Source organism: Ovis canadensis, chromosome 1, assembly GCF_042477335.2.
Source record: "Ovis canadensis isolate MfBH-ARS-UI-01 breed Bighorn chromosome 1, ARS-UI_OviCan_v2, whole genome shotgun sequence".
Lineage (NCBI taxonomy): Eukaryota > Metazoa > Chordata > Mammalia > Artiodactyla > Bovidae > Ovis > Ovis canadensis.
Genome location: NC_091245.1, coordinates 133429139 through 133539049, shown reverse-complemented (window position 1 = coordinate 133539049; position 109911 = coordinate 133429139). Strand labels below are relative to the sequence as shown.

The window sequence follows — 109911 nt, the reverse complement described above, 5'->3', positions numbered from 1 at the left end:
TCCCAGGTAGCGCATTGGTGAAGAATCCACCTGCCCATGCAGCAGGTGTGGGTTCGATCCCTCGGTTAGGAAGATCCCCTGGAGGAGGAAACAGCAACCCACTCCAGTATTCTTGCCTGGAGAATTCCATGGACAGAGGAACCTGGTGGGCTACAGTCCACAGGGTCACAAAGAATCCCACATGACCGAGTGACTAACACTTTCACTTTCATTAATAAATGCCAAATAATTTTTATTTAAAATACTAATGGTTCCATAAAGTTTTGAAAACTGTCAATTAAATCACAAGTTGAGGAGACAGTAAGGATCTTTTATTACACACACACACACATCACCTCATTTAATAGCTAGAGAAGATGAGTCACAGAAAGGCTAGTATTTGGCTCAAGGTCACACAGAATGTGGGTGTAGCATCTGGGATGACTGGAGATACCAGGGCATGCGAAAAATGCCAGGACTCCTGAAACGAGCATGTGTTCTTCAGAATGCTCTGCATCCTCCCACTCTGTGATAGCCACACCAAGTTTTCAGCTCACGATGTGGTGGACATTGCAAGAATTCTCCCATTTGCTTAGTGTTTCAAAGAGGCACTAATCCCTCAAACGCATGTTAATATGGACTTTCTTTGATGAAAAGGAGCAGATACAAGCTTGCTTCTCTAGACGTAAGCTCCTCCTTCAGTACCGCCCCCTCACGTCCTATTTCAGAATGGGACCGATCACTACAAACTTAAAGTTTTTTTAAAATGGGGGGCGGGGGAGATAGGTCATGCTCCTGGCAGGGGGTGGGAGTTAACTAAGGTAATGCTCTTTTTTCTTTTTTGTTTTCCATTTATTTTGTCTGCACCGGGTCTTAGTGGCAGTGTTCAAACTCTCAGTTGTGGTATGTGGGATCTGGGAAAGAAAGTGAAGGTGTGAGTCGCTCACTTGTGTCCGACTCTTTGAGACCCCATGAACTGTAGCCGGCCAGGATCATCTGTCCATAAGATTCTTCCAGGCAAGAATGCTGGAGTGGTTGGCCATTCCTTCTCCAGGGAATCTTCCAGACCCAAGGATAGAACCTGGGCCTCCTGCATCCAGATATCAAACTGGGTGCCCTACATTGGGAGTGCAGTCTTAGCCTCTGAACACCAGGGAGGTCCCAATGATGCTCTTTCAATGAAACAGAATACTTGCCCCCAGAATTGCTCTCCCTTAATTATATATAGCCTTTTTTCCACTCTTTATTGCTACTGGAAAGTCTTGACTTGCCCTGTCTTACTCCTTATCCCTCAGCTGTGACATCTGCCTGTCCTCTCTCCTCTCCCCACCAGCCCTGGGAAAAACACACAAGCTGAGTCATGAACACCCAGAGTCACCTCCAGCCACAGGCTAACTCAGGAAACACGGTATTTCAAGGACTAAAAGCCTCAGTTAGATCCCAGATCCCGACTTCTTAGTCCTGTGGCTTTGGGCCAGTTGGGCCATAACTTACACAGCCATACTCTCTTTGATGTATACTGTGAAATGAAATATTTTGCAGCAGTGAGCATCTAGGTATCTAAAACTCTGTGCCCTGGTGTAAGTATTCCAAAGAAGAGCTTCCTAGCAGTGGAACTGCTTGATCAAACGTGTGTCATTTGAAAGACAGATAAGGGCTTCCAAAATGTCCACTGAAGTCATTAGCACACAAGATGAAGCAGAGATATGTTTATTCCAGACGATAGTTGCAAATATGATCACAGTGGTAAAAGGTCATACTTTCCCACCTCTTCAAATTCGCAGCTGAGGTCTCAGGTCATACCCTTTAATCTTGCTCATTTTATGTTTCAGATGAGAGCACTTTTTTAACCAGGCCAGGCATTCACCTGTTCAGTGGACTCATCAAAGAAAATGCAAACTCAGAGCCAATCATTTCAACTTCTGTCAACCTTTGGTTCAAAGGGCTGAATTGTATCTCTAAATCCTATTATAAAGGTTTGGCCACCTAACTTTATCTCCTTAATTAGAATCATTTGATATAATCAGATTTTTCTTGGTGTTTTCCTTTAGACTCCCTCTTACTTTTTTTTTTTTTTGCAGCTTCGCATTACACAAACAGCATATTCTGTCTGTAAAAATCCAAACATTAGGAACATATAGAGGATAAAGTATGAAAAACATCCTTCCTGAACTTGCTGCACTCTGTATATGTATCTAGAGCTATGCCTTAGGCTTCTCTGCTGGCTCAGTGGCTAAGAATCTGCCTGCAATGAAGGAGACTCAAGTTCGAACCCTGGGTCAGGAAGATCCCCTGTAGAAGGAAACTGGCAGCTCACTCCAGTATTCTTGCCTGGAAAATCCCACTGACAGACCAGCCTGGCAGGCAACCAGTCCATGGGATCACAAGAGTTGGACATGACTTAGGGACAAAACCACCATGGCTATGTCTCAGATATTCTTGTTTGTTTTTTTTTTTTTAATTCCTTACTTAGTGTCTAACTGTTCTATACTGACATTATGCAGGTTATTCAAGTAACTTTCCAAGTACAAGTGGCAAAAGCAATGAAATAGAGGGACAACAAGAATAAAGAAATAGTAACTCCCTGAACAATTCTCTCTGTGACAACTGTGGGAGTATTTTGATAACTGTTGGCAGCAGGACACCACATGTGAGTGGGGAAGGAAACCTTGGCATTCAAACAAACAAATGGTTTGGCGACAATTTGTTACATTTCTGCCATGCTTGCAAATGCCAGTAACAATTTCTCAGACGACAGAATTACTGCATGTGACAGGTTCGAGAATGTTTCACAATTGTCATCAAGTAAATCACCCTTCAGGATTCAAAATTCTATGAACTCTTTGAATAACAGTAACTAGAGTTATTAATAAAGCTCACTGCAGTTTATGTACATAACCTGTGCATTTTGGATGTTTGTCTGCCATACAACGAGGCTAAGCTAAAATATCCAAGTATTAATTAAATTATAATTCAGTTTTACTGGTAGGTTTCCATCAAACTATTGTATTTTCTGCAGGCCAAAAATAGTGCACTGTCTTTTGTAAATGTATGGCTCTAAATGCCCATGGTGTTGCAGAGTCGGACATGACTGAACGACTGAACTGAACTGAGCTGCAATGCCTATATTACAAAAGATTTTAAGTCAATAGCTTTACACCTTAAGAAGATAGAATAAGAGCATACTAAACCAAAGGCAACAGAGAAAAGGAAATAATAAAATTACAACGGAGACCGATGAAAAAAAGAACAGAAAAACAGAATAATCAATGAAACCAAATATTAGTTCTTTGAAAGAATAAACAAAATTGATAAAACTTTAGCTAGACTGACCAAGAAAAAAGAGAGAAAACACAAATTACTAAAACCAGGAATGAAAGTGGGCACATTACTGCCAACTTTGATGTAATAAAATGGATTATAAGAAAACTATGAACAACTGTATCTCAGCAAATTCGATAACTTAGATGAAAGGGACAAATTCCTAGAAAGACACAAACTACCAAAACTGACTCAAGAAAAAATAGAAAATAAGTGTATCACAAGTAAAGAGATCACATTGTAATTTAAGACCAATAAAATATCCACCAATAAAATATCAGGTTCAGATGATTTTACCAGAGAAGTTGGCCAAATGTTTCAAGGAGAATTAATATTATTTTTTTACAAACTCTTCCAAAAGATAAGAGAGGCAGGAAAACTTTCCAACTCATTTTATGAGGCCAGAATTACTCTGAAAATCAGAAAAAGATAACAAAAGAAAAAATGCAGGCCAATATCCTCCAGGAATATCTGTGCAAAAAATTCACAAGAAAACACTAGCAAATTGAATTCAATAACCTAGAAAAAAATTTTTTTATATTGTTTGGGATATAGTTGCTTTACAATGTTGTGTTATATGTACCTGGTGGGGGATGGGCTTCCCAGGTGACTCAGTGGTAAAGAACCTGCCTGCCAATGCAAGAGACGTAAGAGATAGGGGTTTGATTCCTGTGTCAGGAAGATCCGCTGGAGGAGGAATCAGCAACCCACTTCAGTATTCTTGCCTGGAGAACCCCATGCAAAGAGGAGTCTGGGGCCCCACAGTCCATGGCATGGCAAGAAAGTCGGACACAACTTAGCAACTTACCAGCAACACCACCTGTGTGTGTGTGTGTGTGTGTGTGTGTATGTATGTATATATACATATATTTGTATATATATATATATGTTTATATTCCCACCAACAGTGGTGTAGGAGGGTTCCTTTTTCTCTGCACCCTCTCCAGCATTTATTATTTGTGGACTTTTTGATTATGGCCACCCTGAGCAGTGTGAAGTGATACCTCATGCAACCCTTGTGAATTATGTCATTTGCAAATAATTTCTCTCACTCTGTAGGTTATCTTTTCATTTCGTTTATGGTTTCCTTTGCCTGTGCAAAAGCTTTTAAGTTTAATTAGGTCCCATCTATTTATTTTTGCTTATGTTTCCATTAATTAAGAAGACATAACCAAAAAAAATTATTGCTGTGATTCATGTCAAAGTTATTACTGTGACTTATGTCCAAGAGTGTTCTGCCTATCTTTGCCTCAAGGAGTTTCATAGGTCTGGTCTTACATTTGGGTCTTTTAATCCACTTTGAGTTTATTTTTTGCATATGGTGCTAGTGAATTTCTAGTTTCAGTTTTTTACAGGTAACTGTCCAGTTTTCCTGGCACTGCTTATTAGAGGGAGTATCTTTTCTCTACCATTTATTCTTGCCTCCTGTGTCATAGATTAGTTTTCTGTAGTGTGTGGTTTTATTTCTGGGCTTTCTATTCTATTCCATTACCCTGTCTTGATAAAAGTGCTCAACAAATTAAAAATAGAAGGGAACTTGCTCACTATCCACAGCTAACATTATACGCAACAGTGAAAGACTAAATAACTCCCCTTGAATCAGAAACGAGAAAGAAAAGGGTATCTATTTTTCTATTTAACATGTGGTTACGTTTAGGGCAGTTAGGCAAGAAAATAAGTAAAAGCATCTAGATTAGATAGGAGGAAGTAAAACTATATCTATTTGCAGATGACATGATCTTATATATCAAAAATCCTAAGTAATCCACTAAGAAGTACTTGTACTAATAAAAGATACCAGAAGGTTGCAGGATAGAAGCTCAATATTTCTATAGACTAGCAATGATAATTCTGAAAATATAATTAATAAAATTACTCCATTTATAATATCATCAAAAAGAACACATTAGGTATCAATTTAGCAAAAAAAGTGCAAGACTTGTACACTGAATATCACAAAACACTGCTGAAAATAACTAAAGACTAATAAATGGAAAGATATCCCATGCTTATGGTTCAGAAGACTTAATATTGCTAAGATAGTGATACTCCTCGAACTGGTTCACAGTTCCAGCATAATCTCTACCAAAATCCCAGCTGGCCTTTGAGGAAACTGACAAACCCATTCTAAAATTCATATAGAATTTAAAAATAATCTTGAAAAAGCAAAACAAAGTTGGAGGACTCATATTTGTGATTTCAAAACTCAGTACAAAACTACACGAATCAAGACAATGTCATATAAGCACAGACATAGAATAAACTGAGTGTCTAGAAACCAACCCTTACAGTTATGATCAACTGATTTCTGACAAATGTGCCAAGACGTAACAGGGAAAGAAACATTTTTTCAAGAAATGGTACAATTGCTTTGGCAAACAGGCTTACATTTCTTCAAAATGTTGACTATAGCATTATCCTATAACCCAGAAATTCAACTCTTAGGTGTATACTGAGAGAAATGAAAACATACATACAGACACACAAAAAATATTACATGAATGTTCATAGAAGTATTATTCATCATAGGCAAAAAGTGGGAGCAACCTAAGCGTCCATCAACTAGTGGATGGAGAGCAAAATGTGGTCCATCCGTACAATGAGATATTATTCCTCAGTAAAAATAAAGTACTGATACGTGCTATAAGATGGATAAGTCTAGAAAACATGCCAAATGAAAAAAAGCCATCTATCACAAAATATCACATACTGCATGGTTCAATTTATAATGTGTTTGTCATGGGAGAGGGTGTTGGGAAATTGGGTGGAAGGTGGCAACTAATGGGTAATAGATTTCTTTTATATTATTCACACAGTTGTGTCTGACTCTTTGCAGTCCCCTGGCCTGTAGCCCACTAGGCTTCTCTGTCCATGGAATTCTCCAGGCAAGAATACTGGCATGGGTTAGCCCTTCCCTTCTCCAGGGCATCTTCTCAACCCTGGGATTGAACCTGGGTCTCCTGCACTGAAGGAAGGTACTTTATCATCTGAGCCACCAGGGAAGTCCCTTATTTCTTATAGAAGGGACTAAATATTTTAAAATTGAGTGATGATGATTGGACATCCCTATAAACATGTTAAACAACTCTGAATTGATACTTTAAATGGGTGAATTGTATGGCATGTAAATTATATTTTAATAAAGCTGTTTTTAAAATACTTCCTGACCAGTCTGGCTGACCTTTTGAAAAGATGCCTTATTTCTCATTCCTTGGTCACGACTCTTGCCTGCCTCTTCCATCAACCGTGATATGTCCTAACAAGAAGACACAGCTGGGTCCTGGCCACCCAAAATCTCCCTGCATGCTGGATGCTATCAGCATGAACTCCCTGTAAGAGTAGCATGGACTCAGCAGCAAGCTGCCAGTGTTGAAATCTCTCCTGTCTACTTCTTACTTTTTGATGTTTATTAACCTTTATTTTCATTTCATGCTTCCAATTAACTGTATGGTGGAATAATTGTTATACTTGCCTTGTAGCACTTGGGGATGATTAGAGCAGTTAATGGGCTTCCCTGGAAGTTCAGATGGTAAAGAATCTGTCTGCAGTACAGGAGACCTGGGTTCTATCTCTGAGTCAGGAAGATCCCCTGGAGAAGGGAATGGCAACCCACTCCAGTATTCTTGCCTGGAGAATCCCATGGACAGACAAAGTAGTCGCAAAGAGTTGGACACAACTGAGCAACTATTACTGCGCTTTTTCAGAACAGTTAATACCTAGAGGGTGTTAAGCACTTCAACAGGTACTGGTACTGGTACTCAGGAGGGTCCAAACTTCTCACTCGGTGATAACTAGTGATGTCAAACATCTTTTTGTGTGCCTGCTGGCCATTTGTATGTGTTCTCTGAAGGAATGTCTATCTTCAGCCACACCACCCTGAACACGCCTGACTCGTCTGGAGAAATGTCTGTTTAGGTCTTCTGTCCATTTTTTGGTTGGATCATTTAAAATATTTATTGCTGGTGAACTGTATGAATTTTTTTGTATATTTTGGAAATTCATCTCGTATTGGTCACTTCATTTGCAAATGTTTTTTCCCATTCTGTAGGTTGTCTTTTTGTATCATTTATGATTTCCTTTGTTGAACAAGGGGCCTCCATGAGAGCTTAGTTGGTAAAGAATCCACCTGCAATGCAGGAGACTCCAGTTCGACTCCTGGGTTGGGAAGATCCCCTGGAGAAGGGATAGACTACCCACTCCAGTACTCTTGGGCTTCCCTGTGGCTCAGCTGGTTAGGAATCTCCCTGCAATTGGGAGACCTGGGTTTGATTCCTGGGTTGGGAAGATCTTCTGGAGAAGGGAAAGGCTACCCACTCCAGTATTCTGGCCTGGAGAATTCCATGGACTAGTATAGTCCATAGGGTCACAAAGAGTCAGCATGACTGAGTCACTTTCCCTTGCTGAACAAAAGCTTTTAAGTTTGATTAGGTTGGGTGTGCTTTGCCTTTTTTGAGGGAAGTTTCTTTTATTTACTTCTCCTGGTGGCTCAGACGGTAAAGCATCTGCCTGCAATGCGGGGGACCCGGGTTTGATTCCTGGGTTGGGAAGATCCCCTGGAGAAGGAAATGGCAATCCACTCCAGCACTCTTGCCTGGAAAATACCATGGACGGAGGAGCCTGATAGGCTACAGTCCATGGGGTCGCAAAGAGTTGGACACGACTGAGCGACTTCACTTCACACAAGTGAGAATTCCGGTGAAGTGTCCTCACACTCCTTGCCTCCTTCTTTCCTGTGCTCTTCTCAGCAGGAGCATTAGAATTAGTTGGAGAGAGAAAGATGGAAATAATGAGAAGTTTCTGTTTTTCTCGCCCAGTGAACTGGCCTTCCAATTAGCAGTCAAAACCTCTGTAAAGTTAAACTTGTTTTGATAGTGATTACTTCTCATGGATCGACTGAGTAAGTGGAGCCAGTAACATAGCAGAGAGATGTTATCTGTTACTATCGTGAAGATCCAGCAAGTTTCCCTAGGAGAAGAGGAGATCAAATTAATTCAAGGCTTTGGTTTCTTATTTATAAAGATGAGGTTAAATTTTCATTCACTTTCTGTTATGTGTATGAAGTTTTGAAAAGTGTGTGTAATATGTGTGAAACATGTCAACCCTACGGAAAAGAAGAAAAAAATCATATAACAAATGTCATATCCCCACTGCATAGATTAACAATTAGCCACACTTTGCTTCTTCCCCTTTTTTACAAACTGTTTTCTTTTATTTGCTTTTAAAATTGAAGTGGAGTTGGTGTATAATGTCATGTTAGTTTCAGGTATAGTATACAGTGATTTGGGGCTGCCTCAGCGGCTTGAGGTAAAAGAATCCACCTGCAAAGCAGGGGACGCAGATTTGATCCCTGAGTCAGAAAGATCCTCTGGAAGAGGGAACGGCAACCGGCTCTAGGGTTCCTGCTTGGGAAATCCCATGGACAGAGGAGCCTGGTGGGCCACAGTCCATAGTGTCACTGCATGCATGCAGTGTTCTAACATTTGCACACATTATGAAATGATCACCACAGTAAACCTAGTAACCACCTGTCCCTGTACAAAGCTATTATCATGTTATTGACCTCTGTGGAGGCCTTACAAATAGCTGTGAAAAGAAGAGAGGTGAAAAGCAAAGGAGAAAAGGAAAGATATAGGCATCTAAATGCAGAGTTCCAAAGAACAGCAAGAAGAGATAAGAAAGCCTTCTTCAGTGATCAATGCAAAGAAAGAGAGGAAAACAACAAAATGGGAAAGACTAGAGATCTCTTCAAGAAAATTAGAGATACCAAGGGAACATTTCATGCAAAGATGGGCTCAGTAAAGGACAGAAATGGTCTGGACCTAACAGAAGCAGAAGATATTAAGAAGAGGTGGCAAGAATACACGGAAGAACTATACAAAAAAGATCTTCATGACCCAGATAATCCTGATGATGTGATCACTAATTTAGAGCCAGACATCTTGGAATATGAAGTCAAGGGGCCTTAGAAAGCATCACTATGAACAAAGCTAGTGGAGATGATGGAATTCCCACTTGAGCTGTTTCAAATCCTGAAAGATGATGCTGTGAAAGTGCTGCACTCAATATGCCAGCAAATTTGGAAGACTCAGCAGTGGCCACAGGACTGGAAAAGGTCAGTTTTCATTCCAATTCCAAAGAAAGGCAATGCCAAAGAATGCTCAAACTACCACACAATTGCACTCATCTCACATGCAACTAAAGTAATGCTCAAAATTCTCCAAGCCAGACAGACTTCAGCAATACATGAACCGTGAACTCCCTGACGTTCAAGCTGGTTTTAGAAAAGGCAGAGGAACCAGAGATCAAATTGCCAACATCTGCTGGATCATGGAAAAAGCAAGAGAGTTCCAGAAAAACATCTATTTCTGCTTTATTGACTATGCCAAAGCCTTTGACTGTGTGGATCACAATAAACTGTGGAAGATTCTAAAAGAGATGGGAATACCAGACCACCTGACCTGCCTCTTGAGAAATCTGTATGCAGGTCAGGAAGCAACAGTTAGAACTGGACATGGAACAACTGACTGGTTCCAAATAGGAAAGGGAGTACGTCAAGGCTGTATATTGTCACCCTACTTATTTAACTTCTGTGCAGAGTACATCATGAGAAACGCTGGACTGGAAGATACACAAGCTGGAATCAAGATTGGTGGGAGAAATATCAATAACTTCAGATATGCAGATGACACCACCCTTATGGCAGAAAGTGAAGAGGAGCTAAAAAGCCTCTTGATGAAAGTGAAAGAGGAGAGTGAAAAAGTTGGCTTAAAGCTCAACATTCAGAAAACGAAGATCATGGCATCCGGTCCCATCACTTCGTGGGAAATCGATGGGGAAACAGTAGAAACAGTGTCAGACTTTATTTTTTTGGTCTCCAAAATCACTGCAGATGGTGATTGCTGCCATGAAATTAAAAGACATTTACTCCTTGGAAGAAAAGTTATGACCAACCTAGATGGTATATTCAAAAGCAGAGACATTACTTTGCCGACTAAGGTCTGCCTAGTCAAGGCTATGGTTTTTCCTGTGGTCATGTATGGATGTGAGAGTTGAACTGGGAAGAAGGCTGAGTGCCGAAGAATTGATGCTTTTGAACTGTGGTGTTGGAGAAGACTCTTGAGAGTTCTTTGGACTGCAAGGAGATCCAACCAGTCCATTCTGAAGGAGATCAGCCCTGGGATTTCTTTGGAAGGAATGATGCTAAAGCTGAAGCTCCAGTACTTTGTCCACCTCATGCGAAGAGTTGACTCATTGGAAAAGACTCTGATGCTGGGAGGGACTGGGGGCAGGAGGAGAAGGGGACGACCGAGGATGAGATGGCTGGATGGCATCACGGACTCGATGCACGTGAGTCTGAGTGAATTCCAGGAGATGGTGATGGACAGGGAGGCCTGGCGTGCTGCGATTCATGGGGTCGCAGAGAGTCGGACACGACTGAGTGACTGAACTGAACTGAACTGAATATAAAATTACAGATATTTTGACATTTCACTTGTAATTTTTAAGTGTGTATATTTTTAAAAAATTTTGACATTTTCTTAAATAAAAACAAGTTTCACTTGACTAAAACTTTTGAGGTTAAAACTGGAGAGATTTCCAGACCACAAAGCTTTCATTATTATTTCCACCACTCTTTCCCTTATTAGCAGGAGAGGAAGGAAAAGAGTGGACCTGTTAGAACTGGGCCACGTACCAGCCAAGACTCTTTTTGGTGTTTCCAGAAAGTTTCTGACATCAGAAAGCAAAAATCTCTCTAATTCTAAACTATTAACAAAGACTGTGGTCAAGTTAGGCCAAAAGTCAAAGCTCTCCTCATTGAAAACTGCAGTGGAGAGATCTGGCTAAATACCAGTAGCTTTTTCTTAATTAAGAGTCTCAGTCAACATGTTGGAAGTTTTGAATGCAAAAAGAAAGAGGGGAGTATAGAAAAGAGACAAGCAATGATAAGAGGAAGATTAGAAGAGAGAAGAAAAGAAACAGATAGTCTTATAAACCCCAACTCAGATACCACAATCAAGGCATCTCTTTCTTCAATCTGTGTATATCCCTTTTCAAAAAAGGTTTTGTGTGTTTTTGTTTTATTATTTAGCCATCCCAACTCAGATACCACAATCAAGGCATCTCTTTCTTTTATCTGCATATATCCCCTTTTTTAAAGAAAAGTTTTGTGTGTTTCTGTCGTTTAATTATTTAGCATTCAGGATCTTTAGTCGCAACATGTGGGACCTAGTTCCCTGATCAGGGATTGAACCCAGGACCACTGCATTGGGAGTGTGGAGTCTTAGCAACTGGACCACCAGGGAAGTCCCTTTCTTTCTATTCTAACATCCATGACTTACTAGGATAAAATCACATATGCTTTAAACAGTTTATGAGAGAGCGAGAGAGACTGTGTGTGTGTGTATGTCCAGTGGTTGGGGCAGGAAGGGAAAGAAAAAAATTTGCAGTAGTTGAGTAGAGGTTTCTTATAGCGACAACTTTTCAGCAACAATAAAATATGATATTGTTACTAGAAGTCTTGCATATTCTCTGTTTCTGAATCTGAAGCTTCAAAAAGTAGACTAGGTCTATATTAATAGTAGAAAAAGCCTTTAAAATTATATATGTCAGTCCCATTTTCTGTATAGTGAGTGAGTGAGAGTTGCTCAGTCATATCTGACTCTTTGCGACCTCAGGCAAACTGTAGCCTGCCACGCTCTTCTGTCCATGGACTTCTCAAAGGCAAGAATGCTGGAGTGGGTTGCCATTTCCTTCTCCAATTTTCTGTGTATAAGGAACCAAAGTTCCAGAAGTTTTAGGTGGCTCATCTGAAAGTGTCTCTAGGAGAAAAATGTAGTTTCTAGAATAGCCAGTATGTCTCCACTTTAGATTTGCATTGCTCCGGGATGCTGAACCCCTACCCTAGGAAGGAATGACAAGGATGGCCATTTCCTGCATAGGACCTGACCCCTGTGTCCTGCTTCTTAAACTGCATCCACCTCCATCAGGCATTTTCAAGGTTTTCACCAAAGTTCTCTGCCATCGTGTTCACTGGTCCCAAGCCAGAAGAGAAATATTTGAATTCTGTCCTCCCTCGCGAGGCTTTCTAGCACTTCAGGGAATCAACAGCCTGGCCTTCATTACACTATCACATTTCCAGGAAAAAAAGGGTTTTTTTGAAAACCGTTCCAATAGTAGCACTCACATCGATAAGACACAAGTTGAACTTTAAAATTCAGTGTAACAGTGAGAGGGTTTTTAAAGGTTATCATATGAGGAAGCATGCCATTTCTTGACTTCTCCAGAAAAAAAACACAAATCTTGGCTCATGGGGTGGACAGAACATGGTCACTTAGCAATGTTATCAGTTGTGAAAACAAATGTTAACCTTCTGCTTCTTTTCCAGTCAGCTAGTTTTCATCACGGCCAAAAAGAGCATTCTAGAAAGACTAAAACTATCCACCTGCTTAAAAGGAGGAAGATCCAAGAACAGAGCGGAATTCCTAAGTCTTTGGGAGTGAAAATGCATCGCCCTGTTTTTTGTCTATCCATCTAATTTTCACTGTAACAAGTTTAGTCATGTTCTCTAACCTCTTCCCAAAGATCTTAAAGATCAAAGATGCAGTTGAGATGTGGGCAAGACAGTTGTTTCAGGTACAGAATTTCATCCGCATTAAGAATTTTTTAAAAATGAATGGTTTATACAGTTATATTAGAGAAAAATGTGTTGAGAATACATAGTAAATACCAAATAAATCATAGAAAGCCTGTTTTTGCTACAAGTTCTCTTATTTATCTGACTTAAGTTGGGAATACAAACTAAATTTTTTACTTCTAAAATAAGCCTTGAGAAACAGGTCTAAAGAAAAAAGGCTACAGTAGATTTTATCTTTTTTCCTGTACCCCAGGATTGTTATTCAGTCACTAAGTCGTGTCCAGCTCTTTGCCCCATGGACCGCAGCATGCTGGGCTTCCTTGTCCTTCACTATCTCCCGGAGTTTACTCAAATTCATGTCCATTGAGTCAATGATGCCATCCAACCACTTCATCCTCTGTCGTTCCCTTCTCCTCCTGCCCTCACTCGTTCCCAGTTCAGGGTCTTTTACTCCAGCATAAATAAGTGAAAATACAAAGAATATTTAAATCATGTTTTTCTTTGTGGGTACAATGGCAAAACATACCCTCTTGGCAAATAGGCAGGTAATATAACCCACCCCTAAAACCTCAAATACTACTGTTGCCAATTTGGCTATATGGATAAAAACCTCTGACTTTTTATCACCAACTATCCTAAGGAAATAATCAGACAAGAGGATAAGAATATGCATATAAGAATATCAGACAAATATATAAGAATATGCATCACAGCGTTCTTTATGATGTTTGAAAGTCAGCACAACCTGAAAGAATATAAAATAAGGATCTGTGAAACAGTTATTACATCCCTACAGTGAACACAACAGTACCCTCAGGACTGATGTTGGAAAGACGGTCGTAAGAATGGAGGTAACATGGCAGTGCTATAGAGTGAAGGCTTTAGATGCAGACAGATCTGAATCAAGTCTTGTTCTGCGGTTGACCAGTGGCTGTCCTGGGGCAATTTGTTGGGCCTCATTCAGACCCTCAGTTCCTTCATGTGTAGAATCATAGTGAAAATAGAGCATTGAGCAGTGAGATTGTATGTAGAGATATTGAAGCTTAGAAGCACTATTGACTTCAAAAGACATTGTTAGGTGTTATGGACTGAATGTTTGTGTCCCCTCTAAATTTATAGTTTGAAACCATAATCTCAGTGTGATGGTACTTGGAGGTAGGACCTTGGGGAGATAGTTAGGTCATGAGGGTGGAGTCCTCATGAATGGGATTATTGTGTTTGTCAGAAGAGTCTAAGAGCTAGCTGTCTTTCCTCCAAGAGAAGATGAGAAGTTGATTCTCTACCTACAGCCTGAAGAAGGCTAATTGTGGAACCTGATTGTGCTGGCATCCTGACCTCAGACTTCCTATCCTTCAGAACTTGAGAAAGGAATTTCTGTTGTTTATAAACCATCCAGTCTCCGGTGCTTTGTTATAGCAGCCTGAACTAAGCTGTTACGTTAAAAAAAAAAAAAATTGTACTTGCACTCGGGTGAAAGATATATGGCTCAGTATATCCAACCAGTAGCCATATATTTATTGAGCACCTAATAACTGACAAGCACTTAGTTAGGAAAAGAGATGGTAATAATGAGATTAAAAATTAGACAAACCCTGTGTTCATAGAGTCTGGCCTACTATCGGTGACTGACTGTGACCAACTGAGTTTCAAATCCCAGCTCTGATACCAGAGAGGAAGCGGTGAAGAGAGTTTTCAATAGTAGGATTTGCTCTAGGCAGGAAGGGCAGGAAATGTTCCTAAGGAATCTGAAGTTTAGCAGAGACAGAAGGATGAACATGTGGTGATGAGCTGAGATGGAGGTGAAGGGCCAGCAGTAGTGGTTATGGTTTGGCGCATTGAGTCTAGACAAAGTTCAATGTTGCTGCAAACTTCAGTTTACCCCCACGGGCTATTGTGATTCTGGGATTGTCGGTCTATCTCTCTGTCCCAACAACCTCACCTATAAAATGGAAATAATAGAGTTTTCTCATTTATACGATTATTGTTGTTTAGTCACTAAGTTGTGTCCAACTCTTTGTGACCCCCATGGACTGTAGCCCACCAAGCTCCTCTGTCCATGAGGATTCTCCAGACAAGAGTATTGGAATGGTTTCCATTTTCTTCTCCAGGGGATCTTCCCCACCCAGGGATCGAATCCACGGTTCCTGCATTTATATCATTATGAGGATTAAAATAGGTAATATGAAAAGAGTTTAACAAGGTGCCTAACATGGCAAATAGTCAATCAATGCTAGATAATACTAAAGAAAAAAGAATGAGATCCAAGTGCAAAGAATGAAAAAGATCCAAGCACAAAAAGCGAACAGCATATACAAAGGCTCATGATGAGAAAAAGAGAATGAAGGCAGTGTTGTGTGTTCTGTTTTTATTCTAAAAGCTGCTGGGAGTCCTTGAAGGTTTTCAGCTGGGGACTCCATGGCTCCACTATTGACCCAGTCAACCTCTGTGCTCCAGCCGCACCTGCCAATTCTCTCCGGAGTTGTCACATGGTCTGTGCACTTGGTATTCGCTTTTTATAAACTATTCTTTCCACCTGTTTCCTCCCACTTCCTTCAGCTTTCAGAGTCCCTTTCCTGACTTCCCAAATAGACAAACTCTTAATTAATTAGCCTCCCTGATACGCACCCTTGCTTTGTCTGGTCAGTGTCAGTCTCCCCCACCTACACATCCACGAGATGAGATATTGTCAGTTTTACTGCACATAAGTGTGTCTCAAGCCATCAGCATAGTGATTGGCCTATGCTACTGCTGCTGCTGCTGCTGCTGCTGCTGCTAAGTCGCTTCAGTCGTGTCTGACTCTGTGCGACCCCATAGATGGCAGCCTACCAGGCTCCCCCGTCCCTGGGATTCTCCAGGCAAGAACACTGGAGTGGGTTGCCATTTCCTTCTCCAATGCATGAAAGAGAAAAGTGAAAGTGAAGTCGCTATAGTTCATGCTTAGTTCATGCTGGGTACTAAAAGAGAGAAAAGATGGGAGAGAAGGAGGAAGGTTAAAAATCGGAGAAAAACGGAGACTTCCCCAGCTGTCCAGTGCTTGAGACTCCACCCAACCACTACAGAGGGGGTAGGTTTGAACCCTAGTCAGGGAACTAAGATCCCACATGCCTTGCAGCACAGCCAGAAAGAAAAAATAAAAAAAAAACAAAACATTTTTTTTTTAACTAGAGAAAAATAAAGTTGGGTGAAGAGGTGACAAGACCAGCTCAATTTTATCCTTGATTTTAATCTAAATATTTTAAATCAATCACTTTAGCTGATTTTGAGTAGTACATCTAGATATTCTAAAAACAGTGGAAACTGATGCAAAGTTCAAGAGAAAAGTTTGAGCTAGAGAGATGTAAAGGCTTCCCAGGTGGTGCTAGTGCTAAAGAACCTGCCTGCCAATGCAGGAGACATAAGAGACACAGGTTCAATCCCTGGGTTGGGAAGCTCCCCTGGAGAAGGAAATGGCAACACAGCCTAGTATTGTTGCCTGAAAAGTTCCATAGACAAAGGAGCCTGGCGGGCTACAGTCCATGTGTTGCAAAGAGCTGGACATGACTAAGCATAAACATACACATTAACTGTAACTGCAGTTGTCCTGGACAAGGGGTGCAGGGAGAAAATTAGACAGAACATTTGTTGTTGTTTAATCACTCAGTCGTGTCCGGCTCTTTGCAACCCCATGGACTGCAACCCGTCAGGCTCCTCAGTCCATGGGATTTCCCACGCAAGAATACTGAAACGAGTTGCTGTTTTCTACTCTGCGGATCTTCCCCAGCTCAGTTCAGTCACTCAGTTGTGTCCAACTCTTTGAGACCCTATGGATTGAGCACACCAGGTTTCCCTGTCCTTCACCAACTCCCAGAGCCTGCTCAAACTTATCATCAGGTTGGTGATGCCATCCCACCATCTCATCCTCTGTCATCCCCTTCTCCTCGTGCCTTCAGTCTTTCCCAGCATCAGGGTCTTTTTCAGTGAGTCAGTTCTTCGAATCAGGTGGCCAAACTGTTGGAGCTTCAGCTTCACCCTCAGTCCTTCCAGTGAATATTCAGGACTGATTTCCTTTAGGATGGACTGGATGGATCTCTTTGCAGTCCAAGGGACTCTCAAGAGTCTCTTCCAGCACCACAGTTCAAAAGCATTCATTCTTCGGCATCCTAGAGTGGGCAGTCAAGTGGGCGGAGCTTCCCCACCCAGGGATGAAACCTGAGTCTCATGCAAGTCTTTACCACTTTACCACTGAGCCCCTGGGGAAGCCCAGATATAACACAGGTCAAGTTATATACAAAAACTTGTATATATATTCCCAGCCAAAGCGGAGCGATTTAGGCTGTTTTGGGGGCTTCCGGGGAAAGACAGAACTAGGGTTCATTCCAAGCCTGGTTCTTTTCTTTTCTTGCTGTGTCATCTTGAGTAAATTGAATCACTCCTCCGGATCTTATCATCCTTAACTGTGATATGAGGAAGGGAGGAGGAATGGAGAGGATGGATTTGGGAATTATGTTTCTCCCCCAGTTCTAGCTGTTATGACTCCATCCTTATAGACTAAAAGGTCCTCAACCTTTTTGGCACCAGGGACCAGTTTCGTGGAAGATAATTTTTCCATGGGTGGGGGGTAGGGGGGATAGTTTCAGAACGATTCAAGGACATTACATTTACTGTAAACTTTATTTATATATTATTACATCAACTCCACCTCAGGCCATCAGGCATTAGCTCCCAGATGGCGGGGCCCCCAGGACTAACTGATCCCTGTCCTTCCTTTGTTTAACCCCGGGAAAATATTTGTTAAATGATATCTCCTGTATTACCTAATTCCCTATGAAATTGCTAATTATTATCCAATTTAAAAGAAAATTGAGTTGATACTAAATGTGCTTTTTAATTAAAAAGGAAAAATTCGATTAGTCATGTCCGACTCTTTTGCACTCCTATGGACAGTAGTCGGCCAGGCTCCTCTGTTCATGGGATTCTCCAGGCAAGAATACTGAAGTGAGTAGCTGTTCCCTTCTCCAGGGGATCTTCCTGACCCAGGGATCAAACCCAGGTCTCCTACATTGCAGGCCGATTCTTTACCTTCTGAAACACCAGGGAAGAAAGCATTAATAACAAATAAGGAAAGAAAGCCTTAATAACTAGTTTACTGATCACAGGTGAACTTCACTTAATGTCAGGTAGAACTACCTTGCTGCTGCTGCTGCTGCTAAGTCGCTTCAGTCGTGTCCGACTCTGTGCGACCCCAAAGACGGCAGACCACCAGGCTCCCTCGTTCCTGGGATTCTCCAGGCAAGAGTACTGGAGTGGGGTGCCATTGCCTTCACCAATGCATGAAAGTGAAACGTGAAAGTTAAGTCGTTCAGTCGTGTCCGACTCTTCGCAACCCCATGGACTGCAGCCCATCAGGCTCCTCCGTCCATGGGATTTTCCAGGCAAGAGTACTGGAGTGGGGTGCCATTGCCTTCTCCGAGAACTACCTTAGAGCTGTTAAATCATGTAGGAGCGGAGACTGAAAGACTGTCCTGCTTGTAGTAATTCAAACCAGGTGAGGTTAGTGAGGGTTTTTGTCTTTCTTGGAAGAAAGTTTTGAGCCTGTATTGTTATAACGTATATGAAGAAATCTGTCACTTTGGGAGAGTCATGAAGGCTATGTGCTGGGAACACTGGACTTCTCTGAGAAGGTTCATTTGACTAGAAAGAGCTGTGGTTTGAACACCAGCTCAACTAGCTCAAAAACACCTGAGTATTTTTGTGGGTATATCTGAATGCAATGCTGAAATCAGGTTTATTCCAGAAAAAAGATCTGAGGGATAATGATGAGGGATAAATAATAAGGATCCCATTAAAGACCTTGAATTCTATCCATCAGCATTTAAAATGTATATGAGAGACTCTTGGGAATTTATGTGGTTCTGGAAATGGAAGGCTTTCCTCCCCCGCCTCTCTCTTTTCTCTAAATTGCAGAGTGTGGGCCACTTCCCAGCACCTTCTCCACACCCATGAGGGAAAATAACCCACTCCACACAGAAACACCAAATCTGAGATGTTGTGAGAAGTCACTCAATTTAAACTCAGCTCTTCTCTGCATTCTTGTTTTAGGAAATGCGCCTTGCCACCTCCTCAGCATCACCTGGAATTCAGAATTCGAGTGGGTAGAAAGGAGGAAAAATGGTCAGACTTGCTGAAACACCAAATCCCCATTTTCACCTGACAAAATGCTTATAGTATCAGAGTGAAAGTGACTCCGACCCATGGGAGGGGGCAGGGAGGCCACACACAACCACGGAGGACAGATCGCTTGGAGGGATGCCCATGGCGAATCCTCCCATTCCATCCTACAAGTTGCCTAGTGTTCTGGGGTGTAAGGATTCTCACAAGCAGACCAATAATGAAACACGCTCCCAACCACCCAGGAATGAAGCAGTATAACTGTTACTATTACTATTCCTTTCACCATCCTGCTGCTGAGTTTGGGACGGGGAGGGTCTTCACCACACAGCTTGTAAGATCTTAGTTCCCTGACCAAGGATTGAATCTGGGCTCTTGGCAGTGAAAGTGAGGATTCCTAACCCCTGGACAGCCAGGGCATTTTCAAGAGCTTCACATTTAAAGAACCATTTGAATTTTTCTTCTGGGAACCGTCTGGGGGTGGCCTGTGTGCTGCTGATGTTTGCAGTCATTTCAGGATTCATTTTTATTGTGCATTTATTTAATGCGCAATATTACATTTTTATTGTGTATATTAATTTTATTGTACTTAATTATTAAGCACAAAAATTATTGTACTTAATTTTTAAGTAAAGTAAATGTCTTTAAATTTTTTCTACAGGGAGGCCTTGCTTTCTCTATCATCTATGTGGGTGATGCCCTCGTAATTACTAAAGCAGGCCTGGCATGCTGCAGTCCATGGGGTCGCAAAGAGTCAGACACAACTGAGCCATTGAACTGAACCGAACTGAAATTACTAAAGTAGGAAACAATTCTCATCCGTCTTCTTAGCACTGAAGATGGTAAATACCTCCACCTCCTGATTCTCTCTGAGCTCCTCTCATACATTTCTGACCGCTCTTACTTGTGTTCTTTTGTTTGTTCTAATTTTGTTACTAGACTTTATTTTTTAGGGTTTATTTTACTTTTAGAAATTTACTTATTTGGGGCTGTACTGGGTCTTCATTGCTGCGCCGGCTCTTCTGCAGGTGCCACGAGTGAAGGCGAGCTGTGGTGCACGGGCTTCTCATGGCAGCCGCTTCTCTTATTGCAGAACACCTGCTCTAGGACGTGCCAGCTTCAGTAGTTGTAGCACATGGGCTCAGTAGTTGTGACTCCCAGGGTCTACAGCACAGAGTCAGTAGTCATGGACTACAGACTTAGTTGCTCCGAGGCATGCGGGATCTTTCCAGACCGAGATCGAACCTGTGTCTCCTGCCCTGGCAGGCAGATCCTCTACCACTGAGCCACCAAGTGAAGTGAACGTCACTCAGTCGTGTCCGACTCTTTGTGACCCCATGGACTGCATGCATGCATGCTAAGTCACTTCAGTCGTGTCCGACTCTTTGTGACCCCATGGACTGTAGCCCACTAGGTTCCTCTGTCCATGGGATTCTCCAGGCAAGAATATTGGAGTGGGTAGCCTTTCCTTTCTCCAGGGGATCTTCCAAACCCAGGGATTGAACCTATGTCTCCTGCACTGGCAGGCAGATTCTTTACCTCTGAGCCACCAGGGAAGCCCTGCTACTGCTGCTGCTGCTGCTAAGTCACGTCAGTCGTGTCCAGCTCTGTGCGACCCTATAGACGGCAGCCCACCAGGCTCCCCCGTCCCTGGGATTCTCCAGGCAAGAACACTGGAGTGGGTTGCCATTTCCTTCTCCAATGCATGAAAGTGAAAAGTGAAAGTGAAGTCGCTCAGTCATGTCTGACTCTTAGCGACCCAATGGACTGCAGCCTACCAGGCTCCTCCGTCCATGGGATTTTCCAGGCAAGAGTACTGGAGTGGGGTGACACTTTTCAGGTTTTAGATTCAAAACAAAGCTAAGCAGGAGGTACAGAGATTTTCCGCATCTCCCTCTGCCCCCAGTGCATCACAGCCTCGGCCTCGATCAGTGTCTCCACCAGAATGACACATTTGCTACAACGGATGAACCTACACTGACGCATCACAGTCACCCAGAGTCCACAGCTTGGGTTCATTTTTTGTGACTGTATATTCTAGAGGTTTGGACTGTGGACAAAGAAAGGTTGCCTGCCATTTCAGTAAACAAAGAATACTGCTCAAGCCATCAGTCACTGCAGCCTCCCCCAGTGGGGCACCCTGAGGGGAATTCAGGGTGGGGAAAAACAGGATACAGACCTCAGATAGTTAAGATGCTATCAAAGGAATGATTTCAATGAACTGTGACTCTTAATCTTCCTGTACATAGAAAAACAGTAAAATCATTAACTTGAGATGTCTGTTTTTGTGATTAGCAGCACCTTTTCCTTTTGATGTTCGGCTACTGTCAACTGTTCCTACTGATCTGCTTTTTTTTTTCCAGCAAAAAGGCTTATATATCCTGGCTCATCATTCTAAGGCACCTAAGTCTTATAGAACTTTCTGCAGCAATGGGCATGCTCTGTATCTGCATTATCAAGGAGAGTACACCCTACCCCCAGGTGGCTATTGTCGTTCAGTTGCTCAGTCTTGTCCAACAGTCGCTCATGGACTGTAGCACGCAGGCTTCCCTGTCCTTCACTGTCTCCCAGAGTTGGCTCAAATTCATGTCCATTGAGTTGGTGATGTCATTCAACCCTCTCATTCTTTGTTGCTCCCTTCTCCTGCCTTCAATCTTTCCCAAACATCAGGGTCTTATCCAATGAGTCAACTGTTTGCGTCAGGTGGACAGGTATGGGAGCTTCAGCATCAGTCCTTCCAACGAATATTTAAGGGGTTGATTTCCTTTAGGATTGACTAGTTCAATCTCCTTGCAGTCCAAGGGACTCTCAAGAGTCTTCTCCAACGTCACAGCTCAAAAGCATCCAGTTCTTCAGCACTCTTAGTCTTCTTTATGGTCCAACTCTCACATCCATACAAGACTACTGGAAAAACCATAGCTTTGACTATTGAGAACTTCAAATGTGGCAAGTGTGACTGGAGAACTGGATTTTTAATTTAATGGAATTCAAATTTATATAGCCATGTGAATCTAGAGGCTACCATATTTGGACAGCACAGTTCTAAAATATGGATTATTTTATATCCTATCCTAGTGCTTTCAAAAAGCTCTTTATCCACAGGATAAAGAGTCGACACGGCTTAGCGACTGAACAACAATAACGAAGATCTAGAGTCTATAGTAGGACATTGAATGACACATAATCCAGTGGTCTTTTCAACTTTTCTGCCAACTCCCCTACCCCCATTCCACATTCTGCTCTAACTCTGTATAAACTTGCTTTTCCTAAACAAGTCATAATATTTAGCTTTCTCAGCTTTTGATCCTTCTCTTTGCCTAGAATGTCTTTCCCTTCCTTCCTCCCTTTCAAAATTTGTCCCAACTTTCTATGCCTAATAAAGCATATATGAAAGGGTGTGCAAAGGTTCTTATATGCCCTACAGGCATCCCCAGTGTAGAACATCTCCTTATTCTTAATCTTGAACAAGCTGTTTAGCATCTCTTTGCCTGGTCTTGTCGTCTGTAAAGTGGGAATGATACTATTTTCTCTCTTACAGAGTTGTTGGAGGATTAGATATTGCACTATTCAGACTCCACTGCTGAGAAAGCACTCAATAAGAAACTGTTACTATTTTCTCCCAGGGGACACATGATGTGGTATTAGAGGTCTTCCCAGATGGGACTCACTTTATAGTCTTGGGACTTTCTTTCCTTAAGACTGAGTTCATTAGCACCAAAGACTTGATCTTGTTCACTGTCCACCAGCATCAATGTAGCTATCTGATAAATGTCTTGACTGGGGGTGACTGGGGCTTCCCTGGTGGCTCAGATGGTGAAGAATCTGCCTGCAGTGCAGGAGACCTTGATTCCATCCCTGGGTCAGGAAGATTCCCTCTGAGAAGATCCCTTGGAGGAAGGTATGGCAACCCAATCCAATATTCTTGCCTGGAGAATCCCCTGGACAGAGGAACCTGGCATCATACAGTATACAGGGTGACAAAGAGTCCGACACGAGTGAGTGACTTTCATTTGACTGGATGACAGAGAACTGAATTAATCAATTATTCACACAGGAGGTGACAGCATTTCTTTAAAAAAAAAAAAAAGGATTCCTTTTTTGGTGTGTGTATCTTTAGGGCAAAAGAGACAGTTGTGGCAAGAATGAGAAAAGAGGGTGCCAACAAATTTTCTTGTAAAACATCGCATCTTTTCTGTTACTGCCCAGAAAAATGGGCACGAGCCTGTTTTTCTTTGCTTGACTGGAGTATGGCTCTCACATTATCGCCACTTTGACTTTCCTTTCTGGGTCCTCTGCCCCTCTCCCGCCATGGGCATTAAGCTTCCATCACCGTCACCGAGGAAACAGCAGAGATGCCTCATTCCTCACAGCTCTGCATATCTCAACTCTGGTTGCCTTTGTCCCTGAGCTAACTCGATTCTTCGTGTGCACACCACTAAATCAACTGTCTTCTATACAGAACTTTATTCGTTATTCTACGTTAAAAAAAAAAAAAGCAACAAGTGTAACAATTTCTTCTCTTGGGAATACTGACCTGTCAATATTGTTGAATGCATCAGACATTTCTGGTCCCTGAGAGGAAATAGAAAAATTGCCTGTTTAGCCCTTGTACCCTGAACACTACAAGTGCAGGTCAATTTAAAAACACCCAACAGAGCATGCATAATGGGTCTCCCTTTTAAAAAGCACTGTAGACCAAAAATAAACCTGACAAAGGGCAGCTGTAGAGTTTTAACATGTGGAAAACTCCACAGGCGGCAGTTATATAACTGCAAAGAAACATGATAAATATTTCACACCGTTAGATGAACTTCTAACTCTGACACGGCAAAGGCAAAGAACACAAAACACACCCTCAGCCTCCAAGAAGCACAAAGCTTCCACTGAGACGAGGCCAAGACGATTACTAAAATCTCAGTCCTGCCTGCCAGCTCGTCTTGATTGATTTTTTTTTTTTTTACCCGCTCACCGCCCCGCCCCTCCCCGCATCGCCTCCGCCTTAGCCTCCAAGGCGGAGCCGGCGAACCCCTTGTAGCCGGAGCACCTCCCCGCTCAGCTTCGCGGGTTGGCCAGAAATTTTTCCCAAATCCCCACCCCTAGGCTGAAACCGCACTACCCCCTGCAAAGAAGTTTGGTGCCAAGGAGGGTGAACGGCGAGTCTGAGCGCGGCGGGCGGAGCACCCCCACCCCCCGCAAACCTCCGCCGCGCCCCACCCCCGCGCCCGCGGCCAGCGCCTCCCGCGCCCGGGCTCCGCGCCCCGGGGACAGCTGGCAGCCCCGCGCCGGGACCCGACACAAAGCCGATCAATCTCGGCGGCGCGGGGCGGGGGACGCCCCGCCAGGGCTTCCCTTCCGCTCCTCGCCTGCCTCCGCCGGCCCCCTCATTAGGAGCCAGCCGGCATCGCGTCCGGCTCCCTCCGCCTCCCTACCTCTCCCCGCGCCCCCTCCAAAACAGAAGCGCCCAGACCCCCGCAGGCCCCGGGCTCGACCAGAACCGCCTCTGGGCTGCGCGCGGAGCGGGCGCCCCTGGAAGGGGGAAACTGACATCCCATCGGGGTCCGCCCCCTCCGCTCCGCTGCGCGCCGCTCTCCCCTCCCGCCGCGAGGAGCCCGGCGACCGCCACCACCACCCCCCGGCCGGCCTCCCGCGCTCCCGCCGCCGGGACCCTCAGCTTCCGAGGAGCCGCCAGCTCCCGACCCCCACGAAGATGGCGAGGAGGAGCCGCCACCACCTCCTGCTCCTCCTGCTGCGCTACCTGGTGGTCGTCCTGGACTGTAAGTTGCTGGGGTACCTCTACCCTCCCACCCAGTCCTGCTGAGACCAGCTTCCCCCAGTCTTCAGCCCCTAGACCTGGTCCTGGCGGAGGACTGTCCCCGGGACCTCGAACGGAAAGGTCTGCCTCGGGGCAACTGATTTCACACCCAGGGAGCCCAGAATTTGGGGTGCCTGCTGGGGCGGGGGTAGGGGGGGAGTTCGGAGGTCTTCTGTTTATTCTAAATAGTATCTGATTTGAACTAGTTAGAGAAAATTAAGGGTCCACACCAGCAGGTTCTCATATTCTGGAAAAGTTGGGTTAAGTTTTTAGACACAGGGACGTGAACAGAATGCAGAACTCTCTAACTCCTTACGAGATGCTAAGATCCCAAGATGGCATCATCACTCGGAGGCAGGGGCCGGCCACACTCTAAGTACCAGAGCTGGGGGCAGTGTTAGAGTTTTCTTGGCGTCTGAAGGTCCCATTTGTGGCGGTAATATACAGTGCACTTTGGGGGCGCGTGGGGAGGGGGGGGAGAATTCCTGGCTGCTGAAATAGAATTACTTTTATCCACTCCACCTGCACATCTTCATTCGGTTGAAGTCTGGTCTGAGCGGCCCGGTCAGCTGCTGTGTCCTCAGGGGACTTCCAACGGGATGGTTGTTAGAAAGTTACAGAAGCTGGATGATCGAGTGGCGGGGGGGGGGGGGGGGGGGGGGGGGGCGGGGACGTCCCAAAGCCAATTTCACAGGATGGTTCTAAACAGGATTGTTATGGATCCTGGGCTCATAAGATTTAAAATCCTGGCAATATCTCCTATTATTTTGTTTTCCTCCCGTTAACTTTTTAGAAAAATGGAGGAAATTGCAATAGATCTTAAGCACTTAGGCAACGAAGTTTTCCGTTTTCTTCGGTTTTTCCTTTTTTGGTTTTTCTTTCTCTTTCGTGTCCTTTTATTTATTTTTAATGGGATGGATTATTATTGTTGCTGTTCAAGTTCTGGTAATAGAATACTTAAAATAACCTGCAGGATGAGTGTTTAATAACATAATATAATGACTTTAATCTCACACCCTCATTGCCTGAGTTGCTCAGCTCAACCTGATGTGTTTTTGTCTCTTATTGGGGAAGAAGGTGCAAGTTGTCTCAGTGAAGGGACATGTCTGACTTACATATAGAAAATCAAACCAGAAAGTCAAAGCTTCACAATAAAACCATCATGCGATTTTGAGATATCAATTGGTGTCATGTTGAGCACACAGAGAGAAAAATCACTAATGCCAAAAGTCAACAAAGAGCCAGGCTGGAGGAATTGTAACAAAACCACCAGGATAATTATATATTTCACTGACAGTCTTAAATTTCAAGTCAAAGGATTGACTTTAGAATGATCAGTAATTAAAAACAGAGAAAATGGTTTTACTCTGGTATTTCTATACAGTAATCAAAATAGAAACAGTACACCCTAAATTTGAAATTGGAGTCAAGAAATAACCCAGAGGCAAACACAGGCTTAGATGAATAAGCAAAATAAGCTCTTTTACAAGCTTTGAGTAAAGCTAACACATTGGCCTGTCTAATCCTGACTCCTATAGGGGATTAATTTGAAAGTGTGCAGGATCTTTTTTGTATTGTTCCTGGGATGCCAAAGGCCTGGTATTGCAAGAATGTTTTATTTTGTTTTAAAATTTTACAGTAGTTTAGACTTAAAGAAAAATTGCAAAGGTGGTATAGGGAATTCCCCTAGAGACTGCACCCACTTCTCCCTATTATTAATATTTTACATTAGTGTTACAGAATCAGTTACACAGTTACAGAATCTGTATTGATACGTTGTTATGAACCGAAGTCCACACTTTATTCAGACTTTCTTCATTCTTCCCTAATGTCCCTTTCTGTTCCAGGAGCCCCTCCAGGACACCACAGTACATTTAGTAGTCTTGTGTTCGTAGGCTCCTCTTAGCTGTGGCACTTTCTCAGACTTCCCTTGTGTTTTTTGTTACCTTAACATGTTTGAGGAGTATTGGTGAAATATTCTGTAGAATGTCCCTCAGCTGGTATTTCTCTGACACTTTCCTTATGACTAGACTGGGTTTATGGGTTGTGGGAGGAAGATATCCCAGGTAAACTATGATTTGCATCACATCATATCAAAGGTACATCCTGGGAACATGACTTATCACTGTGGGAGTTAACCTTTATCAATCACCTGGCTGAGGTAATACATGATATAGGTTAACTTCCCCTCACCCCACTTCCTTACTGTATTTTTTGGAAGGAAGTCACTATGTGCAACCCACACCTAAGAAAGAAGAGTTATATTCTACTTCCTTGAGAGTGGAGTAGCTCCATAATAAATTCTGCTTGAAAGATGTGTCTCTCTCCCTTCCTCCATTCATTCATCCATTCATTTTTACATCAGTATAGGCTTATCAATATTTATTTTGCACTTTGGATTATAATCCAGTAGTTTTTTAAAAAGTTTATTTATTTTAATTGGAGGCTAATTGCTTTATAATGTTGTAGTGGTTTTGCCATACATTGACATGAATCAGCCATGGGTGTACATGTGTTCCCCATCCTGAACCCCCCTCCCACCTGTCTCCCCATCCCATCCCTCTGAGTCAGCCCAGTGTACCAGCCCTGAGCACCCTGTCTCATGCATTGAACCTGGTATAGTCCAGTAGTATTTTATTTATTTTTTTACAATCTAAATTGTCCAACTTTGGCCATTGAGAGTTCTTTAAATTGGTTCCTATATCCCTTTGACATCCCTTCATCCTTGTGTATGTGTGTGTTTTTGTTTGTTTGTTTTTAGCACTTTCTTTCTTTCTAGTACCGCAAAATGCTCCAGGCTGATCCTATACATTTTCTGCTTCAGTTCCAGAATTAGCCATTGCTCCAGGGATCCCTGGTTCCTGGATTGGAGAACGGCATTAGAAACTGAGATCTGGTACTATGTACACTCATTGCTTTTAGAATGTTGTTGAAAAAAATAAGAATGTTCTTTGAGACTAAGTTTCACTCCACTATCCTATTTATGATTTTTTGACTCAGGTTTCACCTCCAGATTCAAAAACTATTGTTGTTGTTCAGTTGATAAGTTTTGTCCAACTCTTTTCGAGCCCATGGACTGTAGCCTGCCAGGCTCCTCTGTCCACGGGATTTCCCAGGCAAGGATACTGGAGCTGGTTGCCATTTCCTTCTCCAGGGGATCTTCTTGACCCAGGGATCGAACCCATGACTCCTGAATTGGCAGGCGGTTTCTTTAACCCTGAGCCAACAGGGAAGGACCCCAAAACTGTACTGAAGGCTAAATCTGTACTGAAGGAACAGTAACACTGTTCCTAGGACTTCCTTGTATATGCTCTCTTTTTAAGTTCTCAACAAATGCATGAGATAGAACATATCTTCAACTTATAGAAAAGCTCAGAAAAGCTAAATTACTTGTCTAAGCTCACTTACTTAGGCTGGAAAGAGATGAAACTGAGATTTGAATATCAGAGAATTTGTTCCATAGATAACTGGCCTTCACTCCTTTCATTTTCTCGAGTACTTGACCCTTTTTTGCTACCTTCATTCAAGAAAAGATAGTGGATTCCTTATGCTGTGTTTATATATTCAGCTTCTTTATATTCATCACAGATATGACTGTACCACTCTTTTGTCTCAGCCCTATTCTGCATAATATCTTGCTCATTCCCATTCTTTCCTTTTACTTCTGTCTGTCAGTATTTGTTTCTTTTTTGGTAGTCAGGAGGATTGATTTTTGTTGTCATTGCTGTTTTTTAAATTTTAATTTCAGTGTACCTGTTGATAAATAGACATTTATTTGTGCATTTAGTTGAATTATATTTTTCTTTCCCACTAAAATGGAAGCTCCATGAGGGAAGACATTTCTTGATGTTTGCTCACCACTATATGTCCAGTGCTGAGCAAAGTGCTTGGTTAATGGTATATAAATATACATCAATTAAATGGGAAGGGATATGGAGTGAGTGGAAGAAATATATGGATAGAATTAATGATTGCATTATAAATCATTAAGCTCTAATTTATTCCAACGAGGTGAGATGTCAGAGTTCTCTGAGGAAACGATTAAGACAAGGAGTTGAATGTGAATGAGAGCAGTGTGCTGTTCTTGACTCTACACAGCTAGTAGAAGATGGTCCTCAGATCTAAACTGGAACCCAAGCCAGGCAACTTGGTCTGAGTCTCTGATCTCTTACCAACTGATAGGACAGTGGAGGGAGAGAGAGGTTTGTATCTTCTGCAAAATTATAAGGTTCTGTTTTTATGATGGAACTGACCCAAAACAGCACTCCAGGAAACCAGTGCCAGGAAAATTCTGCCCTCTGTCAACATTGCTAAGAACAAAACATCATAATCAGTTTGCCGAGGAGAACTTGTTCCACCTTGGCATAGTCAAGATGAATGCAAAGGCCATATTGGGCTTGCTGGTAGACCTGATAACCATTTCAGTATTGTAACAAACGACATTAGAAAGGGAGAAGTCAAAAGCAAAAATGTCAGCATAAAGAGAACATTGAGTTCCCTATGGCTGAGGACACTCATTTATCCCTCCCTAGGGCTTTCCTCATAGCTCAGTTGGTAAAGAATCTGCCTGCAACGCAGGAGACCCCAGTTCGATTCCTGGATCTGGAAGATCCGCTGGAGAAGGGATAGGCTATCCACTCCAGTATTCTTGGGCTTCCCTTGTGGCTCAGCTGGTAAAGAATCTGCCTGCAATACGGGAGACCTGGGTTGGATCCCTGGATCGGGAAGATCCCCTGGAGAAGGGGAAGGCTACCCACTCCAGTATTCTAGCCTGGAGAGGTCCACGGGGTCACAAAGAATTGCACACAACTGAGTGACCTTCACTGTCCCTTTCAGGAGCAGCTCAAGGAGAGGAGCCCGTATGAATGCACATGTATGTGCTGTGCCCATGGTTTCTATCACACCAGCTTCCTCCAGTGGGTCTCTTTGGTGGAGAAGATGGATTAGACCACAGAGGCAAGAGCTGCTGTGTTTGTTAAAGTCACACCAGCAGAAATCTATAAAAGCCATTGTTTACAATAACATTTCTTTTTTTAAAAATTATTTTTATTTTTTTTTTAATTTTTATTTTTACTTTATTTTACTTTACAATACTGTATTGGTTTTGCCATACATTGACATGAATCCACCACGGGTGTACATGCGTTCCCAAACATGAACCCCCCTCCCACCTCCCTCCCCATAACTTCTCTGTGGGTCATCACCGTGCACCAGCCCCAAGCATGCTGTATCCTGCGTCGGACATAGACTGGCGATTTGATTCTTACATGATAGTATACATGTTACAATGCCGTTCTCCCAAATCATCCCATCCTCTCCCTCTCCCTCTGAGTCCAAAAGTCCGTTATACACATCTGTGTCTTTTTTGCTGTCTTGCATACAGGGTCGTCATTGCCATCTTTCTAAATTCCATACATATGTGTTAGTATACTGTATTGGTGTTTTTCTTTCTGGCTTACTTCACTCTGTATAATAGGCTCCAGTTTCATCCATCTCATCAGAACTGATTCAAATGAATTCTTTTTAACGGCTGAGTCAAATAATTTCAAGATTTGTATGGAAATACAAAAAACCTCGAATAGCCAAAGCAATCTTGAGAAAGAAGAATGGAACTGGAGGAATCAACTTGCCTGACTTCAGGCTCTACTACAAAGCCACAGTCATCACGACAGTATGGTACTGGCACAGAGACAGACATATAGATCGATGGAACAAAATAGAAAGCCCAGAGATAAATCCACACACCTATGGACACCTTATCTTCAACAAAGGAGGCAAGAATATACAATGGATTAAAGACAATCTCTTTAACAAGTGGTGCTGGGAAAACTGGTCAGCCACTTGTAAAAGAATGAAATTAAATCACTTTCTAACATCGCACACAAAAATAGACTCAAAATGGATTAAAGATCTAAATGTAAGACGAGAAACTATAAAACTCCTAGAGGAGACCATAGGCAAAACACTCTCAGACATAAATCACAGCAGGATCCTCTATGATCCACCGCCCAGAATTCTGGAAATAAGAGCGAAACTAAACAAATGGGATCTAATTAAAATTAAAAGCTTCTGCACAACAAAGGAAACTATAAGCAAGGTGAAAAGACAGCCTTCTGAATGGGAGAAAATAATAGCAAATGAAGCAACTGACAAACAACTAATCTCAAAAATATACAAGCAACTCTTGCAGCTCAATTCCAGAAAAATAAACGACCCAATCAAAAAATGGGCCAAAGAACTAAATAGACATTTCTCCAAAGAAGACATACGGATGGCTAACAAACACATGAAAAGATGCTCAAATCACTCATTATTAGAGAAATGCAAATCAAAACCACAATGAGGTACCACTTCATACCAGTCAGAATGTCTGCGATCCAAAAATCTGCAAGCAATAAATGCTGGAGAGGGTGTGGAGAAAAGGGAACCCTCCTACACTGTTGGTGGGAATGCAAACTAGTACAGCCACTATGGAGAACAGTGTGGAGATTCCTTAAAAAATTGTAAATAGAACTACCTTATGACCCAGCAATCCCACTGCTGGGCATACACACCAAGGAAACCAGAATTGAAAGAGACACATGTACCCCAATGTTCATCGCAGCACTGTTTGTAATAGCCAGGACATGGAAACAACCTAGATGTCCATCAGCAGATGAATGGATAAGAAAGCTGTGGTACATATACACAATGGAGTATTACAATAACATTTCTTTACATCTCAGCAATGTAGTGACAGCACCGCTGAGCCAATACTCCAGGCTACCTGTATTGCCAGACTGATGTTTTGAAGAAGATAAGGGGGAGGGTGGAAAAGAGGAATCAGAATTTGGGTCAAGTGCTTTCTCTGCCAAAAACAGAAAACTTAAAACTGGGCACTAGTTTCTTGGAAGTTGTTTCTGAGGTCAGAACTCAGAAAAACAGCCTAACTATATTAGTTTCTTATTGCCACAAAAATAAATTATCATACATTTAATACAACATGAACTTTTTATCTTAAAGTTCTAGAGGTCAGAAGTATGAAATAAGTCTCCCTGGGCTAAAATCAAGGTATGGGAGAGGTAGTGCTCCTTCCAGAGTTTCTAGAGAGAACCTGTTTCTGTGCCTTTTCTAGCTTCTAGAGGCAAACCATGGCCCCATTCCTCCAGATGCAAAGCCAGCAATGCCAGGCCGCCACATCTCTGGTTCTCTCTCTTCTGCCTCCTTCTTCCATTTATGTGTGTGCATGCTCAGTCGCTCAGCTTGTGGCCTCCTGGACTGTAGCCCACCAGGCTCCTCTGTCCATGGACTTTTCCAGGCAAGAATGCTGAAACAGGTTGCCATTTCCTACTCCAGAAGATCTTCCCAACCCAGGGGTCGAACTCGAGTCTCCTTCATCTCCTGCATTGGCAGGCAGTTTCTTTACCACTGTGCCATCTGGGAAGCCCCTTCCACTTAAAAGGATCCTTAAAATTATATCAGGCCCTCCTGGGAAATCTAGAATAATCTACTCATCTCAAGGGGAGCTAGTTAGTGACTAATTCCATCTACAACCTTATGTCCTATTTACCAAGTAAAGTAACATATTTATAGGTTTCTGGATTTAGGCTGTGGACGCCTTTTGAGGGGCCATTATTCTCTCTACCACACCAACCAAAATCAGGATGTGTGAAATCAGTGCTGTGGCCAAGAACATTCTAGAACCTATGGAACAACCATAACTCTTCCTTTTCAATTATATTGCTGCTTCTATATTTGCATTTTGGGAGTTGTATTTCAGATGGCATAGTGTACTAGTAAAGAGCATGTACTCTTTGAGACTGTTTGCAACCCCATGGACTATTCAGTTCATGGAATTCTCCAAGGCGGAATACTGGAGTGGGTAGCCTTCCCCTTCTCCAGGGGATCTTCCCAACCCAGGGATCGAACCCAGGCATCCCACATTGCAGGCAGATTCTTCACCAGCTGAGCCACAAGGGAACCCCAAGAATACTGGAGCGGGTAGCCTATGCCTTCTCCAGTGGATTTTCCCAACCCAGGAATCAAAGTGGGGTCTCCTGCATTGCAGGCAGATTCTTTACCAACTGAGCCATCAGGAGAGCCCCTTTAAATTATATTGCTGCTTATATATTTGCATTTTGGGGGCTGTATTTCAGACGGCCAAGTGTACTGGTAAAGAGCGTGTACTGTAATGCTGAGCTCTGTTCGTTTACTAGCTCTTTGACCTTGTACAAGTTCACATGACTTTTTGTGCGTCAGCTGACCCATCTGTAACAGTGATAATTCCAATAACAGTACCGATAACCTCATAGAGGATGAGGGAGAAAGAAACATGTCCACACGTGTAACGCACTTAAAAAACAGTTACTGTTATTACTGTTAAATTTGGGGGGCCATGAAGTTAAGCATTCATATTATCACTCATAATGGATTTCTGACATTTTTCAGAGTCATAGACAAAAACTATGCTGTTTCATAAGCATTTTACTAGTTTAAACAGCTTTGAGTGAAGCAGTAAGTTTCATTTACTTTCATTATTTTAAGAATTTATTTTAAGGGCTTCCCTGGTGGTTCAGTGGTTAAGACTCTGTGCTGTCATTGCAGGGGGCAGAGCTTTGATCCTTGGTCAGGGAATTAAGATGCTCCATGCTGCACATCATGGCTAAAAAAAAGAATAAAGTAAAATAGCTAGATAAAAACTTTAAAATGTAAAAAAAAATGGGAATATTTTTTAAAGTTTTATTACAAAACACACACATTCATCTCTATATCTATGAAGAGTCCTACTGTAACTGGGTAAAGACGATGGAAGAGACCAATAGAGCCAACGACATACATGCACAGGTGTCCTTGGGGGAGAGTGAGAAGAAAGAGGGCGGAAGAATAAAAGAAGTCGCGTAGGGCCAGAGTGTGGACAGCAGCGAGGTGGGAGGCAGCAGGTGGAGGTGGATGCACACATTTAGGATTTTGAATTTATAGCAAGGAGAAGCCAGCAAAGGCTTTTGAACACTGAATGCCAGTCAGATTTGCATTTCAGAAAGAGAACACAGTGGGTGGAAGATGAAGAATGGGCAGAATAGGGTAGGTGGGGAGTTGAAGTGGGGAGACCAGTTGGATGCAGTCGGAGTGGTCCAGACAATTACTTGCCAAGTATGTCTTTTTTAAAAAGTATTTATCTATATAGCTGGTTGTGCTGAGTCTTTGTTGCTGCTTGAACTTTTCTCGAGTTGCGGTGCATAAAACTTCTCGTTGCCATGGCAACGAGAGTTTCCTTGTCACAGAGAAGGGCTCTAGGGTGAGTGGGCTTCCGTAGTTGTGCCTCCCGGCTCTAGAGCACAGGGTCAGTACTTGTGGTGCAGGGGCTTAGTTGCCCTGCAGCATACGGCATCATCTCTGATGAGGGATTGAACCCATGTCTCCTGCCTTGGCAGGTGAATTCATCACTGAGCCATCAGCGAAGGTCCTAAGTATGTCTTTTATGTCGTTTACTGAAATATATACATACACAATCATATATTGTTAACCATGTACAGGTACCCCCAGAAAATGGTTTGATTATTTGAAATGTAGTTTATTCAACTGAATAAGGGATTTGAAGAAAACTGCTCTTTGGTTTTTAAGGGATTGAAAAAAAAATCATGTATACTGCAGGTGTTTCCAACTTTTTGTTCAGTTTGTATAAACATAAACATATATACATGTTTATGTATAAACATAAAACAGTAGCTCCTTGGGTTACCAGGAATATGTCTCTTCTTTCAATGTTGTTCTCTTTTCCACTGCCTGAGTTTGTCTCCCGTTAGGATTTTTTTTTAAGTATTTTTAGAGTTTCCCCAAGTTACCACCCTTAGAAGGGTGATTTGATCAAATGTGATGGGAAGAAGAGTGGCTTTCTGTATTACTAAGAGGGTGAGTGTCTGCATGAGAGACAGAGAGAGAGACAGAGAGAGAGGGAGGATGTGTGTGTCCAAACGAAGGACTGCCGGCCGAACCACAAAACCCTACTCAGAATCTTCAAACCAGTAAGTAGATCAGAAATGTTCTGCAGTTTGGATTTTCCTATGTTTTATGAGCAGAGAAGCAAAACCGTATCCTGAACCTATGAAGTAGGTCAAGAGCTACTCCCTGAAATGGAACCCTCCTCCATTGCTGGTGGGAATGCAATTTGGTGGAGTCACTGTGGAGAACAGTACGGAGGTTCCTTAAAAAAATATAGAACTACCAGCAATCCCACTATTGGGCATAGATCAGGAAAAGACAAACTCTAATTTGAAAAGAAATACACGCCGCATTTGTTCACTGCAGCATTGTTTACAAGAGCCAGGACATGGAAGCAACCAAAACATCCATTGACAGGCAAACAGACAAAGATGAGATGGTCCATACATGCAATGAAATATTACTGAGCCATAAAAAGAATGAAATAATGACATTTGCAGCAACATGAATGGAACTTAGGGATTATTATACTAAATGAAGTCAGACAGAGAAAGATAAATATCATAGAATATCAGTTGTATGTGGAATCCTAAATTTACAAAACAGAAATAGACTCACAGACATAGAAAACAAACTTATGGTTACTAAAAGGGAAGGATGGGGAGGGATAAATTAGGAGTTTGGTATTAATAGATACACACTGCTATATAAAAAATAAACAAGGACCCACCATATAACACAGGGAACTATATTCAGTATCTTGTAATAACCTATAATGGAAAAGAATCTGAAAAAGAATAGATGTAGATATGTTCACTTTGTTGTATACCTGAAACTAACACAACATTATAAGTCAACCATGTGTCAATCAAAAAATAACGATGTAAAGAACATTTTTAGGAAACAGCTCCTGCAGAACTCTGTAATGTTCTAAGGGGTAGAATTTGAAGAGTCCCGATTCAAAGCATACTTTAACTCCTGGAAATTCCCTAAAACTGTTGAATAGAGGTAAACACTTCACTTTAAGTAAACAGGGGTCATTTATGCCTGTCCAGCTGCTTTCTTTAAATCTTCAGAGGTTCTCCTGCTTTTGTTAACATTATTAATAGCCCAATGGGAAAGAAACTTTGTGGAGAAAAATGTCAAATATTTCCTTCAAGAAACTGGAAGTGGGGAAACATGCAAGAGTGCACTATACGTGAGTAAATACAGTGCTCTTGAATGATTAAATGATTTAAAAAATAGCTACTCTCTTAGCTGTCCCCTGTCTGGGCTCAAAAAGTGCTGAGCAAGAATCCCCGTGAGTAAAATAGACATGAGTTTTCGGCCTTAACTGAACAGTCTTCTTTCTCTGTCTCTCATATATCTTTGGCATCAGGATTTTGTTTCGTTGGAAAATCTGTTTTGTTTTAGTTTTTAAAATATCTTACAGGGACGGTTTGGGACAAATTTGTCTTTATGCAGAGTGAGGAAGCCTTGCTGGCCTCTCTCCTTTATGCAAAGCGTTTCCAGTTTGCTGGCTTACATCTTGTCAAAATAGTCCCTGGCTGTCTTCAGTTTTAGCTTTCCTCACACTGTAAAAATTTTCTCTTTGCTTTATGGTATACGTAACCAAAGCCGAAAGTAGATCACTGTTAAATGCACTTACTTACATGTTTGACAAAATTTATATATGTGATGAATTCAAATGTCACAGAAAAGTTGTCAAATGACAAATAAGTGTTATTTTCCAGTCCTTTTGACTTCTATTCCATTCCCCTTTCTTTATTTACTATTCTAATTGAGGTACAGTTGGTGTACAATATTTTAAAAGTTTCAGGTGTACAACAGTCACAATTTTTAAAAGTTATATTCCATTTATAGTTATTATGCCATATTGGCTGTATTCCCTGTGCTGTGCACTATACCCTTGTGGCTTGTTTATTTCACACTCAGGAGTTTGTACCTCTTAATCTCCTACTCCATCTTGTCCCTTTCTGTCACTCCCTCCTCTAGCAACCACCTCCCTCCTCTGGGGTTTGTTCTCTATACCTGTGAGTCTGTTTCTTTTTTGTTATACTCACGAGTTTGCTTTATTTTTTTAGATAGCGTATATGTGATGTCCTACAGTAATTGTCTTTCTCTGTTTATTTCACTAATCATAATACCCTCCAAGTCCACCCCTGTAGTTGCAAATGATGACATTTCATTCTCTTTTTATGGCTGAGTAATATTCCATCATGTGTATACACATTCCACATCTTTATCCATTCATCTGTTAATAGACACCTAGGTTGCTTCTGTATCTTGGCTGTTGCAAATAGTGCTGCTGTGAACATTGGTGTGCATGTATCTTTTCGAATTAGTGTTTTTGTTTCTTCAGATACATACCCTGAAGTGGAATTGGTGGGTTACAGGATAGCTCTGTATTTAGTTTTTTAAGGAACCTCCATGCTGTTTTTCACAGTGACTGTACCAATGGCCATTCTTAACAATAGTGTACAAGACTTCTCTTTTCTCTACTTCCTCATCAACTATGTAGCCCACTCATAAGTTTGTTGCATATGATTCCAGAAAAACTAAAAGGGGAAATGTAGTTCCAGCATATCTGAGCATACTTGTAGCATTTCTTTAAAAATCAAATTTTACTATGCTTAATGTTCTGCATGTTCCAACAAATCATATCATATTATGTATAGTATTCTGTGCTGTCCTACAAAATTCTAGCTTTACTTGTAACTAAAGCCACAGCCTGGGCTTCCCAGGTGGCCCTAATGGTAAAGAACTTGCCTGCTGCAGTGTAGGAGACTTGGGTTCAATCCCTGGGTCTAGAAGATCCCCTGAAGGAGGGCATGGCAAGCCACTCCAGTATTCTTGTCTGGAGAGTCCCATGAATAGAGGAGCCTGGCAGAGGGTCTCTCTGTGGGGTCACAAAGAGTTGGACATGACTGAAGTGACGTAGCATGAAACCACAACCCAAAGCTAGGTTGCCAAATGGGAATCGTGATAACATATTGAAGAGGCATTTTAAAAAACCGATAGCTCTGTTGGTAAAGAATCCGCCTGCAGTTCAGGAGACCCCAGTTTGATTCCTGGGTTGGGAAGATCCGCTGCAGAAGGGATAGGCTACCCACTCCAGTATTCTTGGGCTTCCCTTGTGATCCAGCTGGTAAAGAATCTGTCTGCAATGCAGGAGACATGAGTTCGATCCCTGGGTTGGGAAGATCCCCTGGAGAAGGGAAAGGCTACCCACTCCAGTATTCTGGCCTGGAGAATTCCATGGACTGTATAGTCCATGGGGTTGAAAAGAGCCGGACATGACTGAGCGACTTTCACTAAGTTGCTGGCGAGAGAAGAGAGGGCCAGTTGGTGAGCATGTGGGAGGAATTGGAAGATTAGTACTGACACATATACACTATTGATACTGTACTATAAAATAGTTCATTAGTAGAACTAATGAGAATCTCCTGTGTACCACAGGGAACTCTCCTCAATGGTCTGTGGTGACCTGAATGGGTAGGAAGTCCAAAAGGGAGGGGGTATATGTATATGTGTGGCTGATTCATTTTGCTGTATAGCAGAAACTAACATAGCAGCATTGTAAAGTAACTATACTCCAATATAAACTAATTTTTAAAAAACAAACAGAACAATACTTTTTTGTAACCAAAAAAAAACCCCTTATGCCAAGATGCAATAAGGATGATCTTCTAGGTAAAATCACTAAATAGAAGTAGTGAAATCAAGTGATATAACACAACAGAGGGAAATAAACTCCCACACAAGTGATCAAAACTAGAAAGAGAGGAATTCCAAGGAGGCACCAAAAATCCAAAGAAGAGAGTAAGGGCTGACACCCAGACAGGGCGGAGACACCAGCTCTAGCTAAGATTTACAGACAAGTGCGAGCTGCTGCTATTTTTAAAAGAGACCAAAGAAGTAATGACCATAAATAAAATGGGAACACGTTAAACTACTGGAAAAGTGCTAAATTTGAAAAGAGAGGATTGTGTTTATGTTTTAAAAAAACCCTCTAGAGGCACTTTAAAATAGGAATGAATTTTAATCAGAAGTAGAATGGACGCCATGAAATAAACGGTGACTCAAGTGTAAACAAACACTGATCTGTTTAATCCAGTAATGTAATTACTGGTCGCTGGTAAAGACCCTGATGCTGGGAAAGATGAAGGCAGGAGGAGAAGGGGACAACAGAGGGTGAGATGGTTGGATGGCATCACTGACTCGATGGAGATGAGTTTGAGTAAACTCTGGGAATTGGTGAGGGACAGGGAGGCCTGGCGTGCTGCGATTTATGGGGTTGCAAAGAGTCAGACACGACTGAGCCACTGAACTGAACTAATTATTCCATTATTTAATCCAATAATCTAAGCACAGTGAGCTATTCCATAAAAATATGATAAAAGTTTTATGTAAACTGATTGGAGTTGTGGGATCTTTGTACTTTGACCCCATATAATGTTTTTGGTGCCAGAAGAAGTCAGGTTCTTTTGTGTTTGTGCTGAAGTGCCTGTAAGTGTGTGTATGGGAGTGAACCTCTGTGCCATTTTACCTTGTTAGATGTTTCTCCTTTCCAAGGCACATCTTTGCTACCATTGTTGTCCTTGTCCAAATGTTCTCCATGTTGCCAAACGCAATTGCCCTCTAAAGGTCTAACTCCAGAATCCCTGACCTCTTCTTTTAAGTCTTTCCAGCCCATCCATTCTTCAGAGCCGGAGTCTCCTGCTGGTTATAATCCTGGTGCTTTTGCCATGTAGCTGCTTCTCTACAGCACTTGTTGGGCTGTACTCTTACCGTTTTACACCTGCATCTCTGGACTGTGAGTTTGCTGAGGGCAGAGACAACACAGCTTTGCATCCCTGGAACCCAGCATAGTGGCTGTCACATAGTAATACTGGTTAAAAGAAAGTAAGTAACCTGGAGTTTGTGTATTTGCCTCTTAGCTTCATACAACTACAAATTTTTTTAGTAATGAAAATCCCAGGAGACATGTAAAATTCATAGTCCTTAATGAGTGCATTTAGAAAAGGCAGGGGAACCAGAGATGAGATGGTTGGATGGTATCACCGACTCAATGGACATGAACTTGTGCAAACTCCAGGAGATAGTGCAGGACAGGGAAGCCTGGCGTGCTGCAGTCCGTGGGGTCGCAAAGAGTCAGACAGGACTTGGCAACAGAACAACAGCAGCAACAATGAATGTGTAATTTTATTGCTCCTCAAACTCCCTCCTTCCTTATTAACTGTGACCTCCCTATAGTTACTGGGAAGTATAGGGACACGTCTGCCTTGAACAGGTGCTGATTACCTGATGCCTCCTTGTATCATAAAAACACATAAGCTTCTCCTGAATTGATAAGCATTGATTATAAACTCATGAATCCAACAGTACCTCCTTAGATAAAACACAACATAGGATGTTACAGAGTTCTAAAAGAATTCTCTGGAGCAGGGGATTCCAGACTTCCCCTCATGGTCCTATCCCCTTGCCACTCAGTTGATATCATAGCAATTTGTGTCCCCAAAGGGACAAACACTTAATGTTATTTTATTTGTAAATGTTTTTATTATTTATTTGTGCCAGATAAACAGTTGGGGCATGTAGGGTCTTCTCGTTGCAGCACAAGAACGCTTATTGTGGCCTGTGGGATCTAGTTCCTCATTAGGGATTGAACCTGGGCCCCCTGCATTGAGAGCTCAGAGTGTTAGCCACTGGACCACCAGAGAGATCCCAGATGTTTCTGAAGAGAGATGAGAGGACAGAGCCTGATAAAGTGATCTTTATCTCTGAACTAAAGATGGTTTCCCTAGGCATTCTTCTTCAGTAACCGTAACATCTTCTTGTGCGATGTGCTCAGTAGAACTGAAAAAACTTCCTCAGAATCCAGGTGACTCATCATCTTCATCCAAGGATATTATCACATAGTTCAGCATCAGGCAAATGCCAGGATTAGATACAGCCTAAGAATCTCAGCTCTGTTGTGCTGTTCCCCTGCCCTTCACTGAAAGCGGTCTGAGGATGCTGTAATGTTCAAAAATCACTGTTTGAGTCAGTGATCCTCAATTTTTTTTTAAATTCTGTATTCTACTTTTTTTTTTTTTACGAGACTATGTCCCAACATTTAAGTTTTTGTTTGTAAATTATATATGTGTGTTTTTGTATCAATATTTTACATTAATTATAAAATGTACATAAATAAATATTAAATGAGATGATGAAAAATAAATGCTCATACCTTTGGGTGGAAATGAGGTGGTCGTAGCCTTATATTATAGAATTTGATGACGCCTCTGTAATTAAAACACTGTGAAACCGGTACATGAAGAGGCTGACAAACAGATGGAACAGAACATGAAGCCCAGAAAGTGGCCTAAGTTCGTTTATAGATTTAGAAAAGTTAGGGATAAAGATGGGCTTCCCAGGTGGCACAGTGGAAAAGAACCTGCCTGCTAATGCAGGAGACGCAAGAGATGCCAGTTCAGTCTCTGGGTTGGGAATATCCCCTGGAGGAGGAAATGGCAACCCATGCCAGTGTTCTTGCTGGGAGAAATCCCATGGACAGGGAAGCTTGGCAGACTGCAATCCATGGGGTCACAACAGAATCGGACACAACTGAGCAGCGGTAACAGTGGAAGGGATAAAAAGAGCTCTAACTATACCGACCTTTCTCTGTGTCTGCATCCATCCATCCATCTGTTTATCTACATATAAAATGGTAGCATCTCAAACTATCGAGAATTCTTAATAAATATTGTTATCACAGTTGCGCAGTGATTTAAGGGAAATTGGATCTGATCCCGATAGTGTACATGGGGGTAGAGTCCAAATGATTCAGAGATTTAAATGTACGTAGATAGATAAATAAGGCCATTACCCCCCAACAAAATGAAACGAAACATGGTACAGTCTTCTGTGGACTGGACTATATATCCAAAGAGTGTTTGCATGAAAAAATAAAACGCTATATACAAATCAAAAGTTAAATGTTTAATTGGCAAAAGATGTTTGCAATTTAAGCCTTAACCAAAGAGTATTGTCACTGATATAACAAGGAGTCCCTAAAAATGGAAATAAATATTAAAAGTGCAGAATAGAAAGATGGCTATGGGTGCACACAGACATATACTCATGCACGTGTTGGCGTGCACCTGCAAGCCCCAGAGAGTTCCTGGAAGAGCAATTCAAAGGGCTCTTCAAGCATGAAGTTCTTGGGAATTCCCTGGTGGTCTAGTTGGGTGGGACTCTGAGCTTTCAGTGCCAAGGGTCTGGGTTCAATCCCTGGTTGGGGACCTAAGATTCCCTAAGCTTCTCAGCGAAACAAACAAAAAACTGTGAAGTGTGAAGCTCTGTTCAACATAACTTGAAATGTAAATAAACCGCCAAAAAGACAGCATCTCCTGCCTCGGATTAGCAGGAACTAAAACACGTAACTCATCTGCATACTCTGTTATTGAGGCAGAGTGGAAACAGGCATTTCACACAGTCCCGATGGGCTGTGCAGGGATGTGTCTGCTCTCAAGTGGAGTTCAGCAACATACAGAAGAATTACATACCTACACTTTGACTCATCAACCCCCCCTATGGGGAACCAGTTCCAGAGTTGTACAAAACAGGACATGATTCATGCATAGTATTATTTATTTCAAAATTATTTATTATAAAAAATTGAAAATGAGATACCCATCTAAAGGGGGTGGCTGAATAAATATCAGAAAGCATTTATTATAAAAAAGATTGAAAATAATCAAGTGCCCATTAATAGGATATTAGCTGAATAAATAACAAAATTGTTTGCAATGCAGTCACGAAGAGGAATGAGGGTGATCTTTGTATATGGACATAGTAAGTGAAACTAGCAAGGTGCAGAACTGTATGGTTGCACAGGCTACCTTTTTCGTAAGAAAGAAATACTGGGAAGTTAAATGAAAACTTTTCAAAGTGGGTGGAACGGACAGGAATAGGATGGATTTCCCTTAAATTATTACACAGATTTGATTTTGGAAACTTTAAGATTATATTTAAAAGACAAAATTCATTAAAGCATCCATCACTGAAAATTGAAAACAGATAGAGATGAACCTACTGTATGTCAAACCAGAGAGGTAACCACATAGAGGAAAGAATTACTCCAGTTTGAGCTTAACACATAATATTACACTGAATAGTAGGATGTACTTTAAGTTTGAATAAAACTACAAATACTTTTGTAACCTAAAGTAATTTCAGATAGCAGTTTTGCTCTTTTGAAACTACTTTGTATTACAAACCAATTCAAATCAGTGGTTTATGAATACAAAGAGATCAAGATTTTCAGTGTGGGAAAATATACTATCAGGTATATAATATTTTTAATGCCAAGAAAAGCCCTATAATGTTATATTTGAACTGAAAATAGCACTATGAACTCATCATGCTCTTTTCAAGAGCAAGAATTTGAAAAAGAATATAGACATGTATGTATATAACTGAATCACATTGCTGTACACATTAAACTAACAACATTATAAATCAACTATACTTTAACTTAAAAAAAATACAAAAATAGAGCAACGCATTTCTTGTGTCTGTCCACTAAAAAAGCCTAGATGAAATCACAGCCGTCAATGGCATGAAAGGAGAAAAAAAAAAAAAAGCCTAGATGAAATCACAGTCAGCTTTTATGAAGTAATAAGGAATCTCCAGATCTCAGTAGTTTGCAACCGTATGCATCATTTTTGCTGGCATTCAATTTTGGTGACTCCAGGTCAGCTGCTGAAATCTCTGTTCTATACGTCACCTCATTCCAGGCCTCAGGCTGAAGGAGCTGGCCCCATGTGGGAGAGATAGTCCTTGTGGCCAAGGGCAAAGCAGGTGGTGGTGGTTCAGTTGGTCAGTTGTGTCTGACTCTCTGTGACTCCATAGACTGCAGCACACCAGGCTTCCCTGTCCTTCACTATCTCCCGGAATTTGTTCAAACTCACGTCCATTGAGTCGGTGATGCCATCCAACCATCTCATCCTCTGTCATCCTCTTCTCCCGCCTTTAATCTTCCCCAGCATCAGGGTCTTTTCTATTGAATTGGCTCTTTGCATCAAGAGGCCAGGGTATTGGAGCTTCAGCTTCAATCCTTCTAATGAATATTCAGGACGGATTTCTTTTAGGATTGACTGGTTTGATCACCTAGCTGTCCAAGGGACTCTCAAGAGTCTTCTCCAACACCACAGTTCAAAAGCATCAATTCTTTGGCACTCAGCCTTCTTCAAGGTCCAACTATCACATACATTCGTGACTACTGGAAAAACTATAGCTTTGACTATACGGAAATGTTGACAAAGTAATGTCTCTGCAAAGGCAGGAGGCAGAGCTAAATCATAAAATCTCTGAAAGCTTCTACTTAACATGGTGGATGTGCGTTAGCCAAAGCACATCACATGGCCAGACTGTGGGCTGGGGTAGGGGAGTATATTCTGCCTGCCAGAATGCCCTGGAAATCATGTGATAATAAGTGGGAAGGGAATGAGTGGTTGGGAATAATAATATAATCTATCCTACAACTCCATAAAAATGATCACAGAAAGACCGTGATCACTGAATACCATTACACACTGGCAGTGACTAGAGGTTTTTGAAGGAGCATCTGACTCTATGTTTAAGAGTTTGGTGTATATAAGTTGGGACATTTTGTTGCACCAAAAACCAGATTAGAAGGCTCACAGCTACTGAAGGTGTGTTTACAAGACACAGGAATCAACATAAAAAGGCTCCCTTTGGCTAAATTAGAGGCAATTGGAGAGTAAAAATATTTTTTAAAATATTGAATGCAGTTGACTTAAAGAAGTTGGATGTATTTTTTAAATATATTAATTAAACAGTTACCAAAAAGAGAAAGTAAAAAAAACCACAGTTACCATTCTGATCACCGTCTTAACTGTCAGTTGCTTCTTACTCTGATAGTTGGCAGTCAATAGTAAGGCGCTGATTTCCTGATTTCCTTTATGTTTACATATCTAACCACATAGCCTTAACAAGGAAAGGTTCTTCTTTATAGAATTCAAGCTAATAAATGTGCAAAGATGAGAGAAAAAATAGAATCTAATTATCATTATCTTACAGTTTGTAATTGGTTTAGGATATGATTATTAATGGGTAAAAACATTAGAAACATGGTTGATGGGAAAGTTTACAATAGAAGGAACAGTCTGTTCATCACCTGAAGTCACTAATCTTACCCTCATTAAAAGTGGGACAACCAAAGGTTCAGTGATATAATAGGAAGGATATAGTGTTAGGAAGCAATGTAGTATTCTGGCAGGCATTTGTGCTAAGTTACTTCAACCATGTCCGACTCTGCGACCCCATGGACTGTAGCCCACCAGGCTTCTCTGTCCGTGGGATTCTCCAGGCAAGAATACTGGAGTGAGTTGCCATACACTTCTCCAGGGGATCTTCCCAACCTGCGTTTCCTGCATTGCATAGAGATTCTTTACTGCTGAGCCCGTAATATTTTTGGCCATCCTTCAAAAACAAAACAAAAGTGACCTTCCCTTGAATCAACCCTCTAGGCAAGCTGACTTCTTGAAGGTGAGTAGATGCATAGGATAAATGACCCCAGGAAGGGTCAAACCCAGAAACTGGATTTTTCTACAGAATAACTGACCAGGTTTCTGCAACAAGTCAATGGCATGAAAGGAAAAAAAAAAAAAAGTAAATGGAAGAAAGAGTAGGTTAGATCTTTAAAACAAACAAGATTAAAACAACATAAAAATGAAACAAGACAAAAAGCCTACAAAGCCAATGTAATGTGGAGACATGGTTTGGATTCTGATTCAAATGAGACATCAAGGAAATTAGTCTAGGATTGGATATCACAGGGTTGCAAAGAGCAGGACGCGACTGAGTGACTGAACAACAATAAAAGAAATTATTTCGAATTTTGTTAGCTGTTCTAATGATGTTGTACACATATGTCTTCAATTTGAGTTGATACTTAAATAATAAAGAAAAAAATTTAATGTGTGTGATTTACTTGAAAATTTCTCACCAACAAAAAAGCAATAGATGTCAATGTGGCAAAGTCTTTATAACAGTTTTTTTTAAACCAAATAATGAAATATGGGGCTTATTGTTCTGTTCTCTCCACTTTTGTGTCTATTTGGAAATTTTTGACAAGAAAAAACTACTTAAACCCATAAAAACAAACAAAAAAAGAATGTGAAAAATACATGGAAATTCTAATATTTTCCTTTACCCCTCTGGGCTTTCTTGTACAATCTTCCTTAAAGCCTCCAGCTTTAAAGAGAAAATAAACAGACCAAAGTGAGTATGCTTAGATATCTGAAACATCTGTTCTCTTACACTGTGCATTTTGGCCAGGGTAGTCAGTATAAGAAACCAATATTCTCTTTAAATAGCCCCCTTTTAAATCTAATTTATCTTTTTCACACTGCTAGCGTGAAATGCTTACAAACAAACAAGCAAATACCATGTCACTGACTGGAACTCCTGGTTACACAACAAAGTCTGTGAGTAAATCCATTGCATAACAGCCATGTTTTTCTTCATGATGTAGCCCAGACCTTCCAGTTCATTTCTTTTGAAAGGGACTTTAATATTTTATTCCCTAAAATGTAAAAGTACCCATTAGGTGAGTGCATGTCACATCCATAGACCGATGGCAAGAAAAGGTGAACGTAAAAAAGAGTTGATTAAATTCCTAAATATTTAGATTTTTTTTCTCGCATATATTTCATGGAGGCTGATTCAGTTAGGTCTTTCTCATCAAGCGTCTAGTTCTTACAGACAACAGAAGAGAATACTTGCAGCCTTCTTATAGGGTAAGGGCATATCCAGCAATCGACATTATCAACTCAAACACATTTTAAAACTGCTCAAACTGTCTAATATATTTGACTAATGTTCAAACTCACGTCATTAATAACTTCATGCTGCTGCTAAGTCGCTTCAATTGTGTCTGACTTTGGCGACCCTGTGGACTGTAGCCCACTAGGCTCCTCTGTTCATGGGATTCTCCAAAATGAGTATATTGGGATGGGTTGCCATGCCCTCCTTCAGGGGATCTTCCTGATTGAGGGACTGAACCTGCATCTCTTATGTCTCCTGCACTGGCAGGCAGATTCTTTACCACTAGCACCACCTGGGAAGCCCTAATAATTTCATGTCAAATTCCAAATGAGTTTTGCATATGATTTAATTTCCTATATTCCTTGAACCCTGAAGACTCCAAAGCTCTGATGATTCTCTAGAGAAGACTGGTTGTGGGGGGAAAAAACAGAAGAAATAGAGGCAGTTGGAAGCCACCTAGAACCTCTGTCAGCAGCTTATGCTCACTAGCAATGCAGCCATTTATGTCAGAAGCTATTTTTAATACTTAGTCCCAAACGCTGTGAATTCATGAGCAAGAGAATATAGAAGTTAATAGAGGATAGTTTCACTTCAACTTCCATTTCATTATTTCTTAGTTTTGGAGCAAGATTGCATCTCAACCCTCCAATAAAATTTATATTTAGAGTCCTCATTATTTGAACAAGCAAGTTGTATCTCTTTGGTTTACTTGCTAAGTCTCGCGCCACTCTTGCAACACTATGGACTGTAGCCCTCCAGGCTCCTCTGTCCATGGAATTCTGTAAGCAAGAATACTGGAGTGGGCTGCTGTTTCCTTCTCCAGGGAATCTTCCCAACTAGGGATCAAACCCCGGTCTCCTGCATTGCAGGCGGATTCTTTACCAGCTGAGCTACCAGTACCATTTTACACATTCAACTATTTATCTTTAACAGTGAGACACCAAAATCTGCTGAGGAAGGATGAGACCAGTCCCAACTAGCCTTTTGCATTACATGGGTTAGAATAGTGGAAGAAATGAATTTAAACATTATTAAAAAATAAAAGGACAATAATTTTAGAAGTGGGATGCGGAGGTACTTCTTAAAAACATAAAGCTAAGTTACCTCACCAGTGAATGTGCTGAATGGAAATGTTTCTTTGCAGAGGAGAGTGGGTTCCCATCTTTTACCTGAAAGAACAGTGGTTCCATTTTCCCTGCTGGGGTTACTCCAGCGCATGTTCTTTCATACTGACTGGGATGATGGCCAGAATCACCTTCATTTTAAAATTAATTTTATAAAGCATATTTCTAATGTCTATTTGACAGTGACACATTATTGAATCCATAGATTAAATATCCATGTGAAATATCTCCACTGAATGATTCAAAGAACTTCCTTATGTTTTGAACCATAAATTTCAAATTCATTCACAAGAACCAGAAAGTATGATGTGAATGAAATGGAGCTTCGGATCCAAGGAAGAGAGATTGTGTCTGTTCTGTGCTGAGTAATAATTTGTCTCTTTTCCTTATTTCTAAAATGAGGAAGAGAGTTTGATTTAATGATGATAAAGTTCTTTATGATCCCTGGGTCAGGAAGATCCCCTGGAGGAGGAAATGGCAACCCACTGCAGTATTCTTGCCTGGAAAATCCCATGGACAGAGGAGCCTGGTGGGCTACAGTCCACAGGGTCACAAAGAGTTGGACACGACTGAGAGTCTGAGAACAACGTTCTTTATAATTTAACATTTTATATTTTTAAATAGGGGAAAATGTGCTATATTTAGCCTGTGATGATAAAGTTATTTTGTGTGGAGTTGTGAACATGTTTTTATTCTAAACTGCCTCTCTCAGAGTTCTTATTGGTTAGAACACAGTTCAGTTCAGTTCAGTCACTCAGTCGTGTCCGACTCTTTGCAACCCTATGAACCGCAGCATGCCAGGCCTCCCTGTCCATCACCAGCTCCCGGAGTTCACTCAAACTCATGTCCATTGAATCGGTGATGCCATCCAGCCATCTCATCCTCCGTCTTTCCCTTCTCCTCCTGCCCCTAATCCCTCCCAGCATCAGAGTCTTTTCCAATGAGTCAACTCTTCGCATGAGGTGGCCAAAGTACTGGAGATTCAGCTTCAGCATCAGTCCTTCCAATGAACACCCAGGACTGGTCTCCTTTAGGATGGACTGGTTGGATCTCCTTGCAGTCCAAGGGACTCTCAAGAGTCTTCTCCAACACCACAGTTCAAAAGCATCAATTCTTCAGTGCTCAGCTTTCTTTATAGTCGAACTTTCACATCCATACATGACCAGAGGAAAAACCGTAGGCTTGACTAGACAGAACTTTGTTGGCAAAGTAATGTCTCTGCTTTCTAATATGCTGTGTAGGTTGGTCATAACTTTCCTTCCAAGGAGTAAGCATCTTTTAATTTCATGGCTGCAATCACCATCTGCAGTGATTTTGGAGCCCAGAAAAATAAAATCAGCCACTGTTTCCCCATCTATTTGCCATGAAGTGATGGGACCAGATGCCATGATCTTAGTTTTGTGAATGTTGAGCTTTAAGCCAACTTTTTCACTCTCCTCTTTCACTTTCATCAAGAGGCCCTTTAGTTCCTCTTCACTTTCTGCCATAAGGGTGGAATGATCTGCATATCTGAGGTTATTGATATTTCTTCTGGCAGTCTTGATTCCAGCTTGTGCTTCTTCCAGCCCAGAGTTTCTCATGATGTACTCTGCATAGAAGTTAAATAAGCAGGGTGACAATATACAGCCTTGACAAACTCCTTTTCCTATTTGGAACCAATCTGTTGTTCCATGTCCAGTTCTAACTGTTGCTTCCTGACCTGTATATAGGTTTCTCATGAGGCAGATCAGGTGGTCTGGTATTCCCATCTCTCTCAGAATTTTCCACAGTTTATTGTGATCCACACAGTTGCGTTTGTTTTAAAAGGAGTAAGACAGGGTGCCCAAAGTGGCTTGGTACTCATGGAGCTTATGTCCTCCTGTGTATTTTGTTTAAAGTTTCTATTTGATGCAGTAGGAAACAGGGAACTGATGCCAGTTTTGATGAGTGAAGCAATACACCAAAAAATATTTGAAGTAAACAGTCATTTTGACCCTTTACCTATGGAATAAAGAGGAGGAAAGAGGTAACTTTAGCCCAGGTATTAGGTAATAGAATCCAAGATTAAAGTGGCAGCTGTCAAAACATTGTTTAAAGAGAGTTAAATCCAGAAGACATTTAAAACAGAAATTGAAAGACTTCCCTGGTGGTCCAGTGATTAAGACTTTGCCTTCCAATGCAGCAGCTGCAGGTTCCATCCCTGGTCTGGAAGCCAAGATCCCACATGCCTTGTGGCCAAAAAACCGAAACATAAAATCAGGAATCATATTGTAACAATTCAATAAAGACATCAAAGAATCTGCAAAAAACTGGAGAAATTGTAATATTTAAAAGGAATAGAAATGATTACTTTTTATACTTCAGGAGGGAAGAAAATAGTCAACTAAAAATGTCTGTTAGGCTAGTGGAAAGAGGGTGAGACATGTCACTCCTCTGTACCTATTGCCTTTATTCAAGTGGTAAATAAAAATAGAAAGGTAAATTCATTCTGGGAGGAAACATGGAGGTCGATTAGTAAGGGTCATAGGACTGACCTCTGGAGAATGTGCTCAGTTAAAGAATATAAAGGAGCAGAGACAATGAAGACAAAGTGCCTGAGGAAATAATGGACAACCAACAGAACAGTGTCCTGGACGCCGGTGGGAACTTTGCCAAGTGAGCTGTTATCTGGAGGCCAAGGATGAAGAAGGGGAAAGATCAGAATGAAGTAATGGGTAATCTGGGGGATTAAAGAGTGAAAAAAAAAAAAATAGCATTTGAATGGAACTCTAGGATTGAAAAAAAAAAATGCTGTCAGAGGAATTATGGTATTTAATTCTCATGTTAACATCCCTGTGTGGTAGCTAGAAACTATTTTTTTCACAGTTTCATACATGAGAAGCAGAAGCTTAGGATGTCCTGAGGGATATTCACAGAGGTTGGACAAGAAGAAGTTAGAACTGCTGACTCCAAATCTCGTTTTGTGTTTGTGTGTGTGGGAGACAAAGTATCGAGACAAGGAGAAGGCTGAGGAGATTGGATGCAGGAGAGGAGACAGGAAGCTTCAGTCTTGTTAACGCACAGATTTAGAATCGGCACGCAGCGTCCCGCAGGCACAGTGCAAAGATGACTAACTGCTATCATAATAAGAAAATAATTTCAATATCCTGTTTAGGCTGTGGTTCATAGTTTAAATATCTTAATGTGTTATTAAAATACTTCTTGATATTTAGTAATATTTTCAGTGTGGTTGTCTCAACATATATAAATGCCTTTCACGTTCACAGCTCAAATTGAATTCAGAGCAGTATTAACCTCAAGGGTAACCCATAAGCCTGCAATAAATATTTCATGATCTGAAAATCCTATTTAAGTAAATGGGGAAAATATCCAAAAATGAGCACATTCAATATTGTCAGGGATTTATTATCGAGTTTAGTCAACCTAACAGCATCACAGATCCTTAAAAGGAAAATGGAAAAAGTCCTAATTTTCTAGCCCTTTTTCTGAAAGTTAATATTAAAAGAAAAGCATTGATGCTGTTTTAAACAAAAATAAATATTCTTACATATCATGCATTTCTTAAATTTTGTATATGTATTTTTTTTTAATTGCTAAGTGCTATCTGATAGCAAGGGTGTTTCTTCCCTTATTTTGAAGTACAGAATAAGTTTTTTAGCTCGTTTCTTTGGTACCATTTTGCAATTTCTTTTGTCTTTTAAAAGCTGCCTCTCAACTTTAGTTTCCATGGGAACAGGATCAGTCAGAAAGTATTTGGGACTTTTTTAGAATGTTGAGGCCAGGGTTCCTAATTAGGATCCAGGCGCTTATAGTTTAATTAATATGAGTCTCTGCATTATATCTTTGAAGGTGGAGAGAACTGGGTTATGATTTCATACTATGTTTACCTTTTTGAAGATTTTCAATGAATATTTAGGTCAGAGATCTTTAAGATCATCTAAAAGTGTGATAGTACATGCCTGACAAAGAATAAATATGGTTCTAGGTATACCATTATTGAGAGATAAGGAGACTTAAGAGACATTAATTATTCCAGTTAAGTTCATCAAAGTTAGTTAAAATTTTCTTAGCTGAAAATGTTGTCCTTTGAAATACAGCATATTCTGAGTAGGAAGAATTATACTGGGCTTTGATTAGGAGCAGTGAGTAATTCAAAGTTGAAAGAGGTAAGATAGAAAGTAACATAATTGAAAAGCCTCCAAACTGTATAAAATAGGTCTTGAATGACTCCTGTATCCTCTTCAGTACCCAATTTGCAATTTTGTTACGAGAACAGGTGCTACCAGTGGATCACAATATTGATCATAAGTTTCACTCTTGAAAAATTAACTTTATAGTTTTGTTACATCAGCTTTATAAGTGGGGAACACTCAGTTTATTAAACAAAGCTTCCAAATTTGTTAGCTCAGAGTGTGTTCAAGGAATTCAGTTGGGAACTACCATCCGAAGAGGGGTTTCCTGCCTCAGGGGGCAGCGTGGAGTTCTGTGGGACCTGTATGACTGCCCCAGTGATGGGTGAATGCTGCAGGTCTGTAGGGCAGAAGCCAGGCTGATAAACATCAGTGAGCCAGAAAGAGAAAGAAAGTGTTCAGTCACTCAGTCATGTCTGACTCTTTGTGATCCCATGGACTATAGCCTGCCAGGCTCCTCTGTCCATGAGGTTTCCCAGGCAAGAATACTGGAGTTGGTTGCCATTTCCTTCTCCAGGGGTTCTTCCCAACCCAGGGATCGAACCCAGGTCTCCTGCATTGCGGGCAGACTCCTTACTATCTGAACCACCAGGTTAAGTCCAGACCACATTGCAAAATAAAGAACTTCCCCGTGTCTCTCACCTTTCATTCTCCATGACTTTCTCAGATATCGTTGCATGTTCACATATGTGCAAATTTTTTTTACTCTACGAACACAATTTTCTTGTTGTTGCAAAACCTTGGTGTATATCTAAATACACAAGTTTTTATTCTAAAGTCCACAGTAATCCTGTTCTTTACTTTTCTGTACCATTTGGAATGACTTCTGGTTTTCTTACTTCTCTTAAATCCAATTTAACCTTATTATTATTTTTTATGAGTTTTTTTTTTTTTTTTTTTTTTTTTTTGCTGTACCAAGTAGCATGTGAGATCTTAGTTCCCTGGCCAGGGATCAAATTCAGCACAGAGTCTTAACCACTGAACCATAGGGAGGTCCCATTTATGAGCTTAAAATTGTTTTTTTTTAATTTTTAAAATATTTTACATAGAAGAGAGATTATATGGTATTTGTCTTTCTCTGTCTGATTTATTTCATATAGCACAATATCCCTTCATGTTGTTGCAGATGGCAAAATTCCACTCTTTTTAATGACTGGATAATATTCTGTAATGGGCTTCCAGGTGACTCAGTGGCGAAGAATCTGCCTGCCATTCTTGGAAACTTGGGTTCAGTCCCTGGGTTGAGAAGATCTCTGGCAGAAGGAATCACTCCAGTATTCTTCCCTGTAAAATCCATGGACAGAGGAGCCCAGCGGGCTACAGTCCATGGGGTCGCAAAAGAGTCAGACATGGCTTAAGAGTCAGACGTGACTTAGCGACAAAACAACAATATTCTGTAATATACATAGAATTATATTTTACACACATATATATAAAGAAACCACAGTTTCTTTACCCATTTGTCTATATGTTGACTATTGTCAATAATATTATTATAAATGTAGATTAATATCTGACTTCTTCATTGTGTCTTCTATTGTACCATGTATAAGCATTTATAAATTGAAACCTATATTATGTTACTATAAATTGTTCTCCTTTTATTTCTCCTTAATATTAAAGACAGAGAAGGCAATGGCACCCCACTCCAATACTCTTGCCTGGAAAATCCCATGGATGGAGGAGCCTGGTAGGCTGCAGTCCATGGGGTCGCTAGGAGTCGGACACAACTGAGCGACTTCACTTTCACTTTTCACTTTCATGCATTGGAGAAGGAAATGGCAACCCACTCCAGTGTTCTTGCCTGGAGAATCCAAGGGACGGGGGAGCCTTGTGGGCGGTGTCTATAGGGTCGCACAGAGTCGGACATGACTGAAGCGACTTAGCAGCAGCAGCAATATTAAAGAAATACTACAGTTAGTTTTCCAAATTCTGTATATATATTCATACACATGAATATATATAGTGTTATATTATCTATAAATTTTGTTTCAGGATCATTTAAAAAGGGCTTTCCAGGTGGTACAGTGGTAAAGAATCTACCTGCCAATGCAGGTTGATAAAAAAGGCATCAAAGATTTATTATGCAAAGAGATTCTGATAGTGCTGAGGACCAATTAATTAAAATATATAAATTTAAATTACATGTATTTCATATTTGCCCTAAATTTTTCAGTGTGGCAGTTAAAGATAGGAAAGTTATTACATATTCTATTTCTAGAGAACCAACTTTTTCCTTTCTGAGGTCCATTTTTAACTGATATGAAAAAAAAAGTTAAATACAAGAAAAATGTTAAAAATAATGACTTTACAGACTATACTACAGAAAAACCACATGTGCATGTATGCAGATTTCACTAACATATGCTAGTTTTTTTCTTTTATATGTAGGGAAGGTATTGCTAGTTTAGAGTTATGGAGGAGAAGAGGGGAACAGAGGATGAGATGGTTGGATGGCATCACTGACTCAATGGACATGAGTTTGAGCAAACTCTGAGAGATGGTGAAGGACAGGGAAGCCTGGTGCGCTACAGTCCATGGGGTCGCAGAGTCAGACACGACTTAGTGACTGAGTAACAAGTATCAGTATTACTCAGCTTTTTGTACAAAGAGACTATAGATTTTTAATATTGTCAAAGAAATGTTAAAATGTAACTAAAGCTTAATACTTTAATTTGACTAGTCTTCCCTGTTGGAAGGCTTCCCTGATAGCTCAGTTGGTGAAGAATCTGCCTGCAATGCAGGAGACCCCGGTTCGATTCCTGGATTGGGAAGATTGACGGGAGAAGGGATAGGCTACCCACTCCAGTATTCTTGGGCTTCCCTTGTGGCTGAGCTGTTAAAGAATCCTCCTGCAATGCGGGAGACCTGGGTTCGATCCCTGGGTTGGGAAGATCCCCTGGAAAAGGGAAAGGCTACCCACTCCAGTATTCTGCCCTGGAGAATTCTATGGACTATACAGTCCATGGGGTCACAAAGAGACAGACATGACTGAGAGACTTTCACATTCATTGGTCTAGTATGTCAGGTATTGTGCTACTTAAAAATATATATAGTTTATAGTATATTTAAATATATTTTACGTTAGATATATAGTTTACAGTACATATAAAATACAGTAAGATAATTTGTACATCTGATTTGAAGACAAAATATGTTCAATCTTGTTTACAACACACATTTAATTATCTCCTTTTGTGTGTTAAGCACACTGTAGGTACAAATGTGTCGGGCAGTTCCTAATATCACCCTGTGCCAACACTACCCAGTGAAAGAATCAGATATGTAAAAGATGGTTTGTAAAAATAAGCAAAGACAGGCTTGTGAAAAATGCTCTGTCAGGTGGATGGATGAGTATGTATAGAAGGACAGAAGGAATGGAGAAGGCTTTTCCTTTCCTGATATTTCAGAGGGGGGTTGACTTAAACAGAGACACTCACCATTTCTCAGGGGAGTGTTGGAGAGCTGGCATTTTCGGCAGAGAGAATGGAGACCGCAAAGGCATTTGGAGTGGAAAGAACCTGTGTGAATGGGATCCCTATAGTGGGTGACTTGAATGTAGGGTATGGTGGTAGCGGGTAAGGGGGAGACTGAAAGGCAGGAACTAGCTCTGGAAAGCCCTGGAACTTGGAATTACTCCTGAAGGCAAAGGGGAAGCTCTGAAGGAAGCTGAGTATTGATCAGATTTGTTTCCAGAATCTGTAACTCTTGTAGGAGTCAGGCAGATGAGTTGCAAACTTGTCCACATCTGTATTCATTCTTAGCTGTTTCCCTCCTGAATCAAAGGAAGAGGAGTTTCTCCTGTTAAAAGCCAGTTCCTTCCCTGTGGTCATGATGCTCTTCTTCTAGGCTCCCTGAGTCCTTTTCTTAAGCAATTATTCCCTATCTCATGTATCTTCAACTTAAGGTCATTATTAGCTCTTTTATCACAGGCTTGTATAGTTAAGGCTCCACAGTTTTGAAAGGGAAAAAAATCCACTGTGATTCTGTAGCCAAACGCTGTGAATAGGTGCTCTATATTTATTTTCTCCATTTTTCACTGACCATTCAACCCACATCAAACTGCCCTTTCCACATCATTGCAATCACTAGCATTATATCACCTGTAACTTATTAGTTCCTAAATTCATGACTTCAGTTCAGTCCAGTTCAGTCACTCAGTCTTACTTTCATCTAAATCTTAGTTGACCTCTAGGACATCAAGACACTGTTGATACTCCCTCCTTGCGAGTCTGCCCATCCTTGATTTCCATGACAACATTCTTTCCTGATTTCTCTTCTTTGATTACCTCTTCTCAATCTTCTAAAAGACTTCCCTAGTGGCTGAGATGGTAAAACATCTGCCTACAATGCAGGAGACTCGGGTTCGATCCCTGGGTGGGGAAGATCCCCTGGAGAAGGAAATGGCACCCCACTCCAGTACTCTTGCCTGGAAAATCCTATGGATGGAGGAGTGTGGTAGGCTACAGTCCATGGGGTCGCAAAGAGTTGGACACGACTGAGTAACTCCACTTCACTTTGCTCTCAATCTCCTACATAAGTTTTTCTTGGACTTTTTGTCTTATTCTCTAAGTCATAGTTCTTCTTGGAAAACAGCTAAGAGTGAATACAGATGTGAACAAGTTCTGATTCATCTGCCTGACTCCTACAAGAGTTAGATTCTGAAAACACAATCTGATCACACTTAGCTTTCTTCAGAGCTTCCCCCTTTGATTCCTTAGTGTACTACAAGCTCTAAAAAAATTCTAAAGTAGATAACTTTGTTTAACTTGCTTACCCAGGGTTTGTCAAATCTTTATGATTGTGGAAATTTCATCCTTCTTTGAAATGCTAAATGTCAGTGGCCAACCTGAGGGACAGAAGACAGAAAAGGAAGTCGGAAAAAAGAATCAGGAGAAAATGGTGTCACAAAACCCGCCAAATATGGCAAATCTTTAAATGCTATTTAATTTTATCAAAGTAGATTCAAAAGGAAAGCTCCATGAGTAGTCAAGATGTTATTCAGAACTTCCACTGGAGAAGTTCCTGGACGGGATAAGATTTAAGAGGGACCTTGAATATTGGAAAGAATCTTAATGGAGAATTTTAGAGCCCACACTTCCCTTCCAAGTGAAGACTATGTGAAAATGATAAGGAAGATTAAAAAAACATGTTCTTGAAGATATAGACATGACTCCGAGAAGGGTATTTTTTAAAACTTATAAAGTCGGTGATTGATTTTGTAAGATTGTTTTAGATCAGCTTTCTCAGAAAATAGTTGATTACAAACATTTTTTTAAAATTACAGTGTGTTGCCAAATCTCCAAAAGGACCAAAGAAGAGTTGTATTAAACACTTCAAGATTAATTTATTCCTGTAATTCATTATGATGCTTGTATTTTAGTCAGAATTCTCCAGAGAAACAGAGTCAGTCAGATATGTGTGTGTGTGTATAGATAGGTATGCTGTGCTGTGCTAAGTCACTTCAGTTGTGTTTGACTCTTTGCAATCCTATGTACCATAGCCCGCCAGGCTCCTCTGTCCATGGGATTATCCAGGCAAGAATACTGGAGTGGGTTGCCATGTTTTCCTCTAGGGGATCTTCCCAACACAGGGATCAAACCCACATCTCTTGTTTCCTGCATTGGCGGGCAGCTTCTTTACCGCTGGTACCACCTGGGAAACCCCAGATAGATATGTGGAGAGATTTATTTTAAGGAACTGGCTCATGTGATTAAGAAGGCAAGCAAATCCAAAATCTACACAGTGGTCCAGCAGGCTGGAGACCCCGGAAGAGCCAGTGCTGCAGTTTACGTTCCAAGGCTGTCTGTAGGCAGAATTGCTCTTCCTTGGGGGAGGTCAGTCTTTTGTTCTGTTCTGAACTGCTACTGATTAGTTGAGGCCCACCTACACTATGGAGGGGAATCTGCTTTACTCAAATTCTACCTACTTGAATGTTAATCTCATCTAAAACAGTCTCATGGAAATATCCAGAATAATGTTTGACCACATATCTGGGCATTGTGGCCCAGCCAAGTTGACACAAAATTAACCATCACAGTGCTGTTTTAAATTGTGCATAAAAACTTTTATTTATTTAAATATAAATTTATCTATTTTAATTGGAGGTTAATTCCTTTACAATATTGTATTAGTTTTGCCATACATCAACATGAATCCACCACGGGTGTACATGTGTTCCCCATCCTGAACCCCCGCCCTCCTCCCTCCCCAAACCATCCCTCTGGGTCATCCCAGTGCACCAGCCCCAAGCATCCAGTATCATGCATCGAACCTGGGCTGGCGATTCATTTCATATATGATATTATACAGTTTGGATCACATCATTAAGAAAGGGAAGAAAATGTCCCAGGGTAAGACCCATGAGAAGGAAAACCAGACAGGTGTGTTGTCCTGGACTGGAAGTGATACAAGGGAGAAGGGTATGGTGAACTATGTCAGATGAAGGTAGGTAGGGAAGGTGTCATCAAAAATCATGTTTTACAAATGACAAAATTCTGTCCACAGAGGCTATCCCTATCCCAAACATGTCAAAGCAAGAATTAAATCTTCGGGCTTCCTTCTCTAAGCAGCCACTGTAATGAAGTCAAGCTGGTCATTTTAAAAGGAAGAAAATTGGAAGTTTCCTGGTGGTCTAGTGCTTAAGATTCAGCACTTCCACTGCTGTGGCCTGGGTTCAATCCCTGGTTGGTGAACTGAAATCCCACAAGCTGCACAGCTCATCCGAAATAAGTAAATGGAAAGGAGGAAAAACTAATAACTATAAGAATTCATTTTCTATTCTTACAGTCCATCCTAATATATGACTACTATGGAATCATTTGTGAAACACTGAATTTGCATCACCACCTGGGATAAAAAACAATGTGGAGTGAGGAGAAGGAAAGGAAAAACAAATGTTTGTAGAGAATGGACCGTGGGCCATGTTCAAGGCTAAGCAGTCAGATACTTCATTTAATTTAATCTTTGCAACCAATAAGGAAGGCATTATTAGCTTCATTTTACCTAAATGGGAACTAAGGTTTATAAGGTCAAGGCTGTAGCTTTCCCAAGGCCATGTGACTAGCCATTCATACCCTGGTGGTTTTAAGCCTAGCTAAATCTCATTTCCTTTCTGTCAGTTCTGACTTTCTGAAGACAAAAAATGATTCTGTTTGCATCTGGAATAAAGACTTCAGTTCAGTTCAGTTCAGTCACTCAGACTACCCTTTCCTCACCCATCTGGACTTTAATATTGCTTTTTGTTTGATTGTAGATAATATTCAGTCAAAAAGCCAATCCATAGAAGGTGGCATTGTTGGCAGTACAATACTCTTCAGCTGTTTATACTCAGAGGTGTGAAGTCAGTTCTAATACTTCCTCATCAAAAACTTGAAATGCTAAGACTGACTTTGCGAGCGTGCATGCTCAGTTGCTCAATCATGTCCAACTCTTTGAAACCCCATGGACTGCAGCCTGGCAGGCGCCTCTGTCTTTCTAGTCAAGAATACTGGAGCAGGTTGCCATTTCCTTCTTCAGGGACTCTTCCCAACCCAGGGATTGAGCCCACCTCTCCTGCATCTCCTGCACTGGCAGACAGATTCTTTCCTACTGTGCCACCTGGGAAGCCCCCAAGACTGACTTTATATAATTAAAAATATATATTTGGCTGATTCTGCCACAGACTCAGTTTTCCTCATGCTGTATAGAATGTCAAAATCATTTCATCTGAAATATGTTATGGCAGATAGACTTTTACATACCATATTTGGACGCAAATACCTTTGTCTGCTTTTTAAATACTTGATCTGAATAAATATCAAAAATCGGATTTCTAATAGGACATACTCATTTTCTGACCATTCCAGGATGCAGCTGTGTAGGCCCCACTGATTCAAATGTATGTAGATTGTCTTGGTTATGTTGAGCTGCTGTCTCTAAAATACCACAGACTGGATAGCCACAGACATTCATGTCTCATGGTTCTTGGCTAGAAGTCCAAGATCAATGTGCTGGAAGACTTGGCATCTGTGAGAGCCTGTTCCCCATTGCAGACTGCCAAATTCTTCTTTTTTTTTAAAAAAAAAAAAAAACAGCTTTATTGAGATATAATTCACATACAATTCACCGTTTTAAAGTAGATAATTCAATGGGTTGTTTGTTTGTTTTTGGCATTGTCACAGACTTGTGCAACTGTCACCACTATCCAATTCCAAAATAGCTCCATTATCTCTAAAAGAACCTCATAGCTAGTAACAGTCACTCTCCATTTCCACCTTCCCCAGCTCCTGGCCACTGCATACTGTTTTCTGTCTCTGGATTTGCCTATTTCATAAAAATGGAATCATATAATATGTGATCTTTGTGACTGACTTCTTTCACTTATCATAACAATATTGTAGTATCCATGTTTAGCATGTTATCAGTATGTCATCCTTTTACATTGTCAAATAATATGCCATTGTATGGAGAGACCTCCTTTTGTTTATCCATTCATCAGTTGATGGACATTTGGTTTGTTTTCACTTTGGGGGATTTTGAATAGTGGAGACTGCAAATTCCTTGTATATGCACATGGTGGAGAGCGTGAGGGTGCTCTCTGGGGTCCCTTTTTATGAGGACACTAATCCTATTCATGAGGATTCCATTCTCATGACCTAATCACCTCCCCCAAACCCTACCTCTTAATACCATCCCATTAGGGGTTAGGATTTCAACATTTAACTTTGGAGGGACACGGACATTCAGTCCATAACACAGATGCTCATTAAATCACTTCTTTCACTTGGCCTGATTGACTACCCCTAAAAGGTATATTTTGCTGTTAGCTCACAGATGTGTAGGACCAGCTTTGAAATAAAAGAATGAATCAGAGAACTGACTTTATCTTGAACTTGAACACCCTAGAAATCACAGTAGCTAACCCAGAGCAGTCTTGCCTGACAGTAGTAAGATATGACGGTTAAGCAATGCCAAGCCATTGTTTCCCAGTTCTGCATTTCAAAATAAGTGGCTCTTGTTCCTTTGGCTTCCTGAAGATTAATCAAAGGAAGCATGAAGCAACAATAAACTGGGAAGTTTTCCCTTAGTTTTCAGATCTCTCTTGGAAGCATTTATGGTAATAGAATTTAATTAATAACACATGTATGAAGTGTAAGGGCTAAAACTTTTATGAATCATCCATCAGGAGAGTTGAAAAATAAAATCTATACCACTCTCATATTTTAAGAATTAAAATTTGAGAAAGAAATTACAATTTAATTGATCACGTAACATCTTAGTGTTTTAAAGGTTGAGCTATCAGAAAATGGACTCTGGAGACTATTGTCTTTATTGTGTGTGTGCTAAGTTGTTGTTTCAGTAGTGTCTGACTCTTTGCAACCCTATGGACTGTACCCCACCAGGTTCCTCTGTCCATGGGATTCTCTAGGCAAGAATACTGGAGAGGGTTACCATGCCCTTCTCCAGGGGATCTTTCTGACCCAGGGATTGAACCCATGTCTCTCACTTCTCCTGCACTTGTAGATGGGTTCTTTACCACTAGCACCACCTGGGAAACCCCACCTTCTCTATCATGGGTGGTCAAATCTAGAAAGAAAAAGAAATTCATTAATAAGGAGCCGTCCATAATTGTGTTCAAGAATGGATTATTTAGAGTTCTTATTAAGAAAAGTTTTACCAAAAAACAGCATTTTCCTTGGAAATTTTACAAAATGTGCACAAATTCCTGGGTCCTGTCTATGTCCAGGGCCTTAGGATGCATCCAGGCAAGGGAGGATTCCAAAGCTTATACGGTATTAAACTCATGGTCGGCCTGTCTCCTATTGTGTATCTCTTCGTTATATTTTTATAAGTCTTCTAATCCAGAAAAAGATAAAAAACATTAGCAGTGCTCTAGCTTCTTTTGAGAAATGCAAAGATAACTTCCTTTGCTGATTATACTTTTAACAGATGGGTGATGCTGGAGATCTTTTTGATCCTTTTAATGCTAGTCTCTCTAAAACAGGGCTTTCCTGGTAGCTCAGACTCTAAAGAGCCTGCCTACAAGGTGGGAGACCTGGGTTTGATCCCTGGGTTGGGAAAATCCCCTGGAGAAAGAAATGGCAACCCACTCCAGTATCCTTGCCTGGAGAATTCCATGGACGGAGGGGCCTGGTGGGCTATGGTCCATGGGGTTACAAGTAGCTGGACATGACTGAACATATTTTGTAAAACAATTTGTACTTATAGATGTATGTTCATACTTTCAAAAAATGAACTTTTTTGATTACACTATTGTTAGTGATTTTTGAAATTCACTCAGTAAGGTAGAGAGATAAAACTCTTGAAGTGTAAAGAAAGTTTAAAACAAACGTCTGTGAATAGAGGATAGAGAGAGCTTAGTAGATGGTAGAGAGCTATCTTCTCATATGCATCACTTAAGTGGACTTATAAACATCACATGACTCTAGAATAACCATTTCATTGTCCCCTGACCCCACTGAGTAATCTGTATTGACAGCTGTTGGAACTTTCTGTGCAGGTTTGCACACCATAGAGATTCAGAACCAGAGTTCAGAATCCAGATTCAGAAACTTGGTTTTAGCTCTTTAAACAGAGCTAATCAAAATTCTGGGGAAGTGATTTGGATTGCCTCTTCTCAAAAGTTATTTATTTGAGAATTAGTGTGTTCATTGCTTCTGAAAAATGTAACTATCAAATGCTGGTGGCAGTATTGAACTTTTAATCTTAAAAAACTAAAAAACTATATTGAAGCTTAGTGATGTCTCTGCTTTTTAATACACTGTCTAGGTTTGTCATAGCTTTTCTTCCAAAGAGCAAGTGTCTTTTAATTTCAGACATATTTAAAAGCAGAGACATTATTTTGCCAACAAAGGTCTGTCTAGTCAAAGCTATGATTTTTCCAGGAGTCATGTATGGATGTGAGAGTTGAACTATAAACAAAGCTGAGCGCCAAAGAATTGATGCTTTTGAACTGTAGTGTTGGAGAAGACTCTTGAGAGTCTTCTGCAAGGAGATCCAACCAATCAATCTTAGAGGAAATCAGTCTTGAAAATTCACTGGAAGGACTGATGCTTAAACTCCAATACTTTGGCCACCTAATGTGAAGAACTGACTCATTGGAAAAGACCCTGGTGCTGGGAAAGATTGAAGGCAGGAGGAGAAGGGATGACAGAGGATGAGATGGTCGGATGGCGTCACTGACTCTATGGACATGAGTTTGAGTAAGCTCCAAGAATTGATGATAGAGAAGACTGGCATGCTTTAGTTCATGGGGTCACAAAGAGTTGGACGTGACTGAGCAACTGAACTGAACTATCTCCCATTTTATTATACTGACCTTTATTCCTTGTGCCTGTGACATCTTTAGTAATGATTTATTTTACACTCATGTAGTGTTAGGACCATTACTTCCTGGCACCTTAATCTTAGGGAAAACCAATTAAAATATTGAATGGTTGATATTTATGCCTTGCTTTGAGTATGTGATTCTTATTAATATCAATATTGGAAGACAGCATTTCTTCATCTTGTCTTGAGGGTCTATTGGATTTGAGTGGACTGCTGTTATCTATCTAAAATGTATAATCACTGCCACTGGTTAATGAATTGTGTTTGGCTGAGGTCGTCACTTGAGGAATATCAAAGAAAAACCTCAGAATGGTTGAAGGACTTCTTTCATGTCCTAGTGTGGAATATCTGGTGAGAAATTCAGCCACTGATGGCTGTCCGATACTGTTGACCACTGTGAAGCATTTGAAGACTTTGACATTTCTGAGAATTTATTTTATTGTAAGAAATTAATTTATTTACTTCATTGTGGATATCCCATGAAAAAATTTAATTGTCCAGTTGTTTGGGTCACTGAATGCTGTGAACGTTTCCCTAAATTTACTAAATGAGTATACTGTTATGAAAACAACTGATACTCAGTTCCAAGACACCAATTCTCCTTCTTTTCAGTTCAGTCGCACAGTCGTGTCCGACTCTTTGCGACCCCATGAATCACAGCATGCCAGACCTCCGTGTCCATCACCAACTCCCGGAGTTTACCCAAACCCATGTCCATCAAGTCGGTGATGCCATCCAACCATCTCATCCTCTGTCAGCCCCTTCTCCTCCTGCCCTCAGTCTTTCATAGCATCAGGGTCTTTTCAAGTGAGTCAGCTCTCCGCATCAGGTGGCCAAAGTTTTGGAGTTTCAGCTTCAACATCAGTCCTTCCAGTGAACACTCAGGACTGATCTCCTTTAGGATGGACTGGTTGGATCTCCTTGCAGTCCAAGGGACTCTCAAGAGTCTTCCCCAACACCACATTTCAAAAGCATCAGTTCTTCAGTGCCCAGCTTTCTTTATAGTCCAACTCTCACATCCATACATAACCACTGGAAAAACCATAGCCTTGACTAGAGGGACCTTTGTTGGCACAGTAATGTCTCTGCTTTTTAATATGCTGTCTAGGTTGGTCATAACTTTTCTTCCAAGGAGTAAGTGTATTTTAATTTCATGGCTGCAGTCACCATCTGCAGTGATTTTGGAGCCCAAAATAAATTCTGACACTGTTTCCACTGCTTCCCCATCTATTTCCCATGAAGTGATGGGACCGGATACCATGATCTTAGTTTTCTGAATGTTGAGCTTTAAGCCAACCTTTTCACTCTCCTCTTTCACTTTCATCAAGAAGCTCTTTAGTTCTTCACTTTCTGCCATAAGGGTGGTGTCATCTCCTTCTTTTACTCAAATGATTAAAAAATTGGAAAAGGGGAGGAGGCATAAAACTTTCGTGTAGTATATAACAAATATGCAGAGTTTGTTCAAATTAATTCATTCATCATAAACATTTGCCAATTAATACTTTCTCTGTTAAAATGGAAATTTGTTATATATTCCCTGAATAATGTTTTTACAACCCTAAATATTGATAATGCTTGTGAAACTGTCTGCAGTGTGTCTGACTATATCATGTTTGATACTGATCTCTCCCAATGCCTTGCACTGATGTGAGGATGGGGGGTGAGGGGTGGGGTGGGAGGAGGCCCTTGTACTCAGACAAAACTGGCTGTAAATAGGCACACATCTTGACTTCCCTGCTTTCTAATGTGACCTTGAGCAAGGTCCTTAACCTCTCTCAGTTGTCACATCTGTCAAGTAAAGATATTCACAGAGTGGAGTCACATCTTCGTTAGATGCTAGATTCTTAAGGGGAAAATTTATTCATTGTCAAAATCACCCTTGAGTTCTTTGGGTCATCATTAACTCACCCAGGACATCAGCCACCCGGTAACTCGCAAGTCAGAAACATCGCTTTGTTTTTCCTTGCATTTTGGTGTAGCTTCTCTTTCTTGGAAAATAGGATGCCAGTGTCTCATTAAGAGGAAGGGCCAGAACGGTTGGAGACTAGAAGGATGTGTCTGTCTGTGTGTCTTTTTCCCTTTTCCTTCTCCCTCCTCCCACCCTCTTCTCTCCCTCCCCTTCTATGACCTGTTACGGTTGAATGACAGATGGTGAGAGAGATGAGTATATTGTCTAATATATCCTAATTTCTACCTCGGGCTACTCTCTGTCCGTATAAATATTTATCTGTAACAAATATTGGATGGCATTATTGTTGTTGCTAGCCCTGTGGATCTCACATTTGTTGCTCCAGGGGGCTTCCCTGGCAGTCCAGTGGTGAAGACTCTGCGCTTCCCCTGCAAGGGGGGTGTGGGTCTGATCCCTGGTCAGGGAACCAAGATCCCATGCGCCTCATGGCATGGTCACAAAATGAAAAAAAAAAATTTTGTCCCTCTAATAATTGTATATAAATGATTATCAAAGCCGTATGCCTATTAATTTTTATTTTTGAAAATGACTTATACCCACAATATTTATAACTTGCTTCTAGGCATGGTATTCTCTGTAATGTACTTTCAAAAGAAACAACAAACCTCTGTAATATGTCGATTTTTCCCAATCATGTTTTTAATGAAAAGTAGTAATTTAAAATTTTTTTTATTTATTTTTTCCTATGTCACTTTAAAAAAAATTTCGTTGGAGGCTAATTACTTTATAATACTGTGGTGTTTTTGCCCTACATTGGCATGAATCAGCCACGGGTGTACATGTGTTCCCCATCACGACCCTCCCTCCAGCTCCCTCCCCATCCCATCCCTCATGGTCATCCCAGTGCACCAGCCCTGAGTGCCCTGTCTCATGCGTCGAGTCTGGATTGGCGATCTGTTTCACATATGATAATATACATGTTTCAATGCTGTTCTCTCAAATCATCCCACCCTCACCTTCTCCCACAGAGTCCAAAAGTCTATTCTTTACATCTGTGTTTCTTTAAAATTTTTTATTTATTTATTTTTAATAACCAAAACATTTTGTTTCGGGGTATAGCAGATTGACGATGCTGTGATAGTTTCGGTTGAGCAGTAATGGATACATGTGTATGTATGGGCTGAGTCCCTCCACTGAAAAGTGTTAAGAAATAACATTTTTATAGTAAACTTTTAAATTGTGGTGGTGTGAATACATATTTATTCTTAGTCAAGCTAGATTATTCTAGGTGGGTGATAGACAATATAATAACTTTCATTCTTACAGTGGGGGGGCGGAGAAAAGAAAAAAAAAGATTTTATTTGACTGAAAGGAATTACTTGACTTGGAGTTTAGCAGTTATGGAAACAATCATCTCTTAACCTTACTTTATGAACTTCTGCCAGCAGCTCTGGAACATATCCATAACTGTGAGAGATGTTTTGTAGCTAAGTTTAAAACAATTGTTGACCTCAACCAGTGGACCTACATGACAGTTTTTTGTTTATTTTTATACTTAACTTACTCAAGATAAGTGAAGGAAAAAAAAATCAGTTCAAGAAAGCAGCCAACAGATCCTATTCCTAAAATCTGCCAGTGAAATGTTTATATAGGACATTTTGTTTTCATCCATAGAGTTATTGTAAGTTAGGGAAATAAAACTGAATTCGAGGACTTAGACTGGAACAAAGTAGAAATCTTATAATTATCTTTTCAAAATTTAGAACTTTCTGTGTAAGCTCAACATAAGTGACCATACTTTAAAAAATATTTTTGCTTAATGAAAGGCAAACCTTGAAGTAAATAGAATTAGAGGAAGCAAGAAGAAGATGCTTCAAATTATAGAAAGAAATATTCAGCTACCAAGAAATGCTATCTTCATTAATATCATAGACCTAAACCCCTTTATAATTTTTTTGCATTCATAGCTTTTCCAGTGGAACCATTCCTTCATTTTTCTTTGTCTGGGACATTTTTTTCTCCTATTCAAATATGTGCATAGAAAAGTTATGAGAGAATTAAAATTACTGATGTTAACAGCTGTTCTTTTTCATAGAACTTTAAAAGCAATTTTTGAAGATTGAAGAAATAATTCTCAAAGGAGGTTTTAGCAAGTAGAAAGCTGGGACTGAGAAAGGGGTAAGATAATTGAGCCCAGTCCTAACTCTTCCAGTCTCAGATTAGACTAATGTTTGCCTCAAATGAAGGAAGATCCAAGACTCCTAAAGAAAATAAACATTCTCAGTAGGCAGTGTGGTGTTTGAAAAGCTCACAGACATCATGTGCAGGGAACAAAGATTACCTTTTCCTATTTTGCCAACATTGTCCCTTCAACTGGTTTCTAGGGAATATGAATCTTCATGGTTTTGTCTAAGAGGGGTACTAAAACAGTTCAAAAATCACTAGAAATGCCAGTCATAATTGGACCTTCTCTGAGGGCACTAATTTACACATTACTAAAGGGGAAAAGAAACTTTTTCAAAGTGTATTTCAAAAGTTTCACAGAATAACGGTTTAGAATCAGAATCAACTGCCAAAAACATTCAACCATCATGTCATTTAAACGTAGGTGTAATTCACAAGGACCCATGAGGCCCTGCCTTTCCTCCAGCTCGTTTAAGAGGATGCCAACTTGGCCAGCTTACTCTCTCCCCTTCCTCTGTGCCCTGAAATTTTCCAAACCCTCCTTTTGGACTCTACAAAATAAAACTGAGGAAGGAGAGGAGAAGCTGGAAAAGAAAGATGTGACGGGTGGGGAGAGGGTCAGAAGACTACAGGACATATAGGTATGTGACAGAAGTATGTGGAAAAGGGAAAACAGAGTATTTTAAAAGAGTTCTTAGACCCGTTTATGGTTTTTGAAATAGACAAGAAAAGGACTAATTTTGAAATTATTCTTTGGTGATTCCAATACCTCCCTAAGTCTGAGCCAGATGGGTTAACTGGTTTATGCAAATAAATTTTCTCAAGGATCAGTTCAGGCCTGCATTCTTCACACAGATTTGCCAGTTTCCTTAGTGAAAATGTTTACAGTTCAGGGATATGTAGAACCTGAATAGTTTAACAACGTTGAACAGTTAAGTAGAACTAGACATTTGAGATTTGTAGATTTTTGAGATTTTTAATTTCACAATTAGATTTGCTGTTCAGGCTTCCAAGAGAGGAGACAAAAAGGGAAAAAACAATTATCCAGTATAGCACATATTCTCTAGAAATGATAAAAGCTAGCACAGTAGAAGATTCATTTACATGTCAATCTACAGATAGATGAATGCTTCAAAGATGCCATGCCATGTGAAAAATTATTCTCTCCTTCCTAGAAGTGTAATAAATTATTTCATAGTTAAGAAATTCTGATCTCATAGGAACTTTCAAAACCCTTGAACTCATGGTTTCTTGCTCCCCTTAAGTCTATTCCTGGGTCATCAAACCAGCCTTAGCTGTAAGTCTAGAGCTGTGGTTCTCAACCCAGTATGACTTGCCCATTCCATCTGCGGGGGACATTTGGCAATGCCTAGAAACATTTTTGGTTGTCAGGACTTGAGATGGGAGAGTAGGGATACTCCTGAAATCTAGTGGGTGGAAGCACTGCAGAGCACCTTATAATGCACAAGACACTTTTCCACGACAAGGAATGATCCAGTCTCAAATGTCAGTACCTCAGCGTTGAGCAGCCCTTGTCTAGAGTCGTCCTTCTGAGATTACCTTGATATCCTCCCCCTTTAGTCGTAGCCCCTTAGCTTCCACCTTCATGTTATTCTTCTGAGCCAATCCTTGCTTTGATCTTAACCACCAATTTTTGACCTATCTCATCTTCATTAGACCGGTGGAATTGTCCAACAGGCATCTTTATTAATCTGCAACCCTTCCTCATAGTTCAGCTTGGGGGGGAATGTGCTTTGGGGCCCAGTATGGAATAGTAATAAGTAATGTGGACTTTGGGTATCATTGAGGTAGGTTCAAATCCCAGCTCTACCACTTACTACTTATATAACTGTGCCCAAGTCTCTTACCCACTCTGTGCCTCAGTTTCCCTACCTGAAAAATGTGTATAAAAATGGCACCCTACCATAAAGAATTGTTATGAGAGTTAAGTTAATACTCATAAAGCACTGGGAATGGTGCTTAACATCCAAGTGCCTCGTACTACTCTGTGTGCGCTCAGTCATGTCCGACTTTGTGACCCTGGATTGCACCTCACCAGGCTCCTCTGTCCATGGAATTCTCCAGGCAAGAATGCTGGAGCGGGCTGCCATATCCTACTCCCCATTTCCTACGACCTAGGGAACGAGCTTGAGTCTCCTGCGTCTCCTGCGTCTCCTGCATTGGCCGGCAGGTTTACCACTTCGCCACCTGGGAAGCCTAAGTGCTTCATAAATGTTAGTTATTGTTCTTTCTCAAGAGCTCACTAAGGCCTGCGTCCTCCAACTCACTTCCTCCTCTGTACCCCAAGTCCAGGGAGAAGATATATTTTATTCACGATGGTTTCCCTCAAATGTTTGCCTAAGCTGTGAGTCGTTTCCATTTTCCTCAAGGTCAGCGTTTCTAAATACGGAAAGGCAAGAAGTACCCTGGTTTTCTCTCTCTGGTTTTGGCTACCCACATCCCCTCCCTGAGGCAAATAACACTTGACAACATGAAGGTGGGGGAGGACAAAGAAGGGATGGGGCAAATATATCAAAACATTGTCCTGAATGACACAGAGTTCTCATTCTGCAGTTGGAAACTGGTGAGTAAATGGATGAGAGGGTGGATATCTCATGGGCAGTGCTCGATTTTCTGGCACAGGTAACCATGTGGAGTGTGATACCTTTCACTGTATTGAGATTTCATAGGAAGAAAGCAAAATTTTTGAGGGCAGGCTAAGTTCTGTTTTGCCATGAGTTTTTGGTGCCTGTAGGAAACGGAGACATAGATACAGATACCCAAGAGAAAGAGGACTTTTTGAATTTAATCTCAGTAGAGAGATTATAGCCAGGGGTACAGATTTTTCAGCAAATAAATGGTAGTTGAGACAATAAAAGTATAAAAAATTAATTTTGAAATCAAGAGTATGAAGGATTGTGTAGAAAGGAGATAGTTGAGTCAGGAAAGCAGTTTCTGGATGAATGGATGGATAGATAAATTGGTGAATGGATAAAGGCATGGATGGATGGGCAGAACAAGGAGGAAGAAGACCCCACAGGGAGATAGAATGAAGACTAGAAGTGAATCATGTCACAGAATTCAAGGGAGTCAAAAGAGTCAGATGGCCTGGAAAGATCAAGTAAGGTAAAAACTGAAAGTGTCCATTGAATATGGCAACAGACTCAACATTTTTTGCTTGGCGAAAATAGTGTAAGTAAATTATATGAAGACAGAAAACAGACGGTAGAATGAGCAGAAAACTAGCATTTCTAGTATATTATAGAAATAAGTCTTCAAGAAATAACCTTCCTTAGATTTGATGATAAATTTAATTTCATCCTAGATTATTTCATGTATAATTTTTGAGTAGACAGCAGTTGGACTGCTTTGCTTCAATTGTTTACCCATGATGACCAGCAAGAATGCTTTGCATTAAAATAATTAACATCAATCTATAGAATATTTTTGACACCTTTGCAAAAGAATAACTTGTTTTCTGGAACCCTTCATTAGTATTATTTTGCTCTAACTTCATTCACTTGATTCTTCTCATTAGTAAACAATAAGAAGTTGTCTCATTCATTTGTTCAATAAATATTTATTGTGCTTTGCTTTATTCCAGGCATTGTTCTAGGTGTTTGGACTACATCAGAGAATACAACAGGCAAATAATCTTGTCCTTGTAGCATTTAAATTTCAGAATTGCATACTAATAGGAAGTGATTGAAATTATTTTTAAATGTGGTCATGAACCTGGGCCATAGAGTGACATTCATGAAGTGAAATAATACAAAATGAGCATATCAGAGATTGAATTAGAAAGTTTTTAGCTCCTGGTTCAGCTACTTTGTTATTTAAGCCTGGATCATGCGTACCACACTAAATCGTTTCCGCTATTGAATTTTATCAAGTAAAAGACTTTATGAGAACACCTTTTGAAATGAAAACTTCTCTAAGTTTACAGGGATGATGATGATGATGATGTCATCACCATTATCGTCATCGTCACATCACTAACAGACTTCATAATCCATCAGTCATTTCAACTTATGGACCAGTTCTGGAAAAGTCATTGCAGTGTTTAGGAGGAAATCGAATACGTTCTGTTTGCATTTTTCATCATAATTTTATATACAATGTTTACAAGCATTTTATATTATCTATACATTTCATAGTCAAAAATATGTTAAAGGACTTTATATTATTTAGGTATAGTCGGGGTTAAGCTCAGAAAACAATTTATAGTCTTACATAGGACAGTAAAAATACTTAGCTTTTATTCACAGGGAACAATGATACCTTTGACAGTGCTAGATCACATATTAGGTTGAATTAAGGACACAAACACTTTTTTAAGAATTGAACTTGTAAGTGTGTGTTATCTGTGGGGACAGCAGGGGTCAGGGGAGGTACGCAAAAAGATTCATGAGTTTTGCTTTGGGAAATGCTTACAGGGCTGAACCGAATTGTAGAAATGGAAAAAACTTATATAGTTTGCCTTGGCTTTTCCTGTTTTTTTTTTTTATTTATTTTTAATTGGAGGATAATTGCTTTACAATGTGGTATTAGTTTCTGCTGTCCCACATGTGAATCAGCTATATGTATACTATACATCCCCTCCCTCTTAAGCCTCCCTCCCACTCCTCAAGGTCGTCACAGAGCACCAAGCTGAGCTCCCCGTGCTAAGTTTTTCAGATTTTGATACTTTAAAACTGAAGTATTATGAATTGTGTGAAACCATCACCAAACTTAAGGCCAGTTTTTTTTCATACTGCATCCCATTCAGACACTTGATGGACTTTGCACTATTTTAATTATCCTATCTGTTTTCATCTTTCAGATCATAAGGCCTATGGATTCTCTGCCTCAAAAGGTCATCAAGTGATCACAGCAATAGAGTATCAAGGTAGAGTGCCTTGCTCTTTTTCACACGCTGTATTGTTTGAAGAACTCATGGGATTGACATGCGTGTCTTATTTGTCAGAAACTCACTTCACACTAGCCCCTCTGATGAAATGCTGCTCCCTGCCGTTTCTGCCTAGAGAACTCTTTCTCCACCTCCTCAGTGGAAATTTTGGACATTCCATGAAAGGCTTGATGTACAAAGAAGGTCTCTTATTACATAAAGTATTTGCAGCAAAAAAAAAAAAAAAATCTAATTTGTAAAACAGGGAGATGGAAATCTTGGAAAGTTGCAAGGTTAGCTCGATTTAGTTAATGGAAATTAACACTGCAAACACCACACTGTGTATTTAAGATAACATTAATATAGCCTATTAGGGGTATCATTTTTTAAATTTATTTTAGCTTCTTAAAATATTTATATGGGAGGAGTTGATATTTAACGGATATAAAGTTTTCAATTTTACAAGATAAAAGAGTTCTGGAGATTGCTTAAACATCAATGTGAATATATTGAACACTACTGAACTGTACAGTAAAAATCATTAAGAAGGCAAATTTTAAGTTATGTGTATTTTATAACAATTTTTAAAAAAACTTTAAGGATCTACTGTGTGCATGCTCAGTCACCTCAGTCATGTCCGACTCTTCTTGACCCATGGATTAGCTCGCCAGGCTCCTTTGTCTGTGGGAATCCCCAGGCAAGAATACTGGAGTGCTTTGCTGTTTCCTTCTCCAGGGGATCTTCCTGACCCAGAGACTGAACCTACCACATCTCTTGCATTGGCAGGTGGATTCTTTGCCACTGAGTCACCAGGGAAGCCCCTAAGGATCCAATAACCACCCCCCAACAAAATTATTCAGTCGCTCAGTCGTGTTTGACTCTTCGCGACCCCATGGCTTTCTTGTCCAAAAAGAATTATAGGAGTTTTTATAAACTTACTTCTACTTTGACTATCTACTACTTTTCTGAAGGATCTTTTTACCTAGAACAGACTAATAATGCTGGGCAACCTACTTCTTAAGTGTGATACTTCTTCAGACGATAAACGTTTAAGAAACTGGTTTCAAATGTCTGATCCCTCTTTTGAGGCATGTCTTAGGTTTCTCCAAATAGATTTGGAGTAAAGAAACAAAAATTTTAAAAGAAGCCTGATGTGGGGAGGAATTAAATGACCTAGGATTTAACCAGTGTTTACAGTCGTGGCCGGCACATAGTAAGTTGCATGTGCTTGTTAAATAAAAAAATATGCTTTAATAAGAACCAGTCTGTCATTCACTTAATTATTTAGGTTATTCAGGTTCTTTGAAGTCATAATATTTTTCATGATTAAGCTAATAAAACACTCTTTATCATGACATAGTTTTAAATGAGGAGATGGTAGGGAAAAGAAATTAATGTTTGGGAATAATTTGGGACTACAGAATACTTATAAGGAAGACAAACAGGGCTGGGTAAGATGCCAAAAAGGAGACTGGAAAAGCCAGTGAAGGGGCAAAGTGAGAGAAAGAGATGGATCAGGATGTCTGTGAGGGACAAAGAAAGGGAATTCCTCCTGCTTTTTCCTTTCCTGGAGGTTCTTACTATTGGGTTCAACTAGCTACCATGTATATTCATTCCTGCCCCCAGGCCCTATGCCATGATATCTGAATTAGGATGCCAAAAGTATATATTTTAGTCTTACATTACCAAAAAAAAAAAAAAAGGTACTGAGGGGAAGTTCACATAACATAAAATTCATGACACTAAAGTGAACAATTAAGTGGCATTCATTGTATCCACACTGTTGTGTGACCACCACCTCTGTCTAGTTTCAAAACATATTCAACACTCTAAAACCCTTTACCATTTTTATGTCACTTTAAAACGTGTTTTATTTTTAATATGGAAAATACTTGTGTATCTATTGCAATCAAATGTTAGTCTCATTTAATCTTGAATAAGCATTTTCTATTTTTTTAATTTCACCTTTGCTCCTTTTAATTGAAAATTACATTTTGATTTTATTTTATATGTGTGCCGATCATTCCAACGTGGCTTCCTGTAAAGCCAAAATGAATATCTATCTTCTTCAACATTTCATTTCCAGGATATTTTATACAGTAACTTAATTTTACTTAAAGTCTAAAACTTTTTTTGCATTTACTTTTTTTAAATTGAAATAAGGTTGATTTACAGTGTTGTGTTACTTTCTGTTGTACAGCAAAGTGACTCAGTTTTACATATATGCATTATACATTATTTAATTTTCTTTTCCATTATGCTTTGTCCCAAGACATTTAGTTCCCTGTGTGGTACAATAGGACCTTGCTGTGTATCCATTCTATGTGTAAAGTTTGTATCTACTAATCCTAAACTCCCAGTGCGTCCCTCCCCATTGGCAACCACAAATCTGATCTCTGTGAGTCTGTGTCTGTTTTTTTAGATAGGTTCATTTGTGTCATATTTCTGACTCCTTATATAAATGACATCATATGATATTTATCTTTCTCTTTCTGACTTCGCTTAATATAAGAATCTAGTTGCATCCATGTTGCTGCCAATGGCATTCTTTTTTATGGTTGAGTAGTATCCTTCCGTATATATAAGCCACCTCTTCTTTATCCCTTCCTCTGTTGGTGAACATTTAGGTTGTTTCCATGTTCTTGGCTATTGTGAACAGTGCTGCATTGAACATAGGGGAGCATGTATCTTTTTGAATTATAGTTTTGTCCAGATATATGCCCAGGAGTAGGATTGCTGGATCATATGGTAATTCTGTCTTTAGTTTTCTGAGGGACCTCCATACCGTTTTTCATAGTGGCGGCACCAGTTTGCATTCCCACCAGCAGTATAGGAGGAGTCCCTTTTCTCCACACCTCCACCGTTAGTCATTTGTAGACTTTTTAATGATGGTCGTTCTGACTGGTGTGAGATCGTGCCTCATTGTAGTTTTGATTTGCATTTCTCTAATAATTAGCCGTGTTGAGCATCTTTTCATGTGCCTATTGGCAGTCTGTATGTCTTCTTTGGAGAAATTTCTATTTAGGTCTTCTGTCCATTTTTTGACTGGGTTGTTTGTATTTTTGTTATTGAGTTGTACTGAAATATTTTCTGATTTGTGTATATGTGTATGTGTGTTCCCCCAATTCATTGTTTTGTCCCTTGTCTCTCAGAAGTCAATCAATTATGAATTAATTCCTTCTCTTCAGTATTGCTTTTCTGTATCATTTCCCATAGTGATGCCAAAAGCAGAATGAGGGTAAAAGGAGGGCTTCTCTCCCAGACTTATAAATTATATGAGCAGCCTTATGCAGAGAGTGTTCAGCTGTGTGAGCAGTAAGTCAGAATTTAATAGTATACTTTTCTCCACAGAAGTAATTTATAGCAATCTGTCAGAATTACTTTGGTAGTACCGATTCTATTCTTGCATTATATAAGATTTTGATGATTTCTAACTGGAGCACAGAAGTGAAAATCAAACAATAGTCAACAATACAGCAACTAGAAAAATGAATATTCACAATGATTCTGTGTGATTCCTAAAAATGATTATTTTGCTGCATGTTGAAAAGAATGCCTTTTCCAAACAAAGAATTATCTTTTCTCAATCCAAACCAACACAGGTATTTTTGGCAATGTAATAATCATCTTAATGGAAAAACTTGGTGCATTTTTCTGTTTCAATATGCCTTGTTTTGGGAAAACATGATATATATCTACATTATTTTCTTTGCTATCTCAAACACAGGTAATGCTTCAGTTCAAATCTGAGTAATTTGGTAGGAAATATTTGATGGTGTTAAGTATGGATTTCTGTCATGCCAGGGCAAGCTTACAACTGTAAGTAAGAGAAGTACCTCATGAGTAAAAGTAATAATGACCATTTATGGAGCATGGACCATGTGCACCCAAATGTGTAAATACATTATCTCATTTAATCTCTATGACAACTTTGCAAGATGAATAATATTGCTCTTCTCATTTTACAGATATGAACACAACTATATCTTTTTATAAAAAGTTAAATAATTTGCCCAGTAGCAACATCTAGTTTATGGCAAAGGTCTGACTCCAAAGCCTGTGCCTTAAACTACTATTTATGGCATATTGGGTTTTCCATGTGGCGCTAGTTATAAAGACTCCACCTGCCAGTGCAGAAGACATAAGAGATGCGGGTTCAATCTCTGAGTGGGAAGATCCCCTAAAGTAGGAGATGGCAAGCCACTCCAGCATTCTTGCCTGGGAAATGCTATGGACAGAGTTGCCTGGCAGGCTACAGTCCATGGAGTTGCAAAGAGCTGGACATGACCAAGCAACTGAGCACATAATATGGCATAATAAGCCCCAGGGCTATATACAGAAAGAAAGCATGCTGGCTGTGAGTTGAATTTTGGCTGAAAAGAGAGAAGAAAGTTCCTAGTAGTTAGCTTCTAAGTCCAGCTCAGTTCAGTTCAGTCACTCAGTCGTGTCCGACTCTTTGCAACCCCATCAACTGCAGCACACCAGGCCTCCCTGTCCATCACCAACTCCTGGAACTTGGTCAGACTCATGTCCATTGAGTCGGTGATGCCGTCCAACCATCTCATCCTCTGTCCCTTTCTCCTCCTGCCTTCAATCTTTCCCAGCATCAGGGTCTTTTCTAGTGAGTCAGCTCTTCGCATCAGGAGGTCAAAGTATTGGAGCTTCCATATCAGTCCTTCCAATGAATATTCACGACTGATTTCCTTTAGGATTGACTGGTTGGATCTCCTTGCAGTCCAAGGGACTCTCAAGAGTCATCTCCAACACCACAGTTCAAAAGCATCAATTCTTTGGTGCTCAGATTTCTTTATGGTCCAATCTCACATCCATACATGACTCCTGGAAAAACTATAGCTTCTAAGTACACTGAGTTCTTTATCCTCAGATGTTGGTCCCATGCTTCTAGCAGATGTACTGTTTCTCACAGCTTTCGAGGTCAAAATGTTTCCATGCTTGTAGCACTCCTGAAGAACCACAAGGTGAAATTCAGATTCTAGGGAGTTGAAAAATCCAAATTCCCTCTTTTAAGTCTCTGGTCAAATATCACCTTCTAAATGAGGCAAGCTCTTACTATTGTATTTATTTAAAAATTGCATTCCCCTCCCCCAGCATTCAAAAACTCCCTGGACTTTGATCTGCCCTGTTTACATAGCACTAATGACCTCTTCATGTACTGTATAACTCGCTTTGTGATGTTTTTTGTGTGTCTGACCCCCTGCAGATTGTAAGATCCCAAAGGGCAGGGATCTTTGATTTCACTGCTATAGCTCAAGAACAATGGCAGACACACAGTAAGTACTCAGTATTGTTGTTCTTTAGTTGCTAAGTCCTGTCTGACTCTTTTGCGACCCCGTGGATTGTAGCCCACCTTTTGTCCATGGAATTTCCCAGCAAGAATACTGGAGTGGGTTGCCATTTCCTCCTCCAGAGGATCTTCCCAACCCAGGCATCAAACCTGCATCTCCTGCATTGGCAGGCGGATTCTTTACCACTGAGCCACCTGGGAAGCAAGTACTCAATATACTTTGGACAAATTCCATTTCTCCATATTTTATATGGTCAATGAGATTGAGGCTGGAATAGAGTCTCTGCACTGAAGAAAACTGTTGGTTGCACTATTTAACATAATTTTTACAGAGGTTTTTCATAGAGTGATGAATATAGAAATCAGGAAGAATTCACCAAAAGGGGTGTGTGTGTGTGTGTCCAGTTAGATTTGTGAAAAAATGTGATTATTTGAGTATAAATGTACTCCTAAGACCTAGGAGTGTGTGCTAAAAATGAATGTGGGTGTGTGTTTAATTGTTGGAAACTCAACAAAATACGGGAAGGAAACCTATCTAAAACTCAAGACTCCGGAAGGCCACCGCCCATTCTCCTTAATCAACAGAACCGAGCTGTGTTTCCTCAGACAAGTCCCTCGGCACACATTTGTCTGTGTAGCATAATTGTAAACATGTCTCTAAAATGATGTCTGTTTGTAATATAAAACCTGCTTTTAGAACTTTAGACATCCTTGAAAACATCTTTCAGATTGTCTTCTCCTCTTTCTTTTTTCTCTGTCCTACTTTTTATTTGCCATAACCTGCTATTCTATTTCTACATTTCTAGCAATGTGTGTGGAGCAAGAAAAAATGTAGAAACTACATTTAAGAGAAAAGTCATACTTCTGTCACATAGAAATCATGGCTGGGTTAATAGTTTCATACATATTGATGTAGGTTTTTTGTTCATATTATGTGTATATTTTTAATAGAATATGTGATGTAAATACAAGCGTGCTTTTTAATCTACCATATCATTTAACATCTTGAAATAATTTTTAATGGTATCAGAGATATAGAAAGGATTTTTTAGTATAGTTTCTCTTCTACTTAAATATAGTGTTTTTTAGGTCAAACTATAATATACTGTGAAGGAAAAAAGTTTCAGAAATAAGAAGTTGAGGAGAATGCTGCTTAGTACTTTGTAGTAACCTATATGGGAAAAGAATCTGAAAAAGATTAGATACATATACATGTGTAACTGAATCGCTTTGTGTGTGCCTGAAACTAACACAATATGGTAAGCTATATCCCAATGTAAAATAAAAAATAAAAAAAAAGAAATATGAAGTTGACACTCTGGAGAGCCTGGTTGAAACATTCTTAAAAATACGCAGGACTAGAGGTTTCCATTTGGCAACTTGAAGCAGTTGGTAGGAAGGCACTGGTTTTTTCCTCCCCGTCGTCTTGTTCAGACAGTTAAAAGAGAGGGCGCCTTGGGTAGTTCCTGGAATTCCTTTATGACATAAGTGCAGTAAATTCCCTGTGGTAATGTAACCCTGGTGAGCTACATTGAGGCGGTTAAACCTGAGGCCTGGATTAAATCTTTTTCTATTTTTTCTGGATTGAGGTGAAAGGTAGGAGTCAACGATTTCTTTGGAGACCATGTTGGGTTGGTATTCATGTACTCACAGAGAAGATTATCAAAGGGTTCTGGGTGAGAAGGTTGCATGCTGAGGGGCCATCTGAAGTTCGATAAAGTGACCTGGGCTGGTGTGTCTTTTTCAGGCAGTAGGTGTGAAGCATCCACTGCTGACCTCCATCCTGGCACTCATCACTGAAACTCCATTATCTTATTTGCGTCTTCTCCTGGGCTCTAAACTCTTTGAAGACTGAGATGGGGAAGAAAAAGTTAATTAGTCATAGCCCTTTTTGTAAAGGACTTTCTACGTCCAGGCATGTGTGCTTTGCATCTATTATTGTATTAGTGAAAACTTGTTGCTCAGGTGTCTGACTTTGCAACCCTGTAAACTGTAGCCCGTGAGACTCCTCTGTCCATGGAATTGTCCAGGCAGGAATACTGGAGTGGGTAGCCTTTCCCTTCTCTGGGGGATCTTCCGAAACTCAGGGATCGAACCCGGGCCTCCTGCATTGCAGGAGGATTCTTTACTGTGTGATCCACCAGGGAAGCCCATTTGTATATGAAGACTCAACAACTGGTATGAGGTACTGTCTTATTTTATGGATGGGAACTGAGGCTCGAGAACCAGCAAAAGTACTGTAGTGACACAAAATTATTTTGTTAAAGAATTACAGAGCTTTCCATTCATCTTTAAATTAAGCCAACGTGGTACCTGATGAGGAAATTTATGAATAAATGAATGAATGAATGGATAAAAGAATAAGGCTGTTTAAAATCTATTAAGTAAAATATAATCTCAGAGGAACAGTTAGAAAACAAATATTTTTTGTTGTTGTTTCTAGAGGCTATTTTAGTCTGTAAATACCCAAAGAAAACTGTTTCCTCCAGATTGGAATGGAAGAAATTGGGGCATGGTGTTTCCTTGGTTTACTATCAACAGGCTCTTCAAGGTAAGAAGTTGGGGACTCAATGAGGTGAGAGAAAGAGGGCACCATGTACCCCAGACCCTTTTATTCACCAGTGAGAACAGGACATGGTTGGTGACTGAGAATGTGTTTCTGTAAGTGTGATGTGAAACCAGCAGAGTGAAAGTGAAGTTGCTCAGTCCTGTCCTACTTTTTGGGACGCCATGGCCTACCAGGCTCCTCTGTCCATGGGATTTTCCAGGCAAGAGTGCTGGAATGGGTTTCCATTGCCTTCTCCAAGTGTGATGTGAAGCCAGGAGAGAGCAAGACCCAAAACAAAACAGCAAAAGCAGAGGACAGAGAACAGAAGTGGGTGAACTCCATGGAGGCCCTGGACTGCTCATTTTTCAGCTCGCTCCTAGAGGATGTAAAATAACAGTTGTTTTTGCTGGTCTGGAAGATTAAATTCTTGACAGAATGGAAGAAAAGATGGTGTGGGGTTGGGATGGAGGGTCGCTGCTCAGTTGTAATAACTTTACCCTCTTTCCGGGTGATCCAGAAAGCTAGGTCATCACTGAGAAGCTTAGGGGGTTGGCACTTAGGGGTAGGTAAATATGACCACCTTTATCCAGTGTTTTCTTTATAAAATTTTTTGTTGCACATTTCTTTATACTCCCTGATCTTCTTGTTGAATATACAGTGAGCTTTTAATTTAAAGTGTTGATAGTGATGGATACAATGCAATGATGCTGGGATTTAGTTCAAAATAATCCAGTGGTTAAAACTGAGTGTTCTTTTGTGGACAGTATAAGATTCTTAAAAAAAAAAAAAAGAAATTAGAAATAGCAGCACTCATAAACGATTTTTAAGGTTTTAAATTGAGTTTATTAATTGCAGTGGTTACTGAACAAGGTGATTAGAAGAAGGTAGTATATAGAAAGTTATTGCCTCATTATTAACATCATCATCTTCTTTTTCTAAAAGGTGATTTTAAGGATCGAGCTGAGATGATAGATTTCAGCATACGGATCAAAAATGTTACAAGAAATGATGCCGGGAAATATCGCTGTGAAGTTAGTGCCCCATCGGAACAAGGTCAAAACCTGGAAGAGAATACGGTCACTCTAGAAGTATTAGGTGATGTGCTTGTGTGTGTGTGGTTACTGTTCCCGCCCTCATCCCCTCACCCAGGCAACTCAGGGCCCCAGTGAGTAAAGGTATAAAGGTGGACCTCCAGCACCACCTTCCCTGCAGCAGCCTCTTCACCTCGCTGGCTGCTGACATTTTACTGTTACTAACTCATTATGACAAAGTCTCTTTCCAGTTAAGACTGAGGTAAATCTTAATGATCCTACACTGTGTGCATGCCTGATCAGTCGTGTCTGACTGTTTGGGACCGCATGGACTGCAGCCCACCAGGCTCCTCTGTCCATGGGATTTTTCAGGCAAGAACACTGCAGCAGTTTGCCATTTCCTTCTCCAGGGGATCCTACACTATACGTAGAAGCACTTTCCTCAAGACTTTATTTTTCAGTCACTTTCAGCATATGTAGTGATTCTCTTATTAAATAAAATAGCCTCAAGTGAGATGATAGAAAACCACTAAAACAAAAGTATTGGAATTAGCAGATGCAAACTGTCATATATTGAATGAACAAACAACAAGGTCCTACTCTATAGCTCAGAGAGCTATATTCAGTCTTCTGTGATAAACCATATTGGAAAAGAATATGAAAAACAGTGATGTGTGTATATGTATCTGAATCACTTTGCTGTACAGCAGAAATTAACACAACATTGTAAATCAACTATACTTTAAAATAAACTTTTTAGAAACTATAGGCTGGGGAAGTATTTAAGTTATTCTGGTAAGAAAAGAAATTAGCATTTATTGTGTAGCTAGTATGCATTAGGTTCTTTCAAGTGTGTAATTTTACTTAATATTCACTGACAACCTGATTTTTATGGATGAATATATAGATGTTAAGTGATTTCCCAGGGCTGCACAACTAGTGTCTGGTCCAATATTTAGATCCTGATAAGGTTAAATGCAAAGCCAGTACAATTAGTTACTCTAAGATGCACTGATACACAGTAACTGCCTATGATGATCACTGGCGGAGGAACTGATCCATTCTTCTCTTAAATGTTGCTATAAACTGTCAAGCAAAGAGAATAAAGTAACTCCTCTTCCTTGTTCTATTATATGTAGGCTGTTTCTAAACTACTAATGATGTACTGTTACAGAAGAAATTTAATTCAGAAAATCTTGCAGGAGATTCAGCTGGTGTATTAGTCTTCTGTTGCTACATAATAAATCATTACAAACTTAGCAGTTTAAAATACCACCCATTTGGGACTTCCCTGGTATTCCAGTCACTAAGACTCCATGCTCCCAAGGCCCTAGTCAGGGAACTAGATCCCACATGCTGCAATTAAGAGTTTGTATGCCGTAATGAAGATTGAAGATCCCACGTGTTACAACTAAGACTCAGCTCAGCCAAATAAGTAAATAAAAACATTTTTAAAACCCCACCTGTTTATTAGCTCATGGTTCCGTAGATCAGAACCCTAGCACTATGTGGCTGGGTTCTCCACCCAGGCTGTGTATCACAAGGCTGAGATCAAGGAGTCAGCTGGGCTCAATTCTTGACTGGAGGTTCTGGAGAAAACTCTGCTGCCAACCTCGTTCATGCTCATTGGCAGATTTCACTTCCTTACGATTGGGCTTCCCTGGTAGCTCAGTTGGTAAAGAATCCGCCTGCAATGCAGGAGACCCAGGTTCAATCCCTGGGTGGGGAAGATCCCCTGGAGAAGGAAATGGCAACCCACTCCAGTATTCTTGTCTGGAAAATCCCATGGACAGAGGAGCCTGGCAGGCTACAGTGTGGGGTCACAGAGAGTCGGACACTACAGAGTCACTAGACCACCTGGTTGGTGGACACATAGTTGTAGAACTGAAGTCCCCACTCCATGCTGGCTGTCAGCTGGGGCCAAACTCCACTCTACAGCCACCACATTCCTTGGCCTGTCCGTCTACAACCTAACAAAAGCATGTTGACTCCTTCTTGTGTTTTGAATGCCTGATTTCCATTCTGTGACTAACCAGAGAAAAGACCTTTAAAGAGATCGTGTGGGACTTCCCTGGTAGTCCAGTGATTAAGGCTCTGCGCTTCCACCACAGGGAGCAAGGGTTCAGTCCCTGATTGGGGAACTAAGATCTCACATGCTGCAACAGCACAAGTGAAAAGGAATGAAACTGAAAAGAACTAATGAGAACCTACTGCACAGTTCAGGGAACTCTACTGAATGCTCTGTGATGACCTAAAGGGGAAGGATAGCTGAAAAATAGGGGCTATATGTGTATATGCATAGCTGATTTAAGAACTGGCCGATTGGAAAAGAGCCTGATGCTTGGCAAATTGAGGGCAGGAGGAGAAGGAGGCTACAGAGGATGAGATGGTTGGATGGCATCAGTCACTCCATGGACATGAGTTTGAGCAACTCTGTGAGGCAGTGAGGGACAAGGAAGCCCGGCATGCTGCAGTCCAAGTCCACGGGGTCGCAAAGAGTCGGACATGACTGAGCGACTGAACTGAACCGATAGCTGATTCAGTTTGCTGTGCAGTAGAAACTGACACAACATTGTAAAGCAACTGTGCCCCAATGAAAACTAATGTAAAAAATTAAGAGGTCATGTGCTTAGGGCAGAACCATCTGTGCAGTCTCCCTTCCCTTAAAGACAGATTTGCAACCTTAATTACAACTCTAAGACCCCTGCAGAGTAGGACCTACATTTGTGTTTGATTGAATAACTGAGAGAAAGTGTATACACACCAGGGCCTGGGAACTTGGGGGACTATGTTAGAATTCTGCCTACACAGACAGCTCTGGATTTTCCTGGATTTAAGGAAAGTCTGGTTTACTTTACAAATTTGACTTAACTTTAAACCAGACTTTCCTTAAATCCAGGAATAGGATAGAACCCTAGAGTAACACTAACACAGGTATTTTCTTTCTTGGCCTGAAAAGGATTTTTGTTTGATTACTAGTCCTGAAAATATTCTCAGCTTTGACTTTGAATATAGTTGATAATAAGACATTAAAACCATTGGTGAGGGGGAAAGTAGAGATTGTTTATCTAAAAAAGAATAATTGTTGTAGTAGCTAATGTTGTGCTTCCTATTGTAACAGGTAAGCCTTGAACTCTCAGTGAGTGGCTTACATAATAGAAGTTTCTTCCCTCATGTAAGTCAAGTCTAAATGGTTAGGGACAGAGATAATAATAGCTCTCATAGATAATAGACAGATAGATAATAGATAATATAGATAGATAATAGATAAATAATAGATAATAATAATCTTTGCCACTCTATGGACTATATCCTGCCAAGCTCCTCTGTCCATGGAATTCTTCAGGCAAGAATACTGGTGTGGGTTGCCATTCCCTTCTCCAGCGGATCTTCCCAAAGTCAGGGATGGAACCCAGGTCTCCTACATTGCAGGGAGATTCCAAATCAGTAGAGATCCAAGCTAATGTGAGACTAACATCCTCAATACATAACTTTCTGAGGTCACCATGGGTCTTGACACCTAGCTGGTAGTGGGAGGGCTAGGAGTATTACCAAACCCAGGTCCCACTGTTCACCCCTCAAAAGCCATTCAAGAGGCCAGGTTGCTGGAAAGGAAGTGAAGTGAAGTGAAAGTCTTTCAGTCGTGTCTGACTCTTTACAACTCCGTGGTCTATACAGTCTATGGAATTCTGCAGGGCAGAATACTGGAATGGGTAGCCTTCCCCTTCTCCAGGGCATCTTCCCAACCCAGGGATCGAACCCAGGTCTCCCACATTGCAGGCGGATTCTTTACCAGCTGAGTCATGAGGGAAGCCCTGGTGGAAAGGAAAGTGTGCTTTATTTTGGATAGTGGCAATGCTGGGGACAGGCGTGGGGGCGGCGCTGTCCAGAGCCCAACTGCCCTCACCCCCCAACAAGCAAGGCGTAAGAGCTTTTATAGACAGAGGAGGGTGTTACATGCAGAAACAGCACAGTCAGCTCTGACAGTCATCTTGAGATTGGTCACTGGTGGTCTCATCAGCGGCATCCTGATAGTTTTAGGTACAGTCTTCAGTTCCAGGGTAGTTTGTTTCCATTTCTTTGAGGCCAGTTCTCAGAATTGTGGCAGCTACAGTCTGGGCATCATGAGTTAACTTCTCCACCTGGGATTTCAGTATCTATAAGACAGGCTATGGCTCAGAATAGTATCTATAGCCCTTCAGAAGGAGCTGAAGGTCCTCGACTGAGCTTAATGACTAACTTGTTATTATGTGGTCTCTTTTGACTGTTTTCCTTTGTTTCTGCATTTTCTCACTTCTCTGATTAAACTTACTCTTTGACTAAATTTTTTCCACAGACAAAAGGCAGGCAGAGTGTATGATTCAGGTAACTCAAACTGGGGCTCTGTAACAACCTAGAGGGAGGGGACATATGTATACCTATGGCTATTTCATGTTGATGTATGAATGCGTGCTAAGTCACTTCAGTCACGTCCGATTCTTTGTGACCCTATGGACTGTAGCCCACCAATCTCTTCTGTCCAGGGGATTCTCCAGGCAAGAATACTGGAGTGGATTGCCTTGTCCTCCTCCAGAGGATCTTCCCAACTCAGGGATCGAACCAGTGTCTCTAACTTCTCCTGCATTGGCAGACGAGTTCTTCACCACTAGCGCCACCAGGGAAGCCCCATTGTTGATGTATGGCAAAAATCAAACCAATATTGTAGAGCAATTATTCTTCAATTTGAAAAAAAGGCAGGCAGAGTACATGGGGTGGGGGGGATGGAGGCAGAGGCAAGCAACATAGGGTCCTGCTCCATTTTAGAAGGAAGGAAGGAATGGAGAATCATACAGCAAGTTTTTCTAGGTCAAGACTGGGAATAGCATGCATTCCATTGGCTAGAACTCATGCATGTTACCCCATCTGACTGCAAGGGGTCTGGCAAGTGTAGCCTGGCTGTGTGCTAGTGAAGAAAGGAAGTGGGTCTCTTGAATAATAGCCGGTCTCTATCATAGATGTCCAATAAGTCCACCTTTACCAGGCTGTTAATATACTTCTTCAGCTTGTAAATAACCAGTGCCATTTGACTTCCAACCTTCAGTGGCTCCAGCAGTTCCATCATGTGAAGTACCCAATTCTGCTCTGCGTGGAACTGTGGTGGAGCTGCGATGTCAAGACAAAGAAGGCAACCCAGCTCCTGAATACATGTGGTTTAAGAACGGCGTCCCTTTGTTAGAGAATCCAAAACTTGGCTCCCAAATCACCAACAGCTCATACATAATGAATCCAAAATCTGGAACTCTGGTAAGGTCATTTTAAGCATTGGCCTAATAACTGTCTTGCATTTGGGAAAAAGAAATTATTAGAACTAAAATAATGTGAGTAGAGGGCTGATGCCATTGCTTATTAAGTAGAGAGAGGAAAGAGGAGCAGGAAGGATGAAGCCACTCACACAGAGAGGTGATGGGAAATGCTGCCATAGGGGATGAGAGGGCAAAACAGAGGACTGGGGAGCTGGCACACAAAGCTTGGCACCAAGGGCCTGAGGCATGACTGAGATGCAGTCATGATGATGGATCAAGCCTGGAAAGGTACTAAGTGCAGTCTCATACTATCAGGGAAATGCATGAAAACTCTCTTGGGAAACGGAATTCTCCTACACCATTGGTGGAAATGTAAATTGGTTCATTCACTATGGAAAACAGTATGGAGATTCCTTTAAAAAACTAAAAATAGAGCTACCATATGACGCAGCAGTGCCATGGGGCATATAGTTTTCCCGAGAAAACGAATTTGAAAAGATACATGCACCTCAGTGTTTATAAAGCACTGTTTACAGTAATCAAAATGTAGAAGCAACCAAAATGTCCATCAACAGATGAATGGATAAAGTAGTTGTGATGTGTGTATATATACGCGCGTGTGTGTGTGAAATAATGCCATTTGCAACAACATGGATGGACCTAGAGATTATCATACTAAGTGAAATAAATCAAAGACGGATATCGTATGACATTATTTATATGTGGAATCTAAAACACGATACAGATGAACAAAACAGAAACAGACTCACAGAGATAGAAAGGGCACCTACGGTTACCAAAGGGGAAAGGGAAGGATAAATTAGGAGTTTGGGATCAGCAGATACAAAGCTGCTATACATAAGACAGATAAACAAGGTCCTACTGTATAGCACAGGACACTGTATTCAACATCTTGTAATCAACTATAAGGGAAAAGATTCTGAAAAGTGATCCCATGGACTACAGCCTACCAGGCTCCTCCGTCTATGGGATTCTCCAGGCAAGAGTACTGAAGTGGGGTGCCATCGCCTTTTCTGATAGAGATTTATATGTATGTATAATTGAACACTAGAGGCTAGCACAATATTGTAAATCACCTGTACTATAATAAAAACGTTTATAAAAAATCAGACTTGGGGATGTCCTGACCTCGGTGGCATCCCTATGAGAACTGTGTCTATTGCCAGCACGTGATAGGATATCTGTCATTAAACTCTGCCATGACCAGCTCATCAAAAACTCTGTGACTTGAATATCTAATACTTTAGCTTTAGTCCAGATTGAGGGATCAAAAGCTTTTCTAAGGAATATTGATGGAAACCTGCTTTGAAAAAAAGCTCTTTCAAGTTAATGACATTTACAAATAAAGGTATTTTACCATCTCGTCTCTGACTTTTTAGGGTCGAGGTGGGAGTAAAAGATCATTACATCTGAAACTTTTGTTTTCATTCAAAGTAATGTGTCAGTTTTAAAAACGCTGCATTTTTAGCAGTACAGGATCACTGCCACAATTGTAAGAAAGTTTTGAAGGCATGGTAATAAAAATTTTAATGAATTTTAAGAGGAGAGTATAATGTTTCTTTTCCTCCCTTCAGTCTGCAAGGGTACAGTAACATTTAAAACCTAGATCTTCTGGTGACTAATAAAGCATATCGGTAAAGTGACTGAAGGATCAGCATATCAGTGGGTGTGATTGCTCAATAAGGAAGGACGCCAGTCTTAGTCAGCAGGTCCGAGTGATTTTACACTGAGAAACTGGGCAGAAAACCTGCTTTCACACTTGGCTATATTTACTTCGTAGATTTATTTTTTCTCAAAGCAGGTGATGAAAAGCTCCAAGGCAAGTCTGAAATGATATAGATTCACTTTCCTCAGCCCCAAGCCTTGAAATATCTGTGATGTCAAAGGGGTGCACCAGGGTAGAGCCAAGAGGAGTTATTTTCTGAGAAATGAGCAAAACAAAGACTCCAGCGTATGGATGACAGTGGCTTCCTTTGAATCCCCAGTTATGCGCTGGAAGATCATTTTTGCTTTCAGTCTAACTTATTATTTACACATAAACCTTGGCTTTGAGTTCATGGTGAATATCTTTAAAGGATCTTGGTTCTTGGGACTGATGATTCCATAAAGTGAGAATGCACAAGAGAAAGCTTTCTATCTCACCATGTTGAAGGCTGTAGAAAGAAGAGGGATGTGGGTAGAGAAGAGAGAGGAAAAGGCCTCAAAGAGCTCAAAACCTGACGGTTTCTAGGCACATATATTACATGAGGTTCTTTTCTGAGTCTACTGATAGAGTTATTGCTTAAAGATATATTTTTTTCTTCCACGAATAGCAATTTAATACTGTTTCAAAAATGGACAGTGGAGAATATTCCTGCGAAGCCCGTAATTCTGTTGGACATCGCAGGTGTCTTGGGAAACGAATGCATGTAGGTAAGCACGAAATATTGGGATGAACAAAGAGTTTGCAGTTAGAATGCGCTGTTATTTAAGAGTGGAGGGAGCAAGAGATAGGTAAAGGCTTAAGTCACATGAAGGATAAGCCAGAGGGAATGTTTAAAATCAGCTTAACATAATGTTACAAAAAAGCAAAGATGCTGTTTTAATTCACCTTCCAAACAAGCCAAGGATATTTATCATTGTTTTTACAGATTTTGGAATAATTATTGAAGTAATATGCTCAGCTGAGCAATCCTTTTTCAAACAAAAGCTCAAGAGTGTTGTTAAGTGCTCAGGGTCAAGGACTGGGAGTAGGGATTTGCATTTCAGCTTTGCCACTTATGAACTGCATGCTCTTGAATAAGTTAATTAACCTCTGTGCCTCAGTCTCCCCAAAATGGAAATAGTGAATACTGTCCTCATAAGGTTGGTATGAAGATTAAAATAATATTCAAAAGTGTTAGGATGGCATTGATGAATTATGAGCACTGTTAAGTATTGGCTATTTTAACTGTTAATTTTTTCAGTCCCCCCAAATTTTACTATGTTTATACGTATTGCAGACTAAAAAGACTGTATTTTTGTTATTTTTCGGGGTCTTTTGACTGTGCCTTGTGGCTTGCGGGATCTCAGTTCCCCAACCAGAGACTGAACCTGGGACACGGCAATGAAAGTGCCAAGTCCTAACCACTAGGCCAGCCGGGGACTCCCCAGACATGTTGAATATAGTTATGGATCCAGTTTGCTGTAAAACATAACTCATATAAATTACATAAAATAAGCTTAGAGTCCAATAAAATTTGGACTCAAGAATCTTTTCAGATTGCATGAATTTCAGAGTGAGCATGATAGTTTTTTTCAGTCTTACTTGTAATAAAATATTTTAATTCTTTCTTGTATGCAAGTCATTTGTTTGAAAGTGGTTGTGTAATAGGGATGAGCTGGAGATGGCACCCGCAAGGTTAAAGGTCACTCTGGAGGGCTGCACCCTAAAGCAGAGTACTGAGGGCTCCCCCTGATTCAAGAACTTGTCTTCAGCTTTGTGGGGTCAGGAGTTCATTTATTCAATGCTTTTCGAGGTATGCAGATGTGTAGGCAGTAATTCATACTGTCTGTGTACAGTTGACTCTCAGCATCATTTTTTTTAAAGAAAACATTCTTATTAGATTTCAGGATATTCTAAAGTAAAGATATTCAATAGTATACCCTAATTTCCACAAGTTTGAATTCCAGTTCTTTTTGAAATTCAGGTATACATATGATCCACCTGACTGACTCACAAGCTAAACGTTTATACATGAGCATTTGCTTAAATTATCAGAGAATATCCCTCTCAATGCTGCTTTAGAGTTATTAGAAAAATTCATCCTTTTTCTTTTCTTTAAATGCTCATATTTAATATCAATTTAGCCTCATCTTAAGAAATACTATCTATGAAGTCATAGTTTTGACATACTAGTTGGTTTTTTCCTAGCATTCAGTAAATAAATACATAAAATTTAGAATTTAGTGTTTTCCTAGTTCAGTTCAGTTCAGTTCTGACTCTGTGACCCCATGGACTGCAGCATGCCAGGCTTCCCGCATCAACCAACTCCTGGAACTTACTCAAACTCATGCCCATCGAGTCGGTCCAACTGTCTCATCCTCTGTCGTCCCCTTCTTCTCCTGCCTTCAGTCTTTCCCAGCATCAGGATCTTTTCCAGTGAGTCAGTTCTTCACATCAAGTGGCCAAAATTTGGAGTTTTCAGCTTCAGCATCATCCTTCCAGTGAATATTCAGGACTGATTTCCTTTAGGATGGACTGGTTGGATCTCCTTGCAGTCGAGCAGCATCACTTTAATTTGAACATGATTTCCACATACCTACACTTTCTGGTATAAGCTGACTCAAAAGTTAAAATTACTTTAAGGTTCATCCCTTGATCCTAGATGTTTCACATTCTTGGTTGGGAATTCACACCTTTGGAAATTCATAATTCATGAAGTCCCATTTCCAATTTTCTATTTGAATTCTCCCCAAAAACTTGTCACTAAAACCAGATCTGTTGACTACTCTAAATCAATGCTTTGTAAAATGTAGAAGAAAGTGAACTGCAGGTTTGCTGGTTACTCCCAGGCTGCTCCGCTGTACAGCTCCACAAGATCCTATTTCACACTGAGCATGTGGCTCCTTTCCTTTCGGCCCGAATAACGACACCCTCCTTTTATTGTGGCTTTTTTTTTTTTTAAAGAAAGAACCCACTATTTTCATATGTGTTACTACATTTTCTGTGTAGTGAGGCATAAGGTGGGTAGTATTGAGAATACTTGAACTCACTGAACTTTAAAGTTCATTTGTAACCTGATATTTAATCATATGGATTATTGTGTCTCCAAAGGCATGCCAGAGAATGCCATATATTTGAATTTTATTTCTGGATCATAGAACTTTTTCAAATATAAAAGATTCTTAATAAAACTTAGCTCTGTTAATATTTCCAGCCAATTTTGAACTGTGTCCTGTAAGAGAGTTAGTTGACCAGACTTAAAGAGCATGAAACCATCTGTCGTTTATGGTGTGTCTACAAAAGGGAGCTTTTTGAGCTTTTGCAACTGAATGACTACATCTGTCAACCTTTTTGACACGAGTTCATGCATGGATTCTTTTGCATTCCAGATGATCTCAACATAAGTGTCATCATAGCAGCTGTAGTCATTGTGGCCTTAGTGATTTCTGTCTTTGGGCTTGGCGTGTGCTATGCTCAGAGGAAAGGCTACTTTTCAAGTAAGTAAATTTCACTCTTTGCTACAAAACTTCTGTGGATACTGAGTTTTCTTCTGAGACACTGTCTGTCCTAAGAGGCTCTACCAAACTCTGGAGAATATTTTTGGTTAACTTTCCTGCAGTAGGAAATGTTCAAGATGACACTCAGGTGAGTCATGAAGCATCGTGGCAAACATAGGGAAAGACAGAGCTGTCTCACCGCAACATTTCAGGAAACAGAGTATGTGAGAGGCACCCTGGAGTGGCATAGTGCACCAACGCCAAGAGATGCAAAGTGGGTGGGTATTTATAGAACATGTACATGTATTTAAGATCCTTTTAAGTTAGGAATTGGGCTTCCCTGGTGGCTTAGAGGTTAAAGCATCTGCCTGCAATGAGGGAGACCTGGGTTCGATCCCTGGGTCGGGAAGATCCCCTGGAGAAGGAAATGGCAACCCACTCTGGTATTCTTACCTGGAGAATCCCATGGATGGAGGAGCCGGGTGGGCTACAGTCCATGGGGTCACAAAGAGTCGGACACAACTGAGCAACTTCACTTTCACTTTAAGTTAGGAATTGTGCTTCTTAAGATGTAAATTAATTTCTAGTTTTATGACAAAAATTTCATTGGAATAAATCTGTGAAATGTTTTATCAGTGTAGAACAATGGAATGTTGAATGTCACATTTAGTACAAATATATTTAGAAGAGAATTGTTCAGTAAAAACTAGAAACCTATAGTATTATAGTTGCTTCTGAGGTTTTGATTTCTTCGGGTTTAGGTCTCTTGGAGCTCCTATTTGGTGATACAGTAAGTTTGAGGTAAATAGATGAGATTTTTAAGTGCTTTATTCTTTTAATGCATTTCTTTACTCCTAGCCATTTTATGGTGAACACTACTTTTGGAAATTAGGTTTAAACATTTTTTTATACCAAAGTAAAACTTAAAAGGAGTTTCTAATGATACCTATAAATATGTATTGTAAAATGTTTTCATGAATGTGGTTTCAAGGATATTCCCTATTATTAAAAATTTTGCTCTGTGAGTTAATAAATAACTGTTCTTTTGTATGGTATTTCAGTTCAGTCCAATGTAATGTAATCCGGCTGAGTCCCCCTGCTGGTCATCCATGGAAGTACAGACAGATTAGATTGCTCTTTAAAATTCTTGTCATCTCTTATCTCTACCTGCAAAGAATGTCTGAGTGTTTTTATTAAAAATTTGGTAAACAGTTTTTCTTAAAATAATGAATTACTTTAAGGTTTTATATGAATATTATTAATTCATTAGCTAGGAATGTTACTCTCATTTTCGTCTAGCAGAAAACCTCTCTAGGAGAGTTGTTTTCTTGAACTTGCATTTCAGAAGGGGTTGGCAAACTGTGACTCATGGACCAGATCTGGTCTGCCAATTGATTTTTCTATGGACCGCAAGCTAAGAATACTTTTTGCAAATAAACTTTACAATCTATCTGATAACAGGGAACTACTGTTGAACACCAATTAAGAAAAATATGCCCCCAAAAGAATTCCATGCTTCTAATTAGTAGACCTGTATTGCTAGATTTTGATTATTATTTTTTTATTTCACTGGGTTTATTGAAAGTTACTTGAAAAAAATCTGTAAGTGCTTGGCAAAAAATATGCACGTGCCTTTTTTTTGTTTTTTTACTTTTCATCTTATATTGGAGTACAGTTGATTAACAATAGTACGTTAGTTTCAGGTGTGCAGCAAAGTGATTCAGTTATCTTGTGATTTCTTAATTCATTTATAAAAATTTTTGGAAATTTGTTTCTCTTTTGTTATATTAGTACCTACTTAATATCCTTGGTTTTACCTCTTTGCCCACAGAGCCTAAAATATTTACCTTGTGGGCCTTTCAGAAAAAGTGTGCCAACCCTCCATTTAGAAGGTATAAATGTCAGCAAGTGAGAATCAAAATTGAAAGCAAGGAATTAATTCCAAACTCATTTTTATATGAATGTGTATCATCCCCTATTAATTCTTATATTAATGATATTTACTTATTCTTTTGTAGAAGAAACATCTTTCCAGTAAGTATACTTTCTTAATGCATGCTTTCCCCTATATCAACTGCTTTTTTGTCAATTGTTTAAAGTCAAAAGTGGGAAGTTGGGTTATTTGTGAGGGTTTAATTCTTTGGGCAGTGACTTGGGTTCATCAAGGAACACATCCCACCTCATGCCTACTTGTCAATGATGTTTAATTGTCTAGAAGAGAAATGTGCTGTGCTTAGTCACTCAAGTCGTGTCTGACTCTTTGCGACCCCATGGACTGTAGCCTTCCAGGTTTCTCTATCCGTGGGAGTCTCCAGGCAAGAGTACTGGAGTGGGTTGCCATTCCCTTCTTCAGGGGATCTTCGCAACCCAGGAATCAAACCCAGGCCTCCCGCACTGCAGGCAGATTCTTTACTGTCTGAGCCACCAGAGAAGAAATAGAGTCACTAATTTGACTTCTTAGGCATTTGCACAGTGCTACTTGAAAAAGCTTTTTTTTTCTATGTTTCTCTAAATTTAAAATGTTCAAATAAAAATTTCTCTAGCAGTCAATTTTGCATTTAATTACATACCAATTATGTGTCCAGTCTTGTCCTAGGGACTGGTAACATAGCAGTGAAAAAACTAGACCAAAATACCCCTCTGTCTCGTGGAGCTCACATTCTAGTAGAGGAAGGCGGAAAGTAAACAAGTACATGAGCTCAGCAGTATGTCAGATTGTGGTAAGTGTAAGGGAGAAAAATAAAGCAGGCAAGAGCACAGAGAACGCAGAGGGGAGGAGTGGAGATAGTCCTTGTAAATAGGTGGTTAGGGAGGGCCTCGCTGATGAGGGGACATTTGAGAAAGGTCTGAAGGAGGGAGTGAGTCAGGCAGATAACCATGAGACAGACTCGTGTTCAAGCAGAAAGGAGAGAGCAAGGGGAAATGCTGGGCATGCCTGGCGTACCTGAGGAACAATAAGGGGATCAGTGTGGTTGGAACAGAGTGAGAACAACTCGAGGAAGACATGAGTGAGCACAGTAGTGTAGTGGGGGCAGAGTACAGAGTACACGCAACCTCTTCCCGGCAGAAGTTTGGCTTTGGCTCTGAGTAAGAGGGGACATCATTGGAAAACCTTGAGCAGAGAGGTAGCATCTTTGTATTTAGTTCTTGAAACTCACACTGGCTGCTCTGTTGAGAATAAACTGTAAAGGTGATAAAAGGTGGAGGAAACAGAGAGGCCTGTTAGTTAATTACTAAATAATCTAGACAAGAGCAGATGGGGGATACTCCCAAAATGATGGTCTCGACAAGGTCAAGAAGTGATGGTCAGTCAGTTCAGTAACTCAGTCATGTCTGGCTCTTTGCGACCCCATGGACTGCAGCACACCAGGCTTCCCTGTCCATCACCAACTCCAAGAGCTTACTCAAACTCATGTGCATCAAGTCAGTGATGCCATCCAACCATCTCATCCTCTGTCATCCCCTTCTCCTCCTGCCTTCAATCTTTCCCAGCATCAGGGTCTTTCCCAATGCGTCAGTTCTTCCCATCAGGTGGCCAAAGTATTGGAGTTTCAGCTTCAGCATCAGTTCTTCCAGTGAATATTCAGGACTGATTTCCTTTAGGATGGACTGTTTGTATCTTCTTGCAGTCCAAGGGACTCTCGAGTCTTCTCCAATATCATAGTTCAAAAGCATCAATTCTTTGGTGCTCAGCTTTATGGTACAGCTCTCACATCCATACATGACTTCTGGAAAAACCATAGCTTTGACTGTATAGACCTTTGTTGGCAAAGTAATATCTCTGCTTTTTAATATGCCGTGTGGTTGGTCCTAGCATTTCTTCCAAGCAGCAAGCATCTTTTAATTTCATGGCTGTAGTCACTATCTGCAGTGATTTGGGGGGCCAAAAAAATAAATTCTCTCACTGTTTCCACTGTTTCCCCATCTATTTGCCATGAAGTGATGGGACCAGATCCCGTGGTCTTAATTTTCTGAATGTTGAGTCTTAAGCCAGCTTTTTCACTCTCCTCTTTCACTTTCATCAAGAGGCTCTTTAGTTCTTCACTTTCTGTCATAAGAGTGGTGTCATCTGCATATCTGAGGTTGCTGATATTTCTCCCAGCAATCTTGATTACAGCTTGTGCTTCATCCAGCCCAGCATTTCGCATGATGTACTTTGAATATAAGGTAAATAAGCAGGGTGACAATATACAGCCTTGACATACTCCTTTCTTGATTTGGAACCAGGCTGTTGTTCCATGTCCAGTTCTAACTGTTGTTTCTTGTCATGTATACAGATTTCTCGGGGGCAGGTAAGGTGGTCTGGTATTCCCATCTCTTGAAGAATTTTCCAGTTTGTTGTGATCCACAGTCAAAGGCTGTGGAAATAGAAATAGAAACAGAAATAGATGTTTTTCTGGAACTCTCTTGCTTTTTCGATGATCCAGCTGATGTTGGCAATTTGATCTCTAGTTCCTCTGCCTTTTCTAAATCCAGCTTGAACATCTGGAAGTTCACAGTTCATGTACTGTTGAAGCCTGGCTTGGAGAATTTTGAGCATTACTTTGCTAGCATGTGAGATGAGTTCAATTGTGTGATAGTTTGAACATTCTTTGGCATTGCCTTTCTTTGGGATTAAAATGAAAACTGACCTTTTCCAGCCCTGTGGCCACTGCTGAGTTTTCCCAATTTGCTGACATATTGAGTGCAGCACTTTCATAGCATCGTCTTTAAGGATTTGAAATAGCTCAACTGGAATTCCATCACCTCCACCGGCTTTGTTCGTAGTGAAGCTTCCTAAGGCCCACTTGACTTCTCATTCCAGGATGTCTGGCTCTAGATGAGTGATCACACCATCGTGGTTATCTGGGTCCTGAAAACCATTTTTGTATAGTTCTTCTGTATATTGTTGCCACCTCTTCTTAATATCTCCTGCTTCTGTTAGGTCCATACCATTTCTGTCCTTTATTGTGCCCACCTTTGCATGAAGTGTTCCCTCTAATTTTCTTAAAGAGATCTCTAGTCTTTCGCATTCTGTTGTTTTCCTCTGTTTCATTGCATTGATCGCTGAGGAAGGCTTTCTTATCTCTTCTTGCTATTCGTTGGAACTCTGCATTCAAATGAGTATATCTTTCCTTTTCTCTTTTGCCTTTAGTTTCTCTTCTTTTCTCAGCTATTTGTAAGGCCTTCTCAGACAATCATTTTGCCTTTTTGCATTTCTTTTTCTTGGGGATGATCTTGATCCTTGTCTCCTGTACAATGTCACGAACCTCTGTTCATAGTTCTTCAGGCACTCTGTCTATCAGCTCTAGTCCCTTAAATCTATTGCTCACTTCCACTGTATAATCATAAGGGATTTGATTTAGGTCGTACCTGAATGATCTACTAGTTTTCCCTACTTTGTTCAATTTAAGTCTGAATTTAGCAATTAGGAGTTCATGATCTGAGCCACAGTCAGCTCCTGGTCTTGTTTTTGCTGATTGTATAGAGCTTCTCCATCTCTGACTGCAAAGAATATAATAAATCTGATTTCAATACTGATCATCTGGTGATGTCCATGTGTAGAGTCAGTCTTTTCTTGTGTTGTTGGAAGAGAGTGTGTGCTGTGACCAGTGTGTCTCTTGGCAAAACTCTGTTAACCTTTGCCCTGCTTCATTTTGCATTTCAAGGCCAAATTTGCCTGTTACTCCAGGTGTTTCTTGACCTCCTACTTTTGCATTCCAGTCCCCTATAATGAAAAGGACATCTTTTTTGGGTGTTAGTTCTAGAAGGTCTTATAGGTCTTCATAGAACCATTCAACTTCAGCTTCTTCAGCATTACTGGTTGGGGCATAGACTTGGATTACTGTGATATTGAATGGTTTGCATTGGAAACGAACAGTGATCATTCTGTCATTTTTGAGATTGCATTCAACTACTGCATTTCCAACTCTTCTGTTGGCTATGAGGGCTACTCCATTTTTTTCTAAGGGATTCTTGCCCACAGTAGTAGATATAATGGTCATCTGAGTTAAATTCACCCATTCCAGTCCATTTTAGTTTGCTGATTCCTAAAATGTCGATGTTCTCTTGCAATCTCCTGTTTGACCACTTCCAATTAATCTTGATTCATGGACCTAACATTCCAGGTTCCCATGCAATATTGTTTGTTATAGCATCAAACTTCACTTCTATCACCAGTCACATCCACAACTGGGTGTTGTTTTTGTTTTGGCCTCATCTCTTCATTCTTTCTGGAGTTATTTCTCCACTGATCTCCAGTAGCATTTGGGCACTGACTGACCTAAGGAGTTCATCTTTCAGTTTCCTATCTTTTTGCCTTTTCATACTGTTCATGGGGCTTTTAAGGCAAGAATACTGAAGTGGTTTGCCATTCCCTTCTCCAGTAGACCATGTTTTGTCAGAATTCTCCACCATGACCTGTCCATCTTGGGTGGCCCTACACGGCATGGCTCATAGTTTCATTGAGTTAGACAAGGCTGTAGTCAGTTGGTGATGGTATTCTGAATCTGTTTTGAACAATTTGCTGACTGGATGTGTGCTTTGAGGAGAAGAAAGAAATCAGACATGGCTCCTCTGAGAAGGATGAAGTGTGAAAGGTTTACTGAAGTGTGAAAGGTTTTGGGAGGAGCATGTTGGAGAGTGGGGTTGAGGGTAGGTGGAGACCTCAGGAGTGCTTTGCAATTTTAATTTTTGAGATGTCTATTATACTTCCAAGTAGAGATAATTAGTGAGTAACTGAGCACATGAATCTGGGGTTAAGGAAGCATCTTAACTGGAGTTAACCAGGGATTCCTTGGTGGCTCAGATGGTAAAGAATCTGCGTGCAATACAGAAGACCCAGGTTTGATCCCTGGGTCAGATCCCCTCAAGAAGAGAACAGCAACCCACTCCAGTATTCTTGTGTGGAGATTCCATGGACAGAGGAGCCTGGTGAGCTACAGTCCATGGGATCGCAAAGAGTCAGACACAACTGAGCGATTAGCACTTTCAGTCTTCTTAACTAGAGTTAGAAACTTCGGAGTCATTGGTGCATGAGATCTGTATGCGATCACCACGGTCTCCAGTTTATGTGCAGCTGGTTTGTCACTGTCCTCCTTGTATGTATGGAAACGGCAGACCCAACCTGGAGCATATGGGCATTCTTCTCTCCTCAGGCACCATGGCTTCAAAGGCCATTGATTTTCTGTTCCTAGACTTGCTCCTCAGTGCTGGTCTCTGAGCCCCTTAACACCCCAGGACAAGTCCAGGGTGAGGTCTGAGTTAGCAGTAGTTAGTTCAGGGGTGACCTTGGGAAAGCAGAGTAGCCTGATGATATAGCCACAAACCGCAGGCAATTGTAAGATTCCTGCTTTTATTAAGATGGAAAGGAAGTGTAGGGAGGGTTATGAACAGAGGAGAGGCATCATCTTATATATAGAGAAAGGCTGACCATGCTATGGTGAGGGAGGTTTTATCTTTCATTCAATCACAGTGTGTGTCTATTAACCCAGACAGTAATCTGGGAGAAAATATCTTTATTCCTAGATATGTCTCCTATTTGTCAAATCCATCTCCCTCAAAATGTATTGGATAATAAATTGGATGTTTCATTAGCTTGCTAGAGCTGCCTTAAAAGTGCCATTGACTAGTGGCTTAAACAATAGAAATTTATTTTCTCATAGTTCTGGGATCTGGAAGCCCAGACCTCTTTCCTTGACTCAAAGATGGTGCTCTCCCTGTCTTCGCATGGTCTTCCCTCCATCCATGTTTATGTCTAAATTTCCTCTCCTTATAGGGGTATCAGACATATTGGATTAGGGCCCACTCTAACTAGTTTAGTTAATTTAATTACCTTTTTAAAGACCCTGTCTCCAAGTACAGTCACATTCTGAGGTACTGGGGGGAACTGGGACTTGAACCTGTATTTGGTGGGAATATAATGCAGCCCGTAACAGATCAGTGAAATAATAGTCACTGTGTAAAACTTTTTTCCCATGGAAAAAATGAAATTAGAGGTTGTAAAGATCAAGCTTTCAAAATGTTACATCTTGATGAGTTGGTGAGTTAAAAGTTAGTAAGTCTCTGGTTTGCATATTCTGCAAACTTTGTTAGTATCTAGCCTGAGGCTACAAGTAGATTCACAGGGCTTCACACATACTGATATATTGTTGCATGCTTTTCTCTGTGAATATCATCTATAAATATAAGAAATCCAGTTAGGAGTGCTGGGCTTTTTATACCTCGCTAAGATACATGTTCTTCTTCCTGTTGAGAAAAATGTATGGAGGTAACATTAACTGAAAGAGGATATGTATTTTAGAATTGGAAGCAATAATGTAGTAAATGTTCCTTTTTTATATTCCACAAACAGGAAGAGTAGTTCTGCATCTAAAGCCACTACCATGAGTGAAAATGTGAGTATTTTTAAAGCATATTTACAGAACAAATGTGTGTAGGGAGTCGGGCAGGGAAGTGAGTTAATTGTATGGAATTGATGGATTTCTGCATTTAATACACCTTGTATCCATGTCTACCATTGGTCTTTAGAAGGAGCTAAATAAATGTTAGCTCACATCCCCTGCCCGGGATGGCTGTGTCTGTAGAGCAGTGGGGCTCTCCCATCCCATTATTTTCTGTCCTGGTGTTTTCTATTGTTAGTCAGCCTCCTTAGCATCATTAGATCTGGCATTGTCAGCTCCATTTTAAAGATGAGGAAATTAGGACACGCTTCTCACAGGATGACAATGGCCAAGCTGGGACCCACGTACCTTTATCCTTGTCAGCTTGACCGAGCAGATGGCTTGCCAGAAGAACTGTGGGTCCGGACTCTCTCCTGTAGTTACTCAAAGCTCTTGGAAATTGAAGGGGTATGGAATGTCCTCTGCTTTTGCAGAAAGGAACATTTCAGAAATCCTTGAAAAGATGTAAGAATTATCGAACTCAGATGGTTAAGGGAACATAATTTGGACGTTTGGACCCTCGTGTACTTTTGATTAGTAAGCATTCCAGAGAAGCAGTCAATATGATCATTGCTCAGATTTTATAGCTCTTTGGATGGCTGTTCAGCCTTCTGGACTAGCTTTCAGGAATACAGTGGGAGGAGGGAGGTTTCCCATGTTTTTGAAGTCAAATTCCTTCCTTGATAAGTGGAGCGCTGCTTCCCTAAATTCCTTAGTACATTCTGCAGGGATTCACTTAGGTTTCCTTTCAGTAGAGCTTAGGGTGAGGCATGGACATCAGTTTTTTAAACACTTCAGTGACTCTGATAGACACTAACCTTTGAGACCTACATAGTAACCCACAAAGTTTTTTCTACCAAAGATTAAAAAAATTGTCTACTCCAGAATCTATTGTGGAAGTCACTTCATTTTGTGGTTTGCAGTGCCAAAGCCTGTTGTTCCATAGAAGACAAGCAACATGGAACTCCATGTTTGCTCCTATAATTTGTAGGAAAATAACTCCTCAAGTGTGGAATAAAATAATCTCATCCCACCAGACAAGAAGAGATACTTGGTGGCTGAGTTGAAAGAACCAAAGCCTCACTCTTTTTCTTGGTCTTCCTCTCCGTTGCCTTCATTAGCTGAGAATTAGCGTCTCCAGTTCGAGTTCTGCCCTAGAGCAGGGTTTCTCCAACTTGGCACCACCAACATGTTCTTCTAATTCTTAGACAAGAATTTATATAAGAAACAACAGTTTCTTCTAAGGCTTGTCTAATTAATGTTTGTAATTTCACATAATTCTTTGATGTGGGGGGCTGTCCTGTGCATTGTAGAATGTGTGGGAGTACCGACCACCACCAGCTCTGTGCAAGTAGCATCCTCTTAGCAAACAAGATTTCTCCTGCTCAGATTCCCATTCCTACTTCTTTATTCTTTAGGCAGAGTTTCAGAGATTTGTCTCCTAATATTTATTTAACTTCCCATAAAATAGATTGAATTAAATATATTTGGTTTGTACTTGCAAGATTCTCATAATGGGTATATCTTTATACTCCAAATATTTCTATATTTCTTAATATATGAATTAATACATCATATTTAAACTTGATTTTTTCTTTCTTTTCCTAGGATTTCAAGCACACAAAATCCTTTATAATTTAAAAGAATCCTACCTTGGTGATACACCAAAACCACAGTTGTTGCACAAGTTATTAAACGATTATAAAACAGCTTTGTCTTACATTTGCAAAGAGGTACACGATGATATGAAATTGGTGTTGCATTATAATCTGTATGACTGCTGAATCACTTGAAATTTTTATACAAATAGTTCTGTCAGCGCATAAAATACAAATCTGGCTTCTTGTGTCTTGACAAGGTAAAGGAATCAAAATACTTTATAATATTCTGGCGCTTGTGAAATGTTAAATATCCTAACTTCTAGCAAAAGTTACTAAAATGTATCATTCTGGTTGTGAAATGAATCCACAGAGTATGAAAATATCAGCCACATGTACCCTCTGTGAGAGTGTGATTTGGCGGGTTCAGAAAAATACTCTGACAGACACAAAAGGAGCCTCTGGTTTCATTCCTGCCAGAATCCTCCTTTTCCTCTTATCTAATCCTTATTCTGCTGCTCGTTTATCACTGATCTAGTCACAGAACGGTGGCAGAATGGGTCTCATACCCAAGGATTTCACTTCACCCAAGGATTTTACTTTCATTTCTGAGAACCACAAGCAACATGAAGAAAAATACCTAATACCTGGTGTGTGTCCTTGATTTCTTCATTAAACATCATTTTGAGAGTCAAACACAAACCCAAGTGTCTCATTTCACCCCCAGAGCTGGTTGTTGCCATTTCCTTCCCCTGAGACTCCTTTGAAGGGGATCAGTGACCTTGACATCCAAACTCACCACTGGAGCCGATGCACATAACCCTGTTGATACCTGTCACTGCGTGATTGTGACTTCACATCTGTCTCTAAAAACCAAGCAGTGAAATTTTACATTCAGCCAAGTCCCTTGCCACCGCTCTGCCAGTCCTTCTTATGGCAAAGTCAGGGATATGGAGGGGAGGAGCAATTGTCTAATAAAATGAGATGAAACAGCTTGAGCATCCTCAGGTTCCTGGCACCCTGTGTCACACTTGATACATAGAAGACACAGGAGAAATGAAATGAAAAAAATGGGTCTGATCATCTGGTTTCTCAACTGATAGATCATGAAGACCTCCAGCTAGTGTTACAAAGTGAAAATTCCAATGATCCGTGTAATAGGTGAACAGTTAGATTGTGTTAATAACATAATCATCTAGAACTTATTTTGATTATTCAGATCATATTGAAAAAACAATATGGCTAGGGCATTCCCAGTTCTAGGCAAATCTAGATGAAAAGGTCTCTCACTACCTTTGACAACTTTGAACATGGTTAAGCTGCTTTTGGACAACAGACCCTGGTGACTCAGATGGTAAAGAATCTGCCTGCAGTGCTGGAGATCTCGGTTCAGTCCCTGGGTCAGGAAGATCCCCTGGAGAAGGGAATGGCAACCCACTCCAGTATTCTTGTCTGGAGAGTTCCATGGACAGAGGAGCTACAGCCAATGGAACCCCAAAGAGTCGGACATGACTGAGCAACTAACACTTTCACTTTTCAAGCTGCTTTTAAAGGAGTCCACTCTTTTTGCCCAGTGTGTGCTAAGTTGCTTCAGTTGAGTCCGACTCTTTGTGATCCTAGCAAATCCCTAGGATTCACTGGACTGACAACTGGATTAAGTACTCACCTAGAGCCGAATATATGCCTGGACACGTCACTAGTCTGTGACATTCAGTGATTCTCCCCAGAATTCTTACCCTTCCAACATTTTCTGTAAAGGGCCAAGTAGATAGTTCAAGCCATACAAGGCCATATGGTCCCTGCTACAACTGCCTGGACTGTACTCAGCTGTGCCATTTTTCATGCCATTGGAGCATGAACAATAATTTTTTTAAAGGTCTCATTTGTGTTATTTCATCAACAGTAAGCTATTGAGGGTAGCAATATCAATAACCTCAGATATGCTAATGAAAAAGACTGATAACACTCTTAAGGCAGAAAGCAAAGAGAAACTAGAGAGCCTCTTGATGAAAGGGAAAGTGAAAATGCTGGCTTAAAACTTAACAATCAAAAAACAAAGATCTTGTCATCCGGTCCCATCACTTCATGGCAAATAGATGGGGAAACATTGGAAACAGTGACAGACTTGACTTTCTTGGGCACCAAAATCACTGCAGATGGTGACTGCAGGCATGAAATTAAAAGACACTTGCTCCTTGGAAGAAAAGCTATGACAAACCTAAACAGCATATTAAAAAGCAGAGATATTACTTTGCTGACAAAGGTCTGTCTAGTGAAAGCTATGGTTTTTCCATACATACATCATACATCATATGTATACATACATCATATGTATGGATGTGAGAGTTGGACCATAAAGAAGGCAGAGTGCCAAAGAATTGATACTTTTGAACTGTGGTGTTGGAGAAGACTCTTGAGAGTCCCTTGGACTGTAAGGAGATCCAACCAATCAATCCTGAAAGAAATCAGTTCTGAATATTCATTGGAAGGACTGATGTTGAAGCTGAAGCTGCAACACTTTGGTCACATGATGCGAAGAACTGACTCATTGGAAAAGACTCTGATGCTGGGAAAGATTGAAGGCAGGAGAAGGGACGACAGAGGATGAGATGGTTGCATGGCATCACTGACTTGATGGACGGGAGTTTGAACAAGCTCCGGGAGTTGGTGATGGACAGGGAAGCCTGGTGTGCTGCAGTCCATGGGATTGCGAAGAGTCGGACATGACCAAGCAACTGAACTGACTAACTGATAAACAGCAAGCAGTCAGGATCTGGCCCACATGCAGAGTTTCCCAGCTGCCAGTGGACAAGCATTAAAAACAAAACATTTATCATTATAATTCTTAGAGCACTTTTTGTTTCCATGAAGTAAAATTGTGTTGTATAAAGGTTGGGGCTCTAGAATCTAATAGCAACTTTTGTTTTGTTTTAATTGTATCATTGACTGTTGTAACGAGATTTATTTTTGGTGGGGAGCTAACCTAACTAAATCTGGAACAATTGTTTTTCAATACAGCCTTGCAAAGAGCTTCCTTCATCTCACAGTTGGTTTTGTCTGATTAGTCTACATTAAAAGTAGCAGAATGTGTTCAATTTTTTAGCCCATTTAATGGTGCAGGGGAAGAGTCATCCACCTATTGTTGTTCAGTGAAACTGAGGAAACTACTCCCTCTTACTGTTTGTAGCTACAAGGCTAAAGCTTTAGCTGCTCAAGATGAGAATCTTGTCTCAGTCTGGGTACCTGCCAGCTTCTCCAGTGCTAAAAAAAAAAAAATGCTCTGAAAATAAAATGCCGAAACTATTTATTGAACACTTTATATATGTCATGGAGGGTTGGGTGGATAGAGGTGAGGGTATATAAAACCTCATTCACCTCAATGACGTATAAAAAGAGGGCAATGTCATTTTACAGATGAGGAGACCGAGATGAACTGAGTCAATGACTGCCAAGTTTACAAAACCAACTGAAGAGGCAGAGTCAGTGTGACCCAGGTCCATCTGATCCAGAATGTTCTACACAAGATGTTTTTTCTCTGCCCCAGCATTCCTTTCTTCTCACATTCTTCTCCCCAAGGACACCTTCCTTTCCTCCTCAGTAATCTCTGGCCCATGCACTCCTGTCTAGTCTTACAGCCTGTGATGCTTTGTCCTCCCGCCCAGGTTAGAGTCATGGTGGGGAATTCCCTGGTGGGCCAGTGGTTAGGACTTGGAGCTTTCACTGCCAAGGGCCCTGGGTTCAATCCCTGGTTGGGGAACTAAGATCCTACAAGCCACACGGTGCAGCCAAAAAGGTTTTCAAAAATGCTACCAATCCATTAAAAAAAAAAGTCATGGTGAATCATTTTATCTCCTCACCACAGATACTGAAATCTTTAATCTTTTTTTCAAGATTGAAGCTGACCATGATAAATATACTTCTATTACTACCACTCTATCTTTAATCATTGTTTTTAATCTATCTTAACTACTTTTATCTCCTGCTATTAGCTCATACCTTTTGTCTTCTGGTATCTTCCCCCCTCGATCACCCCCTCTCCTAGTAACAATTTCAGTCTCACCATTCTGAAGGTTCCTTTTTACCCTGGTCTCTCTCCCACACCATCGGTCAGTTACCATCAGATTACTTTCTTGAACACTGTCAACTCCCTTCTCGCTTTTGACTCATCCCATTGCTAAAAGCTTTCACTCTTTTCCTTTACTTAGTCTGACTGAGGTCTAATCATCTTAGCCTGAAATTCCAAGTGTTAAATCACTCAGTTATGTCCCACTTTTTTTGACCCCCTGGACTTATAGTCTGCCAGGTTCCTCTGTCCATAAATTTTCCAGACAAGAATACTGGAGTGGGTTGCCATTTCCTTCTCCAGGGGATCTTCCTGACCCAGGGATCAGACCCAGGTCTCCCGAGTTGCAATCAGATTCTTCACAGTCTGAGCCATCAATTGGTCATCAATTGAAATTCAGAGGTACCCCCAATCCATCCCCACCCATGTTGTCATATTGTCACCCCTGCCTGTTCAGTTACATGCTCCATGTTCCTCTTTAGTTGCCTTACGCACCTATCAAACTGAATTAAGGTCGTTTTATCTTAACAACCCTTTGTTTCTTCTTTACTTGGAGAGCTGCTGATTCTCCTAACCACAGGATATGTAAATTCTAGTTATTTTTCGGGACTCAGTTCAAATTCCACCTTCTCTGTGAAAACTCTCCTTGCTGGAAGAAGTTTCTTTCTTCTCTAAATTTCCATAGCTTTTGGTTGGTTTTCTTATGGCACGTCTTGATTTCCACTTAATACAGTTATATAGGTACATCTCTGGCATCACTACCAATTGAGAAGTACTTTGAGAAAAGAACCATGTTTTATGTACACCTTTATAAACCCCAGCATATTTAACCATTAGGGCCTTCCCTGGTGGCTCAGATGGTAAAGACTCCACCTGCAATGCAGGAGACAGGTTCAATCCCTGAGTCAGGAAGATTCCCTGGAGAAGGGAATGGCAACCCACTCCAGTATTCTTGCCTGGAGAATTTCATGGAGAGAGGAGTCTGGGGGCTACAGTCCATGGGGTCACAAAGAGTCAGACATGACTGAGTGACTTTCAAGTACTGAATGAATTGTTAAAGATCAAAAGAGCATTTGGAAATGGCAATTCAGAGTATTTATTGATAAAATTTCTCTATACTTAGAAAATAATTGTATTCTGTAATGTCATTATAATCCATTTATTATGCAGTCACACAAATTAATTCTCCATGAACTAAGGCTGGACAAAAATTATTTTCCTATTATTCTATTCCTTTTAGTTATTAGGTATCCACTTGCACATAGTTCTTAAAAAGATCTTAAAATGTTTTTTCCTCTTTCAAGTTTTAAAATTTAACTTTCGATCCTTTTTGTTATATATGGGCTTGGGAAAGTTTTAGTAGTAATAACTGGCCAGGAAATTCAAAATTAACTATCAACTTTTACGTACTGACACTTAAGTTGTTGTGCCCCATGCAGGGGCCAAACACAGTGAGACATTGAAGTCGAGCAGAGAAAGGTCTACTGCATGAGCTAAGCAAGGAGTATCTGCTCAAAATGCCTGAACTCCCTGATGGTTTTTAGGATTTTAATGGAAGAGTTTTAGAGCAGAATATGGTGGTGAAGTAACAAGGTGATGTCTAATCTCAGCCTTCTGGATCTGCAAGCTTGTGGCCAGCATGTAGTAACTGTCCTGTGAGGATTCTGCAGAGCAACTGAAAGGTATGCATCAGGTTGTTATCCACAGCTCTTTGTGGGGGGTGGGGTGGGGTGAGGCGGCCAGGGACTCCTGTGCACTAACTGCTTGAGCCTGCTCATTGGGATTCAGCATAGGAGACTGTTTCTTTTTTCCCTACAAACAAGAAACAGGGAACACAGCTTAGTATATGCCATAATTCTATGTGACCAAGCTTTTTTAAAAGTACTAATTACAACATACTAGAAGGCAATGGTACCCCACTCCAGTACTCTTGCCTGGAAAATATCCTCTCATGGAGGAGCCTGGTGGGCTGCAGTCCATGGGGTCTCGAAGAGTCAGACACGACTGATCGACTTCACTTTCACTTTTCACTTTCATGCATTGGAGTCATGCATTGGAGAAGGAAATGGCAACTCACTCCAGTGTTATTGCCTGGAGAATCCCAGGGACGGTGGAGCCTGGTGGGCTGCCGTCTATGGGGTCACACAGAGTCGGACACGACTGAAGTGACTTAGCAGCAGCAGCAGAGTATAACAGGTCTTTATACTTTTGACTAAGAAATGTTCTCAAAACAAATGAACAGTTGTGTCAACAAAGGACTTGACTTCTTTATGACTGCGGGCAGATGCTCCATTTTATGATGTTTTCAACACCGAACGTGGGACAAAGTGCTTCTTAAAGATGTTCTTCTTAAAGATGGTGTAAAAATTGAGAATTTTTACAATCAGTTGTTAGATCCCTCAAGTTAGTTGCCATTTAACTTTTCATTGTCAACCTTCCTTTTCTTCCAAACATTTAACTACCATCAATTATACTGAAGTTGCTGTAGGTCAAAAAACTTATTTTTCTAAATTTTAGGATACAGTACAGCAAAAAGAATGAGAAAAAGTTTTATATCCATGTAACAGACTGTTGATTGGGACTTTTTCTGTTACCTGAAGGCTGACAAGCACCTAATTTTCCAAAAAAACTCATAACTAATTTGGATATAAACACCTGCTTCGATGTTCATAAAAAGACAGTTGTGCCTTCCTGAAATTATTACCATGGTTCTCCTTTACCCCAGCACACAAAATCCATAACTGAACTGTGTAGGGATGGAGAGAGAGAATGTGAAAGTTGCTCAGTCATGTCTGACTCTGTGAACCCGTGGATTGTACAGTCCATGGAATTCTTCAGGCCAGAATACTAGTGTGGGAAGCCTCTCCCTTCTCCAGGGGATCTTCCCAACCCAGGGATTGAACCCAGGTCTCTCGCATTGCAGATGGATTCCTTACCAGCTGAGCCACAAGGGAAGCCTGAGACAGAGAATGAATTGTCCAAATTTTGTGTCTTTGTCAAAGCTGTGAGTTCCATTCCCTAACTCACCCCAAGGCAAGTAAAGAGAATTTGAAAGAGAACCGCCTGCAACAATTGAAGGCACCTGCCAAATAGCTATTTGAGCAAAGGGAAAAGCTATCAAGGAATAGAGCAGAGGAAATGGTGAGGCACCTATCTTCCCATCGTGTCTCAAAGAAAGGATCTGTTTTCGGTGGTCAAGTTGGCAGCTTGGAAAGTAGATAGTTGGTCTTGAGCCTTCCTGTCGAACACAAGACAAACATCTGAAACACGAGACTGTGGACTGTATGGCTGAAGTGGGAGTGGAGGGGAGTCTGTAAGAGACAGGTTGGAGTGGACCTCCCATTTTGGGTTATCTGCATGAGGAAAGCTTCTAGCCCACACAGCGCTCCAAGAACTCATACGTTGAGCGTCTAACCAGAGTCAGCACTCTGCTGCCACACCAAGGGTAGCAACAGTCAGAGACAGAAAATCCTACACAAAACGGAGTTAAGTGAAAACTGCCTAGAACAGAAGCCCTCTTTGGTTGTTAACAGTAGCACGAGACACACACGTTAACAGGCAGGCACATGTCCGTTTCTGGTTCCCATACCTTTCCAACACAACTTTGTCCTTCTTTTAAGAACACCAGGGCTTCCCTGGTGGCTCAGACGGTGAAGAACCCGCCTGCAATGCAGGAGGACCTGCCTTTGATCCCTGGGTCAGGAAGATCCCCTGGAGAATAGAATGGCTACTCACTCCAGTATTCTTACCTGGAGAATTCCATGGACAGAGGAGCCTGGCTGGCTATAGTCCATGGGGTCACAGAGTCAGACATGACTGTGCAACTAACACACTTTCACCAGGTTTAGATTCAGCTAACATGGTATGCCATAGTAAAAATCTATTCCTTTCAAAGTGAGATAACCTAGTAAGAAAGACTGTTTTTCTCGACTTCACTTTTTCAAAAAAATCTCCAAAGTTTTACTTTGGACACGTATTTATTGACACGAGAGTGTCAGCTTTAAAAAGGCACAGTTGCCTCTTAAAAAAGAACTGTCTACTTACTGAAATTTTGACGCACCTGCTCTGCCACTTACCTGGCACATCTGCTCAATATTCCATCCACTGGGCAAACACCACCATACAGCTTAATCTATTTTCAAAAAATTCCTTTGTAGAACCCTCCTCTCCTCCACCCCCAGCTTTCCCTGATCTATCCGCATAGCCTT

General features: G+C 40.6%; 1 protein-coding gene across 7 annotated transcripts; it reads left to right on the top strand.

Annotated features, from left to right (window-relative positions):
- Positions 1–24089: 24089 nt before the first annotated feature.
- On the top strand, positions 24090–104735 carry JAM2 (junctional adhesion molecule 2). 7 transcript variants are annotated; one of them, XM_069549871.1, is made up of 11 exons: positions 24162–24855; positions 72189–72254; positions 80003–80110; positions 81050–81202; positions 86219–86421; positions 88754–88853; positions 91515–91622; positions 92384–92423; positions 93641–93656; positions 99955–99997; positions 101651–104735. In XM_069549871.1, the coding sequence occupies exons 1-10, from the start codon at positions 24789–24791 to the stop codon at positions 99961–99963; spliced, it is 870 nt and encodes a 289-aa protein (XP_069405972.1). In that variant the 5' UTR covers positions 24162–24788; the 3' UTR covers positions 99964–99997; positions 101651–104735. The 7 variants fall into 7 exon arrangements, 6 of the variants coding, with proteins under 6 accessions (XP_069405964.1, XP_069405972.1, XP_069405977.1 ...); XM_069549863.1 differs by lacking the exon at positions 92384–92423 and having other exon boundaries at positions 24090–24855; XR_011248597.1 differs by lacking the exon at positions 93641–93656 and having other exon boundaries at positions 92384–92444.
- Positions 104736–109911: the final 5176 nt, after the last annotated feature.

Excerpts from the sequence above, each read along its gene's own strand:
- JAM2 (XM_069549863.1), top strand. The coding sequence starts at position 24,789 with ATGGCGAGGAGGAGCCGCCACCACCTCCTGCTCCTCCTGCTGCGCTAC. Across the intron at positions 24,856-72,188 it reads CCTGGTGGTCGTCCTGGACT|ATCATAAGGCCTATGGATTC; the intron begins GTAAGTTGCTGG and ends TTCATCTTTCAG. Across the intron at positions 86,422-88,753 it reads ATCCAAAATCTGGAACTCTG|CAATTTAATACTGTTTCAAA; the intron begins GTAAGGTCATTT and ends TTCCACGAATAG.